This window comes from Triturus cristatus, chromosome 4_1 (assembly GCF_964204655.1).
Source record: "Triturus cristatus chromosome 4_1, aTriCri1.1, whole genome shotgun sequence".
NCBI classification, from domain to species: domain Eukaryota; kingdom Metazoa; phylum Chordata; class Amphibia; order Caudata; family Salamandridae; genus Triturus; species Triturus cristatus.
Window position 1 is genome coordinate 183,530,609 of NC_140585.1, and position 144,179 is coordinate 183,674,787.

The following is a 144,179-nucleotide window of genomic DNA, read 5'->3' on the forward strand; positions in this document are numbered from 1 at the left end:
AATTTCTCAAGCGTCATAAGGACTGTAAGTATGATGTGATGGTTTGTGGATCTACATTTAGGATACACATTTACACCTAGAATGATACCTCATTGGATCATGTAGGCCAAAGTGGCGCAAAACTACACCTTAGTGCAGATTTAGCCTATAATGTGTAATACAGTTTAGGTACCAGTAACCTTCAGTGAGCTCTACAGACCTGCACTATGAATGTCTATTCACATAACAAAGCCTACCCCAGGCAAGTATCAATCTTTAGAGAGTCCCTTCTGTGACAGGCTATCTGTGCATAGATACTGGGCTGCACAAGATGGTTGTCTTGCACATGTATTCCACATACATGTACATAGGAATTTGCTCACGTGTTCATCTGTAACGAGCCCAGAGTCTGCAACCAAGCGGTTCAGCAGAAGCCTTATATTAAAAAACAAACATTGGTGGTTAGTACTTCTAGTTCATTTGCTGGGAATGTACAGTGAAGAAGACTCAAGTAGTAAGCACACTCACAGTACAAGTGCAAAAACAGAGTGACCAAATGCAAAATCAGGGGGGTTACATGGCTGTAACCAATTTGCTGTACTATTCCTCACCAAAAGATTTGGCAATCCTTGTGTTTTGAACAGGATCCATAGTCAGTCATGTTAATATGATACACCAAATTTCCACTGATGGAAGCATCAAATCTCTATTGAAAGTCATGTTATAGTTAGGTCAGAGTGTCCATAGGAACAGCTTTTTTTGTTTCTTAATTAACTTTATTGAAATGTCATCAGTGATGTCAATAATGTCAGTTAACATGTCATGATTGATCTAATATGAAAGGTCATAAGGTTTGCTTGAGGTTGACAAAAGTTATAGTAAGTTATATTTATAGTTACAGTTAGGTATGGATAATTTTAGTGTTTTTTTCCATTCTGAAATGTTAGTTTTTATCTCATTTTAACAGTTATCTTTAGCACACAGCTTTTTTTAGTAAAAATAAAAAAAGAATGAAACAGGTGGCACTTCAAGTCATTTCAGTTCTTCAATTTGTTTCCTGCATCCTAAAAGATGAACTGCACTAACAAACACAATGTGTTTTGACAGCAGTCTTAGTCACATTTGCATATATTTTAATATATATATGTACATATTTATTTATTTTACTATGGTAGTGATAGGCCCCAGGTCATTATAGTTATGCCAGACTTTGCATAGGAAATAACTTTGGCATTGATCAATGAATCTGAATGCACCTTTCAAGAAAAATTGTTATCCACTTTGGCTCCTTCATGGAAAGTTTTGTGCTGATCCATCAATTGGGGGCAAAAAAAAGAGGTGTGGGTCCCAAAAGGTTGATTTTCCTTTAATTGCCATAGGAAGCTTTGCTCTCTGACACAGAGAGCAACAGTTGAAATGAATTACACCAAAATTAGGGGAAGTTTAACTCAGAAAGTAGTCTTTGTTTTCTGGTGTAAACCTGTTCAGCCGTCTTTTAGAAAATGGGGGCATATCAGCAACGAGGCGATAGAAAATATCTCCGCTTTCGCGGCCGTTTTCGTCTGAAAAGCGGCAATATTTTTATCGCCTAATTAGCAAGGTCACGCTAACGCGTGAAACCTTGCTTTAGCACACAAAATCTTAATGCCCAGCTTTGCATCTCTAATGAGATGCAAAGTGGGCGTTCCTGACCTAACATGATAGGAGAAATGTCGCTAAGCGACATTTCTCCTATCATCAAGCCCCACGCTATGAAGCATAGCGGCAAGAAAAGTAGCGATAACCCCTTTTATCGCTACTTTCCTTACGCCTGCTTCAGGACTGACTTAGCCATGATATCCTATGGAGGGTGGATATCATGGTTAAGTTTGTGAGGCCCTATCTACAAGCTAACGCCACATTTCGTGAGATTATCGCTGGGTTTCCAGCGATAATCTCACGTTAGGCAGTTAGCACTAGGATTTTTATCGCTTTTGAGATAAGCGTTGCTTATGGCACGCTATCTCAGCGATAAAAATCCATGCTAGCCGGCGATAATTATCCTAGCGCTAAGTGCGCTTAGCGATAATTTTCGCCGGTTGTTGTTGATATGCCCCCTGGTACTTAAAAAGGTGCTAGTGGTGGACATGAACAGGTTAACCAACAGAAAAAAGTTTAGTTATATCTGGACCATTGCTGTCCAGATATGCTCTCATTTGTCATTTTAAGGGGGATTGGTCAATCCTGATCAGCTGGCCTCAACATGAACAATGTGTTGTGGAACCCATTACAGGAAGGGCAGGGTGTGCACAGGCGGCTGCCTAGGAACATGTGTGGTGGTTCCACATTGACCTGCCCCCTGTTTGACTTACCACATTGAAATGCTTTGTAGTCAACACCTGATTTTGAGGATCAAAGAAAGGAACACATTAGGGCAGGCAGGAACTTGTCGATTTTTGCTCGGTGGAACTGCCCAGGGTTAAATAAAACCTTCTGCCAATGGGCAAAAATAGGCATGTTGTGCTGCTTGTGCTGTGATTGAGCACTGGTAGCACATTTTGTGCTATAAAATCAGCACAAACAGCACCTGTGAAACAATCTGACCCTTTGCTGGGATTTGATGATCCATATTTGAGAGAAAAAAAAATCTATCATATTTATCATATAGAGGTTATGAAAGGTGCTCCAGAAATAAAACTGTGACACACTTTTGTAAGATTGAATCAATGTCTGAGTATAAACAGCAGCCACAGCTACTTATAAGATTCTCACTGCCCTACTGCAGCATCATCACTCTGTTGTAATGAACAATTAGTCAGTTAATATTATGTATTTATAACAAGAGTGTGACAGTCCTAAACAGCATCTTGATGGAACAAAAGTTGTAAAATTTTAAGTATTTTCTAAAGTGGTAACTGCAGTAAATAAAAAGAGGGGTTTCGTTTGTCATAGCAATTATGTTTAGTCTAGAAAGTTAAAATCAGGACACAATTTATTAGATTTTTCAAACGTCTTCTTCATCAATGTCAGTAAAACATTCTGACTTACAAAGTTAAAGATCTACTTCCAGTTTCAGAGCAGTCTGTCAGTTGATCCTTTATAATCAACTGTAGGCTCTCTGCTGAATTCTAGTAAAAAACTAGAGCGCTAACATTTTGAATTCAAGGCAGAAGTGAGTCACTCTTGAAAATCATTTTGTTGGAATAGGAGCTGTTGAAATGAAACAGTTTTCTGAAGAGCAGGCTAGAGTAAACAAGCACTGAGATGCTAATTCGAATATGAAACCAGCTGGTTTAAAATGCGAGGGGGAGGTATGGGTATTTAGTAATTTGAGGCATAATGTATTTATAAAGGGAATAAAAATAAAGACGGTGATGTCAACATAAGTACAGTGTACCCATGTTACATCTGTTTACCCACCCTGCCAATCTACTCAGCTGCCTGATTTTAATATAGTCAACATTTTGGTAGACAAACTTGTGTGCAGCAGTGGTGGCGTGCCCACAAAGGGGCACCTGCAGTGGATTGTGCACAGGTTCAGTGGTCAATCCCCACTGCGCACAGATGCTGTGCACAGCAGGGTTGGTCCTCAGTTGAAGATTGGCTGCAGGGCCTGGCATTGATGTCAGGCCTGTGCCAACCCCCAGTACACATGGCAATAGACCGTAAGAGCATACATTGGGTGTCAGTGTAGGTTTGAACATAGGGCTCGGCCTTGAGGCCAGGCCCTTTGACCAATCCCCGCTAATAACAGCCTAAAGTGTTGCACAGCTGGGGTTGGGCATTCGTGGAGGGATGGGCATTAGGCCAATTTAGGATATGATCAAAAACTTCAGAAACTCACTGAATAAAACCAATGTTAAAATAACGTTATAATTAAGCGTTGAAATGAGACAAGATCTATTGCTCAAACTCACAACATTCACTAAAATACCCTAGTATGTTTCTGTCAGTTCACAGTAACTTGTAACCCCATCATGCACTGCTCTTCTTTTGTAATCAAGAAATACACAAAACTGCATGTGACACATGTATGGAAGGTGCACACATGAACAAACATACGTATGTACTGAGTGTATAACTGAATAATAATTATCTAGCAGAGAGTCCAGCATGGATATTGTTTTCGATATTCTACTAATCGACATCTAGCATACTGGGTGGCCCTCCTTTTTTCTCTCCATCATTTAAAAAAAATGAAAATCAACAGAATAAGTGGTTCCAAATGAGTTCATTCTCCAAATGCCAGCCAACTGAAGTGTAATGGAAGGGTTAAACCCCATAGAATGAGCTTTCTCTGCTGTTGAGTACTCCTGGGCAAAATATGTACATTATAGCAGTGCAAAACAGAACAGAGACCCAGCATTCTTAGAAGAAAACTCTCAGAGTTTCAAGCAAATCTAATTTCCAGAAAATATCTCCACTATGGGGGTTTCTTTCTGAAAAACCAAACCAAAATACTGACTGAGCTGCCAGGACATGAGACCCAGGCCATAATCCCCATTTCACTAAAAGCTATGTCAAAGTAAGCACTTTCAATAACACGTTGCTAATGGAGAAGTAAGGATTTCTTCATATAAAAGGCACGCTCCAAACAAGTGTGTACTGTTGGAAAGTCAGCATTGATCAGCACAGATGAAAGCCCTAAACATCCTCTGAAAAATCAAAATTATTGACAGGGATAATAAACATAGGTAACCAAAACCTAAAGAGTTAGACTAGCAAGGACTTCAGACAACCCATAAAGTGGCCAAACAACCCAGTGAAGGGGGTGGAGGTTTACTCTTGATTTTCTTAAAGCTGCAGTTAACAGAAATTCTGAAAACAGCAGTAAGTGTTTGTAGTGCTAGAGGCACTCTTGTCGTTTGAGACCCTGTGATGACCTTTGACTACCATTATTTTAACTTACTTTAGTGTGTTATTTCATCCTAGCCTGGATATACGATGTCCTGCATATGCCTGCTTCTCTTAAAATGTTGTTCTTGTAATCTTGTTGTCTTTCAATGGGAGCTGTTACGGATTAGAATAGCCTTGCCAAGAGCAGAGTTTGTGGGATGTGCATTTGAAAGCATGAAATGGAGAGAGAGATGTGGAATGTACTCTTTGGTTTCGAAGTGGAGTGTTGTGGGCAGTGATGCACACATGTGCCCGGTGTTGTATGAAGTGCTTACTTTTGGCTTTGACATGGCATCATGTCATCTTGTTTTCTGACTTTGCCTTGCTTCAGCTTTTATGAAGTTCTTACTTTTGGCTTTAACATGGCCTCATGTCATCCTTGTTCCCCGGCTTTGCCTTGCTTCAGCTTTTCTGCATGCAAGGTCTTTCTATTTTTGTGAGGGATTGTTTATGTATTCTGAAAGCCTTGTGAGCTTTGTCAAGATAGAGGCTGGAACATGCGAGATTTGAAGATGGGGACGTGAGAGCTCCTTCCTGCCATGGGAATGATTGCTTGGAACCTGGCCAGTTCTGGTAAGATTCCTTCAGGGGGAGGTCTTTCTCGAACCTTCTAGTGTGTTTAAAGCTGAGGGTTGTGAACTTGGAAACCGGAAGTTTGGAATCCGAGCGAGGGCGGACGCGTCTATCTCGGAGTATGCCATTTGGTTGCTGAAGGCTCTCAATCACGGCTGTTTATTTCCCCAGTCTGAGATGGGGTGTTTTGCACCAGGTGATGTATTGAGATTTGATTATTGTCATTGTGATGTGAGCCAGTGGCTGTGATCATTTGATGTGTGAGTGAGTGTGTTTTCTTTGTGATGTATGAGTGCGGCAAGGTGCACCTTCAAAGTTCTCATTTGATGTATATATGTATATAGCTTTCTGATCTCTTGCAGGACGTCCAGTATATTTGCTTGAGTCTTATCTCATATTATTTGCTGCTTGTTTATTCATCAGTATTATTCATGCATTATATTTATCAAGTGTGTTATTATTGCTTGCATATAAACACATATCTATAATCTTTGGCATTTGACATATGGGAAAGCTTTTGTTAGACAGCATTGTGTAAAATAAATCCCAAGCCTTATTTGAACGAGAGAGAGTCCATGCATTTTGTAAAATAAAACCCTTTTCTAAAGGTGCTGTGTTAAAGTGTTTTGATTGCGCCGGGTGTTGGGCTACCGTGTGGAAGATTCTGAGATTATCTGATAGGCGCAATCAAAACAGTGAAGTGTTGAAATTGTTACCTTTTTCCCCCATCCATAGGTCATAGGCCATGCAATAAAGGAGAGCTGCTCACCCTTGGACTCCCGATAGCAGTGACCATGATTTCACAAAGTCGTACAAAGGATGGCAATAATATGAATCTCCATGCAAGATCTGGTTAAAAATTAAACATGCAACTTCAATGTTTTTCTCTTTAACTTCCATCCCAGAGGTAGTCTATAATAGAGATATGGAGTAAATTGAAATGAATATGTCAGTTGTGTCTAGCTAATGAGTGTACAGATACAAATCATTCAAAGTTTGTTATATGACTGCTTAATACACACATTGCTGCCAACTAGACTCTAGTTCAGAAAACAGTATTTTGCAACCATAGACTTGGTTTATGCATTTTATTCTATTGCATGTATAACCTATGCAATGCCTGGATGTGATCTAAAACAATATTCTCAAAAGAACATGCATGTACAACAAAGATTAATCGTTTTCTGCTTCTGTTTTTAATTGCAACTTGTATATCATTTTACCCTGTTTCAGTGGATCCTAATCCAACAGCCATATATGAATGTAGGAACCATAGAATCATTTCCATGCCCACTTAGACATTAAATGGAAGTCTCGGTGTTGGATGAACCAATTATTCTTTGCAAGGCAGTAACAATGTTCAGGGCAAGAGTGGATTTGAAATTGCAACATTTGAAGAGGAACCAAAGTAGGTGCCTTGGACTTCAGGTAAAGATTATATTCATCAATTTTGACAGTGCCCCTTTGACCTCCTTGTTTCTCAGGCTGTATATGAGGGGATTCAACATGGGAATTATTACTGCATAGAACACTGATGCCACTCTGTCTTTGGCCATGGAATGGTTAGATGTGGGCTGGACATACATGAAGACAAGAGTTCCAAAAAATAAGGTAACACAAACAAAGTGTGATGAACATGTGCTGAAGGCCCGCCATCTTCCCTCTGAGGACTTTATTTTGAGAATGGCAGACACAATAAAAGCATAAGAAATAAGGATGATGATAAGGCTTATTAAAATCAGGCCACCAGCTGTGCCCATCAGCACCTTCTCATTAATGGTGGTATCAGAGCAAGAGAGCTTCATGACTGGAGGAACATCACAATAAAAATGTGTGATCTTATTTGAATTGCAGAAGGGTAAGGTGAAAGTGAAGATGGCATTTGTCATTGCATTTATAACAGCAATTGAATATATAAAAACCATAAAGTAAATGCAGGTCCTAATGTTCATGATGGCAGAGTACAGCAACGGATTACAAATAGCTATGTAACGATCGTAGGCCATCACTGTCAAGAGGAACACCTCGGTACTTCCCATGCAAAAAAATACAAACATCTGTGTGACACACCCAGTAAATGAAATTACTTTTCTTTTTGATAGAAAGTTGATGACCATGTTGGGAGTTGTGACTGAGGAATAACAGATATCAACAAAGGATAAATTGCAGAGAAGGAAGTACATGGGTGTATGAAGGCGAGGAGTCAACATGATCAATATCATGATCCCTATATTGCCTCCCATGGTAATAATATAGACCACAAGGAAGAACACAAAAAGAGGAATCTGCAGTACTGGGTCATCTGTAAGTCCTAAGAGGATGAACTCTGTCACATGGGTCCAGTTGTTTTGAAGGATCAATCCAGACTGAGTAAACTTCTAGGAAAGAAAGACAGACAATTTTTGAGAACAGATTTCTCATGTGCACAAAAAGAGAAATAATATATTGCGGCTGAATTTCTGAAATTTAGAATTTAATTTCAAAGATGTATTTTACCCATGGAGAAGTTGTTTGTAGTCCATCTATTAATGTATGTGTTTGGTAGATCCGATCACCTATCATCCTATATCAAGGTACACTTAAGCCCACATTTATCAAGCCATTGCATTCTCCTTGCATCTTACAAGGTGACACAAGAGAAATGCAAAAGATTCAGCAATATTTCCAAAGACATGCAAGAAGGCATAGGCACCACCTTGCATGAATTTTGTAAGCAATGTAATCCAGTGCAGCGCTTTGCACTACATTACGTTACATAAGATATCTTTTCCTGTTGAAAAAATCCTACCTGTTACTATGGTGTAGCAAACAGTGTGCCAGGGCATGGAGAAAGATCAATTTATTTGTAAGTATGGAGCATTTCTGCTCCCTTTCTTTTCATGCCATGCAGCACCTTTGCTTGCTACCCAGCGTTGAATGAAAGATTAGTAAATATGCACATTTTTTTATGAAGAGTTAATCTACCGAGTCCTACTTCCAGTGAGCTATACATTAACTGGTTTGCATTTTTCAACCACTTACAAATCATCTTGTCATCAAGCCATGTTTGCTCTTCTTTACCTTAAAAATGTTCTCTTACAATTTACATGTACTTTCATAAATTAACCTTTTGTTGTTTAGAATCACTTGCTTTTTTCTGAACTTATTTAAAGGAAATATGGGAAGTGTGATGCTGTGTGTGTGGGTCTGGTGACAACTCGTTTTAAGTGCATTTGTTTTAAATGCTTAAAGTAGAAATTCATACTATTTGGAATATTACTGAGACTTAGACAAGTGCTACGAGAGACTAGGTTTTGCAAGACATTTGTTCTTTTTCTGACCAAAAAAATAGACTTTTATTCTTCCAACAAAATAAAACAGGGCAGCTACAGTACAATTACAGTACAAATGTGCCGCCCATTCTCATGCCTGCTGCGTCAATCCCTCATGCCGGTCCAGTGAACTGGACCTAGGAAATTCTCTTCTAAGCCAATAGTTAGTGTTGTCTTTTTAAGTTATACCCAAGTACCAGGAAATTGAACCTTTTGCTCTCATAAGAGAGCATGATGTAATTCTAAACCAGCATATACATCTTAATCCTTTTCTAAAATGGTGTATGGTGTGAATACATGAAGGATTCAAAAGGTCAATGTGTTTATCAGTAGCTTGCTAAAATCCTAGGGTCATTTGCGAGCTTCTGACTTAGCAGTGGGATAAGGAACCTGCTACATTGCACAGTGTAGGGGGATTTCATATGAAATAGTAGTCCTGTGACCATATGGCGCAGATAGATTGAAGGCTGAGATCATTTATATGGTTGCAGAACTCGGAGGTGCAGGATAAGAAAGTAGATGGTCCAAGACTGTGGAGGAGATGTCTCTAAAACTCTCTAACATGCATGGGTTGTTGATTTGGAACACAGTGTTGGGCGGGAGAGATGAAGGGGCCTATTTATGAGAGATTTGCGTCATGCTTGTACCACGCATTGTGGTACATGCGCAACGCAAACCTCTACAACAGATTTATGAAGCCACGCAAAGCCACTTTATGTGGCTCTAAGTGGCTTCATAAATCTGGAGTAAGGCAACACAGCACAAATTGCTGAATTGCCTTCCGCTGCCCTTGGTAGGCATTCCGTGGGCCTTGTGGTAGTATTTTGAGTTTTGACGCATTCTCAGATTTACAAGGACTTGAAAACGTGGGAATGCATCTAAATCTTATACCTTCCCAGGGCAGGAGTTAAGGGGAGAAATATTTTTATTTCTCCTCGTTTTATCCTCTTTCTATGTGTGCTGAATTCTGCAACATATATTGAAAGAGGAGAAAGCCTCTTCGGATTGTTTTTGTACAAGAAGGTGACCCTTTATTCACAAAACAAAAACTATCCTGCATACAACACAGGCACCTTTGCACTATGCTGCAAAGGTGTCTGTGTTGGAGCTTTGCTGCCAAAATGGTACCAGTGCAATGGAAGAGGACAGGAATGTGCCGTATTGGATAAACTTGGCACATTCCTGCCCTTTCCCTGTGATGCAGGGCAGCACTGCTAGGTGACTTGCTGTGCTGCTCTTTGCCAAGATTTTCATAAATATACCCCAGAATGTGTAGTGCATGCACAAGTGAGAAGGAGCACCAGGAAAGCAGACTGGGAGATCAGCACCAATACTGATTTGAGGTTAAGAGGTCCTGAGAAGGAGAAATGCTTAACCACAGATCTGACATATTATTAACAGAGCATAATATTTAACGTTTAACCTCAAACTCTACTTCAATCATCTAGTAATTCAATCTGCCATGAATAGTCAAATACTTGACAAATATAAGGGGAAGCTTCTCCAAATAAAGGTACATTAAGAAGAGGACAGTTTCAAGGTTTGTAAAGTTCCTGCATTATTACCATTGACAATTGAACCCCCAAACTTGGCAAACCACCTGCACCATATTAAACAATTAGAGAGAAAGGGTTTCAACTAAAGGGATACTCTCAGTCCCCTTATGATATAAACTTTAAACAAAAGAAGGAGTATACCCCGAAGAAAGAGGAAATCAACGAGGGTGAAAAAAGGAAAAAGTATTCCTTTTAAAAAAAGACCCCTCACTCACCAACCTAGTTGGTGACATGCTTCATCATAGGGGTCCCACACGAGTAGCCGAATGCTACCCGGGTGTGCTTCAACACCTGATTAGAGTAGAGCAGGTTATTCGCAACGATGGTGCAGGTGGGTGAAAAAGTGAGTTTAAAATTGTCTTTATTGTACTCCCTACATTTTTAATATGGAGCAATAAGACAAGATTAAAACCAAGGTGTGATACCAGAGTAGGTTAATTTGACCTGCGGTATCTATATAAAATGGTGATCGTGGTGGTCTACATGTTTCAACATGTTAGTGATATTACTAGGTTTTCTTCAGGACCTATACAAAGACTTGAGAGGTATATTCACTTCGTCAAACCATGCTGCCCGTATCTCAACCTAGGTAGACGCCCTGCACGGAGTCCCGAGGATCCCTCGGTGAGCATCCCCATGGTTTTTAACCCGGAAAGGTGGCGGTGTATTTCCTTAGACGTGACAAGTGACATATTTGCGCGATCACGTGGTGACGTAAAAGGGGTTTGGTTAAGGGCAGGTCAACTTCATTACAATGTGCAATGGAAAACAGCTTCAAAGCCAATTTGTAAATATTGCCTGAGTTGTTAAGAACATTCAAGGAGAATGTAAAAATGTCCCAAAACTTTTTAGAACAAGCAGTCAGTAATTAAACAGACTGTTAACAAATAGGTGTGTTGTAGTGTCATGATCTGATAATTGAAGATGCGTTGATCTCATTCCTTACAACTGGTTGTATGGTGCTCAACTCCTAGTCCAAGGTCTGATCCTTGCGCGGTTGGACTACAGCAACATGGTATACCTGGGAGCTCCAGAGGCTACCATGGCTAAACAACAACGCACACAGAATGCAGCCGCCCGACTACTGATGAACCTCCCCTCCAGAGTATCAGCCAAACCAGCAATTAAGGCCTTACACTGGCTCCCAGTTCGTCAAAGGGTCGAATTTAAGGCCCTGTGTACTGCACATAAACTGCTGAATGGTTGCGGCCCTGCTATCCTGAGTGACCTGGTCACTCCCTACAGGGCCCCTAGGTCCCTTCGCTCGGAGAATGAGCATCTGGCCAATATTCCCAGATACAGGAAGACACGTACCGGTGGCCGGCGCTTCTCCGTGAAGGCATCCGCCGGGTGGAACTCACTCCCAGCTATCGGATTTTCAGGAAAAAACTGAAAACGCTCCTATTCCCAAAATAAAGTCCCCTCCTTTTTCCTCTTATCTCCTCTGGTTTTCACAAACAACATAGCGCTGGGATGCCTTCGGGTCACCAGGCACTTTACAAATCGCTAAATAAATAAAATAAATAAATAAATGTATCCCTCTATATAAGTGGCATTACCAAGTTCTAGGGGACATAGTCTGCAAAAGTAGTAGTGGTGGAAGGCAGGGCGAAAAACTTTCTGTTTCACGTAGAAGAAGGGGCCAATGGGAATTTTATCTCTGTTTCACAGAATTCCACGGGATATTATCATTTAACCCATTCTTGTGTGAAGACAATATATGTACACAACATCGCTCTTTTTCAAATAAGCATTGCTGAGTCTGTTTGTTGGTTCTGATTTGTTCTATAACTGTTCATTTTTATGTCATTTGTAGTGTGGTTGGCCTGGAGGAAGTGCTCAGTCATTTTAGTTGTCACTTCTTTGCACCTGACTGTGCTACCATGTTCACATATCCTTTGTTTGATTTTTCTTCCAGTCATACCAACATATCGTAGGCCGCATGGGCATGTTATAAGGTAGACAACTTTCATACTGTTTCAGTTAGTGTGTGCCCGTTTGTCCAAACCTTCCCAGGTTCAAGGTTCAGAGTTTTTGTTGCAGTAGTTAGATGGCACACACTGCAATTGCCGCAGGGGAAGTTGCCCATAATGTTAGGTAGGCCCCATGTGTTCGAGACAGTGGATGTCTTATCTTGTGCTCTTTTTCTGGGACGGGTGGTTACCAGTGTGTCTTTAAGACTCCTTGCCTTTCTGAAGGAAAATAAGGGTTTTTCCCAGTGTAGGGTTCCTGTTAGAATTCGGGTTCTCTGGTTGGCACAGGTAGGTACTTGTGACAAGCAGGGAACCTTTCCTCTAGTCAGGGTAAGGGGTTACACTCCTAAAATAACCCCTGCTCACCCTCTAGGTAGCTTGGCGCGAGCAGACAAGGCTTATCTCAGAGCGTTATAGGTTAAGCATTTGTGAACACATACAGTAACCAAGTGACAACACTACAAATGGACACCACACAGGTTTTTTTAATTAAAAATAAGGATTCTTTATATAGGATTATCACAAGACCATTAAACAATTAAAAATACACAATTCGGTTGCTTAGTTGGTAGAAGATTGCTTAGTTTCTCTTAAGTTCTTAAATGCAATACTTTAAGTCAATGTACCTTAGATGCGACACGCAGGGCAACGAAAGTGTTGCAGCGATGCAGATGCGTTGATGTTCTTGGTGCAAAAGAAATAAAGACGGGATCTTCCAGATGCGTTACGCTTCTCCGATGTTGCGAGAAGGCTCGACTCGATGCGTCAGCTACAGCGGCGTCACCTTTGACGAGATGCGACGACAGCGGCCTTGGCAGCGGCACTCTTCTCCGACGTGGCGAGACGCTTCCGCTCGATGCGATGCTGCAGCGGCGACACCCCTTCTGCGAGATGCGATGACAGCGGCTCCGACGGCGGCACGCTTCTCCGTGGATGCGAGGCGCTTTTCTGGATGCGGTGCAATGCGACAACTACGATGGCTGCGATGGCGACACGCTTCCTCCTCGATGCAAGACTCTTCTCTCGATGCGGTGCAATGCGACAGCCACAATGGCTGCGATGGCGACACACTTCTTCGGCGTTGCGAGACACTTCCGGAATGGTGTGAGACGCTTCCGCTCGATGCGATGCTGCAGCGGCGACACTCTCTGCGAGATGCGACGGCAACAGCTCCGACGGCGGCACGCTTCTCTTCCTTGCGTCGCGCTCCCAGCTCCTTGCGACACGCAATCCCTCAGAAGGCCCAACAACAGCAGCAAGCACTTCCAAAAGACTCTGGGGAGCTGAGGATGAAGTCCACTGGTCCTGGGACTTCGTTCAGGGGGCAAGCTCAGTTCAAGCCCTTGGAGATCTTTTTAAAACCACAAGTTGAAGCAAAGTCCTTAGTAGTCTTTCTCCTCTCCTTCAGCAGCAAGGCAACCACTGCAGGCCAATCCCCCAGGTCAGGGACAGTACTCCTCCTACAGCTTTCCCAGTTCCTTCTCCTCTGGCAGAGGTTCTTCTTGTTTCAGCAGGATCTGATCTCTTGGGAGCAGGGTCCCAATACTTATACGCCTAATTCCTTTGTTCCTCTGGGGTAGAGGGGCCTTTGCCCAGTCCAAACCAGTTCTTGAGCACTCTGTTGACATGACTCTGCCTTTCTATTCAGGGTGCAGGGCAGAGACATCAGCTACTCTGCAGGAGGTGGAGCCAGCATTGTGGTAGCAGAGCACAACCCTATTCAGAGCCCAGGTGTACTCCTCCCACCCATCTGACTGCCAATCTTCCTATTCACCACCAGGCTACCTAGCCCTGCCCCTCTGGGTTTCCCCAGCCCTGTCACTCACACAACCAGACAGGCAGATACACATCATAGCAGAGGCGGGCTGAAATGGTCAGGCAAGCAAATACCAACTTTCTAAAAGTGGTATTTGCAAACACAGAATATTAAAATAAACTTTACTTAAAGATGTATTTTATTATTCTGAGTTCAGGCATACTAAACTCGAATTTCTACCATGTTCCCTGGGTCTGTTAGGATCATATGATGTAACAATTCTAACAGCCCATTCTGGCCTATGGAGAACAGGTATCCTTACAATAGTGAAAAACGAAAATGGCTGTAAATCACTATTAGGACATGCCACACACATCAGGGTTTGTCCCACCTTATGCTTACAATGCACCATGCCCTTGGGCCTACCATAGGGGTGACTAATATGAAGTTAAGGGAAGGTTTAGGGACTGGGAAGTGGGTGCACTTGCCCAGTCAGCATGACAGTACCAGACTGCACGCAGGTTCTGCAATGGCAGACCTTAGATAAATTTTACCAGGCCGCTTCTGTGGGTGGCACAACCAGTGCTGCAAGCCCACCAGCAGCATTTGTATTTACAAGCCCTGGGCACTCCTGGTGCACTTTACTGGGGTCTGACAGTAAACCAAATAAACCAATCATGGAATTCAACCAACATATACATTTTAAATAGGGAGCACTCGCACTGTGGCACTGGTTGGCAGTGGCATAGTGCTCTGAGCAGCTAACACCAGCAAAACACATGAGGCACAGCGGCAAAAAGTGGAAGGGAGACTCACGCCAAGGTGCCAGGTCTAACACGTGTCCCCTCCAGCTGAAAGGTGGGGAGAACTACCCTACCCCAGGGAGTTCCTCATCACTAAGGCGGAAAAATCTGGACAGACCGTCAGCATTGGCGTGATCTGTACCAGGGCGATGTTCCACCGTGAAATCCATACCCTGTAGGGAAATGGGCCACCTCAACAGCTTTGGATTCTCACCCCTCATATGCATCAACCATCTGAGGGGGCTGTGGTCTGTCTGAACCCGGAAGTGAGACCCAAACAGGTAGGGTCTTAGCTTCTTCAGCGCCCATACCACAGCAAATGCCTCACGCTCAATAGCACTCCATCTCTGTTCCCGTGGTAGTAACCTCCTGCTAATAAAGGCTACAGGTTGATCTAGGCCCTCTTCATTATTCTATGAAAGAACAGCCCCCACACCATGCTCTGAAGCGTCTGTCTGGACGATAAACTCTTTGGTGAAGTTGGGAGCCAAAAGCACGGGCGCTGTGCACATAGCAGCTTTCAGGGCCTAAAAAGATTTCTGACAGGTGTCAGTCCAGATCACCTTCCTGGGCTGCTTCCTTGAAGTCAGCGCTGTCAAGGGGGCAACAATGTTGCCATACCCCTTGACAAACCTCCTGTAGTACCCGGTGAAACCTAGGAAGGCTCTCACCTCTGTCTGGGTTTTGGACGACTCCCAATTCAGGATGGTTTCTATCTTGGGTTGAAAGGGTGCCACCTGGCCACTCCCAACTTGGTGCCCCAAGTACACCACTGAACCCTGCCCGATCTGGCACTTACTCGCCTTGATCGTGAGGCCTGCCCTCCGCAGCGCCATCAACGCTTCCCAGAGGTGGCGCAGGTGTTCCTCCCACGTGGAGCTGAACACTGCAATGTCATCCAGGTGGGCTGCACTGAACGAATCCAGCCCAACCAACACCTGGTTGACCAACCTCTGGAAGGTGGCAGGGGCATTTTTCATCCCAAAGGGCATAACCCGGAACTGGTAATGCCCATCAGGGGTGGAAAATTCTGACCTCTCTTTGGCCCCCTCGGTCAAGGCCATCTGCCAATACCCAGACGTTAGATCAAACGTGCTGAGGTAGTTGGCAGCCCCTAGCCGATCTATGAGCTCATCAGCTCTGGGGATGGGGTGTGCGTCAGTCCTAGTGACCGAATTGAGTCCTCTGTAGTTCACACAGAACCGGAGTTCGGGTGTGGCTCCCGGCGCTGCAGCCTTTGGGACCAAGACCACTGGGCTGGCCCAAGGACTGCTTGAGGACTCAATTATCCCAAGGGCAAACATCTTGGAGACCTCCTCCTTGATGCAGGCCCTTACCCTGTTAGTCACCCTGTAGTCCTTGTGCCTCACAGGTGCACTATCCCCAGTGTCCACATCATGGACGCACCAATCAGTGACACCGGGAACCAGGGAAAACAGATCAGAAAATTGTCCCAGCAGCTGGCGACAATCATTCTGTTGCTCAGGGGTCAGGGCGGAAGAGAGGATGACACCATCCACTGACCCATCTTGCTCCTTGACTGACAGGAGGTCAGGAAGAGGCTCGGTCTCCTCCTCCATCCCAGCATCTGTCGCTAAGAGCATGCCCACTTGGGACCGCTCCAAGTGGGGCTTGAGGCGGTTGACATGTAGGACCCTTAAGGGGTTCCTAGGAGACTTCAGGTCCACCAAGTAGGTAACAGGACTCTTGCACTCCACAACCTCAAAGGGACCGGTCCACTTATCCTGGAGCGCACACAGCTCCACGGGGGCCAAGACCCATACCTTCTGTCCAGGCTGAAGCTCTACCAGAGTGGCATTCTGGTCGTACCACCGCTTTATCTCCTCCTGGCTGGCTTCCAGGTTTGCCTCAGCAAGTTCCCTGAAACGCCTAGTCTGGTTTCTGAAGGCCAGCATGTAGCTATATACATTTTGGGAGGTTTCCGGGGAGATTGCTCCCAGCCTTCCTTGACCAGACTTAGAGGTCCTCTCACTGGGTGTCCGTACAGAAGCTCAAAGGGACTGAACCCTAGAGACTTCTGTGGCACCTCTCTGTAAGCAAAGAGAAGGCATGGTAAGAGGACGTCCCACTTACGCCTCATGGGTTCCTCAAAACCCATTATCATGCCTTTTAGGGTTCGGTTGAATCTCTCAACCGACCCATTTTCTTGGGGGCGGTAAGGTGTGGTGAACTTGTAGGTTACACCACACTCTTGCCAAAGGGATTTCATATATTTAGATATAAAAAAGGGTACCTCGGTCAGACACCACCTCTAGAGGGAATCCCACTCGGGAGAAAATTCCCATCAGCACACGTCCCACCACAGGGGCCGTCACTGTCCTCAGAGGGATGGCTTCCGGGTACCGGGTGGCATGGTCCACCAGGACCTGGATGAACCTATTGCCCATCGCGGTTCCTGGGGTCCAGTGGCCCTACAATGTCAATCCCCACTCGCTGGAATGGGGTACCGACCACAGGGAATGGTTGGAGTGGAGCCTTCTGCTTCCTTCCACTCTTCCCACTTGCCTGGCAAGTTTGGCATGTTCTGCAATGAGTATCTGAACTCCTGCGCATTTGGGGCCGAAAGAAGTGGGTGACAAGCCTTTCAAAGGTCTTGTCCTGCCCCAAATGTCCCGCTAATGGCACATCGTGAGCCAGCCCCATTAGGAAGGCTCTGAAGCGCTGGGGTACCACCAGCACACGGGCTGACCCAGGCTCAGCAACCTTAGGCTCAGAATACAGGAGGTCGTTCTCCCAGTAAATGAAGTGTGTTCCAGACTGATCACCGTTGGCCTGGTCTGCAGCCTGCTGTCGCATACCCACAAGAGAAGGGCATTCTTTCTGCTCCCTGCAGAATTCCTCCCTGGAGGGTCCTCCTTCTTGCTGCCAATGGGTCAGCTCAGGCAGGTCCCCCAGTTCAGTTATCTGTTCCCCTGTAGGTTCCAGGGCATCCCCCTCAAGGTCTGCTCCCTCCTGGACCAAGGGAACTTCAGGGGCCGGTTTCCCGCGCCCCCTGCTCCTTCTCTTTAAGGTCGGTCCCTGGGCCTCCCTCTCAGGCTCCAGGACCTCTTGAGTACCTCTACTGGCTGCCATGGACCGTGTGGTGACACACGCCCAATCCGGCATACCCAACATCTCCAGGTGAGCACTCCGCTCCACCTTAGCCCAAGGTGAGCTCTCCAAGTCGTTCCCTAACAGACAGTCTACAGGCATGGCGGGCCTCACAGCTACCTGAAGAGTACCAGAGACCCCCCCCCACTGAAAGGGAACCTGAGCCACTGGGCAGTGACTCTCGGTGTTGTTGGCAGCAGCGACCGGATAGAATGCTCCTGGGACAACCTGCTCCTGAGACACCAGGTGGCGCTTGACAGCCGTCACACTGGCTCCTGTGTCTCTGAGAGCTTCAACCCTATGGCCATTTATGGTCACCCACTGCCTGTTGTGTTCTCAGGCAGCTGGGTTTGGGGGACCACTTGACAGTCTCCTAATGAGACAAGGGACATCTCTGAGGGACCCCACCCACCTTGGACACTCATCTCCTCCCCCAGGGCTACACTAGTCACCTGCCGGGATGGAGCACCAGTGGGTGCTGGTTTACCAAACAATGGACACTTCACATCAGAGGCAAAATGCCCCAGGTTACCACACTTATAACATCTGATGGGCCCCTTCTGAACAGGTGTACCTGTCGGGGCCCCGGTCGGCTTCTGTAGTGGGGGAGGCTGAGAACCTTTCCCTTGGTTCCCTCGGGGAGTACTTTGGGACCTCTTCTGGAACTCCCTATGTTTACCCTTGTCCCCCCCACTCTCTCGCTGGGGACCCTGCCCACCTTTGGCAGAATCTCCCACTTGACCCTTGTGGACCCTGGTACTGACCCAGCGGTCCGCCTCCTCAGCAAGCTTCCTAGGGTTAGTCAGCCTACTATCAATCAGGTGCTGGCGTAGCTCAGGAAAACAATTACTAGAAAAGTGCTCCCATGCCATTAAATCAAGAAGCCCTTGAAAATCATTAACTTTGCTACCCTTCACCCAACCATCCAGTGCTCTTCAAAAAAAGTCACATACTCAACATACGTACTGTTTGGAATCTTGGTGCAACCCCTGAACCTTTGCCTATACAACTCAGGGGTCAACCCATACCTAGACATCAAAGCAGCCTTCATATGGGGATAGGAATTATAATCATCTGAAGGCAAATCCAGCAGTGTATCCCGCCCCTCACTAAGGAACCGTCCCCACAATCCCGCTCCCCAATCCTTCTCAGGGACCCGGTGGGAAGACATGGCTACCTCATAGGCCTTAAACCACTGCCCTATGTCATCATTCTTGAAGAATTCCTTAACCACATCCTTGGGTATGTACACCCTTGATTTTGTCTGCACTGACGGTGTGCTGCCACCAGAGGGAGGAGACTCTAAACTCTTAGCTTTCAGACCTAATTCCCTCAACTTTGTTTCATGCTCCATTTGTATTCTTCTCTCTTCCAGAGCCAGCTTTTTGCTCTCTAGCTCCAGCTGCCCATTCAATTTGAGCTTTGCCATTTCCATTTCGTGCATCCTACCCTCTCTTCTATCTGCCAGCTCCTACTTTTCCTAGAAACACTGCTACCAGCAGAGGAAGGGCTCCTCCTTCCTCCTGAGCCCACTGGCCCAACCAGTTGTTCCTCTGCATTATCATCATCAGTGGCTTTCCTTGCTTCTACCCAGGCCCTCAGCGCCTTGTAGAGCTGTGTCTTGTTTTTACATCCAGTTGTAGAAACATTACATTTCTTGCAAAAGAACTTTAGCTGCTTGGCAGTGTAATTATCTATTTCCTCTTCTTCCCATTCGAATTCGGTAACAACAGAGACTATGGATGCTGCTTTTTCCACCATGGTAAAGCTTGGCAGTGCTCAAAAATAGACAGTCCCAACAGAAATCTACCAACAAGTATTGGTTGCGTTTAAGGTCTGCACTCACTAAGTAGTGTTCACCAATCACTGTACATGAGTCACAAATGCAAATACAGAATCCTCACTGCTGACCACCAATGTTAGAATCCGGGTTCTCTGGTTGGCACAGGTAGGTACTTGTGACAAGCAGGGAACCTTTCCTCTAGTCAGGGTAAGGGGTTACACTCCTAAAATAACCCCTGCTCACCCTCTAGGTAGCTTGGCGCGAGCAGACAAGGCTTATCTCAGAGCGTTATAGGTTAAGCATTTGTGAACACATACAGTAACCAAGTGACAACACTACAAATGGACACCACACAGGTATTTATATTAAAAATAAGGATTCTTTATATAGGATTATCACAAGACCATTAAACGATTAAAAATACACAATACGGTTGCTTAGTCGGTAGAAGATTGCTTAGTTTCTCTTAAGTTCTTAAATGCGACACTTTAAGTCAATGTACCTTAGATGCGACACGCAGGGCAACAAAAGTGTTGCAGCGATGCAGATGCGTTGAAGTTCTTGGTGCAAAAGAAATAAAGACGGGATCTTCCAGATGCGTTACGCTTCTCCGATGTTGCGAGAAGGCTCGACTCGATGCGTCAGCTACAGCGGCGTCACCTTTGGCGAGATGCGACGACAGCGGCCTGGGCAGCGGCACTCTTCTCCGACGTAGCGAGACGCTTCCGCTCGATGCGATGCTGCAGCGGTGACACCCCTTCTGCGAGATGCGACGACAGCGGCTCCGACGGCGGCACGCTTCTCCGTGGATGTGAGGCGCTTTTCTGGATGCGGTGCAATGCGACAACTATGATGGCTGCGATGGCGACACGCTTCCTCCTCGATGCGAGACTCTTCTCTCGATGCGGTGCAATGCAACAGGTACGATGGCTGCCATGGTGACATGCTTCTTCGGTGTTGCGATACTCTTCCGGAATGGTGCGAGACGCTTCCGCTCGATGCGATGCTGCAGCGGCGACACTCTCTGAGAGATGCGACGGCAACAGCTCCGACGGCGGCACGCTTCTCTTCCTTGCGTCGCGCTCCCAGCTCCTTGTGACACGCAGTCCCTCAGAAGGCCCAACAACAGCAGCAGGCACTTCCAAAAGACTCTGGGGAGCAGGGGATGAAGTCCACTGGTCCGGGGACTTCGTTCAGGGGGCAAGCTCAGTTCAAGCCCTTGGAGATCTTTTTAAAAGCACAAGTTGAAGCAAAGTCTTTAGTTGTCTTTCTCCTCTCCTTCAGCAGCAAGGCAACCACTGCAGGCCAATCCCCCAGGTCAGGGACAGTACTCCTCCTACAGCTTTTCCAGTTCCTTCTCATCTGGCAGAGGTTCTTCTTGTTTCAGCAGGATCTGATCTCTTGGGAGCAGGGTCCCAATACTTATACCCCTAAATCCTTTGTTCCTCTGGGGTAGAGGGGCCTTTGCCCAGTCCAAACCAGTTCTTGAGCACTCTGTTGACATGACTCTGCCTTTCTATTCAGGGTGCAGGGCAGAGACATCAGCCGCTCCGCAGGAGGTGGAGCCAGCATTGTGGTAGCAGAGCACAACCCTATTCAGAGCCCAGGTGTACTCCTCCCACCCATCTGACTGCCAATATTCCTATTCACCACCAGGCTACCTAGCCATGCCCCTCTGGGTTTCCCCAGCCCTGTCACTCACACAACCAGACAGGCAGATACACATCATAGCAGAGATGGGCTGAAATGGTCAGGCAAGCAAATACCAACTTTCTAAAAGTGGTTTTTGCAAACACAGAATATTAAAATAAGCTTTACTAAAAGATGTATTTTATTATTCTGAGTTCAGGCATACTAAACTCGAATTTCTACCATGTTCCCTGGGTCTGTTAGGATCATAGGATGTAACAATTCTAACAGTCCATTCTTGCCTATGGAGAACAGGTATCCTTACAATAGTGAAAAACGAAAATGGCTGTAATTCACTATTAGGACATGCAACACACATCAGGGCTTGTCCCACCTTATGCTTGCAATGCACCCTGCCCTTGGGCCTACCATAGGGGTGACTAATATGAAGTTAAGGGAAGGTTTAGGGACTGGGAAGTGGGTGCACTTGCCCAGTCAGCATGACAGTACCAGACTGCACGCAGGTTCTGCAATGGCAGACCTTAGATACATTTTACCAGGCCGCTTCTGTGGGTGGCACAACCAGTGCTGCAAGCCCACCAGCAGCATTTGTATTTACAAGCCCTGGGCAATCCTGGTGCACTTTACTGGGGTCTGACAGTAAACCAAATAAACCAATCATGGAATTCAACCAACATATACATTTTAAATAGGGAGCACTCGCACTGTGGCACTGGTTGGCAGTGGCACAGTGCTCTGAGCAGCTAACACCAGCAAAACACATGAGGCACAGCGACAAAAAGTTGAAGGGAGACTCACGCCAAGGTGCCAGGTCTAACAGTTCCTGTCTGGAGAATCCCCCAGTGTTTGTTTATAGAATGTGTCACCTGGTTGGAGACCGTGCTATATGTTGTAACACATGTCAATGGTATGTTTATCACCGTGGTTCTTTTTTCTTCTTGGAGGGCATCCCGATGTTGGTTCTGTGCACGTGTCTGGCAAGTGTTCAGTATTTTATCAGTATTTTATATTTATCAGTATTTTATATTTTAACTATCTCTCTGATAGTTTTTGGGAGAGGTCGGCTGCTTAGTCTCGGTAGTCGGAGACTTTGCTACAATTGCACCTTAATCTGAGGTACTGTCCATAGGGCAGATTTTCCCTCAGTGGCCTGGGGTGAAAGCTCTCGAACCTAAGCAAGTTGTTCTTCGCATTTGGTTTGTGGTATGTCCGTGTTTCCAGTTTCCCATTTCCTTAGTGAATACGATGTCAAGGAACGCCATGGTGTTGTGGTCCATCGAGTGGGTGAACCTCAAGTTTGACAAGTGTTGATCCATGTGATGAAATCCATTAAGATGTTACTCGGTCCTTGCCAAATGACAAGGACATCATCAATGTATCTCTTCCAAAACACAATGTGTGAGGAGAAAGGGTTGGCATCACCTAATATATATTTCTTCTCAAAATCAAAGATGTAAAGCCCTGCCACACTCGGGCGAAGGTGCTTCCCATTGATGTCCCGACGGTTTGGAGGTACAGATCCCCCTCAAATTCAAAGTAGTTTCTTTTAAGAGCTAACGTTGCGAAATCAAGGATAACATGTTTCGTTGTTGTGTACATCCATTCTGTCTAGTTCAGAGCCTTTCTGAGCACTTCCAGGGTGTCATTCTGAGGGATACTGGTATAAAGGCTTTCGATGTCGAAGCTCACCAGGATCGTTGTCTCATCCACAGTAATATCCTTTAGGAGGTTGAGTAAACTCAGAGGGCCTGATTTACAATAACTGATGCATCCCTGCATATTAGCAGGGATGCGTCAGTTATTTTGCGTGACTCAAGAAACACCTTGCGCCACCATGGATGCTCCGCATTTACAATGCAGCGCATCAGTGCGCAAGGATAGATAGATGCGTGACGCATCTGTCGGTGTAAGGGTTAACACAGTGCTGGAGTCATGTCGCAAGCGCAACGCACCTCCAGCACTGCTCAGGGGTGCGCTATTCATACTGTGCTGCGTCACTCCTTTCACCTACTACAAGGAGGCGTAAAGTTTTGACGCAGCGGGGACGTAAAAATGACTCAGTGAAATCTTGTAGATTTCACTGCGTCACTTTTATGGGGCTTCCTTGCGACGGAACTCCTACCTGCATACATTATACCTGATGCAGGTATAATGTAGCTCAGGGCTTTACAACATGACGCATCTCACTAGATGCGTCACATTGTAAATATGTTGCATAGTGGCTCATTGTTTACGCCACCACTGCGTCACAAATGTGACACAACAGCATCGTAAAAGTGTTGCAAGGGGCTTGTAAATCTGCCCCTTAGTGTCTTGTAAATAGGTTTCTGTGTTTTGTACCAGGGTTTTCAGAAAATAATCCCAAAAGCATGATAGGGGTTCAAGGAGAGAACCTGGCTTGGGATAATCTGAAGAATTGTGATAACATCGTCATTAAACAGGCGGATAAATGGGGTGGAGTGGTAAAGCAGGATAAGTTGGCCTACCAAACGGAATGCCGTCGACTACTAACCCTACACAAGAAATACAGTCCCTAGTGGACCATGCTGGGGCCAGTGGATATATATCAAGACAGGAAGATGATTTTCTAACTAATGGCAAAGAGAAGGTCCCTTATTTCTACACACTGCCCAAAATGCACAAAAATAAAAACCCTCCTCCAGGCCGACCCATCGTGTCCGGAATAGGCAATGAGGCAAAACTGGATGCCCTCACCAGCACCGTGGCAGACCTGGTCAAGGAGTCAAGGACAGAGAGAACCAGAGGCACATTGAGAGCAGCTGGGGCGATAAAATGGACAGTCTCACCAGGGCTATCAACAGGCTGGCTCATGCCACCAATAGACAGAGTCAGCTCACACTTGGCCTACAAGTGGAAATGGGCCACTTTTGCGGCGATGTGGGTTGTGGTTTGGAGAATATCCCAGCTGCAGTTGAGACATTGCAGACAAACCAGTTACTCTGGGATGTTGGACTTGGTGGCACTGATAGTGAGTTATTAAGCAGGAGCAGCATGTCATCCACAGATGCACCTATGTTGCGCAGGAGTAGCAGCTGCAACCTTGGGATGGCTAATGGCACCTCTGGCCAGGAAGACACGCAGGGGCAGGAAATTACATTTCACAGTTTCCCAAACAACATACATTTACATTTCTTTTTCTATTGGTAACGGAACCCATTTATTTTTCCATTGCTGTCATTAAACAAAGGTTACTGGTGGACATGTTGTCCTACTAAACAAATGGATGTGTGAGAATTAAACACCCATTGGCATTCACAATTACTCATGTCTTTTGTACAGCTATGTGATTAGCTGGTGTGTACGTACCTTTCAGAAATAGTTGTTTGAAATCTGGACCCGGTGCCTTCTCCCCTCTGCTGCAGCGCTGCCATCCCTTAGTTGTTGGGCAGGTGGTCCCGGTCCATCATCTTTAGAGTCTGTGTCAGACACATCCATGGGCAGCCCATCCCTGCAGGCCATGTTGTGCAGCATGGCACATGTTGACACAATTTTACAGACTGTCTCTGGCGTATACTGCAGAGCTCCATCACTCTTATGTAGGCATCTAAAGCGTGATTTCAGTATACAGAAAGTACGCTCAATCACTGTCCTTGTGCACCTGTGTGCAGTGTTTCTACTGCCTTCCATGGATGTTGGTGGGCAACAGGTATGGTGTGAGGATCCATGGATGCAGAGCAAACGCACTGTCACCTGTTGTGAGATATATGATGTTGATGTTGAATGCTTACAGGCATTCAATGACATTAACAAAAGTTTAGGAACAGGTGATAAAATTACCTAGGAGGTATCCATCATCAAAGTCACCTCTTTCTAACCTTTGATGTAGGCCACTGTACCACAAAAATTAATGCATCGTGGGTGCTTCCTGGGTATTTGGCTACAATATCTGTTATGATGTTCTTTGAGTTACACACTACTTGTATGTTGAGGAAATGTGTAATTATTCTATTACGAAAAATATATTCAATGCGGGATGGTGGACATATGGGCACATGTGTCTCATCTATGCACCCTATTACCTGTGGGACCCTTGCTTACCTGTTGAAATCTATTTTTGTCTGGTCTAATTCCTGATTGTCACTGGGCATCTATATGTGTTGATTTATGTGGTGTAGTATTGCGTCTAGGAAGTAATGGAAGAAATGCAAAAGCGCACTGTGAGATACACCACCAGTCACTGCAATGACATCCTGGTAACTACCAGTGGGCAAGAGGTGGAGGGAGCACAACACCTGCACATGTGTAGGAAAAGCATTGCTGTGCATGGTACTACTCTCAAGTTGTGGCTTTAAGATGTCAAGATACTGATGACGCCATAGTCAATCTTGCCTGTCCTCCGGGCTATTCATGTTTTAGATCTAACCGCCATTCTAGAGGTGGAGGGATCGCCTTATTTATCAGATCCACTTTTACATGCACCTGGACGATCTTGCAGATTGCCGGATGTGAGAGTGCGCTGTTTAAGGTTTCCATCAGCCCTCAGTTCTCGCTGTCAGGGATGGTTGTCTATCGCCCTCCAGGCAGCGATGTTGCTTTTAGAGGTGCTTTTCCGGAGGCTGTGAGCTCACTGGCTAGTGGCTGTGCAAATTTTTCCATCCTGGGTGATCTAAATCTCCACTTCGACAGGTTAGAGTCTCCGGCCATCAGTGGTTTTTTGGCCGACTTAGAGGCTTTGCAGTTGACCCAGCTTATTTCTCAGCCTACACATGTGGCCGGCCACATCCTGGATCCGTTTTTTACCACTCTCTCGGATGTTCGGATCGTGGCGGTTGATCCTGTGACATGGTCTGACCACTATCTGGTGTCTGCTTGGCTTCCTCTCCCTGCCAATCCTACTATACCACCTCCCTTGCGGATACCCCGGCGCCACTGGAACAAACTTAGGCTAGAGGACCTTCACCGCATTATGGGTACTGAGCCATTAGGTCCCTTGCTGAATGCCACCTCGGGCTATGACCGGTTTTGTAACTGGATTACCAGGGCGCTGGACGTCCTGGTACCTATCATCTCCAGCAAGTCCAGTCCCCGGCAGGCCAGCCCCTGGTATGACAGCGCGTTGCGTGCACTGAAGTCCTCTTGCAGACGGGCGGAAAGGGTGTGGCGTAAGTCGTACGATGCCGATAAGAAATCCATCTACCTGGCATTAGTTAAGCATTACCATCGAGCTATATGCAGGGCCCGGGCGGCGTTTTACGCAGCCGAATTTAGAAACAGTCCTAACCCGACTAAAACCATCTTTAAAACCGTAAAAGATTTAATGGCAAAGAGAGTCCCCCCACAGTTGGACAGTTCCATCGCCCACTGTGAAGCCTTAGCCACCTTTTTTCTGGATAAAGTCAGGAAAATCTATCTGGCGTTTCCTAGCACACTGTCTCCTGTGATCCCCTGGAGTGGCTCTAGCAGCTGCCCATCGCTGCACTCCTTTCCTACCATCTCCGATGAGGAGTTCGCAATGTGGGCTCTGCGAGTCAAGTCTGGATCGCCTGCAGACCCGGTAAGATCTGCTCTTTTTAGGGACGTTGCTTTTCAGGGACGCACTGTAGTGTGCTCCCTGATTAACCTTTCCCTAACCTCTGGCCTGGTCCCTGCCAAATGGAAGCAAGCGGTGGTTTCCCCGATCCTAAAAAAACCATCTTTGGATCCATCGAGACCTGAAAACTACCGCCCCATATCTTTGCTCCCTTGGCCGGCCAAGGTCATGGAGGCCCATGTAAATCGGGCCCTCACGGAGCATATGACCCTCGCGAATGTCCTGGATCCAACGCAGAATGGGTTTCGTGCTGGTCACAGCACGGAGACGGCCCTTCTGGCAATGGTTGAGCATTTGCGTAGTGTGCTCGATGCAGGTCAAACGGCAGCGCTTATTTTATTAGATCTGAGCGCTGCCTTTGACACGGTTTCCCATCGCATCTTGCTACACCGCCTGCAGGACATTGGCATTTGTGGTTCAGCTCTGCAGTGGTGCCGCTCCTTCCTCAGCGATCGCTCCTTCTGCGTTGCCACCCCTCCTTTCCAGTCCAAGTATCATCCTTTGGACCTGGGGGTCCCGCAGGGCTCCTCGCTGAGTCCCACGCTTTTTAATCTGTACGTGCAGCCGCTGGCTGAGGTCGTCAGGCAATGGGGCCTTACCATGGTCTCCTATGCTGACGACACTCAGCTGGCGGTTACGATCAGCGGGGATGCCAAGCGGGATGCCCTCAGGTTCCAAAGCGGACTGAGAGAGGTGGCCAGCTGGATGAATAACAACTGTCTCCAACTGAACGCGTCAAAAACAGAGGTGATGATCGTTGGGAGGGAAGCGGACCACTGGGGGGACGAATGGTGGCCTTCAGAGCTGGGATCAGCGCCGGTCCCTGTTCTGGAACTCAGGAATCTCGGAGTCTGGCTTGACCATACGCTGAGCTTTGTGACTCACACAAAGAGAGTGGCGGCCTGCTGTTTTGGGGTACTACGCGGGCTAAGACCCCTGCTGCGTTTCTTCGATGCCCCTACAAGACAGCTGGTCATTCAAGCAATGATCATCTCGCGGTTGGATTATGCCAGTTCCCTCCTATTAGGAGTAAACCAAGCCGAGATTCTTCGTCTACAACGAGTTCAGAATGCGGCGGCTAGGGCGGTGGTTGGTCTGCCTCGATCCTGTCCTACTTCTAACACCCTGCGGTCCTTGCACTGGCTCCCGATAGGTAAGCGTATTCAATTTAAGGCTCTCTGCCTGGTTTTTAAAATTCTGAGAGAGTTGGCACCCGGAATACTCAATTCATTGATCTCTCCTTATGTGCCTACCCGTTCGTTACGATCCCTTGGACAGTCCTTGGTGGTCGTCCCCCGTTTCAGACTTAGTCGGATGGGGGGTCGCTCCTTCCGTGTGAAAGCCGCATCCCTCTGGAACGCTCTCCCCCTGGAAATCCGTCTTTCGAACGACCTAATGTCTTTTCGCAGAGCTTTGAAAACCCTCTTGTTTTAATTATTTCCAGTTTCTATTTTGTTTGCTTTTTGTCACAGGTTCCAGTGTTGTGTTGTGTTTTCCTTTCCCTGCGCCAGGACGCTCCTTCGCTGGAGCAGCTGTGCGCATTAAAATGTAACTAACATAACATAACATAACATGAGCTCTAGTATGACCCTGCTACTTAGCCTGTACTACTGATCGTAAATTTACTCTTCAGTCTTATCCAACAATATCACCCTGACTCTGAATATCCTCTCCTGTCTTCTTCTCCTCTGCCATACCGCCATTATCTGCCTCTTCCTTGATAACCAATACAAGGCAGCCATTGTGGTAAGGTTTGTGATACATTCTGGGTGTCTTTTTATGGGTTGGACCTGATTACCACCTGCCGCTGTTTAGTGGTAAATTGCATATGCAAAATTGTCTTTTCGTGACTTTTCATAATTTGAGATTGTTCTGTACATGCAACTTAGCGACTCGCAAATTGCGATTCGCAATTTGGTAGTCGCAAATTGCATGAGCTACTTTTGCGTGTCGGTATTTACTCACAAATTGTTTGTGGCAATTGCGAGTGGCTTTTGTACATAGTAAACGGCCATTTTAGCATGCCCAAATCAGTTTGCGACCAAATTTGCGCATGTACAATGGTCGTACATCTGGCCCTTACACCTAGAACTTAACTCAGTCAGGACTCGCAATGGCCCAGCCTTATCTCCTGAGGACTGTGATAAGTCAGTGACTTGTCACGAATGTAACATGAGCCTTCTTAACCTGTAAATGAATATTCTTCAGACACCAGATGGAAAGGTTGTTACTGATACCAATCAGGTTCGGTGTATCCTTATAAATGCCCGTTCTCTGATGAAGCATGCTGTGGATTTCACAGATTTTTTAGAGGCTCAGCACATAGACATATCATTTATTACAGAATCCTGGGATGACGCAAAGGCCAGACCGGACCTGGCCGTAGCAGTCCCTCTAGGTTTCCTTAGTCACAGACTAGACAGGATAGGAAAAGAAGGGGGAGGTATTATTATAACATACCCACAGTCCTTCACAGTCTCCTCCACTGAACTTGCTAGCCTGAAAAGTTCAGCTGTCAAAACATTATTCCTTTAATAGAATACTTTTGTCCCGGTCCCCAGGGACCTGTTCTGGTTTCTTTTCCACTTTTTCTCAGTTTTTAGATTTAAAGTTGATTCACCAGATTTTACGATTCTATGTGAATTTAATATTCACTTAGAAAATTCTGAAAACACGGATGCAGCATGTCTCACTGATATGCTGCTTAGTCTCGGGTTAGAACAATGGGTAAATGAACTAACGCATCAGGCAGGCCACCTACTTAATGGTTTCGTTTCTGACTGCCCGCATTTATCTACATCAACAGTCCTACCCTTGCTATGGTCTGGTCATCGAGCAATTATGTTTAATATTAAAGTAGCTTACTTGAATTCACCTCAGAATAAAATTCATCCAGTAATTCGCTCACATAATTGGCATCTGATAAAGGAGATAGAGCCAGACGCTATCTTATCCGAAACACGGCCTTGCATAAACACAGATCCCAACAGAGCGGCTAACCTATATCAGGGTTGGCTGGAGAACGCCACAGAAAAGATTACACCAATCCAACCCCTTAGGAGGAACCAGGACAACCCCTCTGAACCTTTGTTCACAGAAAACCTTAGACTGCTTAAACAAGCATGCCGTAGGCAGAAAAGAAAATGGAGGCGTCATTATGAGCACTAATACTTATAAGCTTATCTTAGCCTCATACAAACATTTGATTTTAAAAGTAAAATCCAAATACTTCACTCAGAAGATAGAAGCAGCCAAAAATTCTACAAACAACCTTTTCCCAACTGTTAAACAGCTATCTAAACCTCCTGAAAAGGGGTTCCAGGGAGTGGATCAAATCTTTTATAATTCACTGGCCTCCTTTTTTCAAGATAAGGTCAAGTCGGTTTTTAATCTTTTTTCCTCTAATCCTTTGGCTGATGATAACGATTCCCAAATTAAAGTTAATGAATGTCACAGTGTATCCCAAACTATTAATAATGATGTAAGGTCAATTTAACCTCTTTTGCTGAACTTTCCCAGGACAAAACCAAAACCATCCCCCTGCAAACTAAGTCAGACTCTCCGTAGAATCCATGCCCACCATTCATTTAGTAGATGACACTCTTTCAGACCACCTTACAGACATTGTTAATCTTATGATTAGGTCAGAAATATTCCCTAGTGTCTGGAAGATAGCCCAATTCTCCCTTTAATCAAAAAAGCTATCCTAAATCCTTTAGATCCTGGGAACTACCGTCCCATTTCCAGATTGCCCCTTCCGGCAAAAATAATTGAAAAAGCTTTTAACTCACATTTGACAGCTTTCATCGAGGACCAGAGCCACTTAGACCCTTGCCAATTCGGATTTAGGAAACATCACAGCACGGAATTGGCTCGGAACAAATTAGATGGACACTGGATATAGGGGGTAGTGCAGTGCTGGTCCTATTAGACCTCTCAGCGGCCTTTGACACCGTAAACCACCAAACCTGCTGGATATTGGAGTAAAAGATAAAGCTCTTGCTTTAGTGAAATCATTTCTATCGGACAGAATCCAGTTTGTTGCAGCCGATAATTTAAATTCCCCATCCTTCTCTCTTCCTTGCGGCATCCCCCAGGGTTCGTCTCATAGCCCATCCCTTTTTAACATCTATGTGGCTCCTTTGGACAAACTCATTAGATCATTTGGGTTCTCAGCAGTTACCTATGCAAATGGCACACAATTAGTGATCTCCGTATCATCTAAGATGTCAGAAACAGCAAATTGCTTTTACAACTGTATGCAAGAGATCGGAAAATGGATAGCCCTAAACTGCTTAAAGTTGTATTCAAGCAAGACCGAGGTGCTGCACTTTGGGAAGGATACTTCCTTCTGGTCCCAAGACTGGTGGGCGCCTGAACTTGGACAACTTCCGTCGCCAGTCATAAAGGTAAAAAATGACCTTCGAAGGGCATGCGAATACAATTACGTCTGTCTCCTTCTTAACGATGAAACTCTTACAGAAGATCTTTCCTTTCATTACAAAGGACCTGCAACAAACAGTAATTTCTGCTTTGGTACTTTCAAAAATGGACTATGCAAATGCTCTTTTTGTAAATATAAGAAAAAAAGTCTAAATAACCTGCAGGTCCTACAGAACTCAACCGCTCGCCTGTTACTAGGCATACCTAAAAGAGAGTCAGTGTCAGCTGCCCTTCCGCTTTTCCACTGGTTACCTATTGAGACACGTAAACAGATTAAGGCCCTGTGCATTGCTTTCAGGGCTCTTCATGGGGAAGGCCCACACGTTTTTAAGCTTTGGTTTCATTGGTATTTTCCGCCACAATCCCTTTGCTCAGAAACAGCATGCAATTTCATTGTTCCCAGAGTAAAAAGAGTAAAATTGGCCTGGAGAATTTGTATTGCCAGCACCTCCTGTCTCTGTAACAGCCTCCCTTTATTCCTGAAAAAGGAAACAGACCTTCTCTCCTTTAGGAAAAAACTAAAAACCTGGCTTTTCAATCTCTAGGAGTCTCTAAACTTTGGCCAGCCTCATAACCTGGTACTGCCCAGTTTGCAAGCTTGTGGATGATAAGTCATGCTACACAAGAGCTACTTGATTGATTGATTGAAAGCAAATTAGTCCCTCTCATTAAGGGACCAGTTTAGTAATAAACGTTTTGTTGAGCTGCTGCCAACTCTTCTACGAAGAAAATGATATAAAGAAGTAGACTATTGGGCTACAACAATATGTAACACAGGAGCAGTGGGAATATATAGTTAGGATCACATTTTCATAGGAATTCATTTTTTCCTAATAACTTTGTTGTGGTTTGACGAATCATCAAGAAATGTTGGGAAAAATATGTTCTTCAACCTCAAATCCTTCCTAGAAAGTTTAGGTGTGATCCTTCAAGCAGTGGTAGAGAGAAAGGTTGGGTCAAAAAACATGTTTCCCCATTCATGTTTTCCTAGGATATTTAGACATATCTACAGCCCAAACAGCTGAACAAATGTACACTAAATTTGTCGGAAAATAGACATTGGTTGAGAAATTGTTGTTTGCTTTAAATCCATGCAGGGCAGACATATAGTTTTGTGACATAATGTGTGAATTTCAGTGTTCTTTCAAGTTAAAACAACATGCATTACCTGACATTTTCATATATATTTGACTTTCACACTGTGATGACAGAAGACATTTGAAACGCTTGGGCGCTGATGAAGGCAATACTTATGCCGAAATGCATTCGCCATTAATTATTCAATAAAGTGCTTCTTTGGACTTTCCTCGTTGGGCCTCTGCCTTTTCGCAAGGAGGAGTTGTGTGGTAATATTTTCTGCGTCGGCCAGAGACGCAGTACAGAGGCCCCTGCTTCATAAGTTGTCCCAGACATCACTGGCTCTGTTTCGACAGTTGTGTGTACTTCAAGGGATTGGATTGGCCGGTGCCCGCCATGACGTTTGGGGAGAGACAGGGCGGTTATTAACCTCATGCAGGGTGGTTTGCATTGCTAATACTGCCCCCGCCGAGTTATGTCCCGAACTTTGTGGCTGAAGTGGTGCGGGGCCCCAGGAGGCGCTTTGTGTATATGTCAAACAGAAAAGTTTGTTCTATGTGCATCGCTATCCTGCATTCCGCCTAAACCATTGGGGTTTAAAATCATATTCCATGTATCACCTACCTGGAACCAGAATGCTGCACTTTGGGCGTTGCAGTTCACTCAAATCTCGTGAACTGAAACAGGTGAGCTGATATTTTCGAGGGCGGAGCCCACTTGTACTTATAAGGGGGCAGCAGGACTTTCACACTGTGATGACAGAAGACATTTGAAACGCTTGGGCGCTGATGAAGGCAATACTTACGCCGAAATGCATTCGCCATTAATTATTCAATAAAGTGCTTCTTTGGACTTTCCTCGTTGGGCCTCTGCTCTTCTCGCAAGGAGGAGTTGTGTGGTAATATATATATATATATTCACTGAAAAAACCATAGGTTTCAGACATGTTATAGTTAGCGGAAATTTTACTGATAAAAAACCAATGAAATTCCCCCGTTATAGTTAGTGCAGGCAACTATAACTCACGCGACCGCAATCCTCTGCTGATGCTAATACTGTATTTAGACACTTATTTGCCCATGTCTTCTTCCATAAATTTTTAGCTATACATATATTAGAAATATTTTTTTTTCATAAAGACACATATGTCATCAGCAGAAGATTGCGGTCGCGTGAGTTATAGTTGCCTGCACTAACTATAACGGGGGAATTTCATTGGTTTTTTATCAGTAAAATTTCCGCTAACTATAACATGTCTGAAACCTATGGTTTTTTCAGTGAATTTGCAAGGTTTTTTAAATGCTAATTCCTAACTATAACGTGTGTGAAACCTATGGTTTTTTCAGTGAATTTGTACGTTTTTTTTAATGCTAAGTTACTTTACGCCATTCGTGGCGTGCACGCCCACTTAACGCAGTTCGTTCCGTGCGCGCACGGTGCGCTTCGCGCACCGCGCGCGCACGGTGAGCACGCGGTGCGCTTCGTGCACCGCGCGCCCACTTTACGCAGTTAGTGCCGTACACGCAAGGTGGGCACGCAGTGCGCTACGCGCACCGCGTGCCCACGTTACGCACCGTGCGCACATGGAGGACATATTATGCGCTTCCTTGTGATAGGTAATCTGTTAAATTTAATTTGTAAGTGATGACAATAATATGCCATGCACAGAGAGTTTTTTTTTTTATTAAAATTTTTAGCGTAAGCGCACCGTACGCGTACGGTAAGCGTAATCGGCGAAATTTTCAAAAAATAAAAATTTACCGTTTTTGGCCTTTGAGGACTCAACTAACATGGCTATGTGCATGGGCGCTGTCTAAACAGCCCCTTTATATGTTTTTTGCCTTTATTTACAGCCCCCCCCTCAGAGTGCGAGAGAGAAAATGGCGGCCGCCGCTTCCTGGTTTCGACCGATTCGAATGTTTACTTAGATGTAACAGCCAATCAGAATCGCGCTCGCGCACGCCACCGTACGCGTACGGTAAGCTTACGGTAAGCGTACCGTAAGCTGGCTCAGATATATATATTGATTTAAAGGCTATTTTCTCAGAATCTACTGAACAGATTTACACCAAACCTACAAAAGGCACTTCCTTGACCTGAGGACTACCTCTCTGCCAAATTTCTAGTAATTCTGTTCAGCCGTTCGGGCTGTAGCCCTGTCTAAAGGTCCTATGGAAAAATGCATGGGAAAAACGCGTTTTGGGACCCCCCTTTTATCTTAGCTCCCGCTTGACGAATCCCCCCGAGACTTTCAGGGTAGGAGCGGAGCGTAGCGCCCCACCTATTTTGAGAAATTCGCGAGGATTCGTCGACCGGCGCCAAAGTTATTCAAAATAGAATGTTGCGGATTTCCTATGGAAAAGGGGTCCTAACTATAACTACCTACTGGCGACCGCCAGTAGGTAATATATATATATATATATATATATATATATATATATATATATATATATGTGTGTGTGTGTGTGTGTGTGTATGCTTTTATTAAGAGTTTTGAAGCAATTTTTTTAGTTTTGCTAATAACTTTGGCATTGTTTGAAGGCTCTTCATGAAACTTTACAAAAAAAGTCTATCCACCTCATCTCCCTCCTCGTATGTTTCGGGGTGCTTTGTCAAGTGAGAGCTATAAAAATGGCTTGCCCCAAAATTCATATGTTTAAGACAATTTCTCTGGGGAATTTTGGGAAGTGATAAAGAAAAAAGGCTGAATAGAATTACACCAAATTTGGTGAAAGCCAGATCTTTACTACAAAAGCATGTTTTTTAATGATTTGGGGTAAAAAAGTTAAGCATATTTCAGAAATTAGAGATCAAAATATAGTTATATCCAAAAGGTTGGTACCACAATACTCCTGCGGTATTGTAAATTAAAAAAAGCCCTGTGAGAGATGGCTTTTTTTACTCAATAACTGCTCTGCAGGTCCAAGCAATTGGATTGGCTGGCTGCAAAAAGAACAGAAAAGTTGCAACTGCTGTTTCAGGAATCAAGTACTTGGTCTTCATATTTTGAGTTTCTAAAACAAATAACATAAAAGGCCACCTTTTACCAGTACCCTGTTCTCCTGGCTGTTTTGGTGGGGTCCAAGAAGGAACACACAGGGCCAAAATAAAACAAAATATGCTGTTGGTACTATCTACTCCTACAGGACCCAGTAAGCCCTATCCATACGGTCCTGTGGGACTCCGGCAGGGCTCAGCAAGGCCCGCATGTGGGTCCACATGCCCATGCAAGCAAGTGATGCTTGAACTACCTTTTGGCACCGTCGAGGCCTGCATGTACAGCGGAACCACAGGAGTAAAGCAACATTTTTTTTTTTTAAATACAAAATGGAGTATATGGGGAGAAGGTTTATCAGGGAATTGGCCGACCATGGGGTTGGTCATCAGTAGAAGGGTCGGACATCTGTGGGAGGCTGAGCGCAGGGCCAGGCACAGAAGCCAACCATGCGCTCATTTCTGTAACTGGACAGCCAGCACAAGTTTTGTCCCTCCTGGCGTGCAGGAGCAGGGTTTTCTATTTAAACCCAAACACCAGTTTATATTTTTGTATGTCATAATTAAAATTACTAATGATTAATTATTAAGTACTAAGTTTTGTTGAGTTTTTATTAACCAACCTTACTAATGGAAGGAATTACACGTGGGAATGCAATTGCATAGCTAAATTAATAAGTGAACTAAGTTGGTGGGCAAATTAATTAAATAAGCGTTGCTTATGTGATATTTGTTATGTGATTGCGCTTTAAAATAATATGCTTTAATGCTTTTTTATGTTGCAAATGGCTAGATCTCTTGACTGGGGGAGAATGTCTGCATTGTCAGCATTCCGTCCATCATTTGTTTGTTGTAACGCTTTTCGCCCTAAGTGGGATGGGTATTCCCAGACGTGGGACCCGTGCTCACTACGCCACTGGAGTCAAGCTATCCTGGCTGATGACGGCTGATAGCCAGAAACCGGTCCTAGGATGCTTTATTCCGGTCCAGGGAAGACATGGCTTGGCAGTTCGGGCTGGACTGTTCCCATGAGGCACAGGGTCAAGGCTGATTTGCATATGGCCATGTCTGAACTGGGGTGGCGTAGTGGGCAAAAGAACGATGGATTTAACCCAGATCTCTTGACTGGGGGAGAATGTCTGCATTGTCAGCATTCCGTCCATCATTTGTTTGTTGAAATGGCTAGATAAATACATACACATAAGGGTATTAGTGGGAATTAACACTGTATAATCAATACAATGTAGTAACGTTGTTTTGTGTTTCTTTTTAATTAAGTTGTCCGTTGTGGCCTGTTAAGAAAATGGCCGACATCTACAGCCTGCATTTGAGTAGATGAAATATGAAGAGAGGCTTCGCTGATTGTGACCCTGGCCTCTGCCTGAACTAAAAGGCTATGAAAAAAGATGACAACTCTGGGATGTCCACCAGTTATCCTTGGAAGAGAACAGTTGTCACAAATGAACATTTGATAAACTTGTGGTGGCTTCACTGCGAGTGATACAATTCCGGAGAAGGGCATCCGTGAATGTTACGAATTCGTTTTGGACTTCCTATTTCCTTGTTTTGAATTTTGAGATATCCAAGAGCGGAGATTTTTCTAATGTTGCAAGCTGACATCCTTTCCTGCTCAACGGACGTTTTATAGCTTTGTTTGTAACTTTTAGTATGTACATTTTAGTATAAATATTACTAGACTAGAGAGGGTCTGGCCACTTCTTCCTGAACTTATGCTCAAGAGGATCGATGCTGACTGAGAGGACGGTGACTCTACATGACAGCTTGAGAGACTTTAATTCTTTGCTGAGGGACCTGTCCTGACTTAGAGAACGACATTTAGCCAGAATAGGTAAATATGAGAATAATGATCTTGCAAATTGAATGGCTTTTTCCATATGAATTAATTTAGATAAATCATTCTTGTTTGAATTACAGTGTCGGGTGGTTATTTCTTTGTCATATTATTGAGATCTCAAATGTGTTTAACGGTTTTTATCAAGACTCAAGACAATTCAATTTTGGTTGCATTGACCTCAAATTAGGTGCAGATTGATTAAAGAGTTCTCTTTATATTCAGTACGGATAGGGTATTAGAATGAATGTTGGTGTAATGGGCCCCACCAGCGTATGATGAGTGTATGTGCGCATGACTGTGGAAAAACTTTGTCCGTGGAAGTAGGGAGAATTTATAAGCTTTGATCTGCAGCAGTTTCCTGGTAGCAGTATGATGGTTTTGATTATTGTCTTGATCTAATAGATTGCTTGTACATAGGCTTTGGGATTTATTGATTGATGTTGATACATGTACTAACACTAGATGTTGAAGTCATATTGAGTTATATGTAGTGTGTACGGCTTCTGGGACGTAGGGAGTCGGTGACAGTTTCGTAGTAGGGCAGAGGGAAGTGAGTGCTGCTCTCGGGAAAGGGGGAATTGGTGGCCCTGTACGAATGCAGGGAAAAGCGTGTGACAATTGAAGTTGCGCGTCGCATTGTCTGGGTTCGATTCAGTGACATTGTTGTGTGTTACTACTAGAGACATATTTTCTGTATAAGAGAAGTGTGTATGGTTGCGAAGGTTATCTGTGAAGTTCTGGTCTTAGGTATCAGGGATCCTTTTTGGGATTTCCGTTAACGCTTATCACTGGGAAGGTAATAGGTATTCCCTCGGCTTGTTTGAAGGACAGAGCAGAGGTAAGCGCTGCTTGGTTAACGTATGTTATAATTCTGTAGTAGGACAGATTGTTCGCTGTTCTCGGGAAAGACAGGATTCTGTGTGAATGTGCTATATTTTTCTGGTGTGAAAGTGCGTGAATGTATGGGCATTTAGTTAATTGTGAAACTCATAGGAACATTCCAGGAGGAAAAAGTTAATGGATGCATGTTAGAAGGGCAGAGTAGAGAGATGTGCTACTATGTCAACGAAAGTAACAATTCCGTAGTAGAGCAGAGGTAAGTGCTGTTCTAGAGAGAAGCGGGATTCTCGTGGGAAAGGTCTTTACTATTCTGTGGTTAGCGGAGCAGACAATGGAGATGTTTATATGTTGTAACTAATAGATTTGTAGAATCTGAAACAAAGTCTACCAAGAAGGTTTTGTAAAGGAGGGGTAGACGAGTGACAGGAGACAGGAGTAGAAGCGACTGCAGCGACTTCTGACGTCAGAAAAGACTGCGCTGTGATTGGAAAGTGGGTTAGAACAGTGAAAGCACTGTGATTGGTGCGTTGGTGTGAGCCGAGCAGGGATTGGGAAAAGTACAGGGTGACGTAGACGCTCCGGGATTGGTGCGTTAGTGTGAGTCGCGCTGTTATTGGACAAAAGATCGTACAGTTGTAGAAAGGACTAGAGGGTTGTGGTAAACGCAAAAATGTATTACCAAACAGAGGAAAAGAAAAATAAATCCTTGTTCAGTAAAATTAAAAAATGGTTTGACAAGGATAAGGATATAATAACTAGAGAAGGTGAGTTATTACCTCCGACAAGAACTCCTGCATCCTTCATGGTTGCGAAATATGGGTATCATACCTGTATTTGGTTAGACAATTGGGCTAAGTATACTAGAGAAGATGGTGTTTTAGCATTTCCGGAACATGGTTCATTTAATCTGGCCGTGTTGAGAAATTTTCGGGAGAGAATGATGAGTCTAGAGCCCAGACCAAGGCCGACACAATTCGAGGCATTGGTAGAATGGGAAGATGAGGTGCATGAGCGAGAAAAACAGAGGAGTGGAGGTAATTATAGGTATATGTTTGGGAGGAAATATGATCGTGAAACTCATCATGATCGAATGAGGAGATGGCGAGATGCTAGTATGACTGAGGGACTATATCCTGTGAGAACTATTGAGGAAACAGAAGGGAGGAAAGCTACGGAAAAGGTACATAATGCAGAATTGAGAAGGTATGGGGCTAATGAATATGAGGATGAAGTCTTGGATGACATGATCTACAAGAGACCACCTCCATATAGACAAGAACCAGAAGTGAGAACACCAGTTGTTACCCCAATGAGAGATACTTTGCAAATCATAAAAACAGAAGTTGTGACACCTGATCTGAAAAGTAGTAGCTCTTTCGCGGAAAGGGAAAGGGAGAGAGAGCGAGAGAGAGAAAGAGAGAATGAAATCGAGGATGAAAAAACAAGAGAATTAGCAAGAACCACATTTGAGTTGACAGAAAAAATAAGGGAACTGACTAAAAATCTAGAAGCTGTTACAGTGCCTGTAACCATAGGTCCGGTTATGCCTATTTTTGATAAGCAAAGAATGGGTGAAAGTGGTTTAACAGTTCCATATGTGGGAAATGGTCTAGTTAGTTCTCCAGAACAGTCAGGAATGAGGACGGGAGAGAATCAGTTGAGACATACCATATGTGGTGGAGAGTTAAATGTACAGCCCAATTCAGGATTGAATACTGGTTGTGTGGAAAGAAATGTTATGATGGGAGGATCAATTTTGGAACCACAGAGGATGGCAGAACAAGTGAGTACAGAAAAATCTACAGGAATAATGGCTGAGGATTTGAATGATTGGTTGAAAGCTCTTCAAAGGAAGGACAAAGATTCTCAGGCAATTGATGTAGCTAGGTTGCGTATGGAATTGGAGGAGCTTATAGTGGGAACAATTCCTACAGAAACGTTAAAAAATCATCATGATGGAGAGTTGTTATTCATGTGCAAGAGCATCACATGGAGGGCTAAGAATACACATGACAGGTTAAAAGGAATAGCGAGTGAAATGGGAATTGACATGGACAAGGTGAAAGCTTTGCAGAATACCGAGTGGATTTTACGGATAAGGATATTGAGAACCTAAATGATGTTGGCCGAACAGGGCAGATTAAGGAAATGATTGGATTATTGCGAAAATGGGGTGATGTGGAAAAGTGGAAGGATAGATGGTATAAGAAAAGAGAAGATACAGTGGACAGGACTTACTTAGCATTCCCCATGAGAGAAAAGGAAAAAACAGTGGATGCTTATCCTATGAGAGAGATTCCAGGAAGAGGATATGTACATGTCCCATGGACGAGGCAGGATATTTTGTCATTTACAAATGATTTCCCTCGACTGAGAGAGAAGCCTGTTGAGTGGTATAGGCAGGTTGATAGGTTCGTGAAATTGTCAAAAGTGCTGTGGATTGACCTGAATAATCTGTTTGATATAATTGTTCCAGCAGACTTGTGGGCAGAGTGTAAAATAGTCATAGATTGGCCCACTAAAGAATACCCGAGAGACCAAAGAACAGGAGCTCCGGATCAAGAGGTTATGAAGAAATACGAACAGGTCATAGTATTCTTGAAGAATAAAGTACCCCCTAAAGAGACAGATTGGGTTAAGATAGATCGAACACATCAGGAAGTAAAAGAATCAGTTCATGCCTTTTATGAAAGATTATTACTGGCTTTTAAACAGTTCAGTGGAGATGAACATCTGGGTGATAAGGATTTGAGTCATTTTGTATACAGATTTGTATATGGCTTGAGACCTGAAATCAGTGAAATGATACGTGAGCACACAGTTGATTGGCAGAGTAAAAAGATTGATGAGATCTTGAGACATGCGAAGTACTTCAGTGATGAAATTTAGGCGAAACAAAGAAAGCTGAAGGAAAAAGCGATGTGGGCACAGGTGAAAGTTGCAGAAAGACAAGAAGCACAGCTGGTTGAACAAGCAAATAATCCAGGAAATAGGCCCAGATATGGTACAGGAAAAGGAAAGGGGAACATTGAAGAGGCGAAGAAAAAATTTCCGTGCCACAACTGCGGAAAATTAGGGCACTGGAGATCCGAGTGTACGAATCCACCATTAGTGAATAATGATAAATCATTGAATCAACAGGTGCAGAACGAGGGGTGTAATCATCCGCAGCAACAGCAGAAGGTTGTCAAGCAGCAGAATCAAGAGCCAAAACCGCCTTTGCCACAGAACAGAGGATCCCAGAAATTAAATCAAGACTCGGGATTCTACAATGAGAAACAGGTAAATAAACCGAGACGTATAAATCAAGTACAACAATATTGGCTAAAGAATGAGGGAAGTGAGTCTGAAGGGGACTTCTGACGGTGCCGAAGAGAGGAGGAAGAGTGCATACTTGGAGCAACTCTAGAAATAGACCAGGCAGGACCATTTGTAGATGGGAAAATAAATGGAGAAAGTGTTACTTTTTTAGTAGACACAGGAGCGACGAGATCAAATGTCAGGTCAGCAGATATAAGAAATCTTCCTCTCTCGGACGAAGCAATCCAAGTGGTTGGTGTATCTAATACACAGATTAAGACTTGTCTTACTGAACCAGTAAGGGTAAGGATAGGGACATTTTCAGATATGCACAGGTTCGTAGTGTGTGACACTAGTCCAGTGAACTTGTTAGGTAGGGATTTGTTGTGTAAAATGAATTGCACAATTTTTTGTACTCCGGATGGAATAGCCTTTGAGACACCGGATGAGGATGTCTTATACAGAGTAACTCTAGATAATAGAGAAAATGAGATTGTTGGAACATATGCTGTATTTAATCCAGATGACTTGCCTCAAGAATTGAGACACACAGTAAAAGCAGCAGTTTGGGATTTTACTGGAGAGGATGTGGGATTGATGAATAATGTAGATCCAGTAAAAATTACAGTGAAAGAGGGAATCTCTTATCCTAATATCCCACAGTACAGATTGACACCAGAGATAATTGAAGGAATAACACCTATAATTGACAAAATGATTCAGCAAGGAGTCTTAAGAGACTTACTGAGTAGCCCATGTAATTCACCTATAATGGGACTGAAGAAACCTAATGGGAAGTTCAGAATAGTACAAGATTTGAGAAAGGTTAACAAAATTGTGGTATCATGCTGTCCTATTGTGCCAAATCCATCTGTGATTTTGTATCAGATTCCACATGATGCTGAATGGTACACAGTAATTGATTTGTCCCATGCTTTCTTTTCAATTCCATTGCATCATGACAGCCAGCCGATTTTTGCATTTCGGTTTGGACAGCGTATTTTGGCATGGTGCCGAATCCCACAGGGGTATACAGAGAGTCCTTCAATATTCAATCAGTTGCTGAAGAAATCTTTGGAAAGTCTGACCATGCCTGAAAGCTCAGTACTAGTACAATATATCGATGACCTACTTGTGGCATCGAAGACACGTGAAGCCTGTGAAGTAGATACCATAGCTTTATTGAATCATCTGGCTGATGGAGGATTAAAGGTATCTCCAGCCAAATTGCAATTTTGCAAGAAAGAAGTACATTATCTTGGACACAATATTGAAAAAGGTCTAAGAAAGGTGACCATTGACAGGATCAAAATTATCAGAGGAATGAGAGCCCCAATGACCCAGAGAGAAGTGAGAATGTTTCTGGGAATGGTAGGTTATTGTCGTCAGTGGATAAGTAACTTTTCCCTGATAGCAAAGCCACTGATTAAATTGACTAAAAGTGAAGTAAAAGACCCATTGGAATTGAATGCAGAACAAATGGCAGCATTCGAAGAATTAAAGAACAGATTATGTGAAGCTCCTGCTCTAGGAATGCCAGACTATGAGAAGGTGTTTGAGCTGTACTGTAGTGAGAGGAATGGATGTGCACTTTCAGTGTTAATCCAGAAACATGTACGTCTGAGGAGGCCAATTGCGTACTTCTCATCAACACTTGACCCAGTAGCTGTGGGTTTACCAGGTTGCCTGAAAGCAGTAGCTGCTACATGCAGAAGCTTGGAACAGAGTGAGGGTATAATAATGGGATATCCTGTACGGGTGTTCGTACCTCATGATGTGGCAATTCTTTTGACAAGAAGCAGAACTCAATATATGTCACATAGTTGGCTGACTAAATATGAGAAAATCATTCTGGGAGCATCAAATGTGACTCTTGAGAGATATGTGAATGTGAATCCAGCAACACTGTTGCCAGATGCTGAAAATGTGAGTGTGAGAGATGATGTTGATCATGATTGCTTGGATGTGCTTGATTACTGTACAAAACCGAGACCAGACATAAGAGATCTGCCACTGCCTGAGAGTGATCATGTGTTGTTTGTGGATGGATCATGTCTGAGAACAGAAGAAGGTGTGCTGAGTGCTGCATATGCGGTGTGTAAAGTTTCAGAAGTTATGGAAGCTTCACCTTTGAAAGGAGTTACATCTGCTCAAGTAGCGGAATTGGTGGCACTGACAAAAGCTTGCAAGATTGGAAGAAATGTGAGAGTGACTGTAATGACTGATAGTAAGTACGGATTCGGAGTTGTTCATGATTTTGGCCAACTTTGGCTAAAGAGAGGTTTCCTGACCTCAAGTGGAACTCCTATAAAGAATGCTGAAGTGATTGGGAAATTGCTTGAGGCAATACAGCTGCCTAAAGAGCTGGCAGTTGTAAAATGTGCTGCTCATGGACAGGGTGATGATTTTGTTACTCTCGGAAACAAGTTTGCTAATGACATAGCACAGTATTGTGCAAGGAACAATCATTCCATTAACAGGGGAAAAGAGAAAGAAATGTCTTTTTGTTCTGTGATGTTTACTAATGTGATGGAAACATGGGAGGAGGTGAGGCAGTTGCAGGATGAAGCAGGAGATGAGGAAATGAAAGATTGGATCAAGGCAGGTTGTGCACCAAGAGAAAAGGATCATGTATGGATCTATAGGGATGGAAGACTAGTCATGCCAAATGCTATGTTGTCAACAATGGCAAGAATGTATCATGGCCAGGGACACCTGGGGAGGGATGCTATGATTAGATCCTTTAAGCAGACCTGGTACAATGCAAAGTTCAGGCTGATAGCAGAGAGCATCTGTCAAAGATGTTTGATTTGTCAGCAAACAGTGGTGAGCCTAGGAACAATAGGCAGAGAAGGAGGTCCTTTTACCAGAATGCAAATAGATTTCATTGAAATGCCCCAAGTCAATAGATTGAGGTATGTTCTAGTGGTAGTCTGTTTGTTCTCAAGGTGGGTGGAAGCATATCCAACTAGGAGAAATGATGGAATAACAGTGGCCAAGTTGCTGTTAAGAGAGTTGATTCCTAGGTACGGGTTCCCAGTGACAATTGAGTCAGACAGAGGAGGACACTTCTATAATGAACTCATGAGTTTAATTTGTGAAGCATTGAGTATACAGCAGAAGCTACATTGTGCATACAGACCAGAGGCTTCTGGTGTTGTTGAGCAGATGAACGGTACAATCAAAAACAGAATTGGCAAGATGTGCTTAGCCACTGGAATGAAATGGCCTGATGTCTTGCCTCTAGTGCTGATGACTATTAGGTCTACTCCAGACAGAACTACGGGGTTGAGTCCACATGAAATATTAATGGGACGTGCAATGAGACATGCCTTCGTGCCTGTCAACAAGCTGATGACTATAACTGATGACATGATTTTGGATTACTGTAAAGGCCTGGCTGACGCAGTTCATTCTGTGTTTCACCAGGTTGGAGAAGACGCCACCAGACTTGAAAAGAAGGCAGCCCATGATCTGAGCCCAGGGGACTGGGTAAGAATAAAAGTGCACAGAAGAAGAAATTGCTTGGTTCCAAGGTGGGGAAGGCCAAGACAAGTCATTCTGACTACGACGACTGCTGTAAAGTGTGCTGGAGTGAAGAACTGGATCCATGCAAGCCATACTCTGAGAGTTCCAAATCCAAAGGATGGGACTGGGAAGGAATACTTTGAAGAGTCAGATTCCAGTGATGATGCAGACACTGAAACAGTTAGAAGAAAAAAGAATCCTGAAAGGGGGGAAAGAGAGTCAGAAAGAGATTCAGGTGATTCTTTTTTCTTACCAGAAGAAGCTTCAAGAGGAACATTGCGAACCTCAGAAGAGAGTTCAGATTCTGGAAAAGTGCCTGAAGTTCTAACTAGCAGTGGAGAAGATAAGGAGAAAGAAAGAAAAGAAAAGAGTGATTCCACAGAGACTATACCTGAGTCAAATTAAGAAGTTGAGAGGAATCCATCTGAGATAATTCTTGAAGAAGTAGGGTCAGAAGAAGATAGAGAGGGACAGATTGCGGAAGAACCCCGAGGAGGTGTAGGGAACATTCATGATAAGCTAGTTGAAGGGACAAGTAGACAGCAGGAAGATTGCGTGTCGGAGATCCGAGGAGGGACAGTAGTAGGGAAATCTCAATCAGTGGAAAAGAAGATTGTGGAAAAAGAGAGAATTGTTGATGAACAAGAGGCAAATGAGACAGAATCGGATGAGAGTAAGAATGAGATACCAGAGGGTCGAGTTCTGAGAAAGAGAACTTGGATTGGAGAAAGGAACAATAAAGAAGTAAAACAGAAGAGAAGTGTAAAAGGAGATCTTTGGCCTAACAAGATAAAGAGGCTGAGATATCGGCTAACACAAGTGAATTCATCGAAAGCTGAACAGGTGAACGAGGTGTCAAGCCAAAATCAAGCGAAAGAAGAAGAACGAAAAGAACCAAAGGAACCAGAGGAGATCAAGAGAATCAGAAAGCCCAACCAGAAGTATAGGTCACCAGAATGGACGTATGTGGCACTGTCTGAAGAAGAAGAAGAGGCAGAGAGTCAAGGAAATCCAGAGGGGACCTTACTGAAAGTGGTTGAGGAGGAGAAAACTGTTGGAATCCTGAAAGTTATCTTGTCTGACATTGGAGAAGAGACAGATGTTCAGGATCTGATACAATTTGATGTTGATGAAGAAGAAGTGAAAAGTGATGAAAATGTTATGAATTAGTTTTGGACTTCCTATTTCCTTGTTTTGAATTTTGAGATATCTAAGAGCGGAGATTTTTCTAATGTTGCAAGCTGACATCCTTTCCTGCTCAACGGACGTTTTAGAGCTTTGTTTGTAACTTTTAGTATGTAAATTTTAGTATAAATATTACTAGACTAGAGAGGGTCTGGCCACTTCTTCCTGAACTTATGCTCAAGAGGATCAATGCTGACTGAGAGGACGGTGACTCTACATGACAGCTTGAGAGACTTTAATTCTTTGCTGAGGGACCTGTCCTGACTTAGAGAACGACATTTAGCCAGAATAGGTAAATATGAGAATAATGATCTTGCAAATTGAATGGCTTTTTCCATATGAATTAATTTAGATAAATCATTCTTGTTTGAATTACAGTGTCGGGTGGTTATTTCTTTGTCATATTATTGAGATCTCAAATGTGTTTAACTGTTTTTATCAAGACTCAAGACAATTCAATTTTGGTTGCATTGACCTCAAAATAGGTGCAGATTGATTAAAGAGTTCTCTTTATATTCAGTACGGATAGGGTATTAGAATGAATGTTGGTGTAATGGGCCCCACCAGCGTATGATGAGTGTATGTGCGCATGACTGTGAAAATACTTTGTCCGTGGAAGTAGGGAGAATTTATAAGCTTTGATCTGCAGCAATCACAGTATCAGAAGTAAACACAATGAGATTGACAACATCACAACCATACGAATGGGCCACAGGTCTTAGACTACCTGCACAGCGCTTCTTGGAACAACACCTACTTAAAAGCATACCAAGATGCCCACTTTTAATCCTCTGATGCCTATGTTGATCTAAGAAGCAATGTAATGTGCATTCAGTGCCTTTAGTATGGTATGTAACAAACCTTAAGACTAAAGAGACCAGGTTAGACCATAAAAAACAGGTCAACCTGCCCTCCAACTCTAGAACGATAATTCTATCTGAACTCATGAGCACAATAGGAACATTCAGCACATGGTTCCCATATTACACAAGTTTTTATTTGCCAGCAATTGAGTTATTATCTATGTTTGCAGCCACATTTCATAACAGGAGAATTTGACAAGTCTGAAACGAAGTCATGCCATGGGAGACGTAACATGCATGCACCTCTTTCCATTGATCAAAATACTATGCTGCCACATTAGGTAGAACCGCTCATTTCATAAGGATCCCGCTTACACAGAACACAAGTGATACGGACAGGAAGCGATACAGGCCTCTATAATTGTGTCAAATGTGGGTACCATAGATCAGATGCCTTTCAATGTAGCAACATGTCAGAGTTACATGTCAGAGTGATATGCTGTGCTATCTTTCGGATAGAAATTTTTGGCATTCAGGCTCTACCACATGTCCATTGGCAGATGAGCCTCCATAATCAAACATAATGGTTGGCATGATGTCTCCTCACTTCTGGCACTTAACCATCTTGATTACTCACACCTAGCATAGAAAAGAGGAGGATATTGTGTCCCCCGTGCTAAGCATCCACCAGCAAAGACATTAGCAAAGTACTTGTGACTGTTTCATGTAAGGGACAGTAGAGGTGTAGGATCTAATGCCACTAATCCCAGCTATGCAAGACTAACCTAATCCCCTGATCCACACTGCAGTAAACTCAGATGGCTCAGCTGCTTCACATGCAGCTAAAGGTGCAACTCCAGAGTTCAGTGCTGGTCTGCATATTTAAAACTCTCCAAGTGAGGTAAAGCACAATATACCTTTAATTCAAATCTCCACTTCTGACAGGACCACTGTGTTGTGGTCTCATTTGTTTTCATTCCTTTTTTGGTTTTCAACAAACAAAATAACAGGGCGAGTCATGAGCTCTCCTCAGTAACACAAGTATCATTTACATTGGTACAACACTTCCACTCTTTTGAAACAAATATGCATTCCATGTAGCCACCTGGCCCTGTACTATGAGTTGCTCGGGCACTTTGGCTGTCTTGCATCCTAAGGATAATGACAGGTCTAGGCGTGTGGTGACTGCATGGAGTAGATCAAAGGAAAAGTTGAGCTGCTGCGATTGCAGACAATACTGAGTCTTATGGGGTTGGATTGATCTGGGTTTCTTGGTCACCCTTCTGTTTCAGTACAGTCTATGGGGCATATTATCAAGAAAAGGCGTTAAAATGATCTCCGCTTTAGCAGCAGAAAACTGCTGCTAAAGCGGCGATAATGGGCTTGATAATATGCTCTTGAGAATTCCCGTAGAAGCCCATGTTCTGGTGTCAACACAGGCTTCTATTGGAATTCTCTGCGGCATATTATCAAGCCCATTATCGCCGCTTTAGCGGCAGTTTTCTGCTGCTAAAGCAGCGATAATTTTAACGCCGTGCTTGATAATATGCCCCCATGTCTCTAGTCTTTCAGTGAAAATGAGCCATATAATTTATGATCATAGTTGTATCGTGTCATTCTTTGCTTCCAATTTTGTAACGTAGCTCTCCCATAATGAGTCATCTGGTCTCCTCCCAGATCACTGTCAATTTCAGGTAATGGTTCAGCTCCAACCCATTTGTGTAAATTATGCATCCAGCTATCTATATCCGACTTTCCATGTCATAGGTACACGCCTCTCAAAATGTTTAAAAGCTAGGTCAATAATCCTGTATGTGTGTTTTTATCCTTCTTCGCTCTTGGCATCAGTTCGAGCAAACACAGTTCAGAAGTGCCTTGTACGGTTCAGTCCACCAAGTCGGATACTGCTTCCATCACTGTATTCTAGGTCAGGTACAGCCCCAGGCATGTCCTGACCATATGGGAGAACCTGGCATCTGGGTGATGGCATCTCAGGCATTCCGAGAGTGCACCCTCAACCATGCTCTGTGTACATTTTAGGGAAATATGTCTGGTGGAGATATTTGAAGTGTGTGCTCTTGAATCTCGGGTTCCACAAAGACCGTTGTTCATCGGTTGTTTCATGTCAAAGATTTGTTCTCAAGTAACTTTGGGTGATGGTCAAGCAGTGAAGTCTTGAATGTTTAAGAGGTTGTATAATGCTGTAATTGCTCTTTGTGCCATGCCATGTGACAGTATCCCCTGTAGGGGCGCTGACGCAGGTGGTTCCACCTGACCTGTCCCCATCTGGCTTTGTAGGTAATAAAATGGAATGTATGTCATTACATCGCATACCAATACCACGCGTGCCATTACAACGTGGGTATTACTACGCGATGTCAATGACAACGACATGCCATTACATCGCAAACTTTTACCATGAGTATGCTTTTACCACGCATGCCAACACAATGCAAAGGCATGCTTGGTAAAGCTATACTAGTGGTTAAAGTTTGCAAGGTAATTGACTCTACACTACCCCTGCACAACCCTCCCCGACCCCCAGTCCTCTCCCTACAATAACATTACACCACCCTGCACAACACCCCAACACTACCCTAAAATACTACACTACACAAACACTACAACACTACCCTAAAACCTAAAACACTACACAACTACACTACACAAACATTACAACACTACTCTAAACCCTAAAACACTACACTACACAAACACTACAACACTACCCTAAACCCTAAAAAACACTACACTACACAAAAACTACAACACTACCCTAAACCCTAAAACACTACACTACACACACACTACAACACTACCCTAAAACCTAAAACACTACACAAACACTACCCTAAACCCTAAAACACTGCACTACACAAACACTACAACACTACCCTAAACCTTAAAATACTACACTACACAAACACTACAACACTACCCAAAACCCTAACACACTACACTACACAAACACTACAACACTACCCTAAACCCTAAAATACTACACTACAAAACACTACACAAACACTACAACACTACCCTAAAATCTAAAACACTACACTACACAAACACTACAACACTACCCTAAAACCTAAAACACTACAAAACCACTACAACACCACCCTAACCCTAAAACACAGAACTACACAAACACTACAACACTACCCTAAAACACTACACTACACAAACACTACAACACTACCCTAAACCCTTAAACACTACACTACACAAACACTACAACACTACCCTAAAACATAAAACACTACACAAATACTACAACACTACCCTAAACCCTAAAACACTACACTACACAAACACTACAATACTACCCTAAAACACTAAACAAACAAACACTACAATACTACCCTAAACACTAAAACACTACACACACTGCAACACAACCCTAATCCCTAAAACACTACACTGCACAAACACTACAACACTACACTAACCCCTAAACCACTACACAACACAAACACTACAACACTACCCCTAGCACGACCCCCTACACTACTCAAACACCACTACACTACCCTAAACCCTAAAACACTAAGACACTACAACACTACCCTAAACCACTACCCATACTACTCCCACCCCTACACTATCCTAAACTCTAAAACACTACGACACTACAACACTACCCTAAACCACTACCCACACTACTTCCGCCCCAAGCACAATCACCCTTACCTCTCTTTCCGCGTGGTTCCTCTCCAGCGTCGCCGTCTCTGCTCCTGGTTCCTGCTTCCTGCTTCACATCGAGGGGCGGTGCATGTTGTTGTGAGGAAACAGAAGAGCCTCTGTTTCCTCACAACGAGGTGGATCGGCATTACATCGCATGCGTTGTAACAGCGCATGCGATGTTATGCTTGCGATGTAATGGCATTGCGGGGAAACAGCTGCGTTGTAATGGCTGTTTCCCAATAAAATGTCCTACGGTCATGCTGTACTCATCTTGTATGTCTTGAAATGTTTGAAGTCTCCCCTTTCGTATTTGTGTTGTGGTCTCTTTACCATGGTGGAGTGGCATTCCTCCAAAGTATTCAATCCAAAGCATCACCTGCTCATACAGTAATTTTCAGTATACTATGAAGACACATATAGCATTGAAGATTAAGATGTTGTTAATTACAATATTGTTTATTTTTGAATGCTTTTATGTATTATGCTCCTTTTCGTTTTCTTCTTTCATTGTAAAATATTGTATTTATTAAAGAGAATAGCCTTATTTTGTATTTAGATTGTTGGGCTTATTTGGGGGTGTTTAATAGTTTTATTTGTGTAGTTGATGTTGAGTGATATGTTAATTATGTAAATGTGTAAATTGTAATTATTTTTTTTTTCCAATTGCTGGGTATATTGGGAATTGTGTGGCAATTATTTTGATTAAAACATACATTATTTGTTAGATATATTAAGTTTTTCAATTGGTATTTTAATTAATATATGATTATGTTTTTCTTTTCAGGTTGTTGGGTATATTTCAGTGTGGCTAGGGTGTATTTTTTTAAAGTATACATTAATTAATTTTGACTAATTTTTATGTCAATTATGTAATTGTGTACTTTTTATATGTATTTCCTTGTCTACTAATTTCTTTTTATTTCTGAATTATATCCAGGTTGCGCAGTGTATTGGGGGCTGGGTGGGTTCTATTTTAAATATACATTTTTATTAATTAATTTTTAGATTAATTTTTTATTGTTTTGTATTCATTTTTAAGCTATTTACTTTTTTGGTTTACTCAGTGAGTGTTATTTTAAGGTGCCGATTCCGATCCTGTAAAACCCGGGTATGAATGGTCGTACGGAGCGTATTCTCCGTACGACTCGTACCTGGGAAATGCTCCTTACAAACCAGCAAGTACGATTCGTACAGAAATACCATTTCCGTACAATTCGTAAAAAACTACGTGCGACGAAAAAATACCCAAAATTCCGATCCGGGACATCGCGTACGTGACGTCCGGACGGAGTCAGGCAGCATTATACGGACCAGCAAGTACGATTCGTGCCTACGTCACTCCGCACGGATAATTTCTTACGGCAGCCAAAAGCTCCCGGGAAATTGAGGACGACGCGAAGAAGGAGCAGCGGTACGCGGCAGACAGCCATGGACCCCATCCTACGTGTCATCCCGGCCCTCCTAGCCTACGACCTGGTGCACCGAATTCGCTGCGCATGCCGCAGAAGGTCAGCTCAACACCCAGGGGCAAAGGGGGGGCGAGGGGCAGGAAACATAACCTCTACCTAATTTTAAAAATACCATATAATGTCCATACATTACCTCGAGGGTCTGGTCACTTCGGGGGGCGTGTCCACCAATCCCCACGTACGCGTACCCGTCACCACTACAATGGAGGTACGGCCTGTAAACACGCCCTCAAAGCGTGGGTACGGCCCATACCGCCATTGTAGTGGTGATGTAGGGGTGCACGTGGTACGGGCCGTACACACACTCTGAGGGCGTGGGTACGGCACGTACACCTACATCACCACTACAATGCTGGTAAGGGCCATACCCACGCCCTCAAAGCGTGGGTACGGCCCGTACCACCATTGTAGTGGTGATGTAGGGGTACGTGTGGTACAGGCCGTACACACGATCTGAGGGCGTGGGTATGGCACTTACACCTACATCACCACTACAATGGCGGTACGGGCCGTATCCACGCTCTGAGGGCGTGGGTACGGCCCGTACCACCATTGTAGTGGTGATGTAGGGGTACGCGTGGTACGGGCCAGACACACGCTTTGAGGGCGTGGGTACGGCGCATACACCTACATCACCACTACAATGGTGGTTCGGGCCATACCCACACACTCAGAGTGTGGGTACGGCCCATACCACCATTGTAGTGGTGATGTAGGGGTACACGCGGTATGGGCCGTACACACGCTCTGAGGGTGTGGGTACGGCACTTACACCTACATCACCACTACAATGGTGGTACGGGCCGTACCCGCGCTCTGAGGGCATGGGTACGGCCCGTAAAACCATTGTAGTGGTGATGTAGGGGTACGCGTGGTACGGGCCGTACACATGCTCTGAGGGCATGGGTACGGCACTTACACCTACATCACCACTACAATGGTGTACGGGCCGTACCCACGCTTTGAGGGCGTGGGTACGGCCCGTACCACCATTGTAGTGGTGATGTAGGGGTACGCGTGGTACGGGCCGGACACACGCTCTGAGGGCGGGGGTACGGCGTGTACACCTAAATAACGACTACAATGGTGGCACGAGCTGTACCCACGCCCTCAGAGCATGGGTACGGCCCGTACCACCATTGTAGTGGTGATGTAGGGGTACGCGTGGTATGGGCCGTACACACGCTCTGAGGGCGTGGGTACGGCCCGTACCACCATTGTAGTGGTGATGTAGGGGTACGTGCCGTACCCACACCCTGAGGGCGTGGGTACGGTCCGTACCACCATTGTAGTTGTGATGTAGGGGTATGCGTGGGTACGGCGCGTACTCTTACATCACCACTACAATGGTGGTATGGGCCGTACCCACGCCCTCAGGGCGAGGGTACGGCGCGTACCCCTACATCACCACTACAATGATGGTACGGGCCGTACCCAAGCTCTGAGGGCGTGGGTACGGCCCGTACCACCATTGTAGTGGTGATGTAGGGGTACGCGTGGTACGGGCTGGACACACGCTCTGAGGGCGTGGGTACGGCGCGTACACCTACATCACCACTACAATGGTGGTTCGGGCCATACCCACACACTCAGAGTGTGGGTACGGCCCGTACCACCATTGTAGTGGTGATGTAGGGGTACGCGTGGTACGGGCCGTACACACGCTCTGAGGGCATGGGTATGGCCCGTACCACCATTGTAGTGATGATGTAGGGGTACGCGTGGTACGGGCCGTACACATGCTCTGAGGGCGTGGGTACGGCGCGTACACCTACATCACCACTACCATGGTGGTACGGGCCGTACCCACACTCTCAGAGTGGGGGTACGGACCGCATCACCCGTACCTCTAGGGCACCAGTACATTAGTGATACAAGGCATACACACGCCACGAATGTTGGCTTAGGGCCTGGTGCAGCATATAACCAGTATATTGGGGTGTGTTCATGGCCAGGACAGCAGTGTACAGCACCAAGGGTGCGGGTGGGTGGGTGCATTGTCTGCCTAGGAGTCCCAGCAGTGGACAGAGACATGTGAGGGGTGGGTGCATATCACTCCCAGCTGTGGACAGAGACATGTGAGGGGTGAGTGCCTATCACTCCCAGCAGTGGACAGAGACATGTGAGGGGTGGGTGCCTATCACTCCCAGCAGTGGACAGAGACATGTGAGGGGTGGGTGCATATCACTCCCAGCAGTGGACAGAGACATGTGAGGGGTGGGTGCAGAGGAATACCAGCAGTGGACAGACATGTGAGGGGTTGGTGCCTATCACTCCCAGCAGTGGCCAGAGACATGTGAGGGGTGGGTGCCTATCACTCCCAGCAGTGGACATAGACATGTGAGGGGTGGGTGCCTATCACTCCCAGCAGGGGACAGAGACATGTGAGGGGTGGGTGCATATCACTCCCAGCAGTGGACAGAGACATGTGAGGGGTGGGTGCAGAGGAATACCAGCAGTGGACAGAGACATGTGAGGGGTTGGTGCCTATCACTCCCAGCAGTGGCCAGAGACATGTGAGGGGTGGGTGCCTATCACTCCCAGCAGTGGACAGAGACATGTGAGTGGTGGGTGCATATCACTCCCAGCAGTGGACAGAGACATGTGGGGGGTGGGTGCCTATCACTCCCAGCAGTGGACAGAGACATGTGAGGGGTGGGTGCCTATCACTCCCAGCAGTGGACAGAGACATGTGAGGGGTGGGTGCAGAGGAATACCAGCAGTGGACAGAGACATGTGAGGGGTGGGTGCAGAGGAATACCAGCAGTGGACAGAGACATGTGAGGGGTGGGTGCAGAGGAGTACCAGCAGTGGACAGAGACATGTGAGGGGTGGGTGCCTATCACTCCCAGCAGTGGCCAGAGACATGTGAGGGGTGGGTGCCTATCACTCCCAGCAGTGGCCAGAGACATGTGAGGGGTGGGTGCCTATCACTCCCAGCAGTGGACAGAGACATGTGAGGGGTTGGTGCCTATCACTCCCAGCAGTGGCCAGAGACATGTGAGGGGTGGGTGCCTATCACTCCCAGCAGTGGACAGAGACATGTGAGGGGTGGGTGCATATCATCCCAGCAGTGGACAGAGACATGTGGGGGTGGGTGCCTATCACTCCCAGCAGTGGACAGATACATGTGAGGGGTGGGTGCAGAGGAATACCAGCAGTGGACAGAGACATGTAGGGGGTGGGTGCCTATCACTCCCAGCAGTGGACAGAGACATGTGAGGGGTGGATGCCTATCACTCCCAGCAGTGGACAGAGACATGTGAGGGGTGGGTGCCTATCACTCCCAGCAGTGGACAGAGACATGTGAGGGGTGGGTGCAGAGGAATACCAGCAGTGGACAGAGACATGTGAGGGGTGGGTGCAGAGGAATACCAGCAGTGGACAGAGACATGTGAGGGGTGGGTGCAGAGGAATACCAGCAGTGGACAGAGACATGTGAGGGGTGGGTGCCTATCACTCCCAGCAGTGGACAGAGACATGTGAGGGGTGGGTGCATATCACTCCCAGCAGTGGACAGAGAAATGTGAGGGGTGGGTGCAGAGTAATACCAGCAGTGGACAGAGACATGTGAGGGGTGGGTGCAGAGGAATACCAGCAGTGGACAGAGACATGTGAGGGGTGGGGGCAGAGGAATACCAGCAGTGGACAGAGACATATGAGGTGTGGGTGCAGAGGAATACCAGCAGTGGACAGAGACATGTGAGGGGTGGGTGCATATCACTCCCAGCATTGGACAGAGACATGTGAGGGGTGGGTGCCCATCACTCCCAGCAGTGGACAGAGACATGTGAGGGGTGGGTGCAGAGGAATACCAGCAGTGGACAGAGACATGTGAGGGGTAGGTGCAGAGGAATACCAGCAGTGGACAGAGACATGGGGGTGAGTACATCATGATCAGATGACCACAACTCCATCGGTGTATGTACGTATCCCTAATGTTCAACTATGTTTATAGTGCCATAACAACACATCACTGACAGCAGTGTCCCACTCCCATGAGGATGGATGTCTTTTCCCCACTGCATGACACAACACATGTGGGTGTGAGGACAAATGACACATGCATACCCAGCCCTGGCGGATGCAGCACAATACACACACAGAGATCATGCCACAAGACTGTATACTCATGTCAATGCCCACTAAACTAAGAGCCAAAGGGAACACACACTGTCACGCACATCCCAGGACTGATAGGAATGTACAGGTGCTGGGACAGCCACCAAGATGTTGCCTCTCATGGAAGGAATAGGGTGGAGTTCCCACAGATACAATGCCCACAATTGTCAGTCAGGTGCCCAAATACCCTGCAGAACAAGTACCAATTGTGTGTTAGGCTGGGATAACACACATGCATAGTGCGGAAAATGGTGAATATCGCCATTAAGGCATTACAACAACATACTCAATACACAAGTACAGTGACTAGCAAGGATGGCACAGACGATGCAGCCGGAGACATTGCTGAGCAGGCATGGCCATAGTTGAAGGGATCCGTCACCAACAAAAAAAATGTAGACACAGGTCAGCACAACAAATGTGCAACTCCCTGCAGGTGCCACAGAGGAATGAACACTTCTTGGGACAATGTCTCCAAACACAAATAACACACGCGACCAAAAATACTTTTCAGATACCTTGTGATGGCACGCAGATACCATGGTCCACCCCATGAGCATCAGACTACAACATTTTCCTGAAACATAACACATTACCCCAACCCCAACTCCTGGACCATCAGCACCCACATCAATACCTGAAATGCAATAGTGTTCAAAGTGAAAAGAAAATGCTTTATTCAGCATTAAATGAAAATTCATAAAAGGACACTATTTACAAAGGCACATGGCCAGTCCAGATCAGAAGTCCTTGGGGGAGACACATGGCCATGCGTCTCCCCTAGCTTGCCTGCACATTAGAACCCTCAGGTTCGTCGACTGGGGGGGCATCATGTGGGGGGAAGGACCAGGCACCGCAGGGACAGGAGGTGTAAGGGTAGGTGTGGTGGGTGCAGGGACGGACGCCTCCACCACAGGGGGTGGGGCAGCGCCAAAGGTGGAGGTCAGCTCGGCACTGCACACTGCTGCCAGGTCGTCCAGCGTATCCCCTGCACCCGAAGAAAACACAGGCTCAAAGGAGGGGGGGGTCGGAGTGATGGGATGCAGCGCTACTGGCGGAGGGAGTGGACAGGGGGGGACTCAACTCCCCTACCCATGTAGTGCCGTTCCCGTTTGCGGGCTGGAGAGCCAGAGGGGCTGAGGGCCAGCACAGACAAGTAGGCCTCCTTGTCAGATTGTGTGGTAGGGGAGCCGAGGGGAGTGTCATTGGAGGGACTAGGTAGTGCGACATGCGGACTCGGACTGTGGCTGCGTGTATGCCTGTGTGACCCAGACCCAGTGGATGTGCCTTCATACCCCTGAGTGTGCGTGCCAGGAGGAGTGCGCTTGGCCTTACGTGTTGGTGTGCTGCCTGTGTCTGGTGGGGTGCGTGCTTGGGAATGTTTGTGTGTCTGTGTGTGCTTGGGACAGGCATGGGAGTGGGAAGTGTGGATGATGCAGGGGTAAAGGTAGATGAAGCGCTACAGGAGACTCACTGCTGCCGTCAGTGAAGAGTCCATGGACCTCAGCAACATCCTTTGGTCAGACATCGCTGATGACATGCCCTCCATGTACGACACCATCTGTGTCATCATTCTGGTGTGGTCATGGAGGACATTCAGCATCGATGTCTGGTCAACCTGCAACTGCTGCAGAATGTCCACAGACTCTGCAGTGAGGGCAGCATGGGGGACAGGGGCAGGGGGTGCAGTGCCTGGCACGAAGGAGACACGGTGTTGCCTAGCATGGACAGAAGGGACAAGAAGCAACTGGGAGGGCGGTGATGGGAATGGAGGGGGCGGTGACAGATGTAGTGCTGCTGCCAGGTGTTGTAGCAGCCTCCGCCCCCTCGAGGAGTTCAGCCTCGGACCCGTCAGCGTCGTAGTCAGTGTTGCCACTAGACAGGTCCTCCGCCTGACTCCCCTCGCCCTCTGTGCCACTTGCTCCCGCAGACTCGCCAGCAGTGGTGGCAGCGGTGCTGGATCCTTCCTCCACGTCCTTGCAGGTGTGTCCCTCGGTGTCCTCCGATGATGCTGTGGGCAAGGTGAAGATACAGAAAATAATCAGTCACCTGTATACATCTGACACATGAGTCCAAAAAAAAGGTCACAGTGCATATCAGGAAATGCATCATGAGTAACATCTAGAATAGTACGCACATATGTAACCCTGCACTCCCCAGTTGGTTGACCCACCATGCCACTTGGAAACAATGGAGATTATGACACAACAGCAAATAACTTGATATCGAATTATACTGAGAAGCTAGTGTCTGGGAACAGTTGAGCACAGCAAGACTATGAAGGCATGCCACCTCTTGTTCACTGTGAACGAAACAGTATTGGTGCACCCAAGGCCAAATAACAGACCTCAATGCTGAAGGTGTCCCCACACTCTGAGACCTGTGAGTACTTTGGAAACCCAAACAAAAAACATTGCGATCCCTTGGGACTCACAACGCTTTACACAATGTACCTGTTTAGAATGTGTGAATGTGCCACTTTGTGAACAGAACACACATCTGCCTGTATAACAGAAGTCACACAATGAGGTGCACACAAAACTACATTTACACAGTCATTGTATGAGCTGCCAGCTGAATTCAAATAAGCCGCTGTAAAGAAGAAATGGGGTATCAGTAAGTACATATACATGGCACCAAGGTGGTCTGGATGACTTGACACTCGTAAGTTGGTATCAGCAACAACCAAGGACTTACCCAAATGCAAACACACTGTGTGAACATGGATATGTATAATCAGAAAACAAGTGGTAATCGAACTGTGCCTTTCTTTAAAATGTGCCAGCGTGTCCACGGAAAGTGTAAAGGTACTTTCTTTTGCACTTCCCTGGGAGACATCTGTCATGCAGGCACATTATTGTCCTTCACAACAAACTAGCAAAGTGAAACATTGAGACATGTTGACAAGTGTAGTGAGTGCCAAGGTACAATACTTCTTGACTAACAACTTGAATCATGCCACCTGTCACATGGCCATCCGTACCATGATGACAAAGTTGGCAACACATCTGACCCACTGCCTGTCATGTCTAGTGGCACACATGTCCAAACACAGGACAATGCATTAGCTAATGGGCCTGCAATTGTGTCGGGATAAGGAGCACCTGCACTGAGGAGACACCCTCATGGCAAGCAAGAATGTCCACACAGATGTCAGCACACACAGACCAAACTACGTAGCATCTCGACCACACACTGGTGGCAAAAATGGATGAGCATGAGCCATGTATTTTAAATTTTGACACATGCTGCAAAGCACAAACATTCAACCCTGCACAACATGACTGGGTCACTGCATGTTGAGTGTCTGTCCAGACAATTATCACACACAGGTCAGACCTGGCAAGGAGTCATAAGGTTTGGACATGTAGGCCTTGCCTGCACAAACCCCCCATACCTGAGACAATGTGATTGAGACAGATCAAGAAGTTACACCTCTTAATCTGGGTTGACTAATATGTGCATAAAGAATTCCTAAATGTACTCCACATCACCTCGTGAGGCTGCCAACACATATTTGTGACAAACAACCATCAACAGATAGTTGTACATAGACACACAGGCACTGCCCAGTGTGAGGATGCACAGGCACAATGGGGTCAGCCTGTAAAATGGGCACATGTAGCACACTTTAGATAAATACAAATGAGGCCAGGTAACAATGCCACAGAGGCCAACCTATGCTGAACACACAGAGAATGGGCACAGTGTTGGATGACACACATGATTCCGAGGCAAGGGTGTCTTAGGGGACTGTAGTGGGCACACTGCTCCATGGTCCTGGAATTATCTGACTGTAACATGAGCTACCGTCCCGGCACTATGCATATCTCCAACTCATGCACATCATGTCTGAGGCCACAACATCGGTCATGCATGCTGCAAGTCTGGTCATTTGAAAACTCACACTCCTATGTTGAGACTCAGCATCAGTGCCAACTAATATGGACCCCCAAATGACTGAACAGGACAGGGCACAGGCAAGGTAACAACACATGTCTCAGACCCCCCCCCCCCTCCACATGATGCAGAAAGCAATGTGCACTTGGATTAACTGGCAGCCTAGATGACCATGTGCAATAGTGATTACACACAGACCAGGGATCACATGTCAAGGAGGGGAATGGAGGAAGAACAGCACCGTTTGACTTTGGAGAACAGGATATGCTCTGCACAAATTAACCCTCACAGTGTATCCAGGCGACTGAGCACTTCCAAAAGCTGGTGACACACAACAAACACACATGTACCTACCCCCTTCCTGCTGCTGCAACTCCTGTAACCGCCTATCCAAGTCAGGGAAGACCACCGCCAGGGCACGCTTAATCTGGTGGGTCAGGCGTCGGCGCCCGCCGTGCTTGCGTGGAGGTGAGTCCTTCAGCTGGCACCGGGCGATCCTCCGGGTCCAGCACCGGATGTCCTGCCAGCGTTTCCTCACTTGGGCTAGGCGCCGGCTGCAACCCTCCACCGATCTCACGGCCCTGACGGCCCGCTTCCAGATCTCCCACTTGGCATAGACAGTTACCTGTGAGGATGACAAAGTGAGACAACATCACTACACCTGCTCCATGTCACAGAGACACACATTTGAACATCTTTGATATGTTGAACAGGGCATAGTATGCTGGCAACAAATAGCACCTATGTCATAGGGACATTAGCCTCTGTGGAAGCCCCAATGCACTACATGGCATTGAAAGTACACAGGTGGCATGAGGGGTGCAACATACTCCCTGATCATGGCACACACTGTGCATCACATGCAACACCAGGCTGATGGACAGCACCTCCAAGCAGTCACATGCCCCAGGCCCCTGACGCAACCTCAGCAGAGTACACAGACACACACAGGCACAGATCAATCACCTGCCATTGGCAACAGCGGATACAAACCTCACTCTGCACATGTGCCACTTGCCTGTAGGGTGTCACAGGTGTGGTGATAGCTCAGCAAGTCAGACACTCCGCACGGCTTACTTCTCACATCAGATGGGTGGAGCTGTTGCCTCCTCCATGCAGCTGTGGTGCTACACTCCACATAGACACTCACCCACATGACAAGGAACATTCACACACATCAATGTCCAGGGGGCGTACACATCATTTGGACACTCTCACTACTCTCACCACAGCTCCACTCAACTCACACACATCTGTGGGTACAGTCACCTGTCACACCGGGGGGGCCACTGAATCACCTCTGGACTATAGAACAAAAATGGGCAAAAGGATTGGGCAAGCTGAATGTGCCATGCACTATGCAGTGAATGTCACAGTAAGCACAATGCAAGTGAGGAGTGCACACAGGAACTACATCATGCTCTGCATGGGAGACATAAGCCATCCCCCCCCTGGGACCCACTCTAAACAACATTGCATGTCTGTCACACCTGGACACAATGCCAGAAGTGACAGTCACAAAAAAGCTACACAGTCAAAGGTAGTGGAGTCAGCACTCACCTGCTCCCCTGGTCTCCCATACAGGCTGGTGTACTGTGGGAGGATGACATCCAGCAATGCCTCATTCTCCTCCTGGGTGAATGGCTGGGCCCTCTCCACAGACCTTGACATGGTGCCAGAGGAAGCACAGGCAGCAGCAGTGGTGTCGAGTGAAAGGTAGTGCAGGCATGTGCCCTCTCATGGGTTCTGGCTGACTTATATCTGCCTTGCTGGGCTGTTTCATTTACAGGAGTACAGAGTGATTGGTCAGTCTCATTTGCATCCTACGTTTCCTCCAATCCCTTTAAACATACACCAGTGAGTGCCTTTGCATGGTTCAAAATTTGAGCATAATGTGAAGTCAACAACCACTTTGCAACATTGTATTTAGTTGCCAACTGCCTTTTACAGGCCACCTGATGGAAAAATTTGAACTTGAAAATCGGTATCCATGACAACCAGCATGCATTTAGGCCCTAATACTTGTCCCTCATGTGTCCCTATGTAATTTAGCAATCCACACACAGGTACGGTACGTTTCACACGTACCCCTACGGCACCAGTTGCACAGTGCGTTTGACACGTACGTGTACGACCAGTGTGTACACGTACGTGTACTACGGCAGTGTACACACTGGTTGTACACGTATGTGTACACACTGGTCGTACACGTACGTGTGTACGGTCCGTACACACACCCGTACTCCGGCGGGAACACCAATGTAATGATACGGACCGTTCACACGCCTTCAGAGCGTGTGTACGCGGCGTTTCACAGCTTACACTGGTGATAGGAGGCGCACACGAAAGGAATGGAGGTGTCAGATTTGTGCACGGCTGTACATCAAGTCATTGTCATTGCAGTCCTTCATGTGCAGGGCCAAGGTGTGTCAGGCAGTGATATGGCACATGTCTCCTCATGTTTTAGCACAATAGATGTGTGATGACCTGTGTACACATGTCATGTGTGATTGGGCAGTATGTGGCACACTTCCCCTTCCCACTTTGCACATGTGTGCATGTAGTACAAACGTGTCAAGCACTGCATCACTGGTATGGCACAGTCACCAACACCCACAACTGTCCCCTGATGCCAGGGACAGGGACTCTAACACCTGACATCTATGTACCAGCGTGCCCCGATTTGACTATGTCCTGTGTTTGTCATGTGTTCCCATGAGCTTGGTGTTGGTGTTCCGTCAACTGCATCTGCTGTTGCTGCATCCAACATGTGTCTGTGTGTAGATGGGCATGGCACCCATATACGCTCACCATGCCACATGTGGATTCACACATTACGTGTGTCTGGATGCTTCGAAGATGATTTTTTGACTTGAGGACATATCTGCGCTGTATCCATGTCTGTGTTTTCGTTTTTCACGTGTACCCCTTCATCGCTATGTGTGTGATCTGTACATTTTCAATGACATGTGACCTGAGCATGTAGCTTGCCGCCAGCAGTCTGTATGAGATGACATCTTTCAAATGCAGATATGTGGATGTATGTCACTCCTGTGATGTCTCTGGCTTTTCACTTACACTGGCCCACAGCTAGTTTTGGAGCATGTCATGTAGAACTTGACTATCAACGTGTGTAGCTGGCTTGTCGTAGGAGTATCACCTGGCTGGCATACGTGTCCTGGATGTATTGCACAGACCAGACTCTGTATTTAGCAGATGTGTAGTAGCAGTTGAGCATGTGCTCAGTTCATTGACATTGATGTTGTTATGTACTCACTCATCGTTATTCCTTCCAATTTTCTGCAGGGCACCGCCTCTCCCTCGACCAATGCCAGACTTGGGTGCTATGAGGGAACGTGACTGCATAAGACGTTACCGCTTCTCACAACAGTTGATTGAGAACTTGACCGCAAAGCTTGACCAACACCTCCAACCGCGACACAGGTATCCTACTGCGCTGACCCCCAAGATGAAGGCGATGGCAGCCCTACATTGTTTTGCCACCGGTACGTTTCAATTCACCATAGCTGATGTGGGTGGCATGTCACAGACCATGTTCAGCCGTGTCCTGCATGATGTTTTAGAAGCCATGTTGGAGCACCTGGATGAATTCATCCATTTTCCAACTCGTGAGTAGTTGACAGGTGTCAAGGGTGAGTTCTATGCCCTGGGAGAGATGCCCCATGTAATTGGGTCTATTGATGGGACACATGTGGCTTTGGTACCACCACAGGCACAGGAGGTCGCCTATCGCAACCGTAAACATTACCACTCTATAAATGCCCTTGTGGTGTGTCTTGCTAACATGCTGATTTCCCATGTCTGTGCACGTTTTCCAGGGTCAGCACACGATGCCTACATCATGAGGCATAGCAGGGTGCCAGAAACGATGCACAACGAACGAGCATGTCTTGTTGGTGGGTAAACTCTGTTTGTCCTTTGTTTAGCGCTATTTTTGTATTTTATGGCATCTCCTTACCCACTTCTTTACATGATGTTTCCATGTAGGGGACTCTGGCTATCCCAACATGCCATGGCTGATGACGCCTCTCCGCAACCCCAGAACAGCTGCAGATCACCGTTACAACAACGCACATGGGCAGACCAGGCGAGTGATCGAGAGGTCGTTTGGCCTCCTGAAGAGCAGATTCCGGTGCCTTCACAAGACAGGTGGGTCCCTCCCATATGCACCGGTGAAGGCCTGCAAGATCTTCCTCGTGTGCTGCATGCTGCACAACATGGCAGTGGAGAAGGCTGTGCCACTCATCCTGGATCCGGATGAGCAGGAACATCCACCCGTGGAGGATGAAGGGCTTGGTCACGAGGCAAGTGAGGATGTGGAGGAGGAGGACGACGACATCCGGAATCAGCTCATACGCAACTTCTTCTCATAATGGTGAGTCCATGGGTCTGAGTGTGCACGCCTGGAGCCTTGTGTACCATGTGTTGCAATGTGTGTGTCCAGCTAACTGTATGCTAAGTGACTTAGAGGTGTGTTCAGATGTGTCACTCGAGTGATGATGTCCTTCCACACATTTTAGCTTAGACACTCAATTTTAATATAGCATGTATTGCTTATATGGTTGATTTATTTGACCGAATAAAAGCTTTTCAAATTGAATATAGCATGGTGACACACTTATTCCTGTAGATTAAATGACCATGCATGCGGATGACAATCTTTCCCCTGACTTCTTGTGTGTCTGTCATCCCCAGGTAGTTTCGCATGCTGTCTGCTCGTGTCATCGTTGGCCTCCCGCTATTCCTCATGAGTATTGCAACGTGTGCTGAATCAGCGTCCCATGCACAAACATGGTGAAAAGTCTTTTTGGTTAAGGATTGCTGCACGGCATTTTGGTGTTGGTAGATGTTTGGAATGTGTGGGCACTGCTCCTGTGCATGTTGTGTTACTATACATACATGTCGACTCACCATGGGGCACATGACATGTTGCATGACTCCCATGTATTGATAGTCACCCTTCGTAACGGTCATCTGTAATGGGACTGTGGATTCTGATGAAGGCATCAATGTGTGTACAACTTCCCTCTGAAACATACGGGATGCTACGGGTGGACATAACGTGGGACATCCCCATGAGAGGATCAATGGGGAATTGCAGCCCCTCCGTGTGCAGCAGGGGTTGTTTGGCTCACCTCCTTCACTTGTGTGCCAGTTCAATGGATTTACAGCATCTGTGTTGTGAAGGGGGTGTCCAGTGTAGGTACCACATGTTCAGCCAAATTACCTGTGAGTCTGTTCATATTGATGCATTTCCCTAGGTGTGAACCTGAGTAATAAAGTTGTTCCTCACCCTCCAAGGTGCCTCATCTCTGTCAATGCAGGTCTCTTGCCACTTTGCATGCGGCATCTCTGGCATAGTTGTCAAAGATTGTGCATATGAGTCTATGTGTAGTTTAGCAACATGCATGCAGTTCTTCAGGGATTAGAATCTCTATTGTTCATGATGTCCATGGTTGTGTATGTATTTGGGCATGTTTGTGACACCTGCTGAGGGTGTGTATCCTGTGCTCAGCTCGGCCTTCAGTTTCATGATCCGGTGACAGTCATCTTTGGTGATTGTGCATCCATTGTCTCTGGGTGTGCCATGGGAAACCGGACACTCCTTCCTATACATACGCCTGTTGCAGTTGTCCCTTCTGACATCCTTGTCTTTGTGTGCAACTTGTGGAATAGTTTCCAGGTCATGCCGCCTGCTGCTGCGGCCCCTGCAGCAAGGGCACACAAAGTTTACAGATTCGGCAACACACACACCTCAAAGATGCTCCTCCCTTCCTCCCTCCACCCATTCATTTGGCTGGCATCAGCTTGTCTGTGCCACTGTTGCGCCCCCGCGGGGCCAAAGGCTGGTCAGTGTATGCAACGTGCACATTGCACGACCCTCATGTCCTTACATGACCCACATCACACTACAGTCTGATGTTGCAGCCACCCTCCAAGCATTGTCCATCCGAAAAGCTACGGCCTGCTCTCAGGCATACCCTAGGCGCACACACAACACCTTTGCATGATGAGTGTGCAACTCCAACTGCCTACACAGCGCTGCCACACCTTCCAGGCCCTGTCACACCAACCAGGTCATGTCCCTCCTACTCCCCACCGGCTCCGTACACCAGCAAGGCCATGGAAGTGGGACTCAAGCCTTCAGCATGTAGTATAGTGGCATCATCTGGCACATGGCCCAGGTATCATCTCTCAGCGTGTCATTCTTCAATGTGTCCAGGTCCCCCTCTCCAGCATCACATGCGCACAGCACCTCATCATCAGCTCGTATGCCATTGACAGCTAGGTGCTCCTCACCCTCACCAAAGACGCAGCCATTGCCAGTTCCAACATTCAAGAAGGCATGAGATCCATTGATGAATGGCTGAACAACAGCCAGCTGAGGCAGGACTTGTACAGGACTGAGGTAATCATCTGAGGATTGTCCCCTTATAGCTGGGTCAACTGCTTGTGTCCCACCCGCAAGAGCCCTGCACATGCACACAGTGTCCACGCACACAAGATGGTGTGCATCATGGATTCGTCACTCACATTTGCCATGCTAATCACCAGCATCTGTTCCTCAGGGTGCAACACCCTCTGCAGGATGCACATGATCCACAGATAGACCCACTCCAGGGAAAGACAGACCATCCCCCAGGCCCACGACACCAGCCGTGTCAACTACTGCCCCGCCCTCTACGGAGCAAGTACATCCTAACTTCCAGGAAACTTGTCCACATCCAGGCTGCATGTGCACACCTCAGCTTCAACATCTCGTGCCCCAGCCACATCAACGTCCACCAGAGATAGCTGCAATGGATCACTGTGTGCTGCAGGATGACCTTCAGACTCCTCACCCACACTCAGGAGGCAGGCCACAACCCCAGACCCCAAACCAACCTTGGCCGTCTGTCATCCAAGACCCCGTTGTGCCAACTCCGTGCATCCAACCTTGCCCTGGCCACCATTCTTCACATCCACCAGTTCAGACATGGCCATATGCCACTGGATTCAAGCAAGCCTGGCTGAAGACGGCTGAAATGCCAGAAACCGGTCCTAGGAAGCTTGTTTCCGGTCCAGGGAAGGCATGGCTTGGCAGTTTGGGCTGGACTGTTCCCATGAGGCACAGGGTCAGACTGATTTGCATATGGCCATGTCTGAACTGGGGTGGCAGAGTGGGCTAAAGAACGGTGATGGATCAAACCCAGATCTGTTGACTGGGTGTGATTGTTTGATTGGTTCTGATGCTCCGTCCATCACCACCCCCTTTTGTACCGCTTTGTTTGCCATAAGTTGGCAGGGTATGCTAAGACGTGAGTCCCTTGCTCACTTTGCCACTGGATTCAAGCAAGCCTGGCTGAAGACGGCTGAAATGCCAGAAACCGGTCCCAGGAAGCTTGTTTCCGGTCCAGGGAAGGCATGGCTTGGCATTTCGGGCTGGACTGTTCCCATGAGGCACAGGGTCAGACTGATTTGCATATGGCCATGTCTGAACTGGGGTGGCAGAGTGGGCTAAAGAACGGTGACGGATCAAACCCAGATCTGTTGACTGGGTGTGAGTGTTTGATTGGTTCTGATGCTCCGTCCATCACCACCCCTTTTGTACCGCTTTGTTTGCCATAAGTTGGCAGGGTATGCTCAGACGTGAGTCCCTTGCTCACTTTGCCACTGGATTCAAGCAAGCCTGGCTGAAGACGGCTGAATTGCCAGAAACTGGTCTTAGGAAGCTTGTTTCCGGTACAGGGAAGGCATGGCTTGGCAGTTCGGGCTGGACTGTTCCCATGAGGCACAGGGTCAGACTGATTTGCCTATGGCCATGTCTGAACTGGGGTGGTAGAGTGGGCTAAAGAACGGTGATGGATCAAACCCAGATCTGTTGACTGGGTGTGAGTGTTTGATTGGTTCTGATGCTCCGTCCATCACCACCCCCTTTTGTACTGCTTTGTTTGCCATAAGTTGGCAGGGTATGCTCAGATGTGAGTCCCTTGCTCACTTTGCCACTGGATTCAAGCAACCCTGGCTGAAGACGGCTGAAATGCCAGAAACCAGTCCTAGGAAGCTTGTTTCCGGTCCAGGGAAGGCATTGCTTGGCAGTTCGGGCTGGACAGTTCCCATGAGGCACAGGGTCAGACTGATTTGCATATGGCCATGTCTGAACTGGGGTGGCAGAGTGGGCTAAAGAACGGTGATGGATCAAACCCAGATCTGTTGACTGGGTGTGAGTGTTTGATTGGTTCTGATGCTCCGTCCATCACCACCCCCTTTTGTACCCCCTCACACAAGTGGCCCGCCACCACAACCTCAATAACATCTCCTACGCCGACAACACCCAGCTCATCCTCTCCCTCACCAAGGACCCTCACACCACCAAGACAAACATCCACGAGGGTCTGAGGGCCATCGCCGACTGGATGCGGAGCAGCCATCTGAAACTGAACTCGGACAAGACGGAGGTCCTCATCCTGGGTCCCACATCTTCAGCCTGGGACGACTCCTGGTGGCCGATCGCTCTGCGGACACCACCGACACCCACCAAACACGCACGCAACCAAAGATTGATCCTCCCTCTCCATGTCCAAGCAGGTCAACGGCATCTCCTCCTCCTTGTACGACACCCTATGCACGCTCCGCCGGATCTACTGGTGGATCCCGACTTAAACAAGTAGAACAGTGACACAGGCCCTCTTCAGCAGCTGACTGGACTACGCCACTGCACTCTACGCAGGACTCCCATCCACACACCAACGGCGGCTACAACGCTTCGGAAACGCCTCGGCACAACTGATCGTCAACGCCCCCCGCCACAGCCACATCACCCCCCTCCTGAGAGACCTGCACTGGCTCCACATTGACAAGAGGATCACCTGTAAGCTCCTCAGCCATGCACACAAGGCACTCCACACCGCCGGACAAGCCTACCTGCACATCAGACTCAGCTTCTACACCCCCACCCGCCAGCTCCTCTCCGGCATCCTCGCCCTCGCAGCTGTCCCCCGCATCCAACGTACGCCCGCCTGCAGCAGATCCTTCTCCTACCTCGCCGCCAAGACCTGGAAGACCCTCCCAACCCACCTACGACTGACCGAAGACCTACTTGCCTTCAGGAGACTCCCCAAGACCTGGCTCTTCGAGCAGTGGTGGAACCCCCCCCCCCCCTCTGTGCCTTGAGACCCTGACAGGTAAGTAGCGCGTCTTACAAGTACCCTGATCGATTGTTGATTGATTGACGGTGCCTGCTGGTGGGTGTGGTGTGATTTGGCAGTGGGTCTCCCAGGTGATGTATCTGTCCCACCATGGCGCATGCTGCCATGTCAATGAGTGTCCTAGATTTCTGAGCTTGTTGTGTTTGTGTTCGAGTTTGCAGTTGTCACAGGAGGGCCTTGTGCTGCCTACAGCAGGACCAAGTGTCAGCTACCTTGTCAGTACTTTGCCAGTCCCTGTGCATTGCGCATGGTGCATGGGTATGTACCTGGGCCATATGGGCTGAGGGCAATGGTGTCTGTTTCTGAGTTGTACAATATATTTAGTGATCCCTACCCTCCCAGCATCCCGGACATCCTGTCTTGGGTTTGTGGTTTGTGTAGGCTGGGACATGGCATGGCCTTGCTTTGTGAATGGGGCATACTCATGTTGTTGGCATGAGCGTTGTTTAGAGTTTGGTTGTGTCAGGTGAGGGCTTGGGGGTAGGTGAGTGCATTTGTTGTAGTTGGGGTGTGGATGCCATTCCCACCATGTTACGTGAGTTGTTTGTGTACTCACCAGGCTCTCGAACTCCTTCGACTCCGTGTACTCCCACCGGCGGAAGCAGGGCCATCACCTTCTCCTCCCAGGGGCAGCCCACCTCCTGTGATGTTACTCTGGGCGTATTCCTCATTCATTTTGCTCTTGACTGCCCTGCGCAGATCGTACCACCTGGCTTGACATTCATTCCTGGTCCTTCTGATGGGCACAACAGCATTCACCCGATCGACGATCCTCTGCCACAGGCTAGTTTTTTGGGATATGCTGGTCTGTCTGACCAATGTTCCAAAGAGCTGTGGCTCAACGCTGATGATTTCGTTGACAAGGATGTCCAGCTCCTCCCTTGTGAACTTTGGATACTTGTCTGTGGGCATGGTGTGGGGTGTGGGTGTGTATGGTTGTGAGTGTGTGGGTGTGAATGTGTAGGTGTGTGTGTATGTGTAGAGGGGGTCTGTGTGAAGGAGGTTGTGTGAAGGTGTGTAAATTAAGGTGTATGGGTGCAGTTGTTTGTGTGTGATGTCTGTCAGCAGTGGGTCTGTTGCAAAGGCTCATGGTTTGTGATTGTGGGCCCTTTTTATTGGTCCATTTGGGGGTGTTGCTGGGTTTTGAACTTTTGGTGGGTGTGTTATAAGAGGTGGTTGTGAGTTTGGGCCTCTGTTTGACTGTTTGGATGTGCCAGGTCAGTCTTTTAGTTGTTTTTTGTCCTGTAGATGTGTTTTGTGGTGTTGTGCGAGTCGAATTGCCCCTCCTTGTGCTGTTGTACAGTGTCCTGGTTCAGTACGAGTCATTTTCGCTTATGTTAGGTGCGTCCATAGCTATGTTGTTGTACAGTGATCACGTATGCAATGTTGTTGTACGATTCGTACATACGCGATGCTGGGGTACGGTGTTGGGGTACGGTGCTGGGGTGTGGGGGGTACAGGGCGTACATACGTGGGTGCTGGGGTGGGGGGTATGGCGCTTACATACGTGTGTGCTGGGGTACGGCGTGTACATTTGCGGTGCTGGGATGGGGGTACGGCGCGTACATACGCGTGTGCTGGGGTACGGCATGTACATATACGGGTGCTGGGGTGGGGGGTACAGCGCGGACATACGTGGGTGCTGGGGTACGGCATGTACATACACGGGTGCTGGGGTGGGGGGTACGGGCGTACATACGCGGGTGCTGGGGTACGGCACGTACATGCGCGGGTGCTGGGGTGTGGGGGTACGGCGTGTACATATGCGGGTGCTGGGGTACGGTGCGTACATGCGCGGGTGCTGGGGTGGGTGGGTACGACGCATACATACGCGGGTGCTGGGGTACGGCGCGTACCCGGGGTAGGGGTCGTACAAAATTCGCTCCGTACGGGGCATTTTCCATACGCTTGTGTATTCGGGACGACGGTACGGATCGGACTTGTGCGCTTGGACTTCAGTTTTACGACTCATACGTAAATCTGTCCGGGGACGTCTCGTAGACTTTTCCCGAAGCAATTTGTATGTATTTTTACGGTACGAATCGTACTTCGCCGTTTGCACGGGACTTGTACGACTCGTACGTAAAAAAATACGGATACGAGTCGTACGGGAAATAATTTTACCCGATCGGAATCGGCACCTAAGTATTCATTTTCATATTATTAAATAATTACTAATTATCTATATTATTAATTCTCACCCCCCCCAAAAGTCTATCTAAATTAAGTTCTTTACATAATGTTCGGTTGCTGGAGTTATCGCAGTACACTGTTATTTTTTTAATTTACTATTTTATCATAATTTTTAGATTGCAGATACATTTGTAAAAAACTAATCAATTTATTCATTCAGTAGAAAGCTTTATTTGGGTCTAATAAAAAACAAAAAAACACACCTAATATACAACAAATGTATAGCAAGTAAAATGAAACCATCCAACAAGATAAAACACTGTTAGGTTACTAAAGTCAGTAATATTTTATCGTTTGATTATTTAAAATGTTTCCAATCGGAATTTTATTTTATTTTACATCAGTAAACAAGTCAAAAATAGGATTGATTAGTCAAGAGTCCTTGGGAAGAAACAAGGCAAGTAAAATATAGAATGCTTGATTGGCACTGACGTTGTTTCGCTGCCTTTATGAGTGACTTTTCCATGCCCAGAATATACTTGACTGTTCTGGAAATGGAACATTGATCTGAAGAATTGAAGCAGGTTAGAATAGCTTCCCTATAGGTGAACACACCTTGCTGTATTAATTGGGGACGCAGGAATTTCCAACTAATTTCTAGGGTGGTTTCATAAAGGCAGATGGTGGGGACCAGGTTTTTCAACTGCCAAGCCACATAGCCTACAGGATGTGCCTCTTGCTGTCCTCATCCACGGCTTGTTGAATGGTAGCGATGGGAAGCCACTCAGTCGGGAGGACAGAAATTGTTTTTTTATCTTGGGATTTAGGACTTCCCCAAGGTACTGCTGAGGTCTCAGGGATGTGTAGATGTTCCATACAACCCAGGCATGTGCCTTGGTAGGACTGCTCTGTCTTCTAGCGATGCTGAAATGTTAGATGATGTTGATGCTGCGATTGCCCACAATTCTGCCAGGTCTAACAGTTCAGTAGTGTCATTCAGATGTTTGTGAAAGGGCAATTGTGGCTGCTTTATAATCTTCCCCCAGGCACAATAATTGATGGAATTGTTCTTTGAGTTTTTTGGTTTATAGCAAAGGGGAACAAAAGCTGCTCCTCTTGCGTGGGACTGCTTTATTAGCCCATACTCAAGCCTGATTTGTGCTGGTGAGGTGGTTTGGGGGAGACAAAAGATTTGCCTATATGTGTGAATCAATGTTTTGTATAGGACCAAAGTATTTTTACCCCTCAGCGGTTTGCAACCATAGGCTAGGGTAGGTACTATTTTTTGCTTTAGCGATTTTGAGAATCAGGGTGTAGGATGCTCCATTTAGGTGTCCACACATACCTGTCAGCCCTGCAGTGAGAGCCATCCGTTTCTTCTTTATCTCCTTCTTGTGAGACTTGGAGCCATCACTGTCAAGTATGAGGCCGAGGTATTTGAAGCTGTATGTTTCTTCTACCCTGCTACCCCCAAGGAACCAGATGGTCTTCCCTATAAGGGACTTTTTGCCAGATATCATTATTTTGGTTTCTGTGCCATTTTTTTTAGCCTGTGATCTCAGCAAACTTCTCCGTCGCTTTCATGAGACGCTGCATCCCGACTCCTTTTATACTCAGTATTACCAGATCGTTGGCATACAGTAAATTAGATAGCTGAGCAGACCCTAGATTCGGGGAGTGCTAGATGATAGAAGAGAGTGTTGGTGGTAGGTCAGCGAAAAATACGTTGAATAGCACTGGTTCTAATACGCACCCTTGTTTGAGCCCTCTGGTTGTTGGGATGGCCCTTGAGAGATAATCTCCGTTCCCCAGTTTGATCCTGATCCAAGTGTTGGAATATAGGGTTAGGATAAATAAAAATCAACTGTTCTTACGGCTGTATCATATAATAATTAAATCTCAATTGAATTCCTGATACTCGGAGCAGCTGCTAAGAAATTAGCAACATATAAGAGGAATGTCCTCATGCAACACTTGTAAATACGGAAGAGCAGCTCAATTTTTTTTAAAAATCTCACACTCTAAATAGAGTGATTAAATAAGTCTCCCTCAGGATTTCATTAAATTTACCAAAAGAAATGCATGGTGCCCTGCGGAGACGCCATGTCGCAGCCCCTGGATGCTAAAGAATATGTCTTATGCCAACCCCGAGGCATGTAAATGAGGCATCCCTAGTTGGAAATACTAATTACTCTTTGTATTTTTGTTATAATTTTCAATGTAATCAATGTAAATGTATATTTTTATGTTTCTTTTCTAAATTGGTCTTCTATTATTTGATTCATTAGATATTTTTAAATATTTTAATGTTTTTATAAATATATTTGTATACCTTTTAAGAATATTTATATACATTTTAATGATTGTGAAAGGAGAGTCCAACAGCATAGAGCAAAATTTACAGTTTGCTGGAACAGGAACAGTTAAAAAAACAGGAATTAGTGGTTCAACTGGCACACAAAACTTATTGTCAAACTTGTTGACCCCTGACTCATTAGAGATATAGATACTGCTGGGTATACACTGGTGAATAATCATCTGACTCCTTTATCTGAAATATTTCACTTGACGGCCTGTCCACTACAGGGCTGTTACTCTCACTATATTTCCTGTCTGAGAACACCATGTGAAACATGGTGGATTCAGAAAGGTAAATCTTTTAACAGCTCCAACTGAGACAATGGTTCACTGGGAGACACTGGCACATACTTTGATGTTGACATTGTAAAAGTTGCAGTATAAATCCATCCAATTCAAGTCAGTGCCCTGTAATGTTCCTTAAAGAATAAATATGTGGCTAGCTGGAGACTTGGATATTTTAGCCAGAATGTCAAAACCTTTTTCAGAGTGCCATAGGACAAGCAGGAGTTATCTGGGGCAACTATGGTGGTTAAAGACTTTTACTCCTAATATCCATGGGTCCGTACTACTGCAGGTCCTCAGTAACTAGGGCAAGTACTACCCTTGTAAAAACTTGACTCTCAGTGGTAGTGTGAGTGAGGTTGCGTAGCCCAAGACTCTCCGAAGGGGAGGTAGGTGTGAGGCAAACATCGGTTCAAGACTCAAAATACACACAGTAACTGCAATAAAATGAATGTCCAACCAAATACTTGGTTGGACTAAAGTCAGTGTGCTAGGCCTATTCCTCTGCCCCGTCTAGTGGGGTTAGCTAATCCCCATTCTGGTCATGAAGGGGGTGAAGAGACATTGGCCCGCACACGGGCAAGGGACTTCTATTGAGGATGGCCCCCTTCCTGATGACATGGGTGTCATCAACTTTGTTGGCTACTCAGGCAAAGCCCTGCACTATATGATTCCCCCTCTCAAGGGGGTCTTTGACTTTGGTGCTCACATTGGTCATGGCCCGCACTTCATGGTGGCCTCACTCATTGTTACAAAAAGGTCACTAGGTTTGGCACACACAATTCATGGTGGGCCCCTTACAGGTGACATGGGGGTCAAAGACATTTGCAAGATCTGGTGAGCAGCCCTAACTCCTGCACCGGTTAGTATTGAACAGGATGTCTCACACTTCACTCGCCAGGATCAACTCAGCAGGCTCCCCACTGGACCTCACTTCCTCCAGTCATTCTCCTCCTCATCACAGGGTCTACTAGTCTTGGCAGACCCGCAGAAGGCTGGTGCTCCAAGCTCAATGCAAGTGGTCTTAATATCCTAGGAGAAGGCCTCTCACCCAGCAGGAAGACTAGCACACCTTAGTCGTTACTCTTGGTTCCACCAGCTAGAAGTCTTTCTTCTGATAAACAGTGCTGTTGAACAACTTGTTAGTCTCCTACTCCCGCAAGTATAGTCAAATTAGAAACAGAAATGGAATTTAGTGTCTGATTCTTTTAAATGTATTTGCGGGTGTTGTCTCCTTTGAAGAGCTCACTCAGCTGTACTGCCCTTCGTCAAAGGAACATCCTGTCACAGTAGGAGTGGCTTCAATGCTGATTGACCCTCAACATAGGCCATGAGAGTAACCAGGAATCACACCTAGGTGTCTGCCTCCACTGAAATATGCCACATAAAGGTTCAAAGGAGGGCTAAGCCTTCCTTTTTATCAAGATCCCTGATCCACAGTGAAAACTTTATCATTCCCAACTTTTCCTTGAAAAGGTTTCTAGGGCCAACTGGCTGGTAACTCTTCCTGGAATCAAAGAGATTTTGGATTTGCATAAAGAGGTACACACATACATCTCAGCAGACACACACATCTGGATCTATACACAACACATGCAGGGCCATGGTTTGTTACGTACACAGTCACAGGATTTTGCATGAGTCGGTTCAATAGGCACCAATACTTTGATACAGGTAAAAAGGCCTGACAACCTTATCAGTCCCATTGTTTCCCTGACAATGATCCTAGGCCACAGTGACCAGTCACTCTTCCTGGAGTCAAAGGGACTTTTTATGAACACAGAGAATGCTCTGCTCCACTTCCCTCAATATGTGCTCCCGTCCCAGTCATCAGATTTCTCAGAAATACACATCTTCTGTCTGCATATTGAAGTCCTCACCTCTCTCAGCATCTCCAAGCCCTCCAAAATGAATCCCACAGGCTTTTATGGATCTGACTCAAACCTTGGACTGTGTAAATATGTCCAAGTTATGGCTGATTTTAAGTAATATGGGCCTCCACGCAGAGCTCCTGTCTTTTTTACATACTGCCCATGAAAACACCTTGGCTGCAGTTAGATACAATAGGTATGGCGGTCTGACGGATACCTGGGATATGAAGAGAGGGGCCCGACAGGGTTGTATCCTGGCCCCCCTGATCTTCATGATGTATATTAATAAGCTAGAGGATTTTCTTTATCTCAAGTTGTTTAGATATCCCCAGGGTTGGTGCCAAGATGATACCTGCACCACTTTATGCAGACAATGTGGTTTTGCCAGAACCGCAGTGGGCCTCCAATTACTCTTAGATGGTTTTATAACTTTTATGGATTCTCTAGACCTGACCACTAATTTTATAAAATAACACACCATGTCCATAGGCCCTCAAAAGGCCTCAAAGGCCAAATTTTACTGTAAGGGGGTTAAATTAACTAAAGTCCAGACCTTCCCTTATTTAGGGGTACTATTTGATGAGCATGGATCTTGGCGTGCCCAAATAACCCAAAAAATTAACACCCTATCTAGAGCAGCCGGGGCCACCTTGAACTTTGCTAAAAGACTAGGGTCAAAACCCTTTCCTGCCCTGATGAAGATTTATAAAGAAAAGTGCATCCCCATGGCAACCTATGGGTGTGATCTCTGGGGCGACAAGGACGGAAAGGATATCCAGGGGGCAGAGAATCCATTTTTGCGTAAGCTTCAGGATGTCCCGCCTACTATCTTGGCTTTTATATTACATGAATAACTAGGTGTGGGATACATTTCGGACCTGATAGCATTAGCCCCTTTGGTGCGCTGGCTGAGAATATGGGCTTGTTCCACCACTAACTTTAACCAGCTTATAATTACTGATTGTGTAGCATTGGAGAGGGGGGAAAGCACATTCCCTGGCTAAAATATGTTATGGATCTGACAAAGTGGCTTTGCTACCATGACTTGCAACTAAGCCCTAGACCTTTGGGCAAACTCGCAGTCAGACTTATTAAACAGTTCCTGGATAAATGCCAAGGGCTCAGGGAAGAAATTGAGTTGGTAAAACCCACAGTGAGAAGATATGTTACACTCTCTCTGAGCAAGCAAGTCCAACCATATCTACTTATTGTTAACAATGCCTTTCTCCGCTTTGTATTGACTAGATTACGGCTGCTTTTGGTCCCTTGGCTTTTGGAGGTTTCCCAAGGCTTTACGAAACCTGGTACCTAAAACCCTGCCCCTGTGACAACTTCTCAGTGCAAGATACCCTGCACTTTATTTTCTTTTGTGATTTTTATCACTCTATTCGTAAAAGGTTCATACTCCCGCTGCTTAGAGGTTGCCATTTCACCCAAGTTAGGCCAGCCCTATTGTATCTTCAAATGTTATTCTCTACCATGGTATGCTTTGGGGTTGCAAGTTTTTTAACAGGAGCCACCAGGCATAGGAAAAAGTTGTTTTTATAGTAGCCAGCAGGGCCTAGGGCCTAAACTATGTCTGCATATGCACTTTTCGATATTTTGCCCCTACATTTGGTCTTTAGCACTCTGCACTTTATAAAATGTATTTCTGGGTTATTTAAATGGTTTGAATCCTGTACTTTTTATTGACACAATGGATGCTTCTATTTTAATCCTTTTTAAGTGATCAAGGTCTTTAAAATTTTAACCTATGTGGATTAAATAATTTCCTTTTTAACATGTTGGCTTTTATGGCTTTTAATTGCCAAATAAAGCATGTTTTGGCTTGACATGAATCCTACAGGCCTGCATGTTCTGAGCAATCCACAGGTACACATACATCCCAGCATATCTCCCTGAAGAGGAATTTTCAATCCTAACATGCGCCTTGCATGTAGCATTACTTCTCTTCACGTTTCAAATGATCTTAATCTGAAGATCTCACAAGATCAGCAGCCATGTGGAGAGCAATGTAAACTCACCTGCTTTTCTTGTTGAGGAAACTCATCCATCTGGATAATCCAATTTTGGAGTTGTCTTCACAGTTTTAGCTATATCTAGACAGATAAAAAAAAAGTTGGGTTAGCATGGAAACATTACAATTAAGGAGTGCAAAATCTTAGCAAACTGAAGACCTATCAGCAGCTACTAATAACCGTAAAGTTGCAAGAGTGATACACATTATGAGCATTACAAATGAACAGCTAGAGACCTTCTGCACAAGAAAGATTGTGTGGACAAATTATACAAGACCTCATTCTTTTCTTATGTTGACAATCAAAGTTTACCTTACAAATATGCATGAAGAAGAAAGCACATGCAGCAAACTTGTAAGAAACCTAGATGATTTCAGACAAGCTACACCCTACTTTTTTGGCATATAAACTCCCTTTCCCCATCTTTCAACTTGTCTCTCCTAGCATATGATTCTAGTTTGGAGTCTGATGTGGAGGTAGGGGCATAGGGAGGTGCTTGTCATTCCTGCAAGGCATCCTGCTAAAAGAAGTCAGTGCTTGGCAAGTTTAATTCAACTAGTTTGACAGCAGCCAATCCGAACATATTTCTTGACTGAGCCTGACACGGGCAACACCGCTGAGCTTACCTTCAATCATGGTTTCCACACCCACACCTTGGCTAACATTTCATAGATGACTAAAAGTCATTTATTTATGGAATTGACCCTTGATAACGCACAAGACCACTATATCTGCCTATTTCACCCTTAGTGCATTTTCTTTTGTCCTGTGACATGTATTTTAATAGTAAAACCCTCTTCTTTCTTTTTTAATAATACTTGTTCTGACTCAGTATTGGGCAGAATTTGTAGTAGGACCTACTTATGTAATTTATATGATTATTTATATGCACCCTGTTTAGGTTTCTTTATTCATATTTACATGGCTTCTTGATGAAGGCACATAGCCGAAGCGCCCGTAGGATACTGAACTTTCAAGAGACATGCCAAAGAGGGTTGTTCGTCAAATGAATTGAAGTGATTTATTTTTTATAATCCATGTTTCATCTCTTACATAAAAATATTGTGTACTATCAGGCACAGCGTGAATGTATTAGCAAAATGTATTATTCACCCCAATAAACATGGACATCCAATGTAGCAAAATGTATTGAATACATCATTATTGTGCACATTGAGGTATTGTACTCAGGGGAAAATGTTTTCTTCTCTTTCTCCTTTTTACTATTTATAATGAGATATAATTGTCTATATACATAAAAAATTAAAAAAAAATGTGTAACCTAATACCTGGGTGGCTATATATTGGTAAGGTAAACTTTAGGTCCACGATTGTAATTTTGTCAGGGGTACACCTATTCTTACACACATTTTGTCCACAGCCTGTCTGTGTGGGGTCATATCTCTTCTTCTCAATTCTTCTTTTTTTGCCTACGTACTTGATCACAGGGTGCACAATAATCTCTATTATTCTAAACAAATATTGTCTCTTTCTTTTTCTTTTTCCTGACTGTTTTCACAGAGGTTTTCTTCTAGTATTTTCACTCACCTGACCGGTCACAAGTCATAAGACACCAATATCAACTTGCATGATTCACGCGACCTGACGCGAGAATTAAGTCCGGAGCCGAAGCCGGGAGCCGTGTGCGTAGTGCGTGGGGGGCGGAGCTTCTGGCGGCAGGCTCGGCTGGTGACGGTGACGGCTGGCTGCTGTGACGGCTGTGCGTGCGGGCGGAAAAAAGCTTGGACTGGAGTTGGCGTAGAGGCGGTGGTGGTGGCGGGATAATGCTGTTGGGGATCCCGCGATTTTTATCGTATAGAGTTAGCCCGTAGCCCCCTCCTTTTGACCGTCTTTCTCACCGTGTTCAGGATAGTGGATAATGTGGTTACTATCCTGCACTATCCTGCACAGTTTCGAACTGCAGCCGCCAGATTTCCTAGCCTTGCCAAGTTTGGTTTGGCTTGGTTGGCTCCGGCCTTGGTTGCCCCACCTCTGCGCCGTGTTGCCCTAGTCTTGCTCTGGGCTTATTCTGCCTGGTTTCACTCCCTCTGTGGTACTTTGAAATTTGGGACCGCGTAGGAGGCAGGGCCCTACCCCTGTCTATTCCGGTATTAGCGAACCGCAAATGGCCAATACGGTATGTACAAGTACTTTGCATAACATTTCATTGATAAATATACTATGTATACGATGTCATGCATTGGCTCCGTGGGTTCCATCTTGGAGCGGTGTCCATCTTATAGTTGCCCTCACATAGGCTACACTTTAAGAACAAATACAGGCCTCTAGAACACATGCGCCTTCCTTTGACTTCTCTGTGACCTGTGCGAATTGGCTCCACCGCCCCAGGTCAGTCCGGTCCCACGAGCTGCCCGTCCTACGGCCACCTGTGATTAGCATCAGGGTTTGACACACCATAAAGCCTTTTCATCCCACACAAGCCTCCGGCTAATCTCTTTCACACCTGACTGTTCCTGCTTTATGGCCTGTTTTGCAAACAGGAGCTGCCCGTGTTTATTGGGGCCTGCTGATATCTGATGAGGGATCTGAGCCTCGCTGGGTAAATAATTGCGGGCTGGCTGAACTGAAATGTGGGATTGTAATCATGACTCTGCTTGTTCTTTGAAGTAAAATATGTGAATGACCAACTGCAAGAGAAGGGCGGTGTTGCCCAGAGCGTAATATTCTGTATAAAAGAGAAGACTGGTTTTTGTTCTGCAGACTGCCTCATTCAGTTGCTAAGGCTTCTGTGCGACGTAGTCTCACTCATTTGAGTTTAATAAAGATGTCTTTTCATATTTCAGCTTCTTTGCCAAGTTCTTTGTTATATTACCATGAGAGTGGAATTTTCAAATACCACAACAGGAAGTACTCGAAGTCATAGGGTGCTACCCCTGGCACCTCTGGGGTCTCAAAAATCAGAGTACTTCAGTTGGCGCCCAATGTTGGGCTCATCAGCGAAGTGACTTCTTGTGGGAGTGATCTTGTCAGGAGACTGAAATCTACTGAGGAGGACAGAACAGGACTCTACCAAGAAGGTAATTTGTGCACAGGGATTCTGGAGATTCTTTTATGCAGCCCAGTATATTTCTGATCTTCCTGATTTTGATCCTACACATGATGTCACTCCTGCATGAGAACCCTTTTGGCGTGAGTATTATAAAAGACCGTTTAGTCATGTAGAACTTGGCAGTTAGAATTTGGGTAACATTTTGATTAGTAAAAATAAGAATTAAGTATAAATGGGTCGCTCCCAGTCCTTTGGTTCTTTGGGTCTTTAATTTGGTTATCGCAATTACCAAAGCCGAGGGGTTGGTTTCTTGGTTTTTGATTTGGTCATTGCAATTACCATAGTCAAGGGTCTCGTATATTTGCGAGTGTATTGGTAGAGATAACCCCTTGAAGTTTGAAGCTAGATTAGTGAGCTATAAAATGCCTGATCTTAGCAAATTTGGAAATGTAGCTTTGGAACTTTGGTGTATAGGTTTGAATTTGCGAATTGCAATTTGTGTAGGCAGGTAATGAGGAGATATTTCTCCATTTGGTTTCCGCAGTGTTTTTGGCATGCCTGTTTGTAAGCTCACATAAAAAAAATGTGTTGCTTTTTTGGAAGGTAGCATAGTTAAAATCGGTTAGATTTGAAAACATATTTCTTCCTTGGTGATTTTGTATCCCCAGGGAATTAAAATATGACATAATACAAAACAAGGATCCTTCGTTCTGCGCAGTTTTATGAATAAAGATATGCAGAACGATTTTGTTTGGTGTTCTGCTTGCCCAAGCTAGTGAATTGAGCGTATTCACTACTTCTTGGAGATACATCAGTCTGTTGGGCTGTTTATGCAGCCTTTTGGAATACTATTGAGAAGCGTTTCTTGTAAATATGACTTACAACTAGTATTTGCAAATGGTTTGGTTCAAGTATAGTCTGTGAGCTGTTCTTTCTTTCTGTCATGCGTATTGATTTGTAAGTCAACTGTGTGTTTAAATGTCTATGTGGTTTTCTCATTAGTGCAACTTCTGTAAGTAAATTGCGACGGCGCTATTTATGAAAAATGGCTAAAGCACGCTGTATTGTCTGTTTGACCCCCTTTCCGTTTATGTCTGAAATGAGCTCAATGTGTGTTTGTGGGTCTTCTGATGTTTTCAGTCTGTTAAGTAAAATGTTGGTTAATTAATATCAAGTAGAAACTTAGGAAAAAATGCAGAAATGAACGGTGTGATGTGCTAAAATAGCTATATGTTGCTCTTTAATTTATAGAATGAGCAATTGTGCACATATACAAAATTGCCGTTAAATGCTTAAAGGATATAATTAGAAACACATTCAATAGATATAAATAAGGCCCCAAAAACGAAATTATCTATTTTTGCAAAAGTAACTAAATTTACAGCATTTTCCTCAGATGCATTGTATTAGATGTTCACAGGCAAACTTTTCAGCTGCAGTATATTTGAGAGAATGTTCATCCAGCCAGCACCTTCCCAGTTAAACACGGGTGGAATTTTGCATAACCGTCCTTTTAAATGAAAGTGGCGCAAAAATGTGACGCGTTTCAAATTGGGCTTATGCGCTTAGGCTTGTGAGTTAAATGTGTCCAAAATGATAGGCAAGGGATGCAGCTTGTTTTTTTATACATGAAATTATTACAAAAACGAAAAATTATTTTAAAAAAATAAGTGCTTTTCAAAATCGTTTTTTGATATTTATAAAGCTTAATACTCATACTATGACCTCCTAGCATTAAAATTTGATTTGAGTTGTGTTGCATCACTAAAATGGCAAGCATTCGTGTGTACAATTTTCCCTTGGCGCAGGCGCAAACAAGCTCATTTTTATAAAGTATAAGTTATTATTTCCAATGCCTGACTCATGGGTTATGTAATGGACATTCTGGTAATGCATATTATGCAAGAAAATTGTAGGATACTCATTTTTAATGCCTAAAATATCAAAGTCGAATTTGGGTAAAAGCGCTGTTTAAACTGCATTTTCTTCCATTCAGAGTACTTTTTAAAGTGTCTCAGGCTTCAGTAAATACATACATTTAGGTTTGATATATATTTACAGGTTGTGCCTTCTTATGATTCAATGAGTTAATATGCCAGTACAACGGCTTGTTTTAATATCAGGGTTGAAGGTTCTAACTTCAGCTGGGCCTACTGAGAAGTTCATTAATTTAAAGTTGATGAAATGTGTACCATTGCATAGGATTGCAACAAGCATTTATTCTAAAAATTGGTATGTGTGTTATTAAGTTTTGTTAATTATTCACAGTACATGTAGTTTAATAATCTGGGAATAGGGATAATTTTTTTAGCGCCTAAAAAGGAGAAATTATTTTTCAAAATAGAGTGAATTATTGCAAGTTAGGAGGAATTAGGAAGGCCTTCTGGCTTTGACAAATTCAGAGTGGCAGAAGCTGGGGGCTGGGAGAGCTGCAGAGGCTGGCTCGGTCACGCTGCTGAGATGCTATCTTTAGTGTAAACAATGGAGTAGGCTGCCACATTGACATTTATGACCTTTTAAATTAGGGCCTTGCCTCTGTGGAATGCAGAATGACCTTGCTACACGGGCCTCTAAAGCTGGGGTTTCTGGTTTCTCCATAACAACATCACTAAAACTAAAGAAGTTAATTCCAAAGGGAAAATATAGAAAATGGGTTTTCTTTGAAAGCCCAAACATCATGTTAAATGCTTTGCAGAACTGATACATTTGTATTATTTAACAGAAAACGAAGTGTTGCATTAAGTCCTAGACAGAAAACAAGATGCAGCCTTATTCTAAAAAAAATGTTTAAGACTACATGCCTACGTGAGAACGCATTGCCAATTAATACTTCTTTTTCACAGTGGAAATTGTAGGTGCCAAATTAATATGGAGTGTCATGTAACGATTTTTACTTTCAGAAAGGTAAAACTACGGTGGCTTGATGTTGCAAGGACTGACAAGAGGGTAACAGTTGAGTAATGGAAATTTATTTTTGTGTATTTGGTCCTATCATGAATTGTTCTTGCTGGTCCTGTACGTTAGAAGAGAAACAGTAAAGTTATATTTGACATCAGATTTCCATTGCCTGGTGATCTGCTGTCAAAAGGAGGGTAAGGATTTTAAACCTGACAAATTAAACAGGCCCAAATATTGGGTTTTGGGCTGCAGTTTTACAGTGCATAAAGTACATGACATGGTGTTTGTGTGTCACCGCTTACTCACATATGCTATTGAAATTTGTCTATGCTTTTTGTGCTTGATATACAGCAAGTATATCTGATGGCTTGACGTTGTGTGCGTTTTTTATTTATTTTTGCATGTTTTCGTTGTTTTTGTTGCTGCTTTTGATACTATTACAAGTTTACCTGTGTTGTGAGGGGATGGTCATGACGATGCCCATCGCTATGCAACAGTTGGTTGAACTTGTTCTGGTTACTAAATTCCACAGCTAATGGTATTTCATGCTGTGAACATGAGAGACAACACTTTACCAGTGCATGTCTATTTGGCTATAATTGTATTGAAGGGAAATAAAAGAGATATACAGGATCAAAGTGTGTCACCCGTAGTTAGTCACGTTACTGCCCCTTCCCTTAAAGGAACAGGCGGCCTTACATTTATGTATCCTTGATTGGACCTAAGGATGAAATGATAGATCTGTGACTCAAGGTGGCCTAATTTCTATATTACATTAGTTAATGATGTTCTGTTTCCTAAGTAGCATATGGCTCTTGCTCCTTAAAAGAAAAAACAGGTTTTCATATTTTTCCCTGAAGAAGGAACTGGAACATTTCCTAGGGTTACCGTATATGGTGTAGTCACCAGCGGTAGAGTTAAAATTTGTGTAACTTTGGCCTTTTGTGTATCATCCGTACTCTTGATGTTGTGTCACATGCCTGACTATCATCCAAATAATTTTTGTTCTTCCTATAGATTTTTTTTTCTTTTGTTGCTTCTCCCCTGACCAATGTCGCATTATGCTTAGTGATTGGGGATTTTAGTTGTGTCTTAGTTCCAATTCCCTTTTCCGTATTCCTTTCACCAGTCAGCCCATTTATTATTGTAGGTGTATTGTTCAGGTACACATTTCCAGACTACAGTGATGTACCAGGGACCCCCATATTATGTATAATTCCCTTTTGTATGACCAGACTGGTTTTCAAGAATTTTCCTTAGGCCTGCTTCAATGTTTTCCAGCCTGACTGTCAGAGTAGCGATAGACTGGTTAACTGACTCAATATTATAGTAAGACAAGTTTTCCATCTCAAAAGGAGATATCTTACGTTTACTTTTTGAACATGACGAATTTTCAATGTCTATTTTTAATGTGGTTTTTACCCTTTTGTTACTGCTGCTTTAATTTTTGGTGGGATCAGATGTGTTCTAATCATGCAAATATCAGGACCCTCTAGTTCTTGTCTTTTGTTTGCATATTTGACTATTAGCCTGTGTATTGCATATTGCACCTGATGTGAAAGTTTTCTACATGCCCATGATAATCTGTACCATGTGATTTCTCTATTGAGATGTTCTAGATAAGGAATTTAGGAACACCTAGATGTAATCATTGAGAAAAAAAAAATGTGTTTGCCCCATTACACAATGCCACCATATGTGAAGACATCCATGTAGATAGAATTCTCGTGTAGTTATCTACCCTTAGATGATGGAGGCTCTCACACGGAAACCCAATTGAAAAGATTAGAGACGCTGTTTTACCTACTGCCTTTATATTTGTATTGCTTTTTGAGAATGACAGTGTATTCTAGACCAAAATTGTCCCATGGCGTGTGACCACTCCTTTGAAAGACCGCAGGCCACCAGTTTGCAGTCCCCTTGTTATACAATGAACTGTTTAAAGCATCGCACTTGCTTCATCAGAAGGCGTTCAACATCAGAAAAGAAGGAGGAGCTGGTTTTGCCACAGAACCAGAATTTCAGTGCACAAGAGCGCCTGTCATGTGCTGGTAACCTCTGACAGTGTGCAGTCCCTTGAGCCCCTTGGCCTGAGTTTTTGGCCACACCCCCCCCTCTTTTTCCTTTGCTCCAATGGAAGTGCAGTGCACCGGCGGATCCAAGATTGACAAAAGGCACTAATTCTAGGGCCCATGAAAGAACAGCCCGAGCGTCCTCTGACACTGAATGATGAGTGTTGGAGCCTGAGAATTTTCCCGGGTCTGCACGAGATGACCTATGCCCTTGATCAATGGAGAGCACACTACCTGTAGTGCCTGCCGCAAAGGAAAGATACTGGCGCACTGCCTTGAGACATTGAGACTCTCGAGTGAGCTGTGGGTGTTTGCCAGGAGGGCACTCCAACTAAGCAGTACTTTTCTCATGTAAGGCTTGAATGAAGAGGCCCATGCAGAAGAAAACAACAGAAGAAGATTTGATGGACAATAGAAGCCTGCCAGAGAGGCTTTTTGAACGGACTCTGGGCATAGGTGGTTTCACAAGAGGTTTCCGTGTGATTGTATAGAGTAGGTGTTAAGGAGACAGATTGTTTTGCTGGCATTGTTTTAAAGTACTATTCTGTTTAGTAAAAACAGAATGAAGTCCATTTTCTGTGGAAAGAGTACCCCCTTTTTCACCTCAGAGCATTGATGAGGGTCACCACTGTTTCACCTGAACATACAAAACAAATCACTGAATTGCATAGGAGCCCTAAAAATGTTACTAGATAGTTTTAGGATTTGCTTTCTGCTTACGGTTTTGAAAAATTACTATTTCATTTGTAATAGTGGTCACTACTTTCTCCCGTTGCCTATATGTTCTTAATAACGTGTTTTCTAGTATCTTTTTTAAACATGACGTTGTCATTTATGGGTGGGATTGTTTTTCTCTACCCAATTGACTTCTGCACCCGCTTCCCAACCTATGTCTTTTCCCACTACTGTTTCTTTGCACTCTTTTCACCCTTTTCCTGAACATGAGCAGGTTAGAAGATCAGAATTCGTAAGCAATTCTTTTGTACAGCTTCTGCATCAACACTAATTAGTAATGACCATCACTAATTGTTGGGTGTGTGATCTTATGCCGCCTACTACAGACAGAGGTATTCCTTATTTTGTCCTGCCATATGTGGCCTTTGTGCTACTACATGTGTAAGGAGACGTGTCCCGTGAGAGTCGCTAAGTAATAGGATGATGCTACAGCAACATCTCCATGACTTCATGTCTGTAGACCTGGACTCGGATTGATATGAGTATAGTTATTGCCTATGTAAGGGCAAAAGGAGGGTCTGTGGTACTTTGAAATTTGGGACCACGTAGGAGGCAGGGCCCTACCCCTGTCTATTCCGGTATTAGCGAACCGCAAATGGCCAATACGGTATGTACAAGTACTTTGCATAACATTTCATTGATAAATATACTATGTATACGATGTTATGCATTGGCCCCGTGGGTTCCATCTTGGAGCGGTGGCCATCTTATAGTTGCCCTCACATAGGCTACACTTTAAGAACAAATACAGGCCTCTAGAACACATGCGCCTTCCTTTGACCTCTCTGTGACCTGTGCGAATTGGCTCCACCGCCCCAGGTCAGTCCGGTCCCACGAGCTGCCCGTCCTACGGCCACCTGTGATTAGCATCAGGGTTTGACACACCATAAAGCCTTTTCATCCCACACAAGCCTCCGGCTAATCTCTTTCACACCTGACTGTTCCTGCTTTATGGCCTGTTTTGCAAACAGGAGCTGCCCGTGTTTATTGGGGTCTGCTGATACCTGATGAGGGATCTGAGCCTCGCTGGGTAAATAATTGCGGGCTGGCTGAACTGAAATGTGGGATTGTAATCATGACTCTGCTTGTTCTTTGAAGTAAAATATGTGAATGACCAACTGCAAGAGAAGGGCGGTGTTGCCCAGAGCGTAATATTCTGTATAAAAGAGAAGACTGGTTTTTGTTCTGCAGACTGCCTCATTCAGTTGCTAAGGCTTCTGTGCGACGTAGTCTCACTCATTTGAGTTTAATAAAGATGTCTTTTCATATTTCAGCTTCTTTGCCAAGTTCTTTGTTATATTACCATGAGAGTGGAATTTTCAAATACCACAACAGGAAGTACTCGAAGTCATAGGGTGCTACCCCTGGCACCTCTGGGGTCTCAAAAATCAGAGTACTTCACCCCCTGTTCCGCCGTCCAATCAACAACCCTGCCCTCACCTTGTCCTGATCTTACTGGCCCCTTGTTGGAACCCTTATATATATACCCTGCATACTATCTCAGCCCCACTTTTGCACTAATTGGGGTGACTGGGTTATAGGGGCCACAGGGGCCATAAGGCAGGTTACCGTGGGCAGGGAGTAGGAGGGCGGTGGATGAAAGGGAGGTGTCTAAGAAGCAGTGTTCATAGCTACAATTCTTGTGAATCTATAGTAGAACCAACAGAAGTAGATCCGGCCCTTTTTGGGCAACGTAGTCACAGCAAGTGGAGAGATGAGATCCGGGAGAACAAGGAAGGTGCCCTTATCACCGAAACAAAAAAAATTAAAACAGCTGGCAGCAGCGGCAGATGGAGCCGCTGTGCGAGCTCTTAATAAATCGATGTCTACATCCCCATCTGCTTCATTGAATCCCTCCCCTCTTGGTCAAGACTTGGTCGGTAACAGAGACCTTACTTCTTCGTCACGCCATAAGACTATTCAACCCTTTTTGATTCTGGAATATTTTTAAAAAACACCTGGACCACTCAAGCCCCTTAACTCTTCACAAACCTTGGAGGAGCCCAAGGTGAGCAACTTTCAACAAATAACAGAGGTAACCATTCATACGCCATTAACCAGCAAAACCACATCGTCATTGCTCACCCCCAGTACTAATCCTAGCGTCAGGTTATCAGAGGATGTCTTGAAAACGTCCCCAGCGCCTCCCATGGCAATCTTTCCGGTCACCCAGCAGTCCTTATTTTGTCATCCACATTCCCCAAGGGAAAGCTGTATGTCACTTGTTATAAAAAATCATACGTGGACTGATACAACTAAATCAAAACCTAATGTTGTTTTACACCAGTCAGATATTTTCACGTCCATGCCACCGCAACAATTGTGCTCAAGCCCTTTACTTGCACAAAATAACCAATCTTCAAGTTTCAGGCTATCTAGTTCAACTTTCATTCAACGGGAAAGGTCTCCAAAGGAGAACGCTGCACCGCTACTACTGCAAACGCTTTCAAACGTAGCAGCACCTTCAGTAGCACTTACAGCTACAGTTGCAGCCACAGCTTCTACAAAGTCTGAACAAGGATCTGTTAAAACAGACCCAAATGACCAGTCGTTATTGGACCTATCCTTCTTTCTTAAAGACTCATATCAATTATCTGATCTGAAATTAGAACCTGATCCTCAGGCTGCCCCCCCGACATCCATGTCAATCATCTGGCCACAGTTGCTGCAAACTTTCCAATCCACAGTCACGGCACTAAACTACCATTCTGAAAAATTGGACTTGCAGGTTGACCTCTTGAACACCTTAACCTTGTTTACAGCAGGCATTGATAATAAGTTAGAGAATTTAAACAATTTAATAATAAGGGCTCAATCATCTTCAAATTTGGTCCAGTCAGTCTGTTGTTGTTCACCCATCATTGACAGCCGTTCAGCACTTCCAGCCTTTTTAACCTGTGTTCTAGATGAAGTCAAACAACTATCAGGAGGTAGTGCCAGCAAGAGCCAAGTTCAGGCACAAGAACAGGGTACAGACCCCGTCAAAATAAATGACAAGTCATCGATATCAAGGGCCGACGGGATCTTAGAAGGCAAAGAGGCAAAACCCCCTGAAGCATTTAAATTGCACCACACAGCCCAAGGATTGATAATGCCAGTCAAGCAGACACCACCACTGTTGCTGAGCCCCCAAACTGTGAGTCGCTCAACTAAAGCGGTCGATCCCCCTAAGGTAGACCTGGACCCTAAGCCACTCACCTCAGCCTCACCTCCTCCTAAGATTATCTCTCAATCGCTCCATCCTCTTAGTAAGAGAGAGAAAAAACGTCAACGCAAACAAAGAAACAAACTAATAACAAAACATGTGGAGGTACCCCCTAAATTGTTTCCATTGTTTAAGGACTTGGATAATAAACGAGTTTCGAGACCTATTCTAACAAATCAGGACCAGTTGACTACAATAGCCCTTCCAATGCCAAATGTTCAGCAATCCACTCTGTCACACCATCAGGTTCAAACCAACTCCCTTTCCGGCCGAAGAAGCTCTGCGTCAAATCTTTATGAAGCTGCGGCCGTTGATAAACCAAAAGAGCTTTCAACTGGTACGGATCAAGTAAGTGGCCAAATACAAGCAGCAAACACAAACTTGTTTACTGAAACAATTACCCAACCTCAACCCACTCCCTATTTTCGTACTCAAACTGTTCCATCTAGTACTGGAGGTTACCAACCAAAAGTATCCTTCAAAAGTACTCTAATGCTTCCCGAGGATTCTTTGATACCATCGGAAGGGCCTCGGGACAACTCTTTGTCTCACCCTGGAATAGCACCCGATCCTTTAATTGAGAAAAATATTTTAAATGACAAGGGTTACTGTCAATCAACTCCTGCCAGCGATTCACATTGTTCTAAAATTCTCCTTGTCCCTGAATATAAATCAAAAGGTCATCATGATGTCCTCAATAGAGCAAACGTTCTTAAACTATCGAAAGGAGTTCCGGGCCTTGACAAATTGGCATCAGAAGACATTGAATACATAAAATTCCTTCCACCAAAAGGGTCGCAACCCTCTGAAGCTACCTTGGTGACATTTAAATCTCCTACTTGGCTAACGTATTGATGGGGGGGTGAGCCCGGGACGGGGTGGCGTGTGGAGGGGACGGGCTCTTGAGGAGGTGTTGGGGACTGCCTCGGACATGGAGGGGTTGGGGACCCATTGACATTTTGCGATGGGAGGTGGGCCCCACTCACCGCTGACACTGAAGTTACCCCCACAATAGAGGAATGGTTCCTGTGAGGGGGGGACATTGAGACGAGTGTGGTGGCGGGCGTGCACGGGCGGGAGGAGAGATGTATGTTGGTGGGGGGGGCGCCCACCGGGTGGAGTTGGCGCTAGTGCACGCCTCACTAATAAGTTTCTAGAGGGAAGGGACTTTCTCTTCCCTCTTTGTTTAGGGCGACAGGCGCTCTGCTAGTTGGGGGATGTGGGTAGTTGTAAACCTACACAGCAGGGTAGCAGGGAGGAACGGGAGGAGGGGGGATCACTGTTTCAGGGGGGTATGGAGTAGTTCGGGATAAGTTTTGGGGGAATGTTAGTTGGTCACTTGAACGCGATTCTTGTGTGATGGAGCGATGTGGCATGCCCTGCGGACGACATCTTTTCACCAATTGTGGGAATGGCTATGAAGTGGGATAGCAGTGTCAAGCTGCTCAGCTGTAACGTTAATGGGTTGGGGGACAAGCTCCAGAGAACTCTAGTACTACAATTCCTCAAACGACATCTCCCGGATGTTGTTCTGCTGCAGGAGACGCACCTCACCGGAAATACATGTCAGGCACTGAACAGGTGGGGATACACCCTAGCCGTGCACTCGGGCTTCACCTCGGGTTCCCGGGGGGTGGGCATCCTGGTGCATCGTAGCTTCCCCTTGGCAATTCAAAGCACGACGACGGACCCTCTGGGCCGATACGCAGTGCTCACGGGGCGATGGGAAGGCAGTACGCTTAACCTGGTGACGGTCTACATACCGCCGGGTCTCCAAAGTCAGTCTTATCAGGATCTTGGGGAACTCTTTCTTTCTCTTCCCGAAGGACAGCTTCTAGTTGGGGGGGACTTCAATGCAGTAGTGTCTGGTGACTTGGACAGACATCCGTCGCGCTGCATTGCACAGGGACAAAAGTGGCTCGCTAGCTTGCTAGAAGCATACGGGCTGGTGGATCTTTGGCGCCTACGTCACCCCACCCAGCTAGAGTGCACATTCTTCTCGGGACCGCACCACACATTCTGACCAGGATAGACTATCTCCTGACTCACCTGCAGCGAGATACCGTGGTTCAAGACGTTAGACACTTACCGAGGGGTATATCGGATCACTCCCCGCTATGGGCGCACTTGACGATCGGGGAGCAGAGGGTGGGGTGTGTGGCGCCCATTAATCCCTGGTGGCTGCGTGACCCTGAGCTTAAGAAGGCGCTCACACGATCCATAGACCACTACTTCACTGAAAACGTAGGTACGGTAGAGGGCCCGTCTACCCTCTGGGAGGTATTTAAGACCGTCGTGCGGGGGGAGGCCCTCTCGAAAATCGCCAGTCAGCGTAGGGAAAGGGAATCACAGATGCTCCAGATGGAGCGAGACCTTCTCACACTGGAAAGAGAGGCGCAAGAGCGCACGACCCAGCAGGCCCAACATCAAATGCAACTCAAGGCAGCTGAGTATAAGGCCCTGGCCACGGAAGCTGCGAAGACTTTAGCGAGCCAGAAGGGAGGCCGGTTATACGACCAAGGGGATAAGGCGGGCAAATTAATAGCCTGGCTGGACAAAAAACAGATGGCGCAGAGGGTGGTGGCTGAAATCCGCTCTGTAGGGAATATCCCCCTGACCGGACCGCAGGAGATAGTGGGCGCCTTTGTGGAGCACTTCAGGGAGGTATACAGCAGGGGAACAGACAGGTCGGAGGAGGACTCCGCCGCGCTCCTGAAAGACATTAGGTGACCTGTGCTCTCCGACGACGATCGCGAAACCCTAGAAAGCGACCTCACCGTCGCCGAACTGGCCAAGGCCATTCAGGATCTGCGGCCCGGGAAGGCCCTAGGCCCGAACGGCTTACCAATTGAGCTGTACAAGCTCCGACCTGACTGCCTGGGAGCGCATCTCAAAAGCATGTTCGAAGACAGCAAGGCGCTTGGGAAGCTACCGAGGGACCAACGCATTGCCACCCTGGTGGCTATCCCCAAGGATGGGAAACCCAGGGACTGCTGCTCCTCCTATAGGCCGATATCGTTGCTGAACGCCGAGCCTAAGATACTGGCTAAGCTTCTGGCGAACCGGCTTAAGCCTGTCATCACTAAGCTAGTTCATCCCGATCAGTCGGGCTTTATGCCGCACAGGAACACGGCTCTCAATCTGCGGCGGCTCCATGGAGTGATGGGACGCCGGCACACGATCCAGGAAGACGCGGTGGTGGTATCGCTTGATGCCACTATGGCGTTTGATACACTGGAGTGGCCTTATATGATGGCGGTCCTCGCAAGATTGGGCTTTGGCCCTAGCTTCATTGGGTGGGTACGCCTCCTCTATACTGAACCTTTGGTGCAGGTGGTAGTCAATAATAAGATCTCTGGAGTTTTTGCACTTGAAAGGGGGACTAGACAGGGTTGCCCCCTCTCGCCCTTGCTGTTTGCACTCTGTCTGGAGCCTCTGGCAGCCTGGATCAGGCAGGACCCCTCCATACGGGGGCTGCGATGGTCTGAGGGGCGGGAGGACAGGATCTCGCTGTATGCAGATGACATCCTCCTGTATCTTGCCTCCCCCGCCAAGTCGCTACGGGTGGCCTTAGACATCTTTACAAGCTTTGGGAAAAACTCCGGGTATAGTATCAATTGGGGAAAGTCATCGCTATACGTGCTCTGGGGGAGCCCACCGTCTATTCCGCGTGGATGCCCGATCCAGATAACCGCGGCCGGGTTCAAATATCTTGGAATCTACATATCCGGAGACGAAAAAATGCGTTTAGACAACAATCTCAGGCACCCCCTGCAGAGACTTCAGAGTGATGCGGTGACCTGGAAGAAGCTCCCGCTATCGTTGTTGGGCCGTGCGGCCCTCTTTAAAATGATGGCCCTGCCGCGGTTCCTATATGCGCTCCAAAACTACCCGGACATGGTACCGCATAAATACTTCACAGAAATTGAGACCGCTCTGCGGGATCTGCTGTGGAGCGGCGCGCCGCGCATTGCTCTCACGAAGTTGACCTTGGGGTGGTATGACGGGGGCATAGCACTGCCAGACATCCGCAAATATTACTGGGCAGCACACCTCGCTGCCATTAATCAGGGCACATATGGTAGTGGGGATGAACCCGGGTATGGGATGGATAAGTGGCTCCTCCCTGGGGGCAACTTTGAGGCTGCACTCTATTCGCGACCCAATACGTTTCGCCTCACGGGCCCCACACGACACTCGGTCCAACTGTGGCACATTGCGAATCGAAAGTTGGGATGGGCTGACAAGCTTACCAAGGCAACCCCGCTCTGGGCATCCGAAAAGCTCGGGTCCTTGGGTCGCACTAAGGGATTCCGCGAGTGGGATCTGATTAGTATATCCCGTATAGGAGACCTCTGGGGGGCGGAGGGGATGGTGTCTTTCGCCTCCCTCCAGCAGTCGCATGACCTGGCGCACACGGAATTCTTCCGCTACCTGCAGGTCCAGCACTCCCTTCAATCCAACATCCCACCGGGGACGGGGCTCCCGGAATCCTCCCCCCTAGAGGATAGACTGTTGGATGGGCATTTACCGGATAGGGCGATATCCCTCACATATAAGAAGCTCATACACAACTCCCCAGATCCACTGAGCTTACTCAAAGGGAGGTGGGAGGCGGACGGCCTGGAAATAGATGAGGAGGAGTGGAGGGAGGCGCTCTCCTCTCCCAGAGAGGTGGCAATCTCGGCGAGGCTATGGCTGATACAGCTCAAAATACTACACCGGGTGTATGTCTCGGTCACCAGGCTGAGAGTGATGGGACGGAGTGCGGATGAACTTTGTCGAAGGCGCTGTGGGGAACGGGGCTCGTTTCTTCACATACTCTGGGAATGCCCACAAGTTTGCACATACTGGGCAAAACTACATGACTGTATGAGCAATGTGTGGGGAGTGCAGCTACGACCTGAAGCCAAAAGGTGCCTCATAAACATCTTGGAACCTACAGACTTGCCGGTAAAGGGCAGGATATGGGTCACGCTGGGGCTGGTGATTGCAAAGCGTAACATAGCGCGGCTGTGGGGGGCGGGGGCGCCACCTACACTTGGAGCGTGGAAGAGAGACATGGACTGGTGTATTCTGCAGGAGAAGATAGTGTATGTCTCGAGGGGGTGCCCTGGGAAGTGGGCGGCGATCTGGTCTCCCTGGAATACCTACCGTGGTAACGTCTGTGAGCCCCCAACCTATCCCTCAGTTGAGGAACGGCTAACCCAAGAACGTAGGGATAATTTACGCTCCTGATCTGTTGTGCCATGTTAAGAGATACGAATGTCTAAGAGTCCAAAGTTGTGCCACTGTAACTCAAAAAGATCTGAAATTTGTAAGTGACCGGTATGTTTATTTTTGTCAATAAAAAGAATTTATTAAAAAAAAAAATCTCCTTCTTGGACTCGAGTTCTCCTAGCTTGTAAAGACATTTTTCGGTCTTGGGGAATCAAAATCTATCCCCACTTCACTCCAGGCTATCCTATGGTACTAGCCAAGCAGTCAGCCACTCAGATAAGCCTGTGTCGGACCATGACCAGCGATAGAAGTAAACTATACTCAATTTTAGAAAAATGCTCTAGGAGACGCATCTCTAATAGGAAATTCATGGTCCGCGCTCCCGAATGGCAATGAAACTCAAGACTGGGGTTGGCTGCCAGCAGCTTTGTCGTGTAAAAACTCAGCCTGACCATTTGTTAGAACTGAACCCTTTGGAGGCTGTCAAAGCTAACGTCCCTCAGTCTCACTTTATAAATTGCATAAAACACCAGCCGGAGCCGCGCCTCTCCCTGTGTTCATGGAACATTAGTGGCCTTCACCTTCAAATGTCCTCACCTGAGACCGGAAACTTTATTTTTACCCACAATATAATTGCTGTTCAGGAAACATGGGCCACCTGTAATTGTCCATTTGATGGATTTATTGAATATTGGAAACCAGCTGTCAGAGTCAGCAACTATGGTCGCCCCAAGGGAGGATTGTCTATTTACATCTCATGCAGCCTAAAGGGCCCAACAAAGCTATTAAACTTCGATGAGGACTGGCTGCTTGGAGTTAAAGTCAGCTCGTGGAGACAACAGCGACCTTTATTGTTGCTTAATATTTATATTAATCCAAGCGTCCGGACAAAAAGAGCTCATCTAAATCGTCTCCTTAAAATTTTGAGCGACCTGGCTGTTGTCTTTCCATATGCCGACTGTCTGCTTACTGGGGACTTTAACACTAACTTGTTTCAGGGAGACCCGTCGGATCTGGAAGACCTCCCTTCATTGTCTCTGTCGGCATTGAAATCCCAGTCCAAACCTTCAAACCACTCATACTGCGCCTTGGGGGAATTCTGTGTATTGCAACTCCTTAGTGCAGGTTTCATCGTAGTGAACGGCAGGTTCACGCAGGATACGCCCCCAAATTGGTCATGGACAAATGGATGAAAGTTTCATTTTTAGATTACACCATTTGTAACGTAGCCATGTTTTCTTATTCGAAAACTACAGTATCAAAGTGCGATCAGAGAGCGATCATCGACCACAAGTTGTCATCATTAATACTAACTCAGTCTACCACAATACCGCCCCAATAACTCATAAAGGAGTCCATTCAGAAAATGTAAAATGTTTAAGATGGAACGATGAAATTAGCATCAACATCAAGAAGGAATGTCTGTCTTTTACATTACGTGGCCTCCAACCCACAGTTTCTCACATCACTGATTGGTCACATTTTTGTTACCATCTGTTAAACCTTTTTCCATCGCATTTGAACCCTCATAGGCAGGCAATCAGGAAGCATCCAGAATCCAATGATCATTTGATCGACTACAAAACTGCTCAGAAAAACTACAGACAGGCATCCAAACAAGATAAACGATTCCATCTTGATCAATTTTGGGGTAAACTTCTTTGGGAAAGCAAAAATTGTAATTCAAGAACATTTTGGGCATTACTGAATAGACAACTCAATGGAACAACCAGACAGGGGAGTGCAAACATTGCTGAGGCAGAATGGGTTACATTTTTGACTGACCACTTTAAGGCCAACGAAGGTGCAGACTTTTTAGTAACAAACACCTCTTTTACATTTAAAGATGGGCCTTTGGAGAACCAAGATAATATCCAAGAGCTGACGCAGCCTCAATGTTAGTCGATCTCTTTTACTCAAGCAAGGCTGGTCAAAATATTATTAAAAGCGAGAGCAGACGGAGCACCAGGCCCAAATGGCCTGCCACAGGCCTTGTTTAAAGCAGATGTTCCCTATTGGGCACAACAATTAGCAATCTTCTTTAGATCTGTGTTGAGTTGCTCAACCATACCAGACTCATGGCGAGGTGTAGTAATTCATCCAATATATAAGTCCGGCACCCACTCGTCCCCAATCAACTATAAGTTGATAGCCTTACTGGACAATGAGGCAAAGTATTTTGCGAGCATTTTACTTGAAGAATTGAGTGCCTGGGCGGACCAAAAAGGTTTGATTCCAAAAAACCAAACGGGCTTTACTGCAAATTCAGGTACTTCGTCCAATCTATTGGCATTATCAGTACTTATTGACAAATCGCTTACCTCATCTAAGCTGGTCTTCTGTTGTTTTGTTGATTTTAAAGCTGCTTTTGACCGGGTCCCCAGGGCAGCACTTTGGGCAAAGTTAATGAAGTGGGGAATCTCGGTCAAACTACTGGAGGCCATTGTCCAAGTATATTCCAACACCTGGATTCATGTCAAGCTTGGCACTGGCACACATCTGTCTCGAAAGATTTTAACAACACGAGGAGTGAAACAGGGGTGTGTGCTAGCCCCATTGCTTTTTAACCTGTTGATTGCCAATCTCTCAGCCGAACTGGACGAGATAAATAGCCATTCCCCAAGATCGGTGGGGTGCAGTTAAGTAACCTTCTGTATGCTGAGGATCTTGTTCTCTTCAGCCTTACCCGAGTAGGGCTGCAACGACTGTTAAACAAACTACATAGTTATACCGTTAAGAATAACCTAGAGGTTAATTTAAAGAAAACCCAAGTGGTTATATTCAGCAGAAAACGTTATGGAGGTGGTGGCTGGTCATACAACAATTCCAGTCTTGTCGTAGGAAAATCCTACAAATACTTGGGGGTTAACTTTGACTCTAGGGGCACCTTTGTCAAGCATCGTAGTGACATTTCAATGAAAGCCACAGTTCTCCGATTGAACTTCTCAAAACTCTCAAAAAAACTGATGGGTCCGAGTTTAACCCCAATGATGGAAGTTATGAAAGCTAAAGTTGGCCCCACGTTGTCATATGGTTTTGAAATTTTCAGGGGTAAAATCAGCACAACATTAAATCAACACATGACCAAGATCTATAAAAGTGTTTTTCACATGCCGAAATCTGCCTCCGCTGCACAGATTAGATTAGAACTGGGCCTCCTAAACTACGAAATTTCCAGCTCAGGTGCCTACTTAAATCTGTGCCATAAGCTAAGGCGGGCTGAAACCGGCTCCCTTGAGTCTATGCTGTGGTCTGATATTGGCATTAATAATCCAAGTGGGTCCTATAGTACATTTTTTAATGAATGTCTTCAGCAATTTTCAGCAGGTGACCTTTGGAACCTAAACCCCAGTCAAACAGCATTTAAAACTAGCATTAGGAAGCTTACTCGCATTCTGGCCCACACCATCGACAAAGCTTCTTTTGCCAAACGCAAGCATGCATGGGCAGTAATTAACTCTTATCAGTTGGCATTGCCGTCATTATACCTGCCCTGCACATATTATTTGTATTTAAAACTGCGATTTATGGCACTTAGACTGGGGGAATGGCACTTGCTGAAACACTTACCTATCTGGCGTCGTTCGTCAGATAATCAACAGTGCAGGGGTTGTGGGGCCCCGGTGTAATCTATGGAGCATGTTGCATGCCAGTGTCCCGCTCTCCTGACCCAGCGTAGACTAAAATTGAGGCCAGAATGGAACAGACTGGGAGTTCGGACCTGCAGGCAGGCAATTATTGCGGCCTTGAACCCAGAGAATACAGCTTTAAACATAAGTTTTACTATTTTTATTTATCATGTATATCGTAAATTTAACCAGCAAATTGCAGGCCCGGTAACAATTTTAAAGAGAGTCACAGGTGTCTAAAACAAAACTGTAGACCTACAAGATTTCATTCTGGTCTCTCTTGTGCTCCCGTTGTCTGCAATATCAGTGTATGTGACTCCGAGGATTTTTATCGATACTGCTATTTGACGGCTGTTTTAATGAAATGTTTACACTCTCTTGGTCTCCTTATAACTCTGAGCCTCCATCTTTGATTCTGACAGTAACACTCATTTCTTTGTCACATTATTAACATTCTTGCTGCTATCTATTTTTAAAATTCGAACTTTTATATAATTCTTCTTAACTATCTTGTTTTGTACATGTGTGGTGTGTATGTCCTGCTTTTATGATTATATTTTTTAATCAAATAAAGTATTTTTTTTTGTTTTAAAGAAAGAAAAAAAAACTTGCATGATTCTATCTGTCTATATGAAGTAGAGATAATCAATTGTTGACGTAGAAGTCTAGTTTCTGTCCCATCATGGCCAAACTACAAAGAAAAAATGAGAAACTTAAGATTTGCCAGCCAGCCAGGAGAAGGTTTATCCCTACCTGACTGAGAATGTTTACCAACAAGAACCAAGTGGTGAGGCACAACATCAGCCCACATATAATAGACCTATTAGAAAAATAACAACTTTTTCAGACACTTCCGACTCAGGGGGAGAGGGCTATAATCAATTCCCAGAACAAGGCCCAGGGAGGAACATGTCAGGCACCTCCGAAAGAGATCGTCTTCCTTTTTTAGCCAGGCGAGGGAACCAACGTACTCGATGGCAGACCTGATACCAGCCCAGGTTCAGAGGCAATAATCAACACCTGCAGAACCAGCAATACCTTCCACCTCAGAACTACCCTCCAGGGCAGAATCCATACCAAAATCACGATCAATACCTAGTAACGAGACATGGTCAATATTGGAGCGATTGAAGAAAATTCCTATCCGTAATCTCAGCAGCCAGACCATAGATTGTCCGACAGAACCCCTCTTAACAAAAGGGCCTTTCTTTTGTCCCCCATAGCAGAACCAACAAGTTTGAAATTTTCCAAGATTTGATGATCTTCTTCAGAAAAATTAGACTTCAATGTTTTTTGAAGGTCAAGACAATCAGGTCCAAATGGAGGACAATAGGTCAGGTCTTAACCCTGTATCAACATTTCTCCCTACCTTGGAACAAGTAGGACCAGAGATAGCTGTCTTTGAACATGTAGTATTTAACAAATTGACAGCAGCTACGAAATACATTCCAACTCCCGAATTTAATATATCTCGGCAAGAACACACAGCACTTCAATCTCTGTGATAAAGGGGGCGGCATAGTCCTACTAGACAGTGACCAATATGTCCTTAAGATGGAGGACATGCTTCACAATCTGCTACACTATACATCTATTTAAAGAGATCCCACCAAAAGAGTAAAAAAATTAGTGTTCCAAATAACCACACAGGCACTTAGACAAAATCAGATATGTGAAAAAGAATGGGAATATCTTAACATCGATACACTCAGAATGGTGGTCATCTATGGAGTCCCCAAAATTCAGAAGCACAGCACAGACCATCCATACAGACCCATAGTTACCACCATCGGGTCTGTTTCAGAGCCTCTATCGAAGTACGTAGATACCATATTAAGACCGTATGTCCCTAAGAATCCATCATAATGATACACTCAAGAAAAAATAAATAAAGTAGAACACCTACCTTTTAATGCCACGGCACACACCATGGTTTCAATGGACATACAGGCGTTGTATAGTAACATCCCACAGTTAGGAGTCATTGAAGCAGTCACCTGGTTCATGGACATATTTGAGATTGACTGTCCCAGACTGTTCGTCATAGAATGTCTCAAAGTGGTACTTACAGAAAATACTTTTGAGTTCAGCGGAGCACTCTATAAACAAACCAAGGGAGTAAGTATGGGGGCATCCTATGCCCCCACAGTGGCTAATATTTATATGGCAATATTTGAAAAATGTTTCATTGATAGCGAGATTGCACCCTTTAGCGAATCAGTAAGCTATTGGTCCAGATATATAGACAACGTCTTTTTTTTCTGGACAGCAAATCCAGAAAATGTCCCTGAATTTGTAACCTGGTTCAACTTGTGCGACACCAACATTTTTTTCACAGCCAACTCCAGCAACAACAAGGTGGAATTTCTAGATATGGTGATCCAGAATAGAGCAGATCATCTTGAAGTGGATTTATATACCAAACACACAGCTCGCAACACATTGTTGCACTTTGACAGCTACCATCCTCGGATGCAAAAAACATGCATTCCCTTTGGACAGTTCCTGCGTTTACGCAGGAACTGTACCACTGTAAAAGATTTTGACAACCGAGCAACAGAGATCAAAGCCAAATTTGTAGCTCATGGTTACCGTAAATGACTAGTTTGTGACTCATACAAACAAGCACGATACTGTGATAGGCAACATCTTCTTATGCAACAAACTCTGAAATCCAACTACAGACTGGTTTTTGTTACGCGCCATTCAACAATGAATGAGAGAATTCGCCATATTATCAACACTAATTGGCACATCTTAAATGCCACCAGAGAAATAGGAGCCTACATACCAAAACCACTTTTTGCGTGCAGAAAAAATAAAAAACTTAAAGACCTTATTATACGCATGCCTACCAAGTCCAAAACAACTACCCAAACATCCATCTCAGGCAATAAACTACCTACTGGAAATTTCAAATGCATGTCCTGCGTGGCATCCGTTTTAAATATATTAATAATAATATATGCCAAGTTGGCGATATTATTTGTTGCCACAGGTTCCATCTAATTGTGTGTATATTGCCATCATTTATATCTCTGGCTACTTGTTTTTGCATCAGAAATCACCCCTTTCTTAGTTTAAGAAATGTTGTCAGTGACAGCCTATTACAAGCAGCAAGCATGGAAGTATGCCCCAGACTTACTCCAGATTATTATCCTATATTGTTACTTTGCAATTTAACGGTGGAAATCAACCAAAGGCGCCCATTTTCCTTTCCTCGTCATTTACATACAGATATGACGTATATCCTGTCTACCTCAAATACGTTGTCTAAATTTGTCTAAATTAATATGGGCATGGCATCCCCACCGGTCATCTGGGATGCGATTGTGGCTTTTATCAGGGGTATCACACAGCAGATCACTCATCACCAAAGCAGAAATAAACTAATCATAGTGTATTGTTTATTGATATTTCACAACATTGCCTTATGATCAAAAATACATCTGGCTAAAAACATTTCAAAACAAGATAGAAACCCACAAGTACAAACAACAATAAGTAACATTAAAATGCCATAAAATCAACTGAAGGGTTATAATCACAAGGGGGCGTTCACCACCTAAAATGATGTCACTTTTAACACTTTACTTCTAATTTTCCATGCTGAATACAAAAATGTGGGGACTGCCACCATTGCAATTGAGGTTGTGTCGCTTTTGCATACACTGTATGCCTCTCCTCTCGTTGATATACAGAGGGATCTACACATAGGGACAATCCATTTAGACCTTGGTTTCGCATACAGTGGGCAGAAGAACAACATGTGCTCATCACTTTCACAGGAATTTTGGCAGCATGGACAACAACCAGATTCCTGTGAAGGCTGCTACATATATAAACCCATATCTAAATTGAAGGCAGAGGGCTTGTGCACATGGCGGGTGTAAAAAATCCAGAAACTCCTTCCCCTCACACACAGACTTGTGGCAGAGGAATGCACTTGTCAGACTCCCTGCCACTGAATTTTGGTCTCTATGATGACTGGTTTTCTTCTCCACCATTTTTTTTACTACAGCAGCATCCCCTCCCTGAAGGCCTGTGGCTCACTCCAAAGTTTTTCTAAACACACATCATGCCAGGCTTTTTTGAGCACCCTGAGCCAGCCCACTCTCCCTGCCCCATTGACTGAAATAACATCCCTCAGGCCCTCGTTGAGGTGGCAATATATTGCAGTACCCTACACTCGTAACCAGTACAACAAGGGTTCTAACAAAGGACTGTCTCTAACTCATTGATGCACAGATCTAAGCAGAAGGGTACCAGTGGCGTGCCCTTCCCTAGGCCCAGCAAACCTGTAATGAAATTATTATCTGCAGTGTAGTAGACCCTAGCGTTAGAATACCCCCATAGTTATGTACCATACAGTGCAGTACTCCTGGCCTATGCCTTGTACATTTCTGCTGCTGGACTGGCAGGCAACCAGGCTGATTGTTTAGCAAGTTTTTGTAAGGCACCAGCCCAATATTTCACAATAAGAGTGCTTTTTAAAACCTTTGGCTTCCAAAATCCAGTCTGGTCCAGCCTGATGCTCAAATAGTCAAACTCCTGCACGCTTTTCAGAGTCTCTGTACCAACCTCGAGGGATCCTTTCGTCCCACCTTTCATAGAGTACACCATCCATTTGGACATGTTCCTATTCATTTCAAGTCCGAAGTCTCTGCAGAATTGGTTAACATTATCAACCAAATGTTGCAGCCCCCTCCTGGTTCTAGAGTAAAACAGTCTTCAAAGAGGAGAGCTGGTATTTGTACCCCCGCCATGGAAGGTGAATCCCTCACACAAACCATTAGGCAGGTAGTACAGTTGTTGATTTAAAGGAGAAAGAGGGTTGGTGCAAGGACATAGCCCTGGTGCACACTGTCGTTGACAAGGAAGGCATCAGTTAGCTCTCCTTTCACCCCACATCTCACTTTGGCAAAATTCCACTCATGCAATAGTCTGATCAGGTGGAGAAGATCAAGCGGGATACCTAGCCCCAAAGCTTCTCCCTGGGGAGCAGATGAAAAACAGCGTACCGATCGATAAACGCGGCACAAAGGTCGTTTTTTGCCAAATTCACCACCTTCCACTTGGTAAAAAGAAACTGAAAGATCTGTTCCACAGCACAAAACATGCCTGAAACCTGCCTGAAGGTTGCAGAGGATTTTTTTCTAGTCACACGAACCTAATAGTCTCTCCAAGACCTGTTTGCAAAAGATTTTTGGGAGGTTGTGTAGGAGGCCCATAGGATGGCAGTTGGCAGGCACACTAGCGTCCCACTTAAAAAAAATTGGCATAAATCTGCCCCCCTAATCAACATACAGACACTTTGCCTGTCAGATACGCAACTAGAACATTTACATGCTAGTCAAATTGTGAAGGGTGGCCATGATCAACCGAAATTATGTCTCTCTCAGACTGAAAATCAATCAAAACTGGAGAGGGAACTGGAAGAGCAGATTGTGGCTAATTACAGCAGGCATCGGTCCCCAATATGAGTATGGTGAGCAGGTTGGCTGTTTGTTGGCACACCAAATCGCAGATAGAAAGTCCAAGAGCCTCATTCACTCTATCAAAGGCGATGATGGTCTGCTACACACAAATCCACAGGCAATTGTCGTTCAATGATCTGTTTTTTATCCGGGTCTTTATGGTCAGCCTGATACATTTGACGAGACGGGATGTGGGGCGACATCTTCAGGGCTGCAGTCTGCCTATTCTGGGTGAAATGTATGCCTCCGCTCTTCAGGAAGATCTCACTATTAGTGAAACGAATGTAGCTTTGTCCGCGTTACACTTTGGTAAAGCAGTAGGCGAGAACGCAATACCCTTAGAACTTAAAAAACCTTTCAAGAATATTACAGTACCTCTTCGAATTAAAGTCATACAATATATCGAGGCTGGCGGGGAAGAGCCCTGCTCTTGAAATATGACTAATATAGTCATCTTCTTCAAGAAAGGTAAGCCATCAGAAAAGCATGGTTCGTACTGCCCTATATCTCATATCAACGCTGACGCCAAAGTATTTACAAAGACTTTAGCAGCCTGGAATGCTCCCCTTATGTCTGAGCTACTGTCGTAAAAGCATTCTGGCTTTACGGCAGAATAGGGAAGAATACTATCTGTCATGTTAGCACTGTGATTGCAGCCTTTGATGTTGCAGAGAAATCCGGCTTTAAAATGGAATATATACTATCAGACGCTGACTGCATTGTGTGGGAACGCCTTTGGCCAATGATGGCTGCCCTGGGCTTTAATGGTTGCTTTTGCAAGTGGGGACAGGCATTGCTTGAAAGCCCTGTTGCTCAAATGGCCCATGCACAGATACTATACACTGCTTTTCGGATCTATCGCTGCACCTGGCAGGGATGCCCTCTGTTTCCTTTAATATTCGCTCCATATACTGAGCCATGCTTGCGCTCTCTGTAGTTGAATGACCACTAGATTTGAACTTAAAATGACTGCCTTCGCCATCTATCCCTCAACTCCCCCAGCTGCCCTTGATCCCATTAAACATGAAGACAATGCATTTGGTACATTTTCTGGCTATAAACTCAATTTAGCTAAAGCCCAAATTCTTCCTAATTTCCACCCAGGAATTTTGATATCTGGGGTTAGCTCATTGGCTACATCCTTAGGCGTTCAGGTGCAACAAAGAGCTACGTTATGTTATGAGCCTCTCTTAAAATGTGTCATAACGAACTTAAAAGGCTGATATAAGTTACCCATTAGCATTGACGATCAGCGTGATATTATTAAGATGAATGTTTTACCCAAATGTATATATTTATTTTGCACAATTCCACCATGTGTCCCAAAGTCCTTCTTTAAACAATTAGTAGGCGCCATGAGCAGTGTTATCTGGGGTTATAGACGGGCTTGGTGTGCAATACAACTTATTACTTTTTCATGTAACCCAGGAGGGCTTCAGCGCCCTGATCTCAAGCTTTATTTCTGGGCCCTGTTCTGTTATCACCTTGCACTCGGGCGAGATAGCAGATTGTTTTTATACAGACCAGTGTTTCCCAACTATTTTCAGTAGATCAGATTTAAGTATATCAATGATACAGTACATGTATGGTGAGAGATTTCTTCAAAGTATTCTCTACCACTCACTCATGCATTTGGATATGCCCCTATGCAACAAACCAATGCTACAAGCTAAATTCCATGATTCCATTGGTAAAACTTGGACTAACTACTGAGTGGAGCACTTGGGACATCTTTATGACCTAACAGGTTTCGCATATTTGACCTCCTATGACCTTCCTAACCTCCTAACCATTTTATTTCGGTACTTATAGATTATGGATTTTTTTTTTTTTAACTTTATTGGCATTTCAAAACTACATGCAGCATGATTGACTAGCATAGACCGTACAATAACTCTTCCAACTGGTTCATGCTCCGTTGGTCATTTTACATACTTCTGTATCATTCAGGTTAAGACATAATTCACTGACGTTACAGCCTTTAGACTGCTTCTTACTCCCACTTTCTAATAGATACCTTTAATGTCGGTGTTTCCTGCTTATTTACTTTCATGCCAACTTATCCCTTTAATTCCCCACCCCCACAGTCGGACATCTGTATTCCTTTTGCTGTCTGAGTAATGTGTCGTCTTTTCCATTATCCTATGTTTGTGTGCCTTGTGAGTTCTATAGTTCTATTAGTTGGTTGACCCAGTCTGTGAGTTTGCTTCTATTCGAGTTGTAGGTCAGTTATCATTGCCCTCCATGCTTGGAGGTCGTCTACTAATTTTTCTTCTCTCCTAACTTGCTTAATTTTTACTCTCTCATTCACACATGTCTTTAAGCCATCCTTCACTCTTCGGGGTCGTCTGTTTTTGCCATTCAATTGCAATGCGTCTCTTCGCTATTATTAAACCCAGAATCACAAATTTCCTGCTCAACTTCTTGTTTTTTAGTGTTGAGACAAGACCCAGTATTACTTCCGTAACTCTCTGGGGACCTCCCAGCCCGAGGCAACGCTGATTCTCTGCAGCACCTCTTCCCAGAATATTACCACCGAGGGGCATGTTTACACCACATGTAAGAAGTCAGCTTCTAACTCCCGGCATCTGGGGCATGCACTGGAATGCTCTGGGTATATTTTACTGAGTACTTTCGAGTGAGGTAAGCTTGAGGAATATAGTTATATTGTATTAACTTAAAATGGCCATTTGAGCACCCCTGTTTTACCCCTTCATGTACTCTACCCCATTCTTTCTCTTTTATGTGTTCTCCCATCGCTTCCTTCCATCTCGCATGCAAGGGGAGTGGTTTCCTCTGTAGGTCCTCGCAAATCACTTTGTTTAGATGGGTTATCATATGCCGTCCTTGCGCCATATACAACATCACCTGTAGAATTCTCGTTACATGGGACCTCTACCCCACCCATATGCCAGGGTCTCTGTAATGTTGAGAGACTAATACGTTTGGGTTTGGGACCCCATAGCAGGTCTGTCATCAGGATATCTAGTTCTTTTAAATTACTGGGCGGGATTTTATAAAATGAATTTTATAGTGTATACAAACATCTCGGTAAAATGACCATTTTCGTAATTGCAGCCTTCCTCATAAGAGATAAGGGCAAGTCCCTCCAGAATTGCACAGAGCCGCAGATCCCCTCTACCACCCTGCCTAAATTGAGCTCAAGGAGCCTTTCAGACGGCTGTGCCAGTCTAATCTCCAGATATCTAGGGGGTCCATTGTCCAGGGCAAACCCACCTCGGGTAACGTGTCCACCGGACAAATTGACAAGCACCCCAGTGTCAGTAATTTTGATTTCTTTGGGTTCACCCAAATTCATCCAGAATATCTAACATAACAGGTGTTGACCTAGTCGGCTGTCTACAGTACATGGGAGTATCATCTGCATACATTGAGACCACATGGCTGGTATTCCCCACTTTGATTCCCCATTCTTTTAACCAAGCCAAGGGTTCCATGGCCATAGCAAATATCAGGGGTGATAGGGGGTAGCCCTACTTTGTACCCCTCTCCAGTCAGAACGCCTCTGAAATTCTACCCGCTGCCTTCACCCTGGTGCTGGGCAATGTATAAGGTAATTGTACCCATTTAATAAACCCTGGGCCCACACCTATTTTTTGCAGTGTTGCCCACTGAATTGAACACTTGTTCAATATCTAGAAGGACTAAGGCCTGTTCCTGCTGCTTTATACCCGGGTCATTCCACACATTGGCTAATCGGTTCAGATTGAACATGGTGTTGCGACGTGGGATAAATCCCGCCTGATCTGTGTGGATCAGGTAAGTCATATGGGGGAGAAGTCTGCTTGCCAGAATGCAGCTCAGCACCTTCATATCTATATTTAGAAGAAAAATCTGTCTGTATGAATTTGGAGGCTGCGGGTCTCTGTCTTGTTTTGGGATCATTATCACCAAGGCTTCTCGCATAGAGTCCAGCAATATTTGTGCGTGAATTGCCCCATTATACACCTCCACTAATCTGTCCACTAATATTTGTGCAAATTGTTGGTAAAATGTGACTGGGAAACCATCGTTCCAAGATGATTTCCCTGATTTAAGGTGTTTAATAGTCTCTAGTATCTCTTTTCTCATGATCAGGCCCTCTAAAATTTCTTCCATCCCCTGATCTAATTGGGGTAATTCTACTGAGGACAGGAACTCCTTTATTGCGATACTCGACGGCTAGGTACCCTTCCCATACACTTTGGCAAAGTGCCCGGCGAGTATTGGAATGATCTGACCAGCCTACATTCCTGATCAGCTAATTCCTTTATTAGTGCTGCCCCATCCCGTATGCCGTGTGTACACAGACCCCTCGAAGGACCACCTTCATGGCATCCCCTTCATATTCTCTGTTCGAGGCAGACCCCCAGCTTTCTTCAAAGTATTTGGTTAATGCAGTTGAAACTGCCCTCTGAAATGGAGGGTCCAGCAATGCCTCCACCCTGAGGCACCAGGTAGGGATAGGCGGTTTAGGTCTATGACCCTCAAAGCTTAGAAGAATCGGTGAGTGGTCCGAAATGTATCTTGCTTGATACAATGGCCCCTTAACCTCACAAGCTAGAGTTGGTGAGACAAAGCAGTAGTTCAGATGGCTAAATGTATTAGTATCTGGTGTGTGACATGATAATGTTTTCTGTGTGGGGTTACGCTCCCTCCATATGTCCATGAGTTGCATTTCCCTGAGCATGTCCATCAGCGTTTCAGTTACATAGGGTTTAGTAATCAATCATGGAGGCTCCCGGTCTAGGTTTTCATCTAGGACACAATTTACATCCCTAAGCATTATTATCACCTTCCCCATGTATGGCATGGCTCCCGCCATGACGGACGGGAAGAAATGTTGACAATTTATATTTGGAGCATAAACATTAATGACACACAATTCCCTCCCCTCCAGTGTACCTTGCAGAATCACATATCTTCCTTCTGGGTCCAATAGCTGATTTAAACAATTGAAGTGAACTACGGGTGCTACCCGAACGAGAAATCCTCTTGCAAAACCTGACTAGGATGTGGCATATATATGTCCCCTTCATATGCATCTCATACATGGGATTGTGACCCCCGCACACATGCGTCTCTTGTAGGCATGCTATTGACACTTTATATCTTTACAAATAAGCATATACCCTTCTACGTTTCTCGAATGCTGCCAGACGCCGAACATTCGATGTGGGATTTTTTAAAGCCGTAGATGTCATTTCCAGCATGACACTTTATCCCACAATCCTCCCATTATCACAACTCCCCCTGTTACAGACTGTTTTTGTGCTTGAACTGTCACTCCATCAAACTTGAACAGATCCTGTTGCATCTTTGAGGACATTCGACTTACCACAACTTTTATAACTGAGTAAACATCCCTGCTCCCCCACCCCCTAGGCAACCCGGCTACACCCCATGCTTCCCCTACACAGAAGGACGGGACTCACCTTAGTCGCCCCATATCCCCATAGCTAAACAGTTTACAACTGAACAATGTCTATTGCTCCAGCGTCTCTGTAGCACAACACCAAGCTACCTTGAATGTGTAACTTTGTGAGATAGTTTCACCCTAACAAACCTACAAGTGACCAGACAGTCAGACGGGTGTGAGGCAGAGCCTCTAGCTCCCGAACCGCGGCCCGGTTCCTAAGGGTCATGAACAGGACCCCCCCGGTGGTGGCTACTCTAATACCCAACACATCCCCTTATTTATACAGACATTCCACTGCCAACATTACAATCACTTATTTGATACTGCGTGTTTAAGTCTCATTGTCCCCTTTCAGCTTGCTTCTTCCCTCAACAAGAGGGTGTACGGAACTACGTCCTGTGATCCTCCCTCCGAATCCTGGGCTGCCTCCATCTCTAGAGTTCTGTCTGAGTGTACTCGGATTCTTGCTGGACTGATGTCTTTCTCCTCTTGTGTCTTTGAGGCAGGCCAAGTTCTGTTGCTCAATCGCCTCCCCTTCACCAGGATCTGCCAGATCCTCCCTGGAGCACCACGCACAAATCTGACAGGCCCGCTTCATCTAGCCATGACATTGCCGCCTCCGCCGTCTGAAAAAAGCACGACTTTCCTTTGTGCTCCAGCCGCTGCTTGGCCTGGTAGAGCAGGCTATACTGCAGCCCAGCCTCTCGCAGATAGCGTTTCACCACCAGGAATGTCTACCTCCGCTTCTGGAACTGCTGTGTGTAGTCAGGAAAAATCGCAACAGAGTGACCTTGGTACCTTAACTGTCCCTTCGCTCTGGTGGCCTGGAGGATAATGTCTCGGTCCCTGTAATTAAAAATCGTGCTATGAACGCTCTTGGGGGGCACCCGGTCGAAGTGGTGGACCCAGCGCTCTATGGGCTCTCTCGATATTGAAGAACTTAGATAATCTTTTGGGGGCCACTTAGTTGGTAATCCAATTCTCCAGAAAGAGATCCGCGGACAGGCCCGCCGCCTTTTCAGGAAAACCAATGAAGCACATACCCTAGCAGAGCCCTTAAAGAGATCGCATCTTAGGAGATTCACCTCTATTGCCACAGCGTTAATCCTGTGCACCATATCTTCTCTGGATGACTGGATCACCGCAATAATCTCCGCCAGCGATGGAGATGTGTTCGGAAGATATTGTGTTCCGTCCCCCTGTTCTTCTAGGTTTGCGGCCACCCCGGCCAGCTCCTCAGGGCATGGCTGTGCATAATTGGAGATTTTATTGGACTGTACCTTGCTAGCCTTGACCGTATTGTCAGTTTGTGCAGGTCCAGGGGGTCCAGTCAGAGTCCAATATTCACCCTGCAGAATGGCCACACCGCCATCGGGCACTTCCCACTCCCTTTCCCCCTGGTATGCTCATATCACTCCATCACTTTATTGGGGTGCCTCAGAGATCAGCCAGCCCCCACCCCACTTGGGCCTTGGAGCTAATAATGTCTCTGTAGCGTCCAACTGCACCGCTCGGTCTCGGTAATTTTGACTCCGCTGCCGCCCGCGGCATGTCTCAGGCCATCGTGGCTTAGAGGCCCAACTGTGTCATCCTGTGGTACTGGCTATGCTTTCTGTGGGCCCGGCAGCCTAGCCCAGGGTCGTGTTTGTTCCGGCTCCTTCTTTTTATTTTAATATTTTTTATTTTCCAATTTTCTGTCCACCGGACCTCAAGGGTGCTCCCCGGACCTGCCCCCTTCAGTAGGTCCGGTCCAGGCGGCAGCAGCATTCAACGCAAGGCCTCTCTCCTTGTAAGTGGCCGTGGGCTCCCCCTTATCACCATCGTGGTGCCAGTGCTTCCCAGGGGTGCGCCACTTCCTCCGCTCCTGCTCTGGGTGTAATGCCTGGGTGGAGGCGGGGCCGGAAACTATCAGCTTGTGCCACCCCTGCCTCCTCACCTCTATGCCTGGTTTTCAGCAGCAGCCTCCAATCCAGGCCGCTTTAAGCCTGCAGCCCCAGCATCTCCCTACTGCCGCTTGTGGCGTGGCAGGTTTCAATTGCTGGGCCCAGGTGCCCCGTGCACTGGTCTCTACCCGGAGCTCCGCGACTTGCTCCAAGCCACCCCGCAGCTCTCTGCCTCCATCCACCGTTGTTGTCCTCGGCTCTGCCACACCTCCTGCTGTGCGACCAGAACCCCAGGTCTTCTTGTTATCATCCGGGCTCGCATTGAGATGGCGCCCGGCGGCATCCGACATCGCAGCTTCGCCTTTGTCCGCTGCAGACCCTGAAATCAGTTTTTTACTGCCGAAGGGCTCGGTGGATCAGCATCGGCTTCCACACCTATGAGGGATGATCGCTGAGTCTGGGATGTGCAGGATATATGCCAGATAAATGATCACTGGTGGATGCTCTGGCAAGTCATGACCCCTATTTTATGGTGGATTGTAGGTTAATAACTGTACCCGTAAGCTCTGACCTACTTCTTTGTCTCTACAGGGCATCTGAGAAGTCATTAATAAGCACTGTCTTTCAAAATCTCTGTCAGTATAGGGTGAATGATAGTCTCAAACTTGCTGCTAAATGGAGTAATGTCCTCTCTGATGACATAGTCCCGTCCGAAATCCTGACTGCATTAGAGATTGTAGAGGGTATGGGCACTCTTATCAATAAAAAATTACAACAATTAAAAGCTATATGTGTGCCATATTATACTCCTGATGAAATAGCAAGGTGGGCCCGGACTAATAGTGAGGAAAAGACTAAGCATCCTAAATGTGGCTGCAAACATTTAACTAATGTTTGCTACTTGCCCTAAATTGGGCGAGCTTTGGGCAGATGTGAATTAGGTTTCTGGATTATGCATTAGTTATGACCCACAGTTTACACATCAAGGGCAAGATGTACAGTGGTTTTTAGCATGCGTAAACTGGTTTTAAACCTGTTTGCACACACAAAAAACCTTGGGCCCATATACAAAATCTATTTTGCAAGTCGCTTATCAATTAGCGACTCGCAAAATAGGTTTTGCGACTCCCTATTAGGAAGGGGCGTTCCCTTCCTAATAGCGACTCATGAGCCATGTATGAATGTTTTGCGACCACGATTGCGGTTGCAAAATACTCGCAAATAACCACCTACTTCAAGTAGGTGGTAATGAAATCGCAAATTGAAAGGGGTCCCCAGGGGAAGCCTTCCCCTTTGCAAATGAATTCAAAAATATTTTTTAAGGGCAGTTGTCCTGGGGACCACTGCCTGCCCTTCAGAAATGAAACAGAAACGTTTCATTTTTTTTTTTTTTAAACATCCCGTTTTCCTTTCAGGTAAACGGCTGCATTAAAAAAAAAGCTACTTCATTTAAAAGCACTCCAAGACATGGTGGTCTGCTGAGCCCTGCAGGCCACCATCCCTGGGAGGGCCAGCCATTCCCAATGGGGTCGCAAAATGCGAGTGCCTCATTAATATTGGTGAGCCTCGCATTTTCGGACACCATTGGAAATCGCAATCAGTGTCTCTGACACAGTTGTACATAGTAAATTGCGATACGCAATCAAGCGCAAATTGGGAGTCACAATTTACTAGGGTCATACATCTGGCCCCAAGAGATTATGTTAGGTCAAAGAGTGAAATCAGATCTAGCATCGAAACAACTGAGATCTATCATTATAGTGTCGGCCAGGCTCTGCATTGCTAGGGCATGGATTTCCTTATTAATCTGCTTGGGTAGTTGAGTGGTTGGCAATTATGAGACAGATATAGGAGATGGAATTTACACTGATGGTTTCGCTTTATTAAAAGATGTGACCGCATCTGGGCTAGGTTTACCTGGGATCCACATGGTAATACTAATTCTCTTACTTTCAATCAGTTTGCTTGAATCATTTGATTGTTTGTGATTATGTTAAGGATTTGGATCCGCCTCTCTCGAATAGCTGTGATATTATTATTTTGGAACAACATACTGTTTGTACCCAGGTGATTACATAATTATATGTTTGTTCTTTTCATGTTATTTGCCATTCTGAACAGTAGAAATGTAATTTTATTGTGTTCTTAAAGTTGAAGGGTAACCCTTTGTCTAATTTACTGACTTTATATATTAAATGAATTAGAGGATTTGTAATCATGTTTGACATTATATGCCAATAAAAAGACTTTAAAAAAAAACAATTGGCTAACCGTTGACTGGCATATTGACTACCGATAAGCCCCAAGTATATCCTAGTCAGGGTACCCAGGGCTAGTGATATAAATGTTGTCAGTGGAATGTAGCACTTCTGTGCCACCACTGTTTTGACAAAGTGAAAACATGGCTCTAGGCCTTTCTCTATATCCTAGTTGGCCAACTTTTAAATGTCCGATTCGGTATGGAGAAATAAAAGGTGCCCATATAATGCAGGGTTCTGATAATAAAAGGACTAACCCCGGGAATAGTTCATGTTGCCGCGCGAAGCGAGGCTACACGAAGAGGCAAAAAAACTCTGCAGCACTACTCATAGCTACATGAGCGTGCACAGTTGCTACTTTCTGCATGCTCGCGTGGGGAACAACCTTTACAACGCAACTGTTACAACGCACTACCATTACAACGCATTTTTTACAACGCATAATCCATTACAACGCATGATATTACAACGCATGACACTACAACGCATTTTTAAAAACTACCTTTACAACGCATTCCATTACAACGCATACTACCATTACAACGCATACCATTACAACGCATAATATTACACTATACTATCCAACACTTACCCTACTGATGCACCCCCTGGAGTTAGAATAGTAATTTTTACCCCTATACTATCCAACACTTACCCTACTGATGCACCCCCTGGAGTTAGAATAGTAATTTTTACCCCTATACTATCCAACACTTACCCTACTGATGCACCCCCTGGAGTTAGAATAGTAATTTTTACCCCTATACTATCCAACACTTACCCTACTGATGCACCCCCTGGAGTTAGAATAGTAATTTTTACCCCTATACTATCCAACACTTACCCTACTGATGCACCCCCTGGAGTTAGAATAGTAATTTTTACCCCTATACTATCCAACACTTACCCTACTGATGCACCCCCTGGAGTTAGAATAGTAATTTTTACCCCTATACTATCCAACACTTACCCTACTGATGCACCCCCTGGAGTTAGAATAGTAATTTTTACCCCTATACTATCCAACACTTACCCTACTGATGCACCCCCTGGAGTTAGAATAGTAATTTTTACCCCTATACTATCCAACACTTACCCTACTGATGCACCCCCTGGAGTTAGAATAGTAATTTTTACCCCTATACTATCCAACACTTACCCTACTGTTGCACCCCCTGGAGTTAGAATAGTAATTTTTACCCCTATACTATCCAACACTTACCCTACTGATGCACCCCCTGGAGTTAGAATAGTAATTTTTACCCCTATACTATCCAACACTTACCCTACTGATGCACCCCCTGGAGTTAGAATAGTAATTTTTACCCCTATACTATCCAACACTTACCCTACTGATGCACCCCCTGGAGTTAGAATAGTAATTTTTACCCCTATACTATCCAACACTTACCCTACTGTTGCACCCCCTGGAGTTAGAATAGTAATTTTTACCCCTATACTATCCAACACTTTCCCTACTGTTGCACCCCCTGGAGTTAGAATAGTAATTTTTACCCCTACACTATCCAACACTTACCCTACTGTTGCTCCCCCTGGAGTTAGAATAGTAATTTTTACCCCTACACTATCCAACACTTACCCTACTGTTGCACCCCCTGGAGTTAGAATAGTAATTTTTACCCCTATACTATCTAATACTTACCTTAAATGTAATTTAATATTATGCGTTGTAATGGTATGCGTTGTAAAGGTAGTATGCGTTGTAATGGTAGTGCGTTGTAAAGGTATTTTTTAAAAATGCGTTGTAGTGTCATGCGTTGTAATGTCATGCGTTGTAATGGATTATGCGTTGTAAAAAATGCGTTGTAAGTGCATGCGTTGTAAAAGTGTGCGTTGTAACGTCATACATCCGCTCGCGTGTACTCGCGTATACTCGTGAGATATTTTTTAATTTTGACAACGCGAATGACGTGTTTGAAGGAAATGTTGTGCAAACTTCACCACACGGTCACCAATAGGCGCAGCCATCTTGTTTTCCTATTCTTTGCATGGGTCTGGGGCCTGCTTTTCAATCCCTCTACAATCTTTGCAATCCTTTGTTCTTTAGACTATTTTTCTCATATTTTTTATTTATTTTCTATCCCTCTCTGTCCCTAAGTGTATATTTTGCGTTGTATTTCAACTTTTACTGCATTTTTAAAAAATGTGCACTGTTTTATATCACTTCCTTTTTTACTCTCCTACTTCTTCCCTGACTTTATTTTTTACCGCTACATTTCCTGTTCTGCCCCCCCACCCACCCCAGAACCATGGCTAATGGACGTACCGGCTTCTAGGGTAAGGCGCCTGCGCCCAAGAAGAGCCGCCTTCCCTGTGGCAGACTGCGCCCGGAAGGGGTGCAGGCCCAGTCCTGTTTTAGCGAGGCGGAGGTTGCCGCCCTTGTTTTTTCATGCAGTGCCACCTGCCCTTGACATTGGCAGCAAGCGGCAGGCCTGGCTTCAGGTACGCTACCCAGGAGCATCACCACAGGTGGATGAAGGTGCGCCGGGCAGTATTTTCCTGCTCAGGGGTCAGGTGCACCATAACCAGCTGACCCACCGGTGGTCAGACATCTTGGGGGCATATTATCAAGGACGGCGTTAAAATTATCGCCGGTTTATCGGCAGAAAACAGCAGCTAAAGCGGCAATAATGGGCTTGATAATATGCCCTGGAGAATTCCAATAGAAGCCCTTGTTCACACCAGAACATGGAATTCTATTGGAATTCTCAAGGGGATATTATCAAGCCCATTATCGCAGCTTTAGCGCCAGTTTTTGGCTGCTAAACCGATGCTAATTTTTAACGCCGGTCTTGATAATATGCCCCTTGGACTGGGAGCAGGGCCTGCTGGACCTACTAGGTGTTGAGGTTGTGGGGCTTGGTGAGTAGCAATACGTATTGTGTGTTCTCTGGACTGTTACTGTTATTGCGAAAATAATTTTATTCTGAATAACAAGAATGCTGCTGCTTACATTGCAGGTAAATTACGTTTAAAAATCTTCTGTGATTGGTATTCTTCTAGACACAGGTGCTCAACACTACTAATCTTACGTGTTTGCAAATTTGCAGCTGCGCTTGCTTGGGCTTATTATGTGTGAGAGTTTACTTTAGAGAACTTAAGTTAGGTAATGCTAGAGAGACTCTAGTCCTTCCTTTGTCCTCCTGTCACTAAGATAGTGGTGGATTGATTTTAGCGGTCTGCGTGATGCATCCGCTCTCGGTCACTGTCACGTCACGTGCTGCTTGCCTCCTCCAGTCCTTAGTAGAACCTTTTGTAGTTTGTTAGTGAGTAAGTGAGTAATAGGCTTAGCAGAACTTCAGCAGCAACCAACCAACAATTTGGTGTATGCAAAAATGTATGCATGCGTCCTCCATCTATGCATTTTTTGAGGACTAAAATAAATGGAAACGCAAGACTTAGTAAACAATTGAATTGGCCTGTCTGGAATAGGTGGGTAGGTCAGGTGGTAATTAGGCTTAGGAGTCTGGAATCAGAATGGAACACTGTGTTCATAAAAAATAACTAGATTGTCCATGAATCCCACAATACTATTACTACTAGTCAATCAGATACGTCAATTTTATTGCAATTGTTGTTTCCACCCCCAAAAAATTGAGAGTTTTTTTTAAATATTTTGTTTGACACTAATCATCAATGTTTGTCTCCTTATTTATTATATCTTACATGATCAGCACCCAGGGGCAAGAAGACGGGGTCAGAGTCAGCAGGAGCAGAACAAGATGCCTCCAAATCCCAGGGCCATGACAGCTCCTCTACCCAGGGCTCTGCTGCTGGTCCCAGTAAGTCCTCCAGTTGTTAATATTAATTATATTTCCCTAACTTTTACTGCACCTTATTTTTTACGAACTATTATTTCCATTTCCTAATTCTATTTTTTACCAAATCTTCTTCGATCTACACTATCTGTTTTTAAATTCTTGTTATCCCTGCCTCTAACTGCCTCTGCTCTGACTCTCTGTACTACTACTAGTATGTCTGTAGCTAAGCTTGCCCAGTTATCCACTCTTTATTTTTATTCAAAAGCTTTTAAAACTCAGATTCACCAATAGCTCTAGCCACTGAGTCCAGTCAATTGGGTTGTCCTCTTCTAGTCTTCTTAATCTTGAGAGGCTTTGACAATTGCCACCAATAATGTCCAACCAGATATTTTACTATTTTTAATAGGATAGGACATACTCCTACTAGTGTCTACTGTACTCTAGTACCCAATTTTCACTACTGATGTATGTAGTATATAAAAAATATATATATTGTAAAAAAATTTCAATCTTGCTAGTGAAAAAGAATAAATAAAGGGAGTTGTATATGGCATCTAAAAAATGTGTAATGTTTTCTCTAGACGTTCCGACCACCAGTGTCAGGGCCCGCAGCGGGGCAGGCGACACCAGCCAGGAGGGAGCAGTGGATGTGGCAGCTGCCACAGGGGTGGGTGAGCCAGCATCAGTGGTGGGTGGTGGTAAGTTATACTTATATTCTTTACTTAATGATAATAGTTACACACTTGCTGCACTGCAAGGGTGTACTGTACACTGTAGGTTGAGAGAGACTAAGTTGTTTTGAACAACGGTTAAAGAAGACACTAGGCCTGGGCGGCAAATTCCGTTCCGCTCGCGGAATTTGCGGAATTTGCGGAATTTCGCGTTTCGCGGAGAACGCGAAATTGCTCAAAAGTCTGATTTCCGCGATTTCGCGAAATTTTTGCTTGGTCGCGTTCTCAAACTGCGTGTTCGCGAGATATTTCTCCCCGAGCACGCAAACAGCAATTGTGAACAGGAAAAAAGCATCGCGAACAAGCAATTCCGCGTGTTCGCGGAATTTCTGCGTGTTCGCGGAGATTTTTTACCGTTTCGCGGAGATTTGCGTAACGCAATTCCGCAAATTCCGCCCACCCCTAGAAGACACCCTTTCTTTACTTAGCATTAGAGCAATAGCATTAGCGGTAGGAGTAGTAGTTGAGTAACTAACGGCCTCTTCTATCTGACATCAACTCAACTGGGAACGTTTTATGGAGAAGATTAAGAGTCAGATGATCTGGATGGATGGGTTGAACGAAAAGGGAAAGAAGGATGGAAGGAGGAAGGATGGGCGAGATATGTCATATAAATGACTGGCAGAGAAGGATACATGCCATGTGGGATGCATGCATAGGTGGCTGATAGGAATCAGATGCATGGGTGGTTGAAGGATGGGTGGAAGGTGAAAGAAAAGAAGCCTGCCTGGGTGGATGAAACTGTATGGGTGATAGCAAGAATCCCCCGTGGTTTTGTCAAGGGAGAAACTCAAATGCAAGCAAGGAAGGAAGGACGCATGGGTGGAGGTTAAAAAAACAAAAACATGTTTGTTATGTTGAAACCAACTAAGTTTTGTTCAGAGGTTCAGAAGAATGATAGACATGTTTACTTTGAATGGTTGGATGCCTGAATGGTATTCATCATAGCATAGGTGGAGACTGTCACTGGATGAAGAGTCTTTGAAGAGAATGTACAAGGAAATAAACCGTGCCAGAGTAGCAAAGCCAAGGAGAATAGAAGTTGTATGTTCAGAATACTCCCTTGACTCACAGTAGTTTGCAAGCACAGCATATATTTTGTGTATTTATGTTAGCAAGCGCCTCCCTCCGACTCAGAGGCCCACTCACTACAGATTTTAATTTATTTTCGATTGTTTCAGCCTGCCATGGGTGGCCTGTCGGCTGCATGGTTAGACAATCCATCAAAATAAAGTACCTCATGTCGTCCAATACATATATATATAAGCTATGATCATTTGGATAAGATATCATCTGCCTTGTTGTAGTAGTAGTCATGGCAGGGTGAAAGTGAAATTGAGCAGTTGCACTGGCCTTCATGTAACAGAGTATGGCCACTGCCACCCATAATTGAAAAAATAGGATGGTTGTGTAGTCAGCTTTCCCACCTGCAGACAGTAGTAAATAATAATAACGTGAGTCTGCGTCAACTCACGACGAGTTTGTTTTTCTTTGGCGCAAGCTGACTGAGCTGGCATGCTGGCTCCAACAAGGTTACTTAATTTAACTAAACAAGAGAGAGGAAGACAACTGGTGTACTCAAGTCCATAGATACCACAAATGTTATGTCGTGCTTGCTAGTGCTACTGTGCCACCATATGTAGAATTAATTATGTGTTACTGTTTTGCTAACATTATTGGTTACTAATAGTCTTTTTTCTTTTTTGATATAGCTACCCCTTCCCAACCAAAAGCAGCAAAACCAGACAGGAAGGAGTTGGCAGCCATGCCCGGCGCCGGAAGCTTGAGGCCATCCGAAATTAATATTGACGGCTGGTGGCTCTGGCGGAGGAGGAGGAGGAGGTGGCAGCAGCTGTAGCCTCCTCAAATGTCCCGGGTCCCAGCCAGGCCCCCCGAGTGGTACGGCTCCACGGTCTGGCAGCCGCCTGCCACACTTCATCCAGCACTGCTGCCCCCCCCCCTGTGGATGCAATTTCCGAGCATTCAAGCACCGCATGCTCCTACGAATGGCGCGCCTAGAGGAGCTGGTAAAGGAGGTCCTTAAAAGACAGCGAGAGCGCCGATAGATTGAAATCCCGTTGGGTTGCCCCTTTTTATTCTTTTTTTGGTGGGTGGACATTGGGCTACGTTGGGGAAAAGTTGGGGCTCATATTATTTATGGACAATTTTATATTGGAATTTTATTTAATGCCAGAGGCATTGTTTGGACTCTGTTTTTGGACATTGGTTGGGGTTAGGGAGAAGAGTGGGGCAGGTGTTGTGGGATTTTTTACAATAGTTTTTGTTAGGGGATTAAATTATTTATACTTAAACTTTACATAGGATATAAATATTTTGTGGGGGGCTACTCTATTACATCACACAGTTTCCTACCTTTGCTGGAACAGGGCCACAGCCAGTTTTTTATTTAAATAATCTGCCAATTTTGTAACAAACGAACAGATGCAGTACCCTCACTGAGTGACTTGTCCTACTAATACTGTCAGTTTCTACTCCTAGCCTATCAGTCTGCAACTCGACTCAAGGGTGTGGGTATGGGGATTATTAAATTAATTTCCATTATTAATTGTGCTTCCCCCAAACTTCTTCTCTTACCTGTGATTGATGTTTAATGTAAACTTAGGCACAGTGATTGCTGCAGGGTGATGATGGTTTGGTTTCCCAGGATGCCAAGGTTGTGGTGGTGGTAGTAGTAATACAGCATACACTGGCAGTAGCATTTGCAAAAAAAGAATATGAGACAGACAGTCAGTCGCCAGAGAGAGACTAACAAAGGAGTAGTAGAATGAAGTACAGTACACAAGAAGACTGCCAAACAAGAAAGGTTAATAATGATTAGCAATGCTAAAGTGAAATAAAACATAATGGTGGCGGGGATAGCCTAGTACAACAAGTTACAAACTGGCTGTAGTTGACTCGAGTCACTAGACACAAGCATAAACTTTAGTGCTGTAACTTAGCAAGGGGATGATGAATCCAATCGATGCCGACAATTAATAATGATGTATTATGTTCCTTTGGAAAAAAAATTGACTTGCAAATATCTTGAGCATGGGGGGGCATTGGCAAGCAGAAGAAGATCCTCGCCCTGCCTTGATTGAAATTGAATTAGTGTTGCTTTCACCACATCCACCCCAGCAAGTGTGTGATCAATTAGTGGTTTAAATTTAATTTAGTCACACCTCAATATAAATCACACAGCCCGGGGAAAGAGGGTTAGGGTTTGATGAATGGTTGGGAAGGAGTATTTGAGGGAAAGGTTTGACAAAGGCAAACACAACACATGGACAAAAGAAAACACAATCTTGGTACACGAGTCGACCATCATATTCATAAATCTGTTAATGGAGAAAAAGGAAATGCATGCATGATGATGACTTGATGGTTAATGATAATTAGTACTAGACTAGTAGATAGTACAGTGCAGCAGTATATTATCAATTCATATTATTATGCAATTGCCTTGCCTGTATGCACTCAGAGCGACCCAAATTACATACAGATTATTTTCTGCTGTAACGGGCTTCTTTTTAAAACTAGCAAGGAAAATTAAAAAATAGCTCTAGGGATCAATTATAAGGAAAGAGCAAACATAACATAAACAACAACACACAGTTGCAATGATTGAAGAGAAAAACATGAATCATATTAATTAAAATATGATAAATAATACTGTTTAGGTTACTCTTATGCTGGTCAAATTGGGGAGTTGCATCTCGGCATTCCTCTTGGACCTCCCTTCCATGGACGCTCAGTCCATCAATCTTGGGTGCCACTGCCTGCCTGGTGGATGCGGATTGGTAAGGTAAGTATGAGTTGTTTTTTCCAGTATAGCACAAGGTAAAGGCCGGCCTGTATGTGTAGATGGAGAAAAAAAAGGGATATTGAATAACCAAGCAAAAAAAAAACTTAAATTACAGAGGAGTGCAAAACAAGAACACTTTCAGAGGTGGCATGGCTAAATCATGTCTACACTGTTTCCAGCATTAACCTACAACAACAACAGGAAGAGCTGGCCCACAGCGCCCACCCAACCTCCACTTTGCTTTGATTTTTTTTGACTGAGTCAGACAGAGCACACATATACAGCAACATAGCATTTTCCAAATTAAGTAACTAAATCATTCAAAGCACCGCTGTCAGTCATGTTATTAACCACTTAACGACACTTGACTCAACTGAGTCGACTACACCACTAGACAGAAATTTAGGTCTGCTTTGGTTGTTGTTGACTTGTTTACCTTTTATGCCACTTCATAAAACGTGGCCCGAGATATTCCATCAATCATCTCCGACCCGACTGACTGACTGCGAAGAGCACTGGTCATCTGCATCAAGGTGAGTGAGACCATCCAGATTCCATATTTAAAAATGCAATGGATCGACGTCATTCATGCACAACAACAACACAAACACCAATCACTCAGATTCAGGGTCCAATGCATGCCATCATTATCTGTTCCTACTCATCTTAAGTTAAGGGGCAGTCCCTCTTGGCTCGGAAAGGAGGATAGCTATATAAGTCATCATGTTCCACTTCTTTTGGAGGGACTCGAAGAGGCAACATTTCTTGCACTATTCTCCATCCAATGTCTACCTTGAGGGAAATGGATTTAGGGCGAGTCCGTTGGATGCAACATGACTCAGAGGAGTGGACTTAAATGCACACAGCTGCAACTCCAATATGGCAATCAAAAAGAAGACAGTGGTGATGAATTTGTTGTGATTCGAACCAGAATGACAGAGACACACATAAATAGTAAAAGTAAGTAAGGAAGAAAGAAAGTAACACGTTGAATGCCTATTTATCTGGGAATTATAGCTCGTCCTCAAACTCTGGTGGTTCAACCAGATGTAGGTAATCATCTAACACACTACTTCTGTCGCCTAAGTCACTGTCCTCATCTTCCTGTCCTGCTGTGATTCACGTATTTTGTAATTCAGTGGTATAAAGTGCTAATTCATTTTGATCTTGGTTAACCTCTCCACGTTTTTGGGCGAGAGACTGGTCCTTTTCACTGTTACAATGGCACCAGCAGTACTGAAAACACGCTCAGAAGAAACACTTGCGACAGTGCAAGCCAGATAGATTATCGCCAGCCTGCTGAGCACTGGCCAAGGGCGCATTTTCCCATACCCATACACCAATGGGTTTTGATCAATGAAGACCACTTTTGGGTCATCCAGATAGGCCTGGACCTTCTGCTCAATGCTCAGGGGTGTTCTGCTGTGCTAAGCCTCTTTTGCCTTTGCATCAGCACTGGACCTAACAAGCCCTTGCTGTAGATACCAAACCTGTGCCGATTTTACTGGGGCTGATGATCCTATTCTTGCCGTTGTTGGTGACTGCTGTGAGCCAAATGCACTGCCCTCAGGCTCTGAAGTTGAACTTGATGCCAGATGCCCGGCAGCAGGAATTATTGTTGGTTGGAGTAGCAGACCTTTAATTAACAGCCGTTCATTTCCTAAGTCACTGGCTGCCTTAGCTATTCAAGTTTTGTACTGGGCAACATCCACTTCTGCAAAAAGGAATTAATGTCTTAGTGTTCAGTGCTGATTTATTCTGTGGATCCAGAATTGTGGCACAAATGTAATGTTTGTCTGACACAATGCTTGCTTGCACCCTTGTATTTTCAGCTAAGCGAAGGGCTAAGCTCTCCACCAACTCATATGCTTCTTTTTTTTCCTCCACACCTTTGTACGATTGGGACACCGCCTTCATCTGTTGCTCTAGCATGTGCAACAATGGGATAGCTTGGCCCATAGTACAGACATCCTTGCTGACTTCACGTGTGAAGATTTCGAAAGGAAGTAGCATCTCTGTCAGGCATTTAACTAGGCCCGATTGGTTCATCTCAATGGTTGTGCCTTTCACAGTAGCATCCCCTAGTTTTTGTATGACATAGTCAGTGATTGGTCTGTACTGATCAAACAGACGATCAAGCTTGTAATAAGTTGAGTTCCAACGTGTTGGCACCTCCTGAATGAGTGTTTTGACTGGCATTCTATGCTCACGTTGAATAATATTCAGCTGCTTCTGGGCTTTAAAAGAATGGTTGAAATGTGTGCATATTCTTCTGCAGGTGGTCAGGAAGTTGCTGGCTCGGTCTTCTTTTATCAGAAAGTCTTGAACAATGATGTTAATGCAGTTCGCCAAACACAGGACCCTGAAATAGCCACCAGTGCGCATGGCCTTTACTATATTACTGACATTGTCCGTGGCAACAAAACCAATGTTAAGCCTTTGAGTGCAACCATTCATAGACCTTGCTGTTAAACTATTCCAAAATGTTTGCAGCAGTATGAGATTTCTCCGTTGCAAACATGGCTACAGTTGCATGTTTACGAGTGGCATTAAAAATCTCAGCTGTTGTTGCGGCTGTTGTTGCAACTGTTGTTGCGACTGTTGTTGCCCACTTATCTGCTGAGTTTCCTCCTGCCTTGATTGGGTATTACTTTGCGATAATGATAAGTCAATTTCAACATCACTGCTCGTTGGTATTTGCGCAATTAGACTGGCTGCCTCTGCGACACTCATGGACATGGGCCTAGGTTTGTGGGGTGGGCCCACTGAGGCAGAGGTGCTGCTCCGACCTTGGTCCCCGGACACCGCTGCTGCAGGCGTAATTTTTTGTTTCCCAAAAAACATCTTGGCCGGCACACCAGTCTTGGTAAGTCCCACTTCCTTCTTCTGTTCCTTATTCTCACTGGACACTTTCTTGGTACTGGAGGACCTGGTACCTTTCTTTGGGGCCATCTTCTTCAGATGTCAGCAGGACGCAGTTGCACAAGTTGCAGAGATGTCAGTGGTCACACCTCAATTGATGTTGTGCGCAGCAGGACTTCTGGCTGGCACTACAACGGGTGATGATTACACCTCCTCCTCAGTCTTTTGTGCACCTAAAAGCATAGAAGCCAGAAGTACATCAGTGAAATGTTGCATTTGTTGTTGTGGTTCAATTACTACTAGTATAAACAAACAAATATAATATATCACTGGTTATACATGTTAGTGTTATATTGTTACATTTTATTAACTCAGGTGCACATGAATCAAAAATCGCAAAAGCGAGTCCTTATTAGCGAAAAATAAGGAATCACAATTAATAAATCGCAGAATGAGATGCATGTACCCGATCGGTAAATATTAGCGATCCCTTAAAAATCGCTAAAAAAATCCCAAAAACATGATTGCGAGTCGCCAACCAACAAACTAGCAAAGAGCAATTTCTGTATTTGCGAGTTCGCATTTTGCGATTTCGGTATTAGCGAATTCTCAAAATGCTGGTCGCGTAAGAAGCAGGCTGATGACATCACAACCAGGAAGTCATTCAGTCCATGCTTCATACAGTGCCCTGAGGAGCTCAGAGGAGGAGGAGGCAGAGCACTGAAGCTGAGCAGAGACACATCACCTTCAGAATCCTGCTACTGTACACCTAGCCAGGATGGACAAAAATGCTGCTGGGACCAGTGCCACACAAAGGAAGAGGAAGATGAAGTTCTCGGACAGGGAACTTGAACACCTTATAGAGGGGGTGAGCAGCAGCCACGACAAACTGTGTGGCAAGTTGTCCCTGAAGGTGCCAGAGGCTGAGAAGCGCAAAATATGGCTGCGCATCAAGGAGAGATAGTGAATGCTGTTGCAGTCACCCACCGCAGCATAGAAGACCTGAAGAAGAGGTGGTATGACCTCAGGAAGCGTGCCAAGGAGCGCATTGCTGAAAGGGTGAAGGAAGCAGCTGGCAGGGGAGGGGGACCATCGACAGCACCAGCCAACACAGCCCTGGAGAACCTCGTTGAGGAGAACCATAGAGCTCGAGGCAGTCGTGGGAGTCACCCAATTGGGCACTTCCGGAGCAGCGAGTACACAACCAGGTTAGATGCATGCAAGCGCTAATACTATGTGGACTGTACATCCATGCACATCCCCCCAGGCAAATCACAGTGTGCAGTGATAAGTCCATTCCACATATTCCCTCATACACAAGAAGATTCATGGGAGTTGTAGTCATGTGCGCCAAGTGGCCATGGATATTCATCAATGCTCAATTAAACATAACAACACCTCACGTCAGACAGTTAGTTTAGATCAGTGATTTATTATGTACGATGTAGGCCATGTGGGAATCATATTTTGGAACAAACAATACTAACACTGCATTGTTTCACACACAGATGCAGCTCAAGTGGACTCCGAGGACAGTGACCGGCTCATCAACTCTGAGACACCTGCAGAGACGGATGTAGAGACCCCTGTGGAGCCTGAATGTACACCACCCCACCACCAAAACGCAGGGCACACCAGAGCCAACTCCAGCACCCACAACAGTCCCAAGCCAGCCACGCGTCCCTTCACCAGCTCCAACGTCAGCACAGCTCCCACTATGAGGCCGGCGCAGGCCCAGGACCCGCAATGCGGCCGATGTGAAACTGGCTCCAAATCTATATGGCGGTGTGGAGTTGCAGATGCTTCGTGTGCAGCGCCTACAGGGGAGACACATGGGTGCCATCAACATGCAGATCTCAAAGCTGGCCAAAAACATTAGCACTATGTCGGACTGTTTACGTGACCTCACTACAGTTGTTGCGGAGGGAAACCGACAGACAACCCATAACCTATAGGAGCTCACCCGTGCAGTTCTTGCAGGACAATGCTTTTGGCGTAGGTGGCATCGGCAGAGTTTGCTACGAACCTCATCCAATACCAGGGCCATAACCAAGCTGAGCAACACCACTGAAGTATTGGCACGGCGCTCCGTGTCTTTACAGATTGATCTGGGCCATTTCTGTGGGGACGTTGCAAAGGCCTTAGCCCAAGTGACCACTGCCGTGGAACACCTCCAATCTGGGACTGTGATTGCCAGCAACTTGGAAGGGGAGGAGGGTAGTGAGGAGGCATCGAGCCTGAGTAGTGTATCTGTGCCAGTGAGCACTAGCAGGAGGTGCAGTTCGCGCAGCTCCACATCCACAAGCACACATCAGGCTGATGTTTCAGAGTCATGCGACAGGAGGCTGGAGGTATGTGGCAAGAGGCGCTAGCCCTGTATATCCACCAATCAGGCCATGGTGGCGTAACCATTGGCCCTTTCAACATTGTGATTGCCCTCCAGTGCTGTTGGAAACCTTTATTTAGACTTAATCATCCTATGCAATCACTGTCACAATTTTCTAAACATTAATCTTTTGTTTTAGATGTGCACATGTAAATAAAACATTCTCAATACGCAACTTCTTGTGATGGCTCATTTTCACCTACCTCAGAAATGATGTTGTGTGATCTGTGCACGTCTCCTCTGACCTTCGGTTGTGTTTGCCACATGTGCCTGTCAGTGTTGTGCATGTGGTTGGTCATCACCATCATTGTCATTCTCGTCCATCTCGATTGGTATGCCTCTTCTTGTGGCAGTGTTGTGCAGCATGGCACAGACTGCCACAATCCTGCAGCAGGTTTTGGGGTCGTACTGTAGAGCACCACCAGTCTTGTGAAGGATCCTGAAGCAACTTTTTAGTATTCCAAATGTCCTTTCAACCACATTTCTTGTGCTAATGTGTGCCTCATTGTAGCGCTGTTCCTGTGGTGTAGCTGGGTTGAGGTAAGGGGTCAGGATGTATTCGCACAAGGCGTATGCGCTATCACCTACCGGGTGGGAGGCAAAGGGTTAGCCACAGTAATGCAATCACTTTTGGTATAATGATGTCACAAATAGGTATATGTATGTCCCAAGTAGGTGTCCCTCTCCAAATTCACCGCCGAGCAGACTCCTGTGGATGCCACTGTGGAGGAATATATACGAATCATGTGTGCTTCCGGAAAATTGGGCTACGATGTCCGTTATTATAAGCTTAGCATTGCACATGACCTGGACATTGATGGAGTGGTAAGACTTCCTGTTTCGGAAGATGTACTTGTTGGCTGAGGGGGGACAGATGGGAACATGCGTGCAGTCAATGCATCCAATGACATGTGGGAATTGAGACACCTGGTAGTGCTCCAGTTTTGTCTGATTCAACTCCTGTGGTGTTTTAGGGGGTGAATGACCTAAATATCGATTCCAAAATATAGAATGGACACAATATCGACTCCAAAATATAGAATGGACAGAATATCGAAAATCAAAATATAGATAGGTCAGAATATCGAAATTGGGGTACAAAATATCAATTTCCATAATATAGAATGTAAAAATATAGAATTCCATAATATCGACTTTAAAAATATAGAATCCCATGATATCGATTTTTTTTAGTGTAATGTATGGTAGTATATGTGTTAAAATGATGTATTATTTTTGTAATGTATGTTTAATTTTTTTTAAATAATTTAATTCCGTAGCGGGTTGTGGGTTTATAGGGGAATAGGGTGGGAAGTAATTTAATTATGGTAAATTAAATATTAATTATATTTATATGTTTTGATAATTAATTGGTTGACAATTAATTATTAATTGGACATTAATTGTTATTATTTGATAATTAATTTATATTAATTGATTAATTGATAATTATGTTAATTTTAATTTTGATTATTAGCAGCGGGTTGTGGGTTTATAGGGGAATTGGGTGGGAAGTAATTTAATTGTAATAAAGTAAAAAAAAAATATTTTATTTATGTGTATTGATAATTAATTGATAGTTAATTATTAATTGGTAATTCATTTGTCTTAACGGGTAATTAATTTGTATGAATTGCTAATTAATTTGTATTAATTGCTAAATAATTTTTATTAATTGATTAATTGATTATAATGTTAATTGTATTTTTTATTTTTGGGAGTGGGTTGTGGGTTTATAGGGGAATTGGGTGGGAAGTAATTTAATTGTAATAAAGTAAATATTAATTATTTAATTTATGTGTATTGATAATTAATTGATAATTAATTAATAATTGGTAATTAATTTGTGTTAATGGGTAATTAATTTGTATGAAATGCTAATTAATTTTTATTAATTGCTAAATGATTTTTATTAATTGATTAATTGATAATAATGTTAATTGTATTTTTTAGTATTGTGAGTGGGTTGTGGGTTTATAGGGGAATTGGGTGGGAAGTAAATTAATTGTAATAAAGTAAATATTAGTTTTTGTAATTTATGTGTATTTATAATTAATTGATAATTAATTATTAATTGTATTTATTTTTTATTAATTGGTAATTATTTTTTTCCCAATGGTAATTAATTTTTAATAATTGTAATTAATTTGAATTAACTTTTTATTTGTATTGATAATTAATGTAATCTTATTGTAAAATTAAAGCATTACTTTCCCTACTGTTGCACTCTCAGGAGTGGGAATAGTTTTTTTACCCTCCCTCTATCCAACTCTTTCCCTACTGTTGCAGTCACTGGAGTGGGAATAGTAATTTCTACCCTCTTGCTATCCAACACTTTCCCTACTGTGGCACTCACTGGAGTGAGAATAGTAATTTTTAACTTCCAGCTATCCAATGCTTTCTCTACTGTTGCACTGTGTGGAGTGGGAATAGTAATTTTTACCCTCCCGCTATCCAACACTTTCCTTACTGTTGCACTCACTGGAGTGAAAATAGTAATTTTTACCTTCCCGCTATCCAATGCTTTCCCTACTGTTGCACTCTATGGAGTGGGATTAGTAACTTTTTCCCTCCCGCTATCCAACGCTTTTCCTACTGTTGCACTCACTATAGTGGGAATAATCATTTTTACCCCCCGCTATCCAACACTTTTCCTACTGTTGCACTCACTGGAGTGGGAATAGTAATTTTTACCCTCCCTCTATCCAACGCTTTCCCTACTGTGACACTCTTTGGAGTGGGAATAGTAATTTTTCCACCTACACTATCCAACGCTTTCCCTGCTGTTGCACTCTTTGGAGTGGGAATAGTAATTTTTACCCCTACGCTATCCAATGTTTTCCCTGCTGTCGCACTCTGAGGAGTGGGAATTGTATTTTGTATCCTCCCGCTATCCAACTCTTTCCCTACTGTTGCAGTCACTGGAGTGGGAATAGTAATTTTTACCCTCCCGCTATCCCTCACGTTTCCTACTGTTGTACTCACTGGAGTGAGAATAGTAATTTTTACCTTCCCGCTATCCAATGCTTTCCCTACTGTTGCACTCTCTGGAGTGGGAATAGTAACTTTTACCCTACCGCTATCCAACGCTTTCCCTACTGTTGCACTCACTGGAGTGGGAATAATAATTTTTACTCTCCCGCTATCCAACGCTTTCCCTACTGTTGCACTCATTCGAGTGGGAATAGTAATTTTTACCCTCCCGCTATACAAAGCTTTCCCTACTGTTACACTCTTTGGAGTGGGAATAGTAATTTTTCCACCTACACTATCCAACGATTTCCCTACTGTTGCACTGTCTGGAGTGGGAATAGTAATGTTTACCCTCCCGCTATCCAACGCTTCGCCTACTGTTGCACACTTTGGAGTGGGAATAGTAATTTTTACCCCTACGCTATCCAGCGTTTTCCCTACTGTTGCACTCACTGGAGTGGGAATAGCAATTTTTATCCCTACGCTATCCAACGCTTTCTCTACTGTTGCACTCATTGGAGTGGGAATCGTAATCTTTCTCTTCCCGTTATACAATGCTTTACATACTGTTGCACTCTCTGGAGTGGGAATAGTAATTTTTACCCCTACGCTATCCAATGCTTTCCCTACTGTTGGAGTCACTGGAGTGGGAATAGTAATTTTTCCCTTCCTGCTATCCAACGATTTCCCTACTGTTGCAGTCTCTGGAGTGGGAATAGTAATTTTTACTCTCCTGCTATTCAATACTTTCCCTACTGTTGCACTCTTTGGACTGGGAATAGTAATGTTTACCCCTACGCTATCCAACGTTTTCCCTACTGTTGCACTCACTGGAGTGGGAATAGTAATTTTTATCCCTACGCTATCCAACGCTTTCCCTACTGTTGCACTCACTCGATTGGGAATAGTAATTTTTACCTTCCCGCTATCCAACGCTTTCCCTACTGTTGCACTGTTTGGAGTGGGAATAGTAATTTTTACCCCTACGCTATCCAACGTTTTCCCTACTGTTGCAATTACTGGAGTGGGAATAGTAATTTTTACGCTCTCACTATCCAACAAAATCTCTACTTTTTTAAACTTCTTTTAATTATGTTTACATTTTAAGCTTTTTTATATTATATTATATGTTTTATTTAATTGTTTTTAATATTTCATTCATTTTATATTATTTTTAATACATTTAAAAAATTCAATATTTTGGCTAACTATATTTTAACATTCTATATTTTGGAATCAATATTTTAGTACTTACCTGTTTGTAGATAGGGAGTCGATATTCTGTCCTTCTATATTTTGGTGTCGATATTTTGTGCATTCGATATTGTGTCCCTCGATATTTAGTCACTGAACCGTTGTAGGGAAGGTGATGTGGGTATGGATCATTGTCAGCATGGCCTCAAGGAATTTCCGGAAGAAGCGTGAGTGTGCGCTTTGGGATACACCTCCGGCTACCGCTACGACCCCCTGGAAACTGCCTGATGCCAGTAGGTGCAGGCTACAAAGGACCTGGACGTGTGCAGGAATGGCATTGGTCCTACAGGCTTGGTGCTGCAGTAGGGGTTCCAAATCTGCTATGAGGCGCATTATCATTGCACGATTCAGACGATACTTATCATAAATTTCTTCCTCATTTTGGCCCAGCAATGTTAAGCGCACTCAGAATACCCTCTCCTGTATCCTCTACCTGCGCTGGGCTGCTGCATATGTCCTCATCCTCCTTTCTAGCACATAGAGGGCTGCCATTGTGAATGGCTTACGGGGTCTCCTGGTGCATTTTTAAAGGGTTTCAGATTGGTTGCACCTGTGATGCAATGTTTTTTTGTTTTTTTTTTGTATTCCTCAACTTTACCTCCTGGTTGAGATTCCCCTTATTCTGCTCTTGCTAAATTGCGATTTTGGTGAAAATCGCTATTAGCGAGTTTTGATGCATTGGTTTGCGATTCGTTATTAACTAATCACTATTAGCAGGAGCAGTTTTGGTTTTCGCTATTATATAATCGCTATTTTGCTAATCGCTAATTTTGCGGGAGCAGTTTTTGCGATTATCAGGGATTTTCGCTATTGGGGTTGATGCATTGAAAAGTGTTGTTTTGCGGTTGGTTACCGGCTATTTTACCGAATCGCAATTTTTTCGAGGGGTATTTTGCTTGATGCATGTGCCATCAGTTATTATAAAAAAAAAACAACAGTGTAGCCATTTGTGAGACATTGAGAGTAAGGGCTTTCATGGTATACTGTTACTGTTTATACTCAGGAAGGATAGGAAGGAGGAAGAACAAAAACAAAAATACAACTGTAATGGAAGTGGAACCTGCTTGGCATTAATTTGCGCATCACGTCATTCAGGGAGCTGCAGCTGGCAAAGGGGATGGAAGCAGTAATCCAAGAGGAACAAAAGAAAAACATGCAGGCCTATATGGCAAAAGCAGCACACTACTAAACTACCACCACAAAATGGCCACCAGCCACATGGTCACTCACAGTAACAACAAGCAGGAGGCCTGGAAAACAGTGAACTCAAGCAGGCCTAAAATGGCCAGGCAAAGGAGGCATGCCAAACAACACAGCTTTAATGCAAAAAGGCAAAAACAAAAATCCACAGGGCTAAACATTGTTTGCAAGTTACACAACAACAACCACACCACACGCACACATCCAACAAAGGCATTTATTTAACACACACCAAAAAAGTGAAATACCCAAAAGAAACAATTGCAGTTCAATCCATGCCCTAACTGATGTTTAAATTCAACAGACACCACAGAGACAGTTGTTTCATGCATCCAGGAGTAGCTCTGGGCCTACTGGCTGAAAGGCCTATATTGGCAGACTAGGCCACAAACTTGCAGGCCTATGGAAAAAGCAGACTGGCGGGTGCACAAAATGGCTGCCAGCCACATGGCCAGGCCACCCACAACAACAAGAAAGGAAAGACAGACTTTGCAGGCCTATGGCAAAAGCATACTGTCTGGCTTCACAAATTGGCTGCCAGCCACATGGTCGGGCCTCAACAACAAGAAGCATAGGCTGAAAGGAACAAAGGAAAGACATGCAGGCCTATATGACAAAAGTAGCACAGTACTAAACTACCACCACAAAATGGCCACCAGCCACATGGTCACTCACAGTCACAACAAGCAGGAGGCCTGGAAAACAATGAACTCAAGCATGCCTATAATGGCCAATCAAAGGAGGCATGCTGAACAACAGAGCTTTAATGCAAAAATGCAAAAACGAAAATCAACAGGGCTAAACAATATTTGGAAGTTACACAACAACAACAACACACACACACACACACATCCAACAAAGGCATTTAGTTAACACACACCAAAAAAGTGAAACACCCCCAAAAAAACACATTTTACAATTCAATCCAATGCCATCCATGCCCTAAATGATGTTTAAATTCAACAGACACCACAGAGACAGTTGTTTCATGCACCCATGAGTAGCTCTGGGCCTAATGGCTACCCACTATACATTTTTTTTAAATGTATGAAAAGTACAAAAAATTGTAGTTGCAACTTGCAATGCCCTAATCAAACAAACAACATCAATTCTCCAACTTACTTGTAAAATCTCAAATCCAAAAGTCCTCATATCCAATGATATGTGATGCAGCAGACACAAAGTGATCCTTCCAGCTCCAAATCCAAATGAAAAGTGAACAAGACATGCACAAAGCACTGGGAGGAGCCTGCTGGACAGGAACACGAAGTTGGAGACTCTGAGGCAGGCCATGTCAATCTGAGGAGTTTTTTTCATCCAAATCAGCATTTTCTGGAAGGTTTTATACTGCTCGAGAGATATTCTTCTCCAGATTGCAACTTCTGCATGTCCGGCATCTTGAGCTTCATCGAACTTCTGCTGCATGTCCGCTGGTGCGTCCAAATCACGTGTTCATGATCACACACTCTCGCGGGATCGCGCAGCCGGCTACCAAAATCTCCTGGCACACGCGAACGGATAGGAAATCTTGTTGGCGAACGCAGGGATTCCGGTAAGTCACTACTGCGTGCGTGAAAATGCATTTTGAAAGTGCGAACAAGGAAACAACTCCGCTACTCCGCGGAACGCAGAGTTGCCAAAAATCCGCAAACTCTGTGAGTGGAGTTTGCAGATTTTAATGCTTTATACTTTACATGTTTTGACAGCAAAAACGCAAAATTGGCATTTTACTGGTAGTAAGGTCGGAAGTCCCCTTGGCTAACATGAAGTTTGGCTAGCCCAACTGCTAAGTGCTAACTTCCATTTGGGCCCATTGAATATAGTACTCCAAGATATCAGCTCAAATTTTACATAGACCCGACTTAATGCTTATATAGTATTTAAAGTAACTTTTAATGCAAAGGTGCCTTTAAAAAGTCACCACGTTTTTGCTAAAAACTTCTAGCAGCCATTGTGGATTTCCTGCAGTAGTTTCCAAATGAAACAGCCTACTGCCCTCTTGCCAAGAGGTGTGAAGTGCTCTTAGAAATTGGGAACTAAGAGACCAGTTGGTGAGAGCAGATGTGACATATCCCAAAAGGATGACAAGAGGGCCGTGGCCAAAGATGTCCAGGTTTCGAAGAGACGACTTGTTAAATACAAGTCACACTATAACCTGCACCTTGCTTTTTGTATGAATACAGGTTGGCATCTCTCCCAAGACAGAGAAAACCTGTGTAGAACCAATTTTTCAGGAGGGGTGGCTTATTATTCTGGAAACACATCATGGGTGTATCTATGGCTCTGTAACAGAATAGAAGTGTCACAGCATGTTGTATTTGGGCACTGTGGGATCGCTTAGTGGCAATCCCACAGTAAGTAATGTCAACATCAATAGGGTTGCCCATAGGAATTGTAGCCCCATTGGCTAGTAAGTCCTCCCCACCCTGAAACTCAAAATTGGCATAAACTAAGCATCTCTGGCACCCAGATTTATGTTCACTAATGCAATCATGGAAGACAAAGGACTGCACAAAGTAAGAATGCACCAAGAAGAACTGAGCCTGCTGCTGTCCACAATAAGGACTGAACCTACTGTTGAGTGCCTGGAGGGATCCCAAGGACTGAGCCAACTCCCATTTTGCCAAAAGACTTCATAGTGATTATTGTCTATTCAAACATTTGCCATACCTGTTCGCAAGGACATTGTAATCTGTGACATGATGTATAATCCTTGTGGTGTCTCTCTTTTTTTATGTGTGTGTCCAATGTACATCTTCTATCTATACCAGCCATCCTTCTCCTAGCTGTTCTGACTGTATTAATGCTGGATCACCTCTCCAAAAATCTCCTCTCCATATCTTGTATACATACATTAAATTCATGTTCCTCACTGCAAACCATTCTAGCTCTCATTATTTCCCGAAATGATATCATAGTAATTTGACAATTTGGGTGTGAGCTAAAAATGTGTAAGTTCGCCTTACATGAGGTTGGCTTACGATAAAGTTTGCTATGTGAACCTTATGCTAACATCATTCTGATTGAGATATGTTATAACTTTTTGCACCCACCCTGACTTTTAGGGGTCTGGGTGACCCGATGATGAAGCATGACACCATTAGGGTGTGTGAGGGTAACTTAAAGAAAAACCTTTTTCCCCCACAATCATGGTTGGGTTAGGTACAACCTTTATTCAAGATTTTTCATATCTCCTCTTCCCCTCTATTCCTCTGACCCCCTTTTATGGGTTTATTAGCACCACCACCCAGTGAGTGGTCAACTAGAGTATCTCTTGTGAATATAATTACTAGTAGGGAGGATATACTCTACTTACAACCACCTCTCATACCCTTTAGGTAACTGGAATTTTCCAGCACCTTCTTGTGTTTAAGTGTAAAAATAAGTCTACATATTCAGAAATGCACTCTGTTAGATCATTACAATATTACTATATCGTTTTACAGATAATTTTTACAGAATACAGGTATTTATTGTAGAGTGGTGACAGGCACATTTATGGCTTACATAAGGGACAATTGTCCCATTTGCATGACACATTAATTGGAGTAACGATATATATATTTTCTACTCAGCTTACATCACGTGCATTGTAAAGCTACTCTCACAGTGTATTAGTGGTGGTTAGAAATGGGGGTCTCTAGTTGGCAATGGTTAGCACCTTGTCCAAGAAGGGACCCTTTCTTCTAGTCAGGATAAGGGAGTTCCACTCCTAAAATAACCTCTGTTTACCCCCTAGGTAGCTTGGCATGAGCAGTCAGGCTTATCTTAAAGGCAGTGTGTAAAGCATTTTCACATAACCAACAGTAACACAGTGAAAGCACTACAAAAGGATACCACACAAGTTTTAGAAAAATATCCAATACTTTATATACTCAAAACAAGACCAAAATTATAAAAATCCACAATACAGTACTTAAAAATGTATACTTTGGAAGAATACTTGAAAAACACAGTTCATATGAGTTGGTAGCTCTGTCCGGGGCTACCGCGATGCTGAAAACAACAGCCTAGCAGTTCCAGCCGACCGCGTCAGTACAGGCCAGCAAAAGCGTGAACAGACTTGGTAACAGTACCTTTCTCGTTGCGGCAACACAGTTGCATTTCAAAATGGAAGCGGTGCAGGGTGCGGTGTCCTCTCGATGCGGTTCAGGCAGCAGCTCGGTGATGATCGTCTAGACGGCGTCAGTGAGACCAAGGCTTATGAAGCAGGGCAAGACAGTGCTTGATGCAGTGCTGGCCTTTTGCGGTGCAGGTGACAGAGCCGGTTAGTGGGAGATAGCCTCGGTCGGCCCAGACAGCTGTGTGGGATGAGGCTGTGCGTTGCGAAACTTACAAGCAGTACCCCCAGCCACAATGTGGTCACGGTTGTCGAAGTCAGCAGCAGCAACAGTGTCAGCGAGACCAGGATGGGGAAGTGAAGAGAGGCGACGTGTAGTTCGGTGCCCACAGGTCAAGGTGCAAGCAGCAGCTCGGGGGTGCCGGCATCAGCCGTTGTCGTTGGTTACACCAGGGTTGCGGTGCGAGACGCAGATAGTGCAGTCAGTGGTGCCATCAGTACACAGAGCCAGCGACAGAGTCGGTGACAGAGTCGGTTGCGGTTCCCTTCTCTGTGGCAACTGAAACAGCGGTTCTAGAAGTGGTACGGAGGTTGGTGAAGTCTTTCCAGTCCCTAAGACTTCAGAACAGGAGGCAAGCTCTACTTCAAGACCTTGGAGATACACAGCACAAGTAAAAGAAAGTTCGGTCCAGTCCTTTCACTGTCCAAGGCAGAAAGAGCAACTGCAGACCAACCAAACAAAGCAAAAGCACAGCAAAGGGGCAGTACTCCTCCTGGCAGCTCTTCTTCTTGGCAGGTTTCTTGGTTCCAGTGAGTTCTAAAGTTTAGAGGTTTGGTCCTCACTTTTTATAGCTCAAAATCCTTTGTCCTCTCAGGCAGAGAGTGTCTGTGCCCAGCCAGAACCAGTTCTGTCCTCTCTGGTGCAGCTTCCTGGCAAGGGGTGGAGACAGCATTGTTCAAGGCAGACTAGGCCTATTCAGGTGCTAGTGACAACTCCTCCCACTACTCTGAATGCAGCCAAGGTCTATTCAGCCCAGACTTGACCCATCTAGACTCTCTGGAGCCACTGCTCCTCCCCAGCCCCTGTCATCCCAAAGCCAGACAGTCAATCCACGACCCCACTTTTCACGTCATGCTTATTGTCGATTATTGTGTGAGCACCTGAATACTATTGTTTTGGAATAAACATCTGTCATATACTGACCCACATTTCCCTCTTTATATTACTTACTGCTCCCTTTTAAGAATTAACTTCCTACTCTCAATCATAGTGCCCCCCACAGGGTCACTTCTGAATGGACCTTTAGGTCACACCACACCCACTGATGAAACACATGTTGGCTGGCAGAAGAATTTGAATACAATAAAAAGAAACAATTGAAGAATATAAGAAAAGTTGAATGACTCATAATTGTGCTTTTATGATATTGTGTGTGCTAGGAGACTTATGTTTATATTTTGCTTATGTACTTAGGATGCAGGGATGACATCCTTTCTCTTTTAGCATCGGACTAATGTATCATGCTACTGTAATTTTGTGCATTGTGTTTGGAAGCGCCAAATTCCAATAATCCCCTCTCAGTAGACAATTCTAAGGGCATTGCACTAGTGTACCTGGTGTACCCACACAACTTCCATTGATTTTGGTGCATTCCCAGATTTACAAGAGCTTGTAAACCTGAGGATGCACCTAAAACTTACACCTTTCCATGGGGTGCTTAATGAGGAGAAATATCTAGTTTTTTCTTGTTTCTTCCTCATTCTGTGTGTGCTGCATTCTGCAGCAGACATAGACAGAGGAAATGTCTCCCAGGATTGTTTTTGTGCAGGAAGGTGCTCTTTCCTGCACAAAATCAATCCTGCATGCAACCCAAGCACACTTGCACCATGACAAAAGGGTGTTTTCATTGGTACTAGGCTGCCAAAAGGGCGTCAGTGCAAGGGAAAGGACAGCAATGCACCTTATTGACAAATTCAGGCCATTCCTGCCCTTTCTCTGTCAACAAAGGTGACTTGCTGGGCTGCACTGCATGACTTCCTCATAAATGAGGAACTTAGTATATTGGCATTGGCAATCGTCCAAGCCATGGTGATACATAAAAAACAAACTAATTTGCGCCAAAATTTGTCATGAACCCAACGCCAGAATCAGCGTGCAGTATAACCATCAGCCAACCAATTTTTTTATTAAAAGGGGCACTGTGAGGAGGGAACAAAGCAACACGTTAACTTTTCATTTCAAATAAAATCTACTAAAGTAACCTGACTTGCTTCGAGTAAAATGTGAATGCCAAATTAAATTTTAGATCTAATAAGTGGTCACCAAAAAATTGTCTAATATTCCTAAGCGTTAGTTGTGTAACTATCACAAGATTTCATATTTTACGTGGCTTACCTTTGGGCAGAAATCCTAAGATCAAACTTCGCAGTGGAGGATGTATCTCAAGAAAAAATCTCACACAAGGAGCTGCAGGGCCGCACCTATGCTGCAGTGCAACACTTGGCACTGCACTGAAATGGCTTTATTATTGCAAATTCAGTCAATGATTTTATGAATGCACAACTCTTTCTAAAGTTGGTGCTGTACGGTTTTTTCTCAACTGCGCAAAGCAGTACCTCTGATTTTCACTCAGTGCTGTTCTGCAGAAGTGTTAATCTTAAATCTCAATATCTGACAATCTGTTGTAGAAAATCTGGCATTCCTGGACACTCCTCTCAGACTCGATTCACCTGATCAGAGATTCAGTCATATCCTTGTGATCTTTTATCACCACTCTTCTCCAGACAATGATTCATAGCCTATTACAGATCATTCAATACATTTAGGAGTTAATTTACTAAATTATCATGCAGCACAGAGCAGGCAGTCAGAAATGCTGTCCTATGTTGCATGAAAAGGAGAGAGCAGGACAGCGACATATCTACAGAGATATTGCACTCTCCTCCTCTCTCTCCCTAGTGCCATGCACACACACACACTTTTCACTAGAGTGCAAAGTTGTCTGCAAAAACATAGTCTTAGTTTTACACTGGAAGGGTAACTTTCAGTACAAAACACTATTCTTACAGTAACTTTAAAACTTTTCCTATTGTGTATCTGTGCTCTACAGTGCAACACACATCCAAAGTCGGAACAGAAAGAAAAAATAAAAGTATTTCCCCTTCATAGTGCCCATTTCAAAAGGGCGTTATATTTTTATGTAAAACCCAATCTGATTTTTTTTAGTAGATTTTGTTTTGCATCCAAAGTTGTGAGTAGTTACATGAGAACAACCATAAACTACTCATGGATCGCCCCCTTGTTGCTCTGCTTTGCGCTACTTTCATGTGAATTTACAGTGCAAAACAAGTTTTGTGGTGGAAAGAAAACTGGAAAAAATAAGATTTTGTGTTGACTTGCCTCATTTTGGTGACACAAACACAGCACAGTCAATACACCCCTTAAACTCAGCCTAAGTAATAAATATAATGCAGTCTGTTGCTGCATATTTAATTAGTTTCTGTTTTCACGTGGATTATGCTGTATGTGAAGAGTTTTGTGACTTTCCAAATCTAGTTCTCTGATGTCAAATGTAGTTTACTAATTATATTTTTCAGTTTAATTGGTTTTATTGAGATTATCAAATTATTTAACACAGTAATGTAACAATATTATTCAATTGGAATGTGTAGTTTAACTTTATCACATTGCTGAAGCTGATCATTCCCAGCATGCTATGCTCTCTCTGTGCTTACAGTTGCCGAGATTTATAGAAACTTTTCAAGCATACAATACCAACATCAGTTTTTCCAAATCTGACAAGAATAGACTCATCTTTGCAACCAATAAATATAACTACCCCCGGTGAAAAATCTAAAGCAAACACAATTTTGCAAGATTATTGATTGAATAGTAGGAGGGATGGTAAACTCTGCTCCGCTAGTGAAGTTTGTGGAGTTTTGCCACTCTGTACTCCAATTGGAACATGGAGTTCGACAAAACCTCTGCCAACCTGCCAGCAGAGCGGAGTTTACCAGCATGCTCGCCCCTAGTATGAGCAATCCCAAAGAGGGGTATTTACCTGTCGCAACAATAGGGGTTCTTGGCCCCCAACGAACCTCAGCAACCAAGGGGACTTCATCCCCCAACCAGAGGTGCGCCAGCAGACCCCTTTGCTGAGTGCTAGAGAAAGGGTGTGGGCCTCTGATCATGTCTCAGCAATCCTGCTGTAAGTGCCTAATTTGTGGCAGCAGTAGGGGTTCTTGGCCTCCAACGACCCTCAGCAGCCATAAGGACTTCATCCCACCAACATGTAGTGTGCCAGGAGGCCCCTTTGCAGGGTAGTTGAGAACAGGGGTGGGGCCTCCGGTAATGTTTCAGCAGTTCCATTATTGAGTACTTACTTGTGGCAACAATAGGGATTATTGGCCCCTAACGACCCACAGCAGCCAAGGGGACATCATCCCCCAACCAGTAGTTTGCCAGGAGGCCCCTTTGCAGAGTGATTGAGAAATGGGCAGGGCCTCCAGCGACATCTCAGCAATCCTGCAGTGGGGGACTTACTTGTGGCAACAGTTGTGGTTCTTGGATGCAAAGGACTTCCTCCTCCAACCAGTAGTGTGCAAGGAGGTCCCTTTGCAGAGTGGTTGTGAAAGGAGGTGGGACCTCCGACAGCCTCCCAGCAATTCTGTTCTTATATATTCTTTTCAATAAATTAGAAAAAGGACTGAAAAAGATTTGTATATAATAACCTTTTCTTTGAATTTCAATGATTAAATGGAACAACTGATATTACATTATGACATCTCTGTTTTTAGTGTTTGATCTGTATGATCTCGTATATTATGACTGGATGTGAGTGTTTTTGAATTAATATGCCTGTGTTGTTGTGTTTTCTTTGTCTTGTTTTTCTACTTATATTCTGAATTTATGTTGAGCTCACAAAATTTATCTATATATCTGGAAAAATCTTCCTATTGTAAATTATAAATACATTTATATTGAAGAAAAATAAATTACAAACTGAAGTGGTCTAATTTATGGTTCTTTATATTGTAAATATAAGTCTTTGTTACAAATAATTCAGACATGTTAGGGTTTGTTCTTCTTGTGGACTTACCGGTGGCAACAGTAGGGGTTCTTGTCTGCCAATGACCCTCAGCAGCCAAGGGGATTTCAGTCCCCTAAAAGTAGTGTGCCCAGAGGCCCCTCTGCTGAGTGCTTGTGAAAGGTGGTGGGGACTCCAAAAACTTCTCAACAATCCCGCTGTGGGGGACTTACTTGTGGCAATAATAGGGGTTTGTGGTCCTCAACAACCCTCAGCAGCCATGGGGACTTCATTAGGTGTGGCCGAGCAATGCACCGCCCATTTTCAGAACACCACGGAATTTGGAGGATTTGTTGGGCAAATGTACGGAAAAGTACAGAGATTTAATATGGAATACCAAAAATCAATTGATGAAGGTAAATGGGAAGCATACATCCAGCGCTGGCATTAGTGCAGTGTGACTAGTGCTTCTGCACCAGGCATCAAGCTCGAGGTGGTGCCTTTCCCATGGCAAGTTGAAGTGAGAAAAGAGCAGCCTGCAGAGATCTTTGTGTGCTGGGAATTTTTCTGAGGAGAATAAAAAGGCATGATAATTTTGGTGGTTAATGCACTTGATGGAGAAATCCGTGATTTGTCTAATCTGAGTTTTGAGTCATGATAAAGGACTATGGAGGAATAGTAATCCAGCAAAGCACAATATGTAACATGCAGATCATACATTTTTATCTTATGTAGAAAGTCAGTGCTTACTGCTTTTGTCACAGAGATCCTTTTATTACTTGAAGTTCAGAAGTTACAGTCCTTCTCAGAGAGCATTTTGAGCTACGAATTTGCATTAAAGTGCTGGATGGATATTAAAAGTATAGGTTTAGAACCTTATTTGTTTTCCTCAATCTCACAATACAATTTTATTAGTATGGCACCCATTCTTTAATTATGTAAAATTTCAAATTCTGAGTTTATGGTGCGGATTTACTACTACGTTGAGCCTGCAACAAAAGTAACATAGATATGGTGTGGAGTGTTGTTTTGGGATTAACTTTTTAGTAAAAATCATCTAAATTGCATTGGAAAGTAGCCCTAAAATAATGCATAGTAGCACTGTGTCAAGCAGGGGTACCATGTATGGTACATAAACGTTCCCATGCACCAACCCATGGATTTTGACTCTAATCGATATTTACGTACTTTTGTAGAAAGGGATTTGCATCAGAAAATTACATCTCCGCAAGGCAGACGTAAACCTGGAGAAAATATGTATTTTCTCTAAACCTTTCCAAATTACCGTACAGCACACATACAAAGAGGTAAAGTGTCAGCTTTGTCAAAGCATAGAATTTGGTGCCGGAATGGTGTCCTTCCGGTATAAAACATATACCTGACATCAGGGACAGTCCCTTGCATTATGGTGCAAGGGTATGTGCACTGGTGTAGTCAGCCTAAGGTATGTCAGCGCTAAAGGAGAGAGCAATAGCACCTTATCTCAGTAGGTATGGTGCTGTGGTACTCTTTCCTTTTCACGCACTGAAGCACAGCAACTTTTGTTTCTACACTGAGTGAAAACTTCTGGTCCTTTGTTTCCCCAGACCAAGTGCTTCTAACATTTAATGCCTACCTGTATGGATGGCATGTGACTCATACACCTTGTAGTCCTCATTGCTTTAAGTAAAACTTCTTATAGATTTAATTACACACTTGTATGGCTCCATCTCATTTGTGATGTAGGGTTCTGGTGCTTTACATTGGGATGAGTAGCTTTACAAAATAAATATATATGAGAGTCAGGCTAAGTAGGAATGAGGGCACCACAAGAAGATGGTACTGAAGGAATAAATGAAGAAGGAGGTCATTCCAGGGGTGAGGGGGATTGCCAACAGAGATTGTTGCACCGGGAGGTTCTAACCCCTGACATTTTTGACAGCATCCTTTCCACTGATAAGAAAATGTCATTTGTCTGGCTATGTAATCATGGCTCCATTACCAAAAGCACATTGATCCAGTAGATCTTTAGTGATCATCAGATTGCTGTGCATGATCCTATAACAGCACTTGAATAACCTTGCCTCCACCCGCTTTACTCTTCATCTAGCATAGGTACGAGTGTCGTCTTTAAGCACCCAATCGAATAACTAGATTTCAGCTTGTTACCTCATCCACCAGGCAAGCAATCATATTTCCTCAATTAATAACCTATATCAGGCAAGAACATTTACTTATTGGCACTGATACTAATTTAAAAAAAGAAAAAAGAAATTAAGTGCTGAACCATTACGATTTGAAAATTCCTGAAAATAAATA

At 44.8% G+C, this 144,179-nt stretch overlaps 1 protein-coding gene across 1 annotated transcript; it reads right to left on the reverse strand.

Moving 5' to 3' along the window:
* Window positions 1-6,851: 6,851 nt before the first annotated feature.
* Window positions 6,852-97,579, reverse strand: LOC146853893 (olfactory receptor 8U9-like). The gene is made up of 2 exons (XM_085650961.1): window positions 97,457-97,579; window positions 6,852-7,805 (listed from the first exon to the last, which is right to left on the reverse strand). Exons 1-2 carry the CDS (start codon window positions 97,577-97,579, stop codon window positions 6,852-6,854), a joined length of 1,077 nt encoding a protein of 358 aa, XP_085507087.1.
* Between the last annotated feature and the right edge of the window lie 46,600 nt (window positions 97,580-144,179).

What these genes read in the sequence shown, in the direction of transcription:
- LOC146853893 (XM_085650961.1), bottom strand. Translation starts at nt 97,579, where the DNA reads ATGGCCTCCAGTAGTTTGACCGAGATTCCCCACTTCATTAACTTTGCC. An exon ending in AGAAGACCAGCTTAGATGAG is followed by an intron (nt 7,806 to 97,456) that starts GTAAGCGATTTG and finishes TTTCTTTCCTAG; the next exon opens with AAGTTTACTCAGTCTGGATT.